At 42.8% G+C, this 144,179-nt stretch overlaps 1 protein-coding gene across 7 annotated transcripts; it reads left to right on the top strand.

Moving 5' to 3' along the window:
* Nucleotides 1-34,072: 34,072 nt before the first annotated feature.
* NTF3 (neurotrophin 3) lies at nt 34,073-109,008 on the top strand. 7 transcript variants are annotated; one of them, XM_066590525.1, is made up of 3 exons: nt 45,333-46,221; nt 47,136-47,171; nt 105,751-109,008. In XM_066590525.1, exons 2-3 carry the CDS (start codon nt 47,151-47,153, stop codon nt 106,549-106,551), a joined length of 822 nt encoding a protein of 273 aa, XP_066446622.1. In that variant the 5' UTR covers nt 45,333-46,221; nt 47,136-47,150; the 3' UTR covers nt 106,552-109,008. The 7 variants fall into 7 exon arrangements, with proteins under 7 accessions (XP_066446625.1, XP_066446622.1, XP_066446629.1 ...); XM_066590528.1 differs by lacking the exons at nt 45,333-46,221; nt 47,136-47,171 and adding an exon at nt 34,073-34,159; XM_066590532.1 differs by lacking the exon at nt 47,136-47,171 and having other exon boundaries at nt 45,333-46,073.
* Nucleotides 109,009-144,179: the final 35,171 nt, after the last annotated feature.

Here is a 144,179-nt window from a genome sequence, read left to right as displayed (position 1 = left end):
GCTGATGGCTGTCAGAGGTAGCCGACAGACAACCTGGAGCTGTCATGGGGGGCCTTGGGAAGCCCTCCCCTGGCGATGTGATCGATGCTATCTAATAGATAGCGCCGATCGCATTTAAGTAAATAAAAAGTGAAAAAAGTTAGAGTTTCAGTTCCCCTCACGGATCGCAACCATGAGGGGCCCTGAAACTACTCACCCTCGCCCTCTGTGATGTCGCACAACAATCTGGTCCGAAAAAGACTTTCGCCCATCTTCTGCGCATGCGCGCCAAAGGAAAAATGGCGACGCATGCGCAGAAGACCGGATTGTAGCGGGACATTTGAAATCTCCTGCTTCTGGGCTATTGAAGGTAGCCAGGAAGCAGGAGATGCCACCAAGGACCGCGGTGACCGGTCCCCAGGCCCGTGATCGCCGCTATCCAATGGCTAACGATGATCATGGAAAAATTCAGAAAAGGAAAATAAAGCGAAATACTCACCCCCATCCTCCGGGATGTCTCTCAGCGATGCGGTCCTTCTAAGACCTTACGTCGCCTTCTGTGCAGTAGCCAGGAGAAAAGAGATATCACCGGGGAGGACTTTATGCGGTTCCAGGTCACATGATCACTGTTATCCAATGGAAAAAAAAGTGGAGTCATTTGTGGCGGTTCTCCATCGTTTTGGCCACTCAAAGGCTCTACAAGTGGGCAATGGGGCCTAAAACAACTTTAAGCAAAATGTCTGTTCTGAAAGCCACCGGCTGCTCCTTTTGGCTTGGGTCCTGTTGTGCCTTGGGACATAATATTAGGAGCACAACAAGTATGTTTCTGAACACAGGACAAACAGGAGGATCCATTTTGGAGTGTAAATCCCCATTTTCATGTGCACTGTAGAGAAAAAATATGTCTTTAAAATGACATATTTGCAAAAATATGAAATTTTATTTTTTTCTCCTTTAAATTGCATTAATTCCTGAAAAAAAACGGTGGGGTCAAAATACTCCTGACCCCCTCAATGAATGCATTGAGGGGTGTAGTTTTCTAAATGAGGTCATTTGTGGGTGTATCTATCATTCTGACACCTATGAGCCTTTGCAATCTTGGCTTGGTGTAGGAAAACAAAGTGTTTCTCAAAATGTTAATAAGTAATGTTATATTTGTACGTCTCCTAAATGGTAAAAAAAAAAGGTTTTCAAATGTGCACCCAGAATAAAGTAAATGCATGGAAATATATATCTCAGCAAAAATTGTATAGTATGTTTGCAGATATTTGAGATATTACAGTTGAAAATGTGAAAAACTAAAATTTTTTCCCAAATTTTCAGAATATTGGCACTTTTAATAAATAAATACAAATTCTATTGGTCTACTTTTACCACCTAAATCAAGTACAACATGTGGCGAAAAATCAATGTCAGAATTACTTGGATATGCAAAACCTTTATGGAGTTATCCCATGTTAAAGTGACACGTCAGATTTTCAAAGTTTGTTTCTGTCACAAAGGGGTTAAACTTTTTAAAACAAATAATTATATTTCCATCACCACCTGACCAGCTGACATTTTTACTTTTCTGTCAACTGAGCTTTGTGAGGTCCTATATATTGCGGGACACGCTGCAGTTTCTATTGGTACCATTTTGGAGTACACGTACCTTTTTGATTTTTTTAATTGCATTTTTTGGGAGAAGGATGAATGAAGAATAGTAATTCTAGAATAGTTTTTTATGCTAATCACCTTGCGGGATCATGGACATAACAATTTTAGAGACAGGCCATTATGAACACAGCAATTCCCTAATATGTGTATGTATTATGCTTTGAACTGCACCTGTGTTGTCTCAATTTACTAAGAATGCAATGTGAAGATGCAGCGATAGAGACGACTCATGTATGTGAGGTCATTAGTGACGATAAGTCTATAAGTCCATTCAGCCTAGAATAGCTCATGTACCTATTGTACAGCCAGGGTTGCCACCCATCTGAAAATTCTTGGACAGTCTATAGGTGGCGCCGTGGAGGCATTGTTCTATCTTTCCATTTGTGTATTTCCCAGAGGAGCTTGTATGGCCTTATAAATCTCCTCACATCTCTTAGGTGTTCTCACTAAGGAGAAGCGATACCCTGGGCAGTCTATAAAAATAGAGGACTTTTTCCAGTGCCCATGAAAGAAAATTGATTTGTCCATGATTCTTTTTTTTTGACGCTGCTGGTTCTTCATCAGGTCGTTGTGATTTTAATTATCATTTTACAGCTAAATGATAGTAAAACGTTCATATCAGCATATTGAGTTATAAACATACAGTGAATGGTTATTTTATTACAGATAGCCATCTAGTAGTACATTGGACCTCCCTTGGCCTTCAAAACTGTAGTTATTAATTGTGGCATTGATTTCTATTGGAGATTAAATCAGTCTACTGAAATATTGGCCCATCTGGACAGGAAGCTTATTGCAATTGCTGCAGATTAGATGGAGATACTGACATGTTCTGGCCAGCTAACAAGAAGGGTTCACTTTCTAACTTCCCATTAGCATGGTTCTTGCAGCCGTGCTGAGGCTTGCACCTTGCTTGCAGGCCAGACCAGGTTTTGGGTGTGCCCTTGCTTCTCTGGGAGCTGAGGGGTGTGGTAGCGGCAGGAGTAATGTCAGTCAGCACCCGGTGCTGAATAGCCTGGCTACTACTTAAACAGTGCCAGCACTATCTCCTGTGCTGGTCAATCACTTCAGTTGCAGTTGGACAGCGACGGAGCAACACACCTTGGTGGAAGCTCTCCAGGCTAGCTAAGTTCTTTTCTGTTTTGTTTTGTTTTCTGTTTTGCCTTTATTTTGTGCTAGGGCTCCCTGATAGGGATTTGTTAGTGGCCCAGGCACGCGTGCGGGCTCGCACTTGTCAGAGCGATCGGTCCACCCAGTAGGCAGAGCCCCCTCCCGGGTTAGGGGACTATAGGGAGAGTATTTCCCATAGTGTTACGTTTCTTTTGCACAGTTGTGCCCTTGGTTTGTGTTATAGTAGTTGCACGTCCGGAGGACGCAACAATGGTGCAACAGAAATCTGGACCAGGTGATGTATTTCTGCTATTCATTGTCCATAGGAATCTCGCCTTCCTGTTTCTGTTATACAGAAATGGCGCTAGAACTTGTCGTTTGCTGGTATAGCCCAACTGTGTTAAGGAATGATGAGCTGTGCATTAGGACACATTAGTTGGATTACCAGTATTCGATGGCTTGACTGTCCTATGGCCCCTGTCATTGATGAGTTGCTTATGTCCACATGAGTCCTTTTTGCTCAATGTTTTTCCTCAACCATACCATTTTCTACACCGTTATATTAGAAACCCCCACAACGCTGGCAGTGTATTAAATCCTGGCCTCGGTTAGCCTATCTTCGATGACCAAGTCTTCTTGAAAGCTACCCAGATGGCTGGATTTTCTTATTCTGATGCGGACTCACACTGAAACTGATCCATGTGATTTTATGCTACGATCTCTGTATGGAAACGGAAACAGAGAATGGGTCACTTGAGAAACATCTGAATCGCCAGAGAGGAAATAAATTTTAGACGTTGGGTATATTACAAAGGTGGTTATCATTGACTTAGGATGCTATTGAAAAAAGTTCATCCCAAACAACTCCTTTGACTAGACCCATTCCACGAATGATATTGCTATCTCACACATTCCTCCAAAGATGAGTTCTCATAATATAAAACATCTCAGTTCAACAGAGTTCTTTCAAAATCACACTTACGTTGTCAATAATCCTGACATAACTCACTTACATTGACAAGGCGCGCCCTATACTTCAAAACACGTTCCTCCGCCATTGTTACAAAGAGCATAACACAAGAGATAATGATGCACCATGATATATGGCCTCATGCCTGCTAAACATCTAACATTTCATCTGCAGTTGTCATGCACTGGGCCGATTGGCAGAAATATCGTTTTTCACACTCATCGTTTTCGGGTTTTGTAATGCCGTATTAAAGCTGACTCTTCAAAGACAACGACTGACGAAATACAACCACTGCCAAACTGAAAGCAGCCCTACCGTTGTATTTCATAGGAAACTCTGTGGCTCTGTATAGATGCATTCCAACCACAGATGTTTAAGACTTGAAGCTGTATACAATATATTTTGTAAGCATCCATAAAACATATTTAAAATGAAATGATCATTTCAATGCAGGCTATGGTAATTGGAAGCAGGAGACTGGTTAAGACCTAACCACGCCATGCTTCCTGAATAAGAGGTTACTTGACTTCGTGTAATTTATTGCATTATACAGTCAGGTCTTCGGTGTTAACATAGTACTCATTTCTGACTTTTATACTATTGAAGTGTAGACAGTATTTATCAGGAACCTATAAATGGTAGGAATGTCTCTTCCCACATCCAGTTAAGGACCATAAATCAAGGCTGTAAACAAGCCGTAAGACTGAATGTAGAGGGAGGATGACCAATTGTAATGTGTTTGCTTACTCAATGATACTTACTGAGTCTGTCCTGTTCACAGATAGTTGTTTTTTGGTTAATTAATGCCAGAGTCATGTTCTACAACCCCTTAGGTAGAAGACATTGAGTAACAGTGCCCATACACAGAGGCGTAACTTGAAGCTCCCGGGCCCCGATACAAAACTTGTAACAGGGCCTCCAACTATAATGCTTTACTCATAGTACTGGGTTACCTATATGGAGAAGAGAGGCCTTATGGGCCCCCTTAGGCTCCTGGGCCCAAGTGCAACCGCATCCTCTGCATCCTCTATAGTTACGCCCCTGCCCATACACCTTCAATAGCTATTGGCAAAATGCTTGTTCGATTGATAGTTTCTTTTTCCAAGGGTTCATGTGTTTTCCATGTGGACAGTGGAGAGAGTCATCATGAGACACCTATCAACTCTGGAAGATCTCCAGGAAGAACAACATTTGCCAGGGAAAAGTTGGCTCGAATATATATATGACAGTCAACCAGTCCTGTCAAAATCATCAAGTTTGAGTGACTTTTCTTGAAGGTGTATGGGGCCTTTAGTTATCTTAGAGACTATTGTTTAAGGCAGAGTCTATTTTTACCATTGTGCTTTCCTAAAGGGGTTTTCCTACTAATAACATTCATTCCGAATCCACAGTATAAAGGATAAATGTCTGATCGCTTGGGGTCAAACCACTGGACTAGACTCTCAGTGATTCTGACATCTACGCACCCCAACTTCTCCGGGCAAATGGAGCTATGGTGATTATACGTAGCCACCACGCTATCCACTTTGATGGGACGGAGAAAGATTGTCAAATGCACGGATCTCCCTCTCTACTATTAAAATTAATGGAGTGGGGTCACACATGTACCACCATCGCTCCATTTAAATGAGGAGCTCAGGAAACACAAATGTTGGAATCATTGGGATCCCAGTAGTATTGTTGTCTAGGAAAAAAGAAAAAATGTGGTTAGCAACTCATCCAAAAACCACGAACACAGTGGAAAACTGTACTGAATGATATCGATCATAAGTGATACACGTCTAAGGGCCCATTTACATGGAAAGATGATCACTCAAACAGCAGTTTGAGTGAAAGTTTTGAGTGATCACTTTGCATAAGCTCTTAGGTAGCTAATTAGCGGGGGTGCTGTCATCTGCATACAGCTGCTTTGTTCTCAGAGCTGTCAGTGGTATGCGGCTGAGAGCTCCAAGCAAGATACCAGCTGGAAGAATAGTATCAGCGGTATCCCGCTGAGAACTCAGTGTGCGGCGCTGATAAGAGTCATCACTGACTTTTAGCTTGCTAAAAGCTAGTGATGAACGAATAGTGCACGAAAAGAGCACAATGGCTGCGCGTTTAGACAAAATTATCGCTGAAAGATGGCTCATTAGCAGCTTTTATTGTGAGCTGTAAAATTTATCAATGCTCCTTCATCAGGCTTGTCAGATTATAGCTGAAGAAACATATTTATACACAATAGACCAGAGACAATGTAATTAATTTACAGTTAATTTACAGGATGACAAATAAGAGGAAGAGCAAAGCATTTACATATAATGGAAAGTAAGAAAAGGTTCGCTTTTGCGCTCCGTCAAGTTTCATCAGTGTATATAAGATCTTACTTGATAAGGGGTGCCTGGATTCCTGGCACCCCTTGCATCCCAGAGAGCAGAAAGTCCAATGAAGCAGGCGTGTTCTTTAGAGGTCAATTTAATTTAAATAAAACAAATGGTACTGCAACGCGTTTCGGCTTGTACTAAGCCTTTTTCAAGCATTTACATAATGATAAACCAGAGTTATTCAACTAAGGTTTGCCTATAAGATAAAAGGGGAGAGTTGATGATTGAGATGTCAACTAGACTGTTGGGTGTGAAATATCCATATACAGAGACATATAACCCAGCACCACGTTAAGACCATGTGTTAAAATCCCCATATTTAATAATAATAATAATAAACTTTATTTGTATAGCACCAACATATTCCGCAGCGCTTACAAGGACAGGGGGGAATACAGAAAGACAAAATACAAAAATTACAGAACCACGGTTACATAGTAATCAGTTGATGGAAACGGTAGGGGTGAGGGTCCTGCTCCAACGAGCTTATATACTACAGATAGTGGGGTGATAAAGAAGGTAAAGGGGCTGGAGATGTGCACGGTATGGCGAGGTGGAGAGTGAGGGATGTTATACACATAGACTATGGTCAGACATTTAGCCGTGTGACGGCAGAAACGGTATGACTGCAGGAGCGGTTTATGATGGCTAGCAGGGATTGCAGTCAGTAGGTCAGGGAGCATGTTATCAGGCGGAGTACAGAGGGGTTTGTTTAGGGAATGCGGTATGCCTCCCTGAAGAGGTGCGTTTTTAGAGCTCTGCGAGTCCTGGATTGCTCGGGTAGGCTTTGGTAGTGCATTCCAGAGGACCGGTGCTGCTCTGGAGAAGTCTTGGATGCGGGAATGAGAAGTTCGAATTAAAGGGGCACTCAGTCTGGTTTCATTAGCAGAGCGGAGAGCCCAGGCTGGGTGATGGATTAAGATGAGGGAAGCAATATAGGGGGGCATTGCACTGTGGGGGGCTTTGTGGATGAAGGTAACGAGTTTTTGATATTTGTTATCTGGTGCAGTTAAATGCTTCCCTACGGGGGTATCCATCATCTTTGTAGATTCATCCTGGACTGCAGTTTCTGTTTTGTTTCTCTGCTATAGATTCCATCACCTTGTACCCTGTATCATGTACACCACATTGGAGGATGTATAGGAGAAAGCTTTAGTAATTTTATAGTTCTGTAGTGTGTTGAGTATGTGGACAGTGTCCATTGGTAGGATGTGGGTACTTAAAGGGGTTCTGACATGAATAATGTTTTTATGCTTTAGCAGCCATTGTTCCCTGGTCTGCCTAATGGACCCAGGGAACCCATGGTTTAATGGCTGCTAAAGCATAAAAAGATAACACTTACCTTGTCTTCTGTTGTTGTTGACATCGGGGGGTCAGCTCCCGGCAGGCGCTGCTCTTCCTCTTCTTCCTCCAGCAGCCGCGCCGCTCCGGGATCGCGCGCATGCGCAGTGGAGAGGTGCCCTCTGACAGGAGTCAGGACGGGCTGCGTCTCCACTGCGCATGCGCAGCACTCCGGAGTTCAGCCGGACGGACGGGCCGCCCACAGCAAGCACTGCTTGTGACGTGCTTGCTGTGGCGGTCCGTCCGTTGACCTCGGAAGTGCCTGACGGACGGACCAGAGCAGGAAGCGGTCTTTTTGACCGCTCCTGCTCTGCTTTAAAGGCACAGAAGAAGATGCCGGCTGGAGGGGACATGCCTGGCGATCGGGCCAGGCCAGGCAAGGTGAGTACAATTTTTTTTTTTTCATGTCAGAACCCCTTTAAAGGGTTGTTGAACCAGGGATTATTCCGATTGCCAGATTGGAGCCAGGAAGGAATTTTTCCCCTAAACAGGAAAAATTAGCTTCTACCTCATTGGTTTTTTTTGCCATCCTCTGGATCAACATTGGGGGTGGAGGGTAATAGGCAAAACTGGATGCATATATGTATTTTCTTGGCCTTACATACTATGTTGCTATGACTTGCATTTTCTGTTGTTACAGGGAAAAGTGCCAGTTACTGATGGTAATGAGAGGGCACTTCTGATGAGGAGATTCCTTAAGTTTAGTGCTGTTTGTACAAGAGGAGAGGTAAACCCGGGAATATTTCCTTTAGTCTATTGTCTTTGTGGAGTATGGGTTGGAGATTAGCAGTGATTTTTCTCAAGATATTCATCTGGGGATTGTATGTGACCAATAGGAGCACCTTGCTATTCTCGTTCTACTGCTTGTATTCCAGGAGGCTGCCCCGCAGAATGCTTGTTGCTCTTTGGATCTGCTCATCTATAACCAGTGGATGGTATCCCTGTAGTAGGAAAGCATTCCTCAGAGATGATAGAGGTTGTTTCTTGTCTTCACTGTCTGAGCAGATCCAGATGTATCGCTGAGCTTGACTGTAGATGATGGACTTCCTTACGTGTTATGGATGGAAGCTGTTCCACCTTAGATATGCTGGACGGCCTGTAGATTTGTGGTAGATGGATGTTTGTATGGTATTGTTTTTTGTGTATATGGTCATATCTAGGAAATTTATCTCAGATTGTCAGTGGCTGGGGCCGAGCATGATAGTTAGATGGAACTTGTTGAGATGCTTATGGAAGATCAGCAACTCATCTTCAGAGCCTGTCAAGATTATTAGTAGATCATCAATGTAATGGAAGTTTGCTAGAGGTTTAACCACACAAGTAGACCAAAATTCTTCCTCTAGTTTGGCTATGAGAATGGTTAGCATATTGTGATGACATTCTGCTTCCTATGGCACTATCCATATACTATAGGTATATGCCTTTCCCAAATTAGAAGTAATTGTGATGAAGTGCTAACCTGAGCAGTTTTAGGGTTGGCTCCATAGTTACACTGCTCTACTGGAGGAAGTACTGGCTTGCAGATATGCCATCCTTGTGTGGGATGTTGGAGGACTTGGAGTCTACTTCCATGGTTGCCAGTATTGTGCCCTCCAGTGTTGGGCCCCAGGGTGACAGTTTACAGAGGATGTCTGTGGTGTCCTGGATATAGCTGAGTGTGTACCTCACCAGGAGTTTCTCAACCTAGCCACAACTATTCTCAGTTACGGTTCCAGTGCCAGAAAGGGTTGGTCTTCCTGGGTTGCCCTCTTTATGCATTTTGGGTAACAAGTAGAAGGTGTCAATTTTTGGATTATCCGATATAAGGTCCAGTAGGGAGGATGATGTTGGGTCGATTAATGATGCATTTCAATTTCTCTGTATATTCTATGTTGGGGTCTTGCTTTAGCGGGATGTAGTAATTCTCGTCAGAGAGTTGTCTTTCTCCTTTATGATTACTCTTCCTTTATCCTCTGGTTTAATGGTGATATCTTTGTTAGATTTGCCTTTATGGCCTTCCTCTCTTCAACACTGAGACTGTGTGTAATTTTGTGGCGCTTGTTCAAACGTTCATCATCATCATCATCATCATCATCACTTTTATTTTAATCATCATCAATTGTATCTTCTTTCTGAAACAGTCTACATAATAATCCAAGGTTTGATTGTATCCGAAGTTTATTGTCTTCCTCTTTCTTGAATTGTATCACGAGTTGAACATGTCACCATATGGCTCTAGCCTAATTGTTATTAATCTTTCCTTTTTATAGTGGCGGGATAGTCTGCAGTACTGCTGTTCCTTCTTTGCAATGTATCTAATAAAATTTTACAATGTAGCGACAGATTATTTTTACCATGTAAACAGGGGCATGTGCACATCATTTAGAAAGCATCTGGTTGCCATTTTTTTATATATTCGTCATTACGGACAATTGTCTTCAGAGACCCACCCACCGAAAGAATGTTAAGGGATGCCACGCATACAAAGTACCAGCAGTCTTAGTCGGATAGATTACCCAGTGTTATACACATCGCCACATCCATGTAGGGCAGAACACCAAAGTCACTATTGAATTAGAAATCACCTGTATTCCCGATAATATCGCCTAAGGGGACTCACAGTCAGATTTAGGAGCTTTTTACTAAGTATTCAAGGGGTTAACATGTCATCCAACAGTATGTCTTTCCAGATTACCTCAGCACTACGGTAGAAAAAAACGGACAAGTGGAGATGGATCACAACCTTCTACTTTAGACCGAAAATCAGATGAGACAATTTTCAGATCAATACTGTATAAATTAAAACATCTGTTAGACATAGAGCTCGGCTCATGAGATCACAGCTGGCACGGCTCAATATTTGGTTGCCATAGTTGCTGCTATACATTAATATAAGATATGTGGACTGTTTGTAAAACTATAGGTATAAATTAAGCAATAAAAAAATAAGAAAAGGACAAATAGAGTATACTCTCATCAATAATAATGCATCAGTCTACAGATGCACCAAGTACTCCGATGGAATTAACCATCATCCCAAGGTTTTATCATTAATACTATAACCATGCTTGCCAACGTTTCTGGAGAAAAGGGGAGATCTTGTGGACTCCCGGGAGAGTTGGCAATAGTGTTGCTTATCTTGATCAGGCAGAGTAAAAAAACCGCCCAAATTTTAGTCAAATTGAATTGGCAAAAAAATTTTGGCTAAAATTGCAGGAAAATTGAAATGTACGGTGGGGCAGTGCCATGGAGAGCTTTGTGGGTGAGGGTGATGAGTTTGAATTTAGTTCTAGAGTGGATGGGCAGCCACTGCAGCGACTGGCATAGCACTGAGGAATCTGGCTGGATAGGAAGATGAGCCTGGCTGCCGCATTTAATATGGATTGGAGAGGGGAGAGTCTGGTGTGGGAAAAGCCGATGAGCAGTGAGTTGCAGTAGTCGAGTCGGGAATGGATGAGGGCGACGACAAGTGTGTTTAGCGTGTCCGTGGTGAGAAACGGACGGATTTTTGCAATATTCCTGAGGCGCAGGTGGCATGTGCAGTCCAGAGATTCGATGTGAAGTGGTAAAGGAGAGCTCAGAATCCAGTGTGACTCCAAGGCAGTGGGCGAGCTGTCTGGGGGTTATGATGGTTCAGATACTGATTTGGAGGTGTTGGGGGAAGGTTGACTGGAAGGACGAGGAGGTAAGTTTTTCGGAGGCTAAGTTTGAGAAAAAGGGAGGACATGGTGTTAGAGACAGCAGACAGACAGTTGGTGATGTTTTGAAGGAATGGTGCTGAGTAGAGATGAGCGAGCTCCCAAATGCTCGGGTCCTTGTTATTCGAGTCAAGCTTTTCGTAAAATTGGAGAGCTCTGCTCAAGTAATGAGCTACAATGGGAGACTCAAGCATTTTTGTATGTGGGCCGCCGGGTCCCGAGCTTTTTTGGTGGGGGGGAAGGGGTTCTCTCTCTCTTTCTCCTCCCTGCCTGCCAGCCAAAAAATTTGCCGTTGATGTGCGCGCTGTGTCGCGGCGGGGAGGGGCCAAAACAGGCACGTCACAGCGGTGGGGAGCCAAAAACTGGGGCGGGGTCGAACACGGCGTGCTGCTCGTTTGAGTAACGAGCACCATTGAGTATGCTAATATTCGAACGAGCATCAAGCTTGGCAGAGTACGTTCGCTCAACTCTAGTGCTGAGATATCATGGAAAGGGGTATATAACTGGGTGTCGTTAGCGTAGAGATGATATTTGAGGCCAAATTTGCAGATGATTTGATTGGGGTTGTGTAGATAGAAAAGAGGAGGGAACCGAGGACCAAGCAATGGGGGACCCCAACAGCGAGAGGAAATGGAGAGGAGGTAGAGCCAGTGAAGGAGATGCTGAATGGGCGGTCAGAGAGATAGGAGGAGAACCAGGAGAGAGCAGTGTCCTTTAGGCCAGGGGTCCCCAACCACCGGGCCGCGGATCGGGGCCGGGCCGTTGGGTGTTTAGCGCCGATCTGCGGCACCGCCATAACTTTTGCTCTAAACACAAGTGTTATGTGGCCCGCGGCGTGCCGACGCCGCTGACCACTGAAGCGATTACCAGCGGGGGCGCCGCAGCTCCCCGCTTGTAATCGCGCTGATCCCGGCGCACACTGACCTCCATGTGCAGCCAGGATTCTCCTCCCCGAGTCCCCTGCTCATTAGTTCCGCAGGAGAGGACTCGTGGAGGAAGCGTTCCGGGCTGCACACTGACATCAGGGCAAGCAGAGAGGGAGCGACGCTGACAGCAGGGAGGAGGTAAGTATATTACTGGGGGGGCTGCCAATAACGGGGGGAGGGGTGCTGCATATTATGGGGGGCTGCCTATTACGGGGGGGCTACTTATTACAGGGGAAGGGGCTGCCTATTACTGCAGGGCTGCCTATTAAGTGGGGCTGCCTATTACTGGGGGGGGGGCTGCCTATTACTGGGGGGGCTGCTTATTTCTTGGGGGGGGACCTGCTTATTACTGGGGGGGGGGAACCTGCTTATTACTGGGGGGGCTGCTTATTACTGGGGGGACCTGCTTATTACTGGGGGCGGGCCTGCTTATTACTGGGGGGGGGCTGCTTATTACTGGGGGGGCTACTTATTACAGGGGAAGGGGCTGCTTATTACAGGGGGGGCTGCTTACTACTGGGGAGGGGCTGCCTATCACTGGGGGGGCTGCTTATTACTGGAGGGGACCTGCTTATTACTGGGGGGATTGCTTACTGGGGGGGCTGCTTATTACTGGGGGGGGGGGGGTAGGGGCTACTTATTACTGGGGGGGGCTGCCTATTACTGGGGGGGGGGGGCGCTGTCTATTACTGAGGGGGGGACCTGCCTATTACTGGGGGGGACCTGCCTATTACTTGTGGGGGACCTGCTTATTACAGGGGGGGGACCTGCTTACTACTGGGGGCTGCTTATTACTGGGGGGGTTGCTTATTACTGGGGGTGGGGGCTACTTATTACTGGGGGTGGGGGGCTACTTATTACAGGGGGAGGGGCTGCTAATTACTGAGGGGTGGGGCCTGTCTATTACTGGGGGGAGATAAATTATATACTGCCCTATGTGTGCACTGCCAGGACATTCTAAATGTCATAATTAAATAAAAATGCACTAAACTCCAACCCCCTTCATAACCCCGCCCCATATAACCAAAGCCCTGCCCATGTCCCACCCAACCCTGCAGGGCCTTGTAAAAATGGTCTTGCTTGAAGCCGGTCCCTGGTGCCAAAAAGGTTGGGGACCACTGCTTTAGGCCAATAGAGTTAAGCATAGCGAGGAAGAGTTTGTGTTCAACAGAATCAAACGCAGTGGAGAGACCAAGGAGGATTAGTAGGGAGTACTTGGCCCTTGACTTCACTGTCATCAGGTCATTTGACACTTTTGTAAGGGTGGTTTCAGTCAAGTGTATGAGGCAGAAGCCAGACTGGAGGGGGCAGACTGGATTCCTATCTAGCCCCTGAACTCAGGGGAGGGCCTAGAGTTTATGAATAGCCCCATCAAGTTCTAGAAGGATTACTAGAAGGAAGGCAGTTGAAGAGCAGAGTAGTTATTGTGAGAGTAAACAAGCCAAGAAGCAGTAAGCACAGAATAGGCTAGTTTCACACGGGCAATTGCGATATCACAGCAAGAAAAATGCTGCGAAATTGGCGTTTTGTTTGGGCGATTTTTGAGAACTAGCGGTACTTTTTCTTGTGAAAAATCACGCATGGCGCTGCTACCGAGTGTGATTCTCACATGCGATAAAATCTTACAATTATTGTGTGAAAGTCAATAGGAGTAATGTTAAAAACGCATCACACAAAAATCGCAAGTTCATGCGTTGTGATGTGATAAAAAGGAGGCTCCATGGGGAAAAATGGGCTAAAAAAATAGCAAAACGCTGAAAGATAGTACATGGCGTGATTTTCAAATATTGCAACATCGCAAGAGTGAAATCATCGCAAATGGGAATGAAACCATTGAAAATCATTGGTTTCATAATTCTGCGTTTTCACTCATTTTTACACGATTTTATCACCCGTGTGAAAGCAGCCTAGAGAGAAAAAAATACTATATATAGCTGGAAATAGGATAACCAGAGACAGAGCCATTCCTTACACCTGAGAGAAGATGCTGGTTACAAAGCATTATCTATTGAGCGGTATCTCTAGTGCTAGATACGACGCATTGCTCTGAGAGTGGTATCTCCAGTCGCCAAACTTTGAATGCTTGCGGATGGGAATGGGACTATTTTAGGCATAACGTGATTTAATCTGAAACTGCAAATAAAAGTGAGTTTTTACCTTTCACCCTTAACCTGATTCCTTAACACTAAAAATATTACGAGGGGACATATGACATTTATGTCCCAGGGGAAACATGAGCCTTGCTTGATCCAAATTTACTTTGTTGCCCACATAGCAAGCAATCAGAGCTTAGCTTTTATTTTCCCAAATCTCATTGATATATGAAAGCTGAGCTCTGATTGGTTGCTGTGGGCAACAAATGACATTCTTACTATAAGATAGCTTAATAAATCTCTGCTAATGTAATTGAGAAAGCAGGGGGACATAATCTTCACTTGATTACACAGCTCTTGCCACACAGTTAGAGGAGATCACAGCTCATCCTAAATGTTACAGTAAATCATCATAATTGTGTTTTGGGGGTTCCAGAAAATCCTCACATTCATGTGGGCACAGCAGTCAATTTAGCAGGGCTCAATGTCTGGCGTGGATTGTCATCCAGGGGTTTAATCAGACCGTTCTTCTTTGAAAACACAGTCACTTACCAAGTGTACCTCAACACGCGGCACACATTTACTTCCAGCAAGATGGTGCGCCACCACGCTACCACCGAGCCATGAAAGCCCACCTAGTGACATTCTGCCACGATGTTTTTGCTGGAGTTACCCTTTAAGTTCCTTGGGCATCCCAGGTTCTGCATGGCAGCAAAATAAATGACATTTCACTTGCCAGATTATTTATGTCATTAGTAAGAATGAAAGACTTAGGGCTCCTTCACACTGAGAAAGTCGGGCAATTTTCTTGCGATGTGAGAGGGAGTGAAAACGCATGATTAAGAAACCAATGACTTTCAGTGGTTTCATTCTCATTTGCAATGTTTTCACTCCTGCGATGCTGCATGAAAAAAATTGCTCATTCTTTTTGTGATATTAGCAATTGTTTTCAATGGAGCGGGCAGTAGTGCTGTCCCCAATGGGAGAAGTTCGCGATCCCCTGCTGCAGCCCTGCAGGGATGGGAAGCAATCACATCCAGGGGTTTCACCCTGTTCTCAATGGGGCCAGCGGCAGCAGCGACCCCATTGAAAACATAGGGAGAACATCGCAATCTTCTGCTGCTGCTGTGACAGGGGATTCCTTCATCCACGCGGGGAGTCCTCCCATCACTGAACACTGTGACAGCAGCAGAGTGTTCAGTTCTGAGGGGACTCCCTACAGGGATAAAGGAATCCCCTGTCGCTCCCGTCACAGCATCTGCAGAGGATTGCAATGTTCTCTTATTGCTTTCAATTGGGCCAGCACTGCTGCAGCGCCATTGAAAGCAATGGAATAAAGGGAACCCTCGCAGTGATGCAAGGCTGTTTTCACATGAAAACGCCTCGCATTCATGGGCGCCTCGAGGGTGATAGCGGGCCGTGAATCACAACTCAATATCGCTCTCACCAATCTGCAGGAGCCCTTAGGGTGGTTTCACTCAGGCAAGAAAATCACGCAATTTTCGCCTGATGCTATTGTCAATAAAAAAGCGGATTAGGAAACCCATTATTTTCAGTGGTTTCCTTCCCATGTGCAATGTTTTCACTTATGTGATGTTGAGAAAACAAAAAATCGCAGCCTGCTCTATCTTTCGATGATGTGCAATTTTTTATCTCTCACGTTTAACTATGGAGGATTCTCTTTATCGCAATGCTACAAACGTGCGTTGCAATGCGATTTTAACATTAGAAAGTCCTATTGACAGCAATAAAAAAAATGCACAATTTTTTCGCAGGTGGCAGCCATGTGATGCGAGATTATTCTCCCAAAGAGCATCGGTAACGCTCAAAAATCGTGGGAACAAAGACTCGATTTTGCCACGATTTTCTTACAGCGATATCACGATCGCTCATGTGAAACTAGCCTTAGAAAGGTTTTCCCAGATTAAAAATCTTTTTGCAGAGGGCAAATAGGTACTTTTTAAATAACTCCACACTAGAGATGAGCGAACCTACTCGGTTCGGGTGTTTTTGAACTCGAGCACCGCTTTTTCCGAGTAACTCACTACTCGGACTAAAAGATTCCGGGAGCGCCAGGGGGCGGTGTGGTGGAGCGGGGGTAGCAGTGGGGAACAGGTGGGAGCTCTCTCTCTCTCCTCCCCCCCCCACTCCCCTCTGCAACCCCCCGATCACCCCCGGTGCCCCCCGAATCTTTTCATCCGAGTAGTAAGTTACTCGGAAAAAGCGGTGCTCGAGTTCAAAAACACCCGAACTGAGTAGATTCGCTCATCTCTACTCCCCACCCTAATGCAGTGCTGCTAGTTGAGTCCCCAGCCGGGCCAGTACCAGATGGACCTGCAGTTGTTACTTGCTGTTCATCATTCAAGTGATCATTGCAGTGAATCACTGGTCTCATCGGTCATGTGTGCATAAGACCTCGTTCACATGGGTGACACAGCGATTTTATCGCAGCAATATCACATCACTGGTTCGTGCGACATCGTCCGACTTATCGCGGTGATACTGCGACTTTGTAGTGCTACAAAGTGGCATGTGGTGCTACAAAGTCGTGCGACTTTGTAGCACCACATGCAAGGATTTTCGGGGGAGGCTTCAAATATAAGCCCTTCCCCAAAAATAAGCTGCAGCTGAAGAAGAAAAAAAACAAAACACACATAAATCACCTGTCCCGCGCTGTCAGCCCGGCCGCATCTTCTCCCCGGGTCCCCAACAGTGATCTTCTACTCTTCTGGCCGGGGATTGAAAAATCCCCGCCTCCTGGAAGCGCTGGCTGTGATTGGCTGACGCTTAGCCAATCACAGCCAGCGCTCGATGAATGCCAGTAGGATTTCCTACTGTCAAAGTTGCATTGCGTCGCAAGAAAATCGTGTTTTCGTGCGATGTGATGCAACAGAGAGGAAGGCTCCATAGGGAAACATGGACTACAAAACCTCACGAGTCGTGTGCATATAGCGGGACCCGTGTGTTTTTTGTGTCGTTTTGTAGCATGCTACAAAACATCGCATGTGTGAAGTAGCCCATAGGAAAGCATGGGCTTCTTATACATGCGATTTGTAGCATTGTAGCAACCCTACCAAATCGCGCGACTTTTTCGCCCGCGTGAACGAGGCCTGAACGGCATCTTACCACTGAAGCCCATGATTGGGTGCGTTGGTCCCATTAATCATGTACGGCACGTGGCTACTGCAAGAGCTTCTGGGAGCGGACAAGCAAGGACTGGGCTGGTGGTGCTGGACTGGAGGGACATTTAAAATGTAAGCACTTTTTATTTTGTTTTACAGTTACTGTATCCCTTTTAGAAAATGTAAAGAATATATGCAGCTGCTGCATTACTCACAGATTTTTTCAAACTATGTCCTTTGTATTAATAAGCCACCAAATCCTACTTTTGTAGAGTTCTGGCACAGTCATCCCTAATCACGGTGCAGGAGTGTTGAGTCATTAAGAAAAACTGTCATCTGTTAATGCATTAAGCTGCTACAATATTCCAACTTTTACACCTACAACACCATAGACAATATCTTACATCTGCAAAAGGGTTCGAGAAATATTGTTTTTCCATGTAAAGCTCAGTTTTGCTATCTGTAGATGACATTCATATATTAGGGAATTGCATAAACAGCAATTCCACAATGTTCTTCAATTATCTAAATCAGGGCTATAGCTAGGAGAAGGTCTGGTCGGGCAAAAGCCCTAGGGGTTTGCTTCAGGTGTCAAAAACATACTCTGCTTTGACTAGGGCATTGAGATACAGGACTAGTGATGAATGAAAAGTTTGGTTCCACCCATTCACCGAACTTTTGCAAAAAGTTCAGTTCGGTCTGAATTTGTTCAAACCGAACCGGAAGTTCGCCAAAACCCCTAAAACTGGTGTATAACACTGCTTGAGAGTCATAAAAGCCCTGTATAAGACAGTGAGAGTGTTATACAAGGCTTTTATGGCTCTTAGTGTTATACACCAGTGTTCAGGACTAGTGTTGAGCAAATGGAACCAGTAGAACTTTGTTTTGGGTAGAATTTGGCTAAAAACTCAGTTCAGGTTTGTGCCGAACCGAACTTTTGACAAAGTTCAACTTGAAACAGGGCTCTACCAGAGATGAGCGAGTAGTGCCTTAGCTGAGTATCCTCCCGCTCGTCTGTAAAGATTCGGCTGCCGGCGCGGGTGACAGGTGAGTTGCGGCAGTGAGCAGGGGGTAGCCGGGGGGAGAGAGGGAGAGAGAGACCTCCTCTCCGTTCCTCCCCGCTCCCCGCCCGCCGCTGCCGGCCCCCGAATCTTTAGAGACGAGCGGGAGGATACTCGGCTAAGGCACTACTCGCTCGAGTAGTTAGCCTTAGCGAGTATACTCGCTCATCTACTCCGATTCACTCAACACTATACAGGACAAAGAGCAGCACGCTCAATCTGTGTCCCAGGTAAAGGGAAGCCTATGACTCTGATCTGAATTACTCTCCTCATGAATGGGGATCAAGGGCATCAAACTAATTGACCTCAGGAGTAAATTGCATCCTACATTTCAACAGCCTGTTGTCCGCTTTCTACTTTTACAGATTTTATTTATTTAGCTATAGAATATGAAATCATACCACTTTCTAATATACGTGTATTTAAAATTCTGCCTTCATCCCTTTCTTATATCATGACGGCCATTGCTATGGACAGTCCAGTCCTTGAAATATACTATACTACTGTGTAGATAGGGGCCACTGCACTGGTATAAGAAAGGGATGTGAGCAGAATTTTAAATATTTGTACATTAGAATATTGTATAATTTCCTATTCTATAACTAAATAAATAAAAAATATAAAAAGCAGTAGAAAGTGGACAACCCCTTTAACCCTTTCCAATCCACTGTCTGACGTCTGAAGACATTATGATTTAAGGCTGTACAGCTCCGATGTTGGAAGACGTCCATTTGGGTTCTCTTACTGTATATTGCCAGCCTCTCTGCTGTCGGAGCCTATCCAACGTGTCACCTCATGCAGTACTGGCTTTAGCCAGCAGATAGCGCCGTTGTATAACAGCAGAAAAAGAGTAAGCCCCCTAGGAAAACCAGGATACAAATTGGATTGGAAAGGGTTAATATTGGTCCAGGGCAGAAAAGGTTTACTTCCCTCTCAGGTTGCTCCTGGGGTTTATGGTCAATTGTCCAATTTTCTAACCCCTAAAACTATTCCTAGATTTATGGATAGACTAAGGTTTGTTCCTCTTTGAACACCATTCATGTTTATTTTAAAACAAACAGGTTCTGCCTCTCCAAATAGAACTCTTTGTCCTCCTAATCTGCGGGATGAGTTATTTTCTTATGTTCATTGATTGTTTACAATGCCTAATGTATCATTGTTTTCATAACTGCATTGTGTTCCTTTATTGTTTTTGCCTCTGGAGATGACAGATCCACAGAATAGACATCCGGGGCCGTGAGCATCTATGTATTATTCTATATGAGGGAAATATCATTGTCATTTATCTTATGGAGGGAACAGCTTGACTTGGATAGGAATAAAAGAGAAAGATATGAACATTAGTAGAGACCTTTTCTATTCCTTCTACAAATGAGCTGATGAGAGCGTAACTGATGAGCAAATATCTGTTAGATCTTTCTTTTATAATTAGAGATGGCTCATGGTCAATAGTTTGGAGCTGGAATATATTTAAAGGGGCCCTCCAGTTAGAACTGAAGTTTCTCATTGTTAATAGGAAACAGTCAACAGATGGGTTCTGCTGGTTTGGCTCGATACCCGAGTCATGTTTTGAGGCTCGATGATGACTTAGACTTTCCACCTATAAGTGACCCTAGAGAGATGGATTAAGCTTTCTTCTCAAGGAGAGCCTATTTTCCAGGGAACATTGTCCTAAAGACCCCACTTCCTACTAGTTCCATCTTCACAAGAGAATCAACACCTTTTAATGAAGGTCTCCCATACAGCTAATTAAAAACCTGGTAAAGAGTAGAACTGTCTACAGTTGGGTTGGCTGACATATTTCAAGGCTCTTTGTAGGGCTGCAGGGTTGGACATTAACCAGGAAGGGTAAAGATATCATGGATGCAGACTGCTAGTTGACATAGCCATCCTTAGCTAAGAGTGACCAGCTATTAGGAAGGGGAGGTGATTACTCCCCTTCCTTCCGCATGGCCAGATGATCTTCTTCCTATGTGTGATAGTGTCTTGTGGAGTTACATGCATCATTTTCCTCCTGGCTTTGTCTCCTCCTCTCTGATGTTCCGAGCTAAGAGACTCCTACTAACAAATGAGGTGAAAGGCAACCTTGCAGTCTTCCTACCCCGACAAGAGGTAGGAGGGTTAGCCAATGTTCAAAGAAGTGATGGTGTATGTCGGTGGTATGAACCAGCACTACGAGACAACCTCATTTTGGCTTTAAAGTATTTTACACCTGTGCATCTGGTTTATTGTATATGTGGATTGGTTTCATTATGGTTCATATGGGGGAAGGTTTGTAGGTAAGTGATTGAAAGAGTTGGAACTAGTAAGTTCAGCCTACTGCTGACCGATCCACATTCATATTTCATCTTAGTTATTATTGAAATAAATTGCCTGTTAAAAAGCTGAAGTCTACAATGGCTGCTGTTAGAATCTGTAGCATCTTTTCATAAAACTCTGCCCTGTGCTGTCCGGTTCTTATTCCTCCTGGAAATGTAAGCGGTAGTGGGATCATTGTCCACATCCTCCACAGGTTTCACTGAGCTGCCTCTTCGAACAGAGGCATGATTTACCTTTAGAAGCAATGGGATGGTGAGGGTGATCAATGAGTGGAACAGTTTGCCACAGGATGTGGTGAGTTCTCTTTCAATGTTCAAACATAGGCTGGACAGATGAAGAGGCCGTGGTAGGGGAAGGTGCTGGAGTCTCCCACAATGAACAATAAGGCACAAGCTCTCCGGTTAACTGGACACCCTTCCTGGGTCCGGGATCAGCTGAGCCTTTCCCTTAGGTGGCTATGGCCTACCGGCCAGACTGGGGCCGGGTGTACGTACCCACTCTGCATAGTGTCAAAATCAGGACAACCCGATTCCAGGCTGTAATCACACCTTTTATTAAACAATACAGTAGGTTAAGTCAGTCTCCGGTTTCTCAGGGACACAAAGGTTGAACTGTTGCAAACAGTAAAGTTTAATGGTGATTAAACAATGTCCTCTAATTGGGATCCCTTTTCTGGCATCGGCGAATGATGGAGTAAGCCCAAATAGTTTTACCTCTGGCATGGGGCTGCAGAGGAACTGGAGTCAGAGCTGCAGGACACAGATGGTCAGTCCATGTGCGTTCCTCTGAATTAGTCCTTGAAAATATCCCCACTTTGGCTGTTCAACACTGAAAAGTAGGAAAGTGGAAGCTGCGACCACACAAATCCACACAGCAAGGCTCGGTAAGAGTACAATACGACGGCTGCTCATTGAGACTCTGGAGACGTCGATCCTGAGAACTGTGCCCCCATGAGAGGAACAGAAAGCACATAATACTTGCTCTAGCAACTAAGCCCCTCTGGAGAACAGGATGTACATGACCTTCTTGTTTGCACCCGCAGCTCCAACCTACCTCTTAAAGTGGTAACACACATAATATGAAAACAGTAAAAACATTATAAATTGTAGGGGCATATTAACACTGAGGCACAACTTAGAGACCCCCCCCCCCCCCCCACCTACACAGATATATATCTGGGATGATTTAGTGATCCTGCCTTGAGCTGGGGGTTGAAACGGATGCCCCTGGAGGTCCTTTCCAACTCTACCATTCTATGATGGTATGTTTAAAGAAAAATTTGTGAGTGCTACAATTCCCCTTGTTATAGAGCCTACCTCTGTGAACCGAGAGCAAGGCAGGTGGTTTGGTCTCCGCAACCAGAAAGGACGCACACGGGGTGGTCAAGTTAAGAAAAATGTATTTACTACAGGTTAATAAAGACAAGTTAATGGTAAAAGAACAGGAATAAGGACAAGCAAAATTCACAGTATAGTTGGAACAATTCAAGTTAGATTCCACAATATATTCCACGTTTACTATGTCCACCTCCACAGCACGGACACTGAAAGAACAATAGTCCCAAAACTATCCCTAACTGACCCTAACTTCACATTTGGGTGCGCACCCCTTTTACCCGTGGTCCGGGTGGACTGCTTACAGTGTGTAGAAGCGTGCGTTGGGGCCCAATGTCGTTCCTTTCTTGTATAGCGAAGCGTCCTCTCCTCACGGTTATCACAACATCCGAGGCAATAAGATTCTTCTCAGCAGGCAGGAAAACAAAATGGATGCAATGGGATCCAACAGCAAGTAGCTCAGCACACTGACAGTCCTCCAGAATCCATACACCGCAGTGTGATATAAGCCAGGGTTGTGCAGTTACCGTCCGGTGTGAGGGTATATATATATATTGCCATATGTGTTTTTTATGCTTTTATACCTGTATGCAAGTTTTATTCAATTCCAAATGAGAGAAAAAACTTATATGTCGCCTTACATCAGATATTCCAAGGCTGAGAGAGATGTTCTAGAAATTCAGAGAAAACCACGGAACCAGACACAAGGACGCATGTACTTGGCCGTTTTCCCAGAAGTGTCGTATCAAGATGTTCAACCATGTACATAATTTTCACTGTCCCAGGCCGGAAATCCGGACTTCTTAGAATTGAGTGGGTGATTCTTTGTACTGGAGTTAATTGAATACGTGATTTTCTGTACGTAAGTCAGAGACGCCAGTATCAAGATAATGACTGTTATATGATTTTCACTGTCTCAGTCCGCAAATCCGGATTTCCCATATATGGTTATGAGCCCATCACCCCCTTGGGGATGGGACAAAGGGTATAAGATCTCATGTAATCTGTAATAAAGCACGTCGACGTGGGCACAGCCGAGAGCCATGTCCCGTGTGAGGAATGATACCAGATCCCTGTGTGGTGTCTCTTTTTTACCGCCGGCAACGGGGCAAGTGGGGTGGGCCTGATTGGTGCTGTACTTAGAATTTTAACCCTGATACCGGTACTCAACAGCACTGCCAGTCTATAACTTTGGTGGCAATGTCCACAGCCACAATGTCAGTATTACTGGTTAGCCACTGGGCACAGTCCTTTCAGCATGGCTCCACTGAACATTCTGTCTCTTTACACTCTGTCTGCCTCTGGACTGAATTACACACAGGTTAGCTGCACATGAAAGTCCTCTAAGATCTCCACACACTCTCCATGCAGCACAGACACTTGGTTCTCTCTCTGCAAAGATGGCTGCTGCTCTCTCTGTGTCCTCACATCCTGCTTCCTTCTCATACTGGGTCTGCAGACAGGCAGGCTGACCTCATAGGGTTGTGTCCCTCCAGCATCACATTCCCAGTGCAGGGGCTGCTGTCTTAAAGGACCAGAATCACAGAAACACATATACACTCAACTTTAACACAGTATAAACAAATGAAACTTGGCACATCATTGGGCTGTATATTAGGACAAGTATATGCACAGAAGCAGCACTCCTATTGCCATAAGGCTGGGACACAGTCTGTATATTACATATTCCCCCCCCCCCCCCCCACTTTAAGATTGGCAGTCCCTGCCAATGACTGAATATCCAGAGGGTTGTACTTTTATGCACAAAATGGTAGTGTACCGTTGTATGGCAGGTCAAACAAACTCATCCTGCAAATACCGAACAGGGGGGGTGCCAGCATTTGTCCTAGTGGTCCGTCTGAGGACCTGTGAAATACTCTGGGGCACTTCAGCCATGGGCTGAGAAGTACTAGCAGACTCCGCACCAGTGGGGGCACAGGCTGGAGGCTCAGTAGTCACCGGTGGAAAATCCTCAGGAGCAAGGATCGGCCAGCAATCATCCTCATCGTCATAGGCCCATTCCACACCACCAGTCTCTGACTGTGGGAGCTCGTTGACGTTGGCAGTTCTGGTACAATTTGTTTCTTCAGAATGACATAGGCGCAGCATATTTCTGTGAAGTACTCGAACATAATCAGCTCCTTCCTTCTGGACTTGGTACACTGGCCCATTGGCATACTTGCGGCAAACAACACGATATGGCACAGCCTCCCATCTGCTTTCCAGCTTCCCTTGGGGCTTCTTGACACGCACCAGAACCAGGTCGCCTGGCTGCAATGGTGCTTCTTGCACTGGGGTCTTATCAGAATGAGAATGCTCTCGTAGACGCTGCCGCACCAATCGATGGATCGTCTCAAGTCTCTGCCGATGTGCTCATACCCAGGAGTTTGGATCCCTTGGAGGGAACCCATCCACATCAGTCAGCTGTAATTCTCCCATACTTCGCCCAGAACGCCCAAAGAAGAGAGTATAAGAGGAGTACCCCGTTGTAGAATGGACCTGATTATTATAGGCCCAGACCATCTCAGACAAGAACTGAGGCCATTGTAACTTCTTGTCTTCCTCCAGCGTCGGCAGCATCTGTAGCAGAGTTCTGTTGAATCTTTCACAGGCCCCGTTCCCTTGCGGATGGTATGGAGTTGTGTGCGACTTCTTTATTCCATAGATACGTTGAACTTCCTTCATTACATGGCCCTCAAAGCAGGCTCCCTGATCGGAGTGGATGCGTTGAGGACACCCATACACTCGAATGAAATCTTGACACAGAGCCCGAGCTGCTGACTCAGCTGTCTGGTCCTTGGTGGCGGTTACCACGGCAAATTTGGTAAAGTGGTCCACCATTACGAGGCAATACTGATGCCCACTGTTGGATGGGCCCACCATTAGATAGTCTATCATGACGATTTCCAAAGGTTCCTGGGTCACTATGGTCTGCAGGGGAGCCCTCTGTTCTATTGCCTTATGGATCTCACAAGTTTGACAGCTGCGGCATACTTCTTCAACCATTTGACGGAGACCATGGCAGTAAATCAGACTCTGTAACCAACTAAAGGTCTTCTCGTGACCAAAGTGACCATTCTTGTTATGAGCCTCCATCGCCAATGAGCGAGCCAGTTCACTAGGCACCACAATTTGGTATCGAACGTCGATTTCAGAAGGTAGATAAACCTTTCGGCATAGAACTCCATTTTTCATCTCCAACTTCTCCCACTGACTCAGAACCGATAATATCTCCCGTGTCAGTTGTTCTCTTTTGTCTCTACAGGGCTTCTTGCCTTCCTCAACAAACTTGATCATCCATGCCAGCCCCTCATGGGCCTGCTGCATCTGTGCCCATTCCTGTCTTGAGGGACCAAAGAAAGGAGCCACCTCAGTCCCTTCCATTTCACACTGATTAGCGGTGGCCAAGGCCTGTGAAAATCTGCTGAAGTCAGGCACCTCCACATGCTCTAACTCGTGATCCACATCTCCTGTGGGGTCTGGGTAGTTACCCTAGAAAGTCCATCAGCATTCTGGTTCTCTGTCTTGGACCGATACTTAATGTGATAATTGAACTTAGACATTCGGGCTATCCACCTCTGCTCTAAAGCCCCAAGCTTTGCATTTTCCAGATGAGCTAATGGGTTGTTGCAAGTCATTACTAAAACTTCAGCCCCAGTCAAGTATTCAGAGAATTTCTCAGTCATGGCCCATACTAGTGCCAACAGCTCCAACTTAAATGAACTATAATTCTCAGGATTTCTTTCAGAATCCCGCAAAGACCGGCTGGCGTATGCTATAACCCGCTCCTGGCCATCCTGAACCTGGGAAAGCACTGCTCCGAGACCATACAGGCTTGCATCCGTATATAGCTGGAACGGTAAGTGGTAATCAGCGTTAGCCAAGATTGGGGTCGTTGTCAGAGCATCCTTCAATTTCCGGAAGGCTTTTTCCTGTTCAGTTCCCCATTTCACAGGCCGGTTCTTCGGACCACCAGATGTGCCCCGTAGGAGGGCATTTAGTGGTGCTGCTACCCTGGCAAAATCCTTAATAAACCGTCGATAGTAACCGGCTACTCCAAGAAACGCCCTCACTTCTCGCAGGGTAGTTGGTGTTGGCCAATCCTGAATAGCCGCTATCTTGTCCCTCGACGGTCTCACCCCTTCTCCTGATACGCGATGACCCAAGTAATCAATTTCAGATTGAAACAACCGACATTTGCTGGGTTTTAATTTGAGCCTGTGTTCCCGCAATCGTCGAAATACTTGACCCAGTTGGTAGAGATGGTCTTCAAAGGTTGCAGAATACACTATAATGTCATCCAAGTAGATGAGAGTGAACTCAAAGTTGAAGTCACCGAGACATTTCTCCATCAATCTCTGGAACGTTCCGGGTGCATTTGTCAGCCCGAAGGGCATCCTGTTAAATTCATATAGTCCCATGGGCAAGATGAAAGCTGTCTTCTCCTTGTCTTTCTCAGCCATGGGCAGCTGCCAATACCCACTAGCCAGATCTAGTGAGGAGAAGTACCGAGCTCTCCCTAGCGCTGAGAGGGACTCCTCAATCCGGGGTAAGGGGTAGGAATCTCTCACGGTGCAGGCATTTAACTTCCGATAGTCTACACAAAACCGAAGAGACCCATCTTTTTTTTTTTACTAAAACCACTGGAGCTGCCCAGGGACTTTGGCTTTCTCGGATGATCCCACCTTGCAGCATCTTAGTCAACAGTTCTTTCACTTCCTGATACAACCGTAGAGGAATTTGTCGGTAGCGCTCTCTAATTGGAGGAGTGTCTCCTGTGGGAATCTCATGGCAGACCCCAGTTGTACATCCAAAATCTTCAGCGTAACGCGTGAAAGTGGCTCTGTTTTCCCACAACAGCTCATCTATCTTCTGGACCTGTTTTGGAAAACACGAATAAGTCTCCATCTTCATCTGTTCTCGAATTGCACAGCCATTCCATTCAGAGGAGGGACCCCCATCTTCTCCCATAGACACGGTTATGGTCCACTCATCTCTTTCAGCCGGCTTCAGATGCATCGGCATTACCCCCTTTACTTCTTCCGGAGTTACATAGATGTTAGCCATCATCCTTCCTGGTGTCAGATCTACACTCTGGTCCCGGGTGTTTACACATCGGAGTGGTACTCTCCCATTGCGAACTATTGCCAAGGAACGGGCTACTAGCGGATCAACACCTCCTTCGGCTGCCGGCAGTGGTTCTACCAAGACAGCTATGCCTTCTAATTTCCGACAGGTGCCTACAGGCATGGACACTATCATCTCCCGACGGGGTGGCAGTGTAACTTTTGAATGCATAGGGACAGAAATTCGTGCCAGAGGACGCTGTGCATCCGAGCTTTCCTGTAAGCCACATATCCGGATCAGCCGCTGGGACGCTGCTCGAGTAGGCTGATGGGTGGTAGTTTGTTTCCAATAACCATGACCTTTCTTTTCAAAGAGGATCTGATCCAATTCTTTTAGCACATTCATCCCCAAAATGACAGGGGCCTTTACTTCATGTGGCTCCTGTACCACCACAATGCCTTTCTTACCTAGATCTTGACCACATAACCGGACATTCATCCAGGTCACTCCCACTACTGGGACTGGTAACTGGTTGGCTGCAACCACTCGTACGAATGTATGGGGATCATATTTCACATGTTGTCGGAAGTACCGTTCAAAACAATCTCTACTCAGAGTCGTTACTTGAGAACCCGTGTCAATCATCCCGATAACCGGAATACCTTCTAATTCTATTTGGATGACAGGACTTGCAGCAATTAGGTCATCATCAGGGCATTTTCCCCACATAATCTCCTTCTCAGTCTCCCCTACTCCGTGCCCTACAGGAGCAGGGGACCTTAGTTTAACGGCAGTCTCTCATAAGCTTGTCGCTGGTCTGGACATCTAGCAGCAACGTGGCCCATCCGTCCACACTCCCAGCAGCGTATTTCCCGTCGTTCTGGACATCGATTTGGGCCCCTTCGGTAAGCCCCTTCGGTTTCTCCTGAGCGCTGTACTAAATTATTGGGACCCCTTCGGTAGGTCCTGTTCTCATCCCTCCAGCGGGGTTGTGGGTGGTTCTGACCTTCTTGGTGTGGACGGACCACTTCTTCATCTCTAGTTCTCTGGAAGTCTGCAATTCTCATAGAGTTTTCATCACAACAGGTTTGCAAGCGTTCCATTTGCTCTTGCAATTTCTGCATTACTGTTAGAATTTCTTTAGCTGGCACTCTGTCTACTGTTTCTAGGCTGGAGCTAGCCCCCTGCGACAAAGTGACTCCAACTGCGGTCTGGGGCTTTGGGACAATACTATTGGCACGTGAGATGGCCTCTACCTGCACGCCATCAAATTTAGCATTAGTCTCTCGTCGTATAAAGTCCTGCATAGCAACAGTCAAACTGCCGTCGCGGATCCCCAGAACAAACTGGTCACGGAGAGTCCGATCAGGGTTACAGAAGGCCGGTGAGCCTCTTTCCTTCCCTTGAATATCTCGGATCAGTTCTTGTAGGGCATTTGCATATTGGGGGAGACTTTCATTCTCCTGTTGCACTCTCTGGAAGAATCGAGCCTGCAGCGATCCCAGCAATGCTGTTTCTCCATAGATGGTTTCTTGAATCTGTACCACTTGCTCAAATGTCTGCCTTTGATCGAATGGCCTTAATATCACTGTGGTCTTAGCATCACTTTGTAACGTCAATATTGCTAGCTCTACTAGTACTTCTGGTGCGGTCTGGTACATTTGCTGGACCATTCTTATCTGCTCCACCCACATACTCACAGACATATTATTGCCATCAAATTTAACTAACTGACTCACTATAGCCCCTGCTGGCATTCCTCCTCTGGCACCATCCCCTCTAACTGGTGCGTTGCCGTCCATTCTGGAAAGCGGATCCTGCCGACTAACGCCAATTTGTGAACCGAGAGCAAGGCAGGTGGTTTGGTCTCTGCAACCAGAAAGGACGCACACGGGGTGGTCAAGTTAAGAAAAATGTATTTACTACAGGTTAATAAAGGCAAGTTAATGGTAAAAGAACAGGAATAAGGACAAGCAAAATTCACAGTATAGTTGGAACAATTCAAGTTAGATTCCACAATATATTCCACGTTTACTATGTCCACCTCCACAGCACGGACACTGAAAGAACAATAGTCCCAAAACTATCCCTAACTGACCCTAACTTCACATTTGGGTGTGCACCCCTCTTACCAGTGGTCCGGGTGGACTGCTTACAGTGTGTGGAAGCGCGCGTTGGGGCCCAATGTCGTTCTTTCCTTGTATAGCGAAGCGTCCTCTCCTCACGGTTATCACATCATCCGAGGCAATGAGATCCTTCTCAGCAGGCAGGAAAACAAAATGGATGCAATGAAATCCAACAGCAAGTAGCTCAGCACACTAACAGTCCTGCAGAATCCATACACCGCGGTGTGATATAAGCCAGGGGTTGTGCAGTTACCGTCCGGTACTCAACAGCACTGCCAGTCTTTAGCTTTGGTGGCAATGTCCACAGCCACAATGTCAGTATTACTGGTTAGCCACTGGGCACAGTCCTTTCAGCATGGCTCCACTGAACATACTGTCTCTTTACACTCTGTCTGCCTCTGGACTGAATTACACACAGGTTAGCTGCACAGGACAGTCCACGATCTCCACACACTGAATGCAGCACAGACACTTGGTTCTCTCTCTGCAAAGATGGCTGCTGCTCTCTCTGTGTCGTCACATCCTGCTTCCTTCTCATACTGTGTCTGCAGACAGGCAGGCTGACCTCATAGGGGTGTGTCCCTCCAGCATCACATTCCCATTGCAGGGGCTGCTGACCAGAATCACAGAAACACATATACACTCAACTTTAAGACAGTATAAACAAATGAAACTTGGCACATCATTGGGCTGTATATTAGGACAAGTATATGCACAGAAGCAGCACTCCTATTGCCATAAGGCTGGGACACAGTCTGTATATTACACCTCTACACATTTTGGCACTGTTCAATATGTTCTGACAGAGTCATAAACACCCTTTTGACAAATGGAATAGCCACACCCACTTGTCAGTTTATTCAAACATTTCCAGGAGTAACAACATAGGAAGGATGCTGACCTCATTCACCAGTTTCTGTGCATCCATTCAACACTGTAATGTCAGTTAGAAAAGGAGCTTGCACACTAGATATGGTAGACAATGAACTACCCAACCATACTACTGGAGTCACGCAATTTAGGCAAATCAATGAGATTTTGGCACTGGCTCACACCAAAGTTGTAGTTCACCCTCACTCTGTAAGGGAAAGAAATGGGGTTTACCCTAGTTATATGAGCTATATGATTTTTTACATCAAATCAGATGAAATCTGGGATGGAGTGCAAATATGAACAAACCCTAACTACTCTATAATGTGATTTGGGATGAATGAGCCACATATGACTGGTCTCTCACAGTCGGAATTGTTATGTAACCCTTTCCTGGGGAATAGGCCACACTATAAAGTAAGATGGGTGGCTGAACCACCCGTGTGAAAATATAATCTCGATACCAGAGTTCTTCATGAAAGCCTGGAGAGATGTTGTGCCATATCCTGCTCGGAATGGAAAATCGATTTGATGGAAGGTGGAATTTTTAGTCTCGAACGTACAACACGTCTAAGGTTGCCAATTGTACAACAAATGGTGCAAAATAGGTTCATAAAAAAAGAAAAGGAAACATTTGGGAACAAACAGGCTGTGCCAACATAAGCAATAGCTGAGCTTAAGACTACCTCACATAAAGGATGGATCGTAGACGTTCTGCTGCTGATACTTAATCTCCAACTTGAATTAACATTTGGAGGTTTTTCAAAGATAAACTATTGTGATTTTTTCCTGCCAATGAAATTATTACTAAAATCCTTATAAATACTACAAAAGATATTTCGGGCAGCCATCCTGGAACATTTAACTGTTAGGAAGGTTGTGATAAACTATTTTAGAAGGGAATGAGGGAATGCCATCTAAATGGTGGTCCCGGGAAAATGCACATATGTTGAAGGTTATGTATATAAGCTGAAGAAATATATTACTGTAATATTTCAGTCTAATTATATATTATATAATATGATAAATGAGAGAGAGAGAGGAACCTAGGGAAAAAAAAAAAGTTTGGCACCTGGCGTTCCACATACAAAAATGCTCGAGTCTCCCATTGTAGTCAATGTGGTTCGTTACTCAAGTAGAGCTCTCGAATTTTATGAAAAGCTCGACTCGAATAACGCGGACTCGAGCATTTGGGTGTTCGCTCATCTCTAAAAGGGAATGAACAAAAGAAAAGTCTAAATCAAATTGATGTATGGGATTTTATAGGATTATAGTCAGGTGCATGATTACTCAGTTATACCAAACAGGTGATATTGATCATCATTTTCATATGTAGGTGGAAATATAGCCATTAACTGAAACAGAAACAGCTGTGTAGGAGGCTTTAAACTGGATGAGGAAAAAACAAATTGCGCAACAAAGGTGAGGTTGTGGAAGACAGTTTAATGTCGCAAGTCATACCATGGCAAGACTGAGTACATTAACAAAACACAAGGTATCTATACTGCATCAGCAGGATCTCTCCCAGGCAAAAATTTCAACACCTACTGGGGTTTCAGGATGTGCTGTTCAATCTCTGTGGAGAAGCACAAAGAAGCGGACAATGTTGAGGACAATAGATACATTAGTTGGTCAAAGAAGATTAGTGCAGAAGATGAAAGATACATCATGCTAACCTCCCTTCAAAGTCATAAGATATCCAACAGTACAGAGATGTCAGCTCAGAATTGGCAGAAACTAGTGGGACCCAAAAACAACATCTACTCTTCGGAGAAGTCTGGCCAGAAGTGGTCTTTATGGAAGAACTATTGCCAAAAAGCCATAGCGTCGACGTACAAACAAGGCTAAGCGACTCAATTATATACAAAAGCATAGAAACTAGGTAGAATTATGGTAGCAGGTTCTCTGGACTAAGGGGTCAAAATTTGAAATATTTGGCTGTAACAGAAAGCAGTTTGTTTGCCGGAGGGTTGGAGAGTGGTAAAATAATGAGTGTCTGCAGGCAGCAGTGAAGCATGGTGGAGAGCGGTACAATAATAAGTGTCTGCAGCCAGCAGTGAAGTATGGTGGAGAGTGGTACAATAATGAGTGTCTGCAGGCAGCAGTGAAGCATAGTGGAGAGCGATACAATAATGAGTGTCTGCAGGCAGCAGTGAAGCATAGTGGAGAGCGATACAATAATGAGTGTCTGCAGCCAGCAAGGAAGCATGGTGGAGATCAGTACAATATTGAGCGTCTGTAGGCAGCAGGGAAGCATGGTGGAGAGCCGTACAATAATGAGTGTCTGCAGGCAGCAGTGAAGTAGAGTGTAGAGCGGTACAATAATGAGTGTCTGTAGGCAGCAGGGAAGCATGGTGGAGGTTCCTCACAAGTTTAGGGCTGCATTTCAGCAAATGGAGTTGTGGATTGGTCAGGATTAATGGCGTCCTCAATGCTGACAAATACAAGCAGATACTTGTCCATCATGCAATACCATCGGGAAGGCGTCTGATTGGCTCCAAATTTATTCTGCAGCAGAACAACAACCCCAAACATACAGCCAATGGTATTAGAACTACCTCCAGCCTAAAGAAGAACAAAGAGTCCTGGAAGTGATAAAGATATATCCCCCAAGTCTGTCTGGGATTACATGAAGAGACAGAAGGATTTGAGCAAGTCTATCTGTGGAATCTATCTATCCATCTATCTATCTATCTATCTATCATATCTATCTATTGCAGATCTGGTACTGGTGTATTATGTCACCACTGGAACTAAGGGGTGGCGAAATAATACAGCTCTGTTAAAATGTAGAAATGCCCCCAGCTTCTGACGGGCTGGGGGCCTGTCAGCGGTAAGGCTGGGAACTGTGGCGGCCTGCCCTCTGAAGTAGCCGCGCTCAGGGCTGTGGAACAGCCCATCATGCGCTGTCCCCAGCTTCAACGGAGGCGCCCGCTAATGGCAACTCCGCTCCCCTGCCTCTGCTGCCTTCAGCAGCTATCATGAGCGCCGCTGCCGAGAGGAGCATGGGGAGTGGAGTAACTTTCAGCGGCCATTCCCCCCCACTCCCCGCACTCCAGAGCTGCTGATGTAGACAGGCCCTGTCCGTAGGGCGATGGAGCGCAGGGTATGGATGGGCAAGACTTGCATCCGGGAGCACAAAGGGGAGGCCGCCAGCGGGGGAATGGGGTCTGCTTGGCTGCATGTGCTTATGGGAGTGCAGAGGGGAGGCTACCAGCGGGGGGTGGGAGACTTTAGCCGTGGGATGGAGGGTTAGGTTTAGGGGCCATTTCACAGTTAGGCTTACATGATTAGTAAACCTAACAGTGAAACTACCCCTAACCCTAACCCTCCATCCCACAGCAAAAGTCCTTCCATGCTGCTGTCGGCCCTCTGAGCTCTGCCACCCAATTGGAAGCTAGGGGTGTAACAGGGGCATTCCTCCATCTCAGCCCTGTCAAACCCCTAGCTTCCGGTGGCGTCAAGGTACACCAGTACCATCATTTCTATCTATCTATCTATCTATCTATCTATCTATCTATCTATCTATCTATTGAGTTGTAATACCAGGCACAGACAGGAGTATTACTTTTTTTTTCTAACTATGGACAACCCTTTAAAGTCTTATATATTAGCTATATGGATCCTTTATCAAGTAAAGCTAAATGAAGGTCTGCAGGTCTGAATACAATTTATTCTACATGAGGTGCCAATAATGATCTCTCCCAGTTTACCACAGAAATAAATGCTTTTCCTCTGCTGCCTTCTGTAGAACGCTCTCCCTTGGTATTCACACGTACACCTGTCTCACCTTGCAGCTGTCTCTTGGAAACAAAATCTCTTGCGTCAGACCGACAGACATACAATGGAAAACAATTACTGTTCATTAAAGGAAAAGCACCAAATGGGAGGCAAAAAATAGAATTAAGACGCAGATCGTTGTTATGACGAAAACTTTGGGATTTCCTTTCCTGACTTCAAAGTCACATTTCAAGGTTATTAACCTGCAGAAGACAGAGCCGGGGGAGGAGAACCACATACATTAAGAGCCCAGAAACTAGGACTAAACCTTTTTGGGGAAGGACACACTCTATAATCTCCGATGTGGACTCAGGAGTCAGACAGGATGAGACCGTGGCCAATCTTCCAACAAATGTGATATGAAAAAGGTAATAAAAATGGCTGTTGCACCTCTGGTCCCCTTCCTCTAAATGTTATTGTTACTATTGACTGCTTAACATGACATATTTGCAAGTGATACCCTGTTTCCCTGAAAATAAGACATACCCTGAAAATAAGACATAGCATGATTTTCCAGAATTTTTGAGAATGCAAAATGATTTTTCAGGCTTTTTGAGGATGCTTGAAATATAAGCCCTACTCCAAAATTAAACCCTGCTAACAGTTAATTAAAAAAAAGTCAATTTAAATAGTGTCCAGGCAGCTATACATGTAAAACCTTTTTGAACAAAAATTAATATAAGACACTGTCTTATTTTCGGGGAAACACGGTAGTCCTGGGTTTAAAGTGATATTTCCAATAAATGATACATCGAGTGCATTATATGAGATTGGTTGAAATTAGTTGATAGTTTTTCCTTAATATTGCGCCACCTAGGCATCCAATTTTGGACTCAGACTATAGACTCAGTAGTCAATGAATGCTTACACCAGCCCGCAATAGCCGTTATCGAAGATGACTCCGATCACACCTGCTAACTCCTTAAATGTTGCTGTCAATTTAAATGTCCCAATTGGGATTGTGACTTCCCAAACGGCCACCCTGTGATGAGATCGCAAGGTGCCACCCGGGTGTCAAGGCAACCTGGGGCCTTCTGATAGCCACCAGGGCTACCTTGGATGATTGCCTACTAAGACGTGAATGTGGCATGTCTTAATAGATTGCCAATCAAAATACAATATAATGAAATACTATAGCATTGAACTGTGTAAGAGATTAAATGATCACAAGTTCAAGTCCCCTATGGAGACTTGAAAAAAGTAAAATAAAGATTTTTTTTTATTATTACAAAATATAAAAAATGTTATAAATTTAAAACCTTCCCTTTTTCCAGTTGTCACACAGAAATTTTTTTTTAAAAAGAAGTAAAAAAAAAAAACAGAAACATTTGAATCGCGGCACGCGTAAAGGTCAGATTTTTAAAAAATATTTCAAAATTAATCCTGCATGGCGTCAGAAAAAAATGCACAAAGCCAAAATATCAGCCTGAAATGGCATCAATTTAATTTTCCACAGCGGCAGAATCCACATTATTTCTGCAACAGAGTTTGCGTCAAAATCTGCACCAATGGTGTGAACTTCGGAAAGGACTTCGGTGCGGATATACAGCTGCTTTCACCCTTTCAATAGAATGGTCCAAGTGTGCCGCAGATCGGCACGAAAATCAGCTTTTTTGATACAGAAATGCTGTGGATTTCTGTGCAGATTTCTAAGCATTTAATTTCTACTACATGTAGATGTACCCTTAGGCCTCATGTCCACGGGGAAAATCAGGCCCGCCACGAATTCTCCATGCAGAATCCCGCAGCGGGTCCCTCCTTTTCCGCAGACATGAGGCCTAAAAATAAGATTTTCTCACCTGTCTGGACGCTGCGGGTCTGCCCTCCGTTACGGCCAGATCTTTTTTCTTCGGGCCGGCGGATGTGCTCGGCACGCCAGCAGCGCGCATGCACCGTGCACTCTTTCTTTTTTTTGAACTCCTGCTCTCCCGCGCTCCCATGCCGGAGAGCAGAAATTCAGTTGCGGATGTGCCGCGGATTCGGACAACTTTCATAGGCTTCAATAGAAGCCTACAGGAGCCGTCCGACTAAAATGGAGCATGCTGCGGGGGAAAATGACATCCGCAGGTATATAACTACCTGCGGGTGTCCAATGTATCCCTATGGAGTGTGGGTGATGCGCTGCAGATCTGTCCCCGTGGACATGAGGCCTTAGGCCACTCTTACACATGCGCTTTTTACTGCAGTGTTTTGAATGCTGAAAGTAATCAAAATCACTGCATTTTGCCAACCGCATGTGTGAGAGTGGCCTCAAAGTAGTATTCCCAGTTGGTAAAGCAGTAGCACATCGCTAGGATATGCTATTATCATGTAATATATGGAGGTCTGACTTCTGGGAGCCCTGGCGATCATGAGAATGAACGGGATGCTGCACTGGCTTAGGCCTGCAATCTCTTCATTATTTTTCACTGAAAAACGCCAATTATTTTTACATTGGCCACACCCATTTAATGCTGAGCCACACCCAATATGTCTCCTCATAGTAATAGCACTTGTTAGCTGCCCCTCACTGCAATAGTATCCCCATTCAGTAATGATGCTCCCTTATTCCCCTGTATAGTAATGCCCACTCATGCCTCTCAGTTATAAAGCCTCTGCATTCCCTCCTCAATAATAGTGCCCATCAGTAATAACTGCCCCCCTCAATTATGCCCCCATTTAAAAAAAGAAGCCTACAATCACCTCTTCCCCTTCCCCTGCAGCTTTGGTCCCCACAAAATCCAGGACCGTCCTGCTGAATCCAGGATGGTTGGAAGATCTGTAATTTGCTTTTAAACAACAACTGCCTGCTTGCTCCATAGGGTTCACTAATAGCTTATTTCTAAGTATGTGTGAAGTTATTTCAAGGGGTTGCCCCACCATTAAAGTATGACTAATGCTGCATTTAGACTGAAGGATTATCTTCAATGAGAATAGTGCAGTCTAAACATGCTGCCTGTGCGTGAAGGAGCAGGTGATGATGTCACCAGGTCGCTCACTCAGGCAAAGGAGAATCGTCAAATTCTTGTCCAGTGTAAAGGGGCCATTAGCCTTCCAAAAACTTTTGCTGTGACATAGTGATATGTCAGAAGTTTTGATTGGCGGGATTCAGGTGTGACCCTGTAGCAGGGTGGCAGTCTGTCCCTGCTACAATTAGTAGCCAGCCCCATTAAAGCCAATGGACATTGATGCAGACAGTAATACTAATGTTGGCCACTAGAGGGAGCTCTGATACAGACAGTGACTGTTACCAATAGAAGCCCTACCCAGGCACCCTAGCCACCCTCCAAGATTGGAAGCTCAGTGCTAAAGAGGTGGAAGGGGCTGTTTGGCAGCAGCTATCTGTGTGAACACGTTTTCAATAATAAATCTAAACAAGACTAAGCACAGATCACACATCACCGATGACAACCGCCATGCTGTGCTATGGATTGCTGCAACACAAGACCTAAAACCAGACATTTACACACTGTGAATGGGAAAACGGTGTCAGATATCTGTCCAGAAAACAAAATAAGTACGCATTTTTAAAAACCTGAATTAAAAATATAATAAAATGTATTTCAGCCAAGAAATTTGGTTGAATTATATTCTAATCATACATTTAAATAAATTGTGCTTGCTTTTTGTTGTGTTGCTTTTCAGAACATGGCGAATGGATGATGATGGAGCGTGATATAGTGTCCCAGGTTATTTAACAAAAAAGGAGTATGGTCAGGGGGTGTGGCTAGGCACGAAGCTTATCAATGACATATGATTTTACCTCTACTATTCCAATGGTCCTTATAGTACCTTATAGGACCTTATACCCCCACTCGGTGGGCCCAGCAGCAATCCCTCTCAGTAGTCCCAGTAATGATAATGCCCCCTTTGATGCCCTCATCAAGAATAATGCGTTCCCTTATTGCTCAATCATTAAATGTGGTCATATTGTTCCCATCATTAAAAATGTTCCCTTAGTTGCCACATCATTAATAATAGCACAACTTGTGTGTCCCATTATTAAAAATGATACCCCTGGTTGCCCCATCATTAATAATGCTGCCTTTTATTCCCCCTATGATCCACATATTTGTCTCACAAATAATAGTGCTCCCTTTTATTGTCTCATCACTAAAAACACTCCCCCTTGTTCCCCCATCCGTAATAATGACCCCACTTGTTGTCCCTGTGTAGCAGTTTCAGGAACTGGTTTGGAGGCTCAGGTGTAGCAGACGCAGATCTGGAGAGTAGTCAGGGAAGAGCCAGGAGTCAAAAACAGGAGGTCTCAGTTTGCGGTTCAGATGGATGAGGCAGGTAGTGTAGTTAGATGGGAAGCCAGGGGTCAGCAATGGGAGGTCTTAGTAGGATTGCAGAGGAGCAGGCAGAAGTAGAGCTTGATCAAGGCTTGGAGCACAATAATCATGCAAGGAGGGATGGACCAGGGCCCGGTTTATATAGCAAGCCTAATTAGGGACAGGGCGGAGCCAGAACAGAGACTGGATAGCAGGCTCTGGGAACAAGGCTAAAGTAGGCAGGGTAACTTGTCCAAAGGTTAGGGAGGGCCACTCACCTGGGAGCAGGAGGTCCTGGGATCAAGTCCTGAAACCCCGTCAATGATAATTATCTCCCTTGTTGTCGCCATCAGTAATAATGCTGCCCCTTGTAGCCCTCCTTCAGTAAAAACACTCCCACTTGTTGCCTCCATCAGCAATAGTGCTCCTCTGGTCTCTTTTATGCTGTATACTTTTAGATAATATACTCACGTCCTTTTCTGTCTAAGCTGTTCCTCTCTGGTGGTCACTCCTTCCTGACGTTGTGGGTTGCACGATCACACCTGACCGCAGTGTCCAATTGGTCACAGCAGTCACACACCACATGACCATGCAACCAGAAGTCATTCAGGACTGGAGCGGAGAAAAGCGAATAATATTTGGTAAATATGTGCTTGACACCCCTGTGCTTTAATTTAGGTCAATTTTTGATGTAAATGATATTACATGTGACGGGTCACAAGCAGCCATGCTCCCAAAGCTAAGTCCTGCTTGCTTTTTTAAAAATTTGTGGCGGATGCCGTAAACCTTCAAAAAATGACATCTGACCAGGCCCCAGTGTATGCAGCACAAGCTGAAAATTATCCCTACCAAATAGGTTGACTGGAATGAAAACTGCAATATTTCAGGATTATTATTATTTTTAAAGTAGGGACATGGAAAAAAGATACAAAACATGTATTTTACATAAAACTTTTGTTTCCTGTTTTTAGTTTGTGGTATGCATAAGTCAAAGGAACCAATATAAATATTCAGCTGCCTGTAGAAGGAGACAGAGAGATTAGGAGGACAGCAATCCGGAAATTAAAAGTTGCATCATTTACCCACAGAGACCACAGTGCTAAGCCAGACGGGAGGAAGAAGAAGTGTTGACACACATATGTGTTTATGAAAGAGATATTGCCAGCTACTGTATAAGGGGACAGAATATTTTCAGTCCTGGGGAGTTGTTGAAGGGCCTCTTAATTTTCTTAGAAGAAGTAGAAACAAATGTGGGTTTAACATTTAAGTGTTTTCCATGTTAAGAGGATCTGTTGTTAATACACTATAGTGCATGTAATAGAGGACTTGCTTACAGAGGGTTAAAGTTTTTACTGAATGTCACAAGTTACAAGAGAGGGTGTAAAAGACCTGAGGCACTGGCCCGACCTGTTGGCAAATGTCAAGTTGAAAGAGTGAAGCTGAGTATATTCAATCAAATAAGCTTTATTTGAATCCAGTAACACGTTTCGAGGTTTGCAGTCCTCTTCATCAGACAGCTGGATAAATATATGATTTTATATATACAACTTCTCATGGTCAGTTATACAAATGCAGTCAAGACCATTGGTGGCCAACCAGTGCTCTTCACTGCCTTTGCATACCTGGCCATGAGGAATCAGCATATTATTATATACTTACTCAGCTGAGTAGGTTTGTGAAGCTCGAAATGCGTTACCTGTTGGATTGAAATAAAGCTACGTTATGAGACTCAAAGGTCAGGGAATGGAGAGCGTGTGCACAGAGCGGGCTGAAGAGTCACATGTGTAGACGTGGCAACTTCGTGGGGACACAATGCTGGAACGAATGCCTGGTGATGAAGTTATCTCTCCATTCTTAGACTCTATTTCCTTTTTTTCATGGCTCCATTCGTCTGGATGGGCTCTTCTTAAGGCAGGCTCCTGGCATTGTCAATATGTCAAGTAGGCAGTTCCCACTGCTCACTGCCAATGGATGACATTGGACTGTCAATCAAACCACACCCTTTGATAGTCAGTGGTTGGGTACCAGCCACTTAACACATTGACAGCATCAGAAGCCGGAACTAGGAAAAGCCCATCCAGGCAAGTGGAGGTGAGTATGAAGAAGAAAAATGGGGATAGATCATTCTCGTAGAGATGTGCTACATTCAGTTATTCAGGCTACCTGAATGCATTGTAATTATTATTCAAGACAGCAGATTATTTTGTTTTTTTGTTGGATTATTTATGGTCATACCCAGTGCCACATAGTTACCACCGCATGGTGCACTTTTGCAAACTTTTTCTCTGATCTTACATTTATGGATTTTTTTCTATCCGCATATACTATATGGTCATAGTGAAGAAAATCAGTCATTTCTTGGTGGATATTATCAAATCAAATTAAGAGCCTACATACACAGCAAATCATATTACTCCGTGCACTGCATTAAGGTTCACCGTAAGGTAAGACCTCTAGGGAAAAAAAACTCTAATGGGGCATGCCTAAAACCAGAGGCACTCAGAGGTAACGGATGGTCCCATAGCTGGCTATGGGCACTTGTACGATAGACCCACATGACACAGATCTCTAATACAGTTGTGCGCGCATCTGTAATCTTCTACATATCTTCATGGGAAGAATTTTCCATTCTGTTTGCCTCAAGACTAATTATCCAAATGAGAGTTGAATGTTTTCAGAGCTATAACAATTAGGAAGATTGCTATAATCACTGGAGGCCAATAGTACAGAGATAAACTGAACACTATATAATTCATGCCAATGATATATGTCCAATGCCTTTAATACAAAACCTTTAATGGAAGAGCCAACAAGCCAATCACCTCGGCACTTTGTAATAAATACAGTGTCATTGACAGGGAATCTCAGAATGAATCTGAATTACCTTGACTTTTCCGGCGTGGTTATGACCCCAGTAAATATTTAGAGATATCAGATGCAAGATGTAGTAATAATGGTATGCCCACTAATTTTTTAAAAAAATACTCTTTATCGTTACTATTCCCCGATCCAAGTTTAAGACTTTATCAGATTTAATGTTGGAACACTTAAGTACTTGAATTAAAACCAGATTACAGTATGTTTTGTGCAAGTATAAACTCTTCCAGCAAGAGATAAGTAAAGACACAAATGGTGGTTTCTTCTTCAGGTGTCTTTGACTTGTGTATATTTAGTATTTTGACAGTTCTTGAAGGGGTTTTCCATAGAAAATACTATTGATGACCTATCCTCAGTTAGTAGAATCATGTCACCAGTGACCTATTCAGATAACACTGATAGTAAAGTAAATGGCCGAGTAGGCAGGCAAATTAGTAAAAGCATGACCACTTGACCTGTGTGAACACTGTGGTCGAGTGGACAGTATAGTAAACAGGCAAGCACCGGGGAGTGTCAAGTTGTAGAGTGTATAGCATAGTTACTTGCCCTTTCCTCCCCCATTCTACAGTGTACTCGACTTGCATTCTGGTGAATCATCTGTACTGAATCGGTCTCTTTGTGTACCGACCACTGGCTTGTTTCCGACTACATCTCTGCTGAATGCTCTGTACTGCATTGGCTATCTGTGTACCAACCCCCAGCTTGCCTGACCACATTGCCCGCTCTTGCTGGCTACCACCCAAGACTCCAATCCAGCGTCAGAATCATGACTGAGTGATGTTTTTGTTTTTTTTTTGGGGGGGGGGGGGGCAGTTCAATAGGTCTAGTTACTTGACTAATGTAACTCCCAACATAAAAATACTGTGGTGGCCTAGTAAAAGAGGATATACTCCTTAGTGAGTCTATGAGTTGACATCCATTTCCTGGTGAACCTATTGAGTAGGAGTAGTAATACATCTATTGTGACTTAGTTGGATAGCACCTAGTCTGTGATGACCCATCATTGTAGAAATCACTCCCTGATAACCCTATGAGATGGCTCCATTAGATAGATCCATTCCAAGTCTCGGGTGACCTAGTTGAATATTATCTATTCTCTGGTAATCCAGTGCAATAGCATTCCTTCTGTGATGATCCCATAAAGTAGTATGCAACTTTGAACCTTCTCCATTAACACCTCATCTTACTGAGATTCCATACTTTGTTTCAGATTAAGTTATATTTCAAACTTTCTGTTACCCAATAGATAAATGGGATTTCCAGACACAATAATGAAGTATTTTCTGATACATGACCCAATATTATAGACAAAGATGGTAACCTGCCCTAAAAGATATATAAATACAGAAACACTGCTCAAATTTCCAGGACAATAAAGCAAAGCTAACTGGCGTTGTGTACCAAAAGTATTTTTTTAATGTCCTGTAATAAAGATTATCTTGATGAATATGTTGTTTTTTAAGCCAAATTCTCCTAGCAGACGTCTGGGAATGTGAGATTTATTTTTTCCTTTCATACGTTTTACTCTGTTGTTGGTGTTTTGTTTTATTTTGCTGATAGGGAAATTATTAATGGAATTTTCCTCGCAGGACTCAACATGTACAGAGTACCTAGCAAAAGTTTGGACACACCTAAGGGTTTTTAGCTATTTTAAGGGGTTGACTCAGGACAGACATTAGTGTCGTTCAGTATATCATCATCTGTTGGCTCTGTTCAGCTTTCTGTGGAAGACATGTGGTCAGCCTACTATAGGTGGTCAGCCTACTATAGGTGGTCAGCCTTCTATACTAAATGGCTCACAATGCGGGAACTGGGAAATAGCCACGTGGAATTGCCAGAAGATAAATATCCATGTTGCTTACTGAAGTTTTGCAAAATTTTACCTAATGACCATGAAATTTCATTGGGAACCCTAGTTAACCTCTGGCTACTTCTTCTGCATTTTTGCTGGAGGCCCTATTAGCCTCCAGTCTTTTTCCCTGGCTCCGCTGTACATTGTTCGCCTGGTTTCATATATGGCTACAACACTGGTTCTGCCATGGGTGTCTTGCTCTATTCTACTATGCAGCTCTTAAAAAAACAGGGGGAACAGAAACAGAACCACGGTTACATGTAGTAATTAGTTGATGGAAACGGTAGGGGTGAGGGTCCGGCTTCAATGAGCTTACATACTACAAATAATAGGGGATACGGAAGGTAAAGGGGCTGGAGATGTGCGCGGTATGGTGAGGTGAAGAGTGTGGGATGCTATATACATAGACAATGGTCAAATTGAGCGGAATAGTGGCTGAATCGCCACCAATTTGAAGGCCACAATATGAGGATTTTCCTACATTGAAACCCAAACTCTGTGGAGGGCTAAGGGTAATTATCCGAGAATCATATAGACTCAGCACCTGAATATAGCTGGTACCCCCAAGCTCTTGGAAGTTTTTTTCCTGCTTTTTGGTCAACAAATACTCTTGCATTAGTGAACGTTTAGTAGCACCTAAGTGTATGGCTAGTAGACTCTTGTATCTGCCTGATAAAGACAATCCCACAATATTGTCCCCTGTTAGCACCCTCGCCTTGTAACAAACTATTTTGTGATATTTACATACCTGAATGCCAACAGTTTTCTTCTGCCAGTGCTCCGCTCTAAATCAGACATGAAGAAGACATTCAGTCTTTTAAAGAGCCACCATCTTTCCCATGGCCCGAGATTTGAACACTAAGAAAGGCCGACAGAAGGAGAATCGATGCATTCGAAATGTGGTGCTGGTGGGAATGATTAAGAATACCATGGACAGCCAGGGGAACAAACAGAGAAGCGTTGAATCGCATAAAACCAGGGACATCGCTAGAAGCTAAAGTCACTAGACTGCGACTGACTCACTTTGGCCACGTCATACATCCAAAGTCGCTAGAGAAGACAATAATGTTGGGAATGACCAGTGGAACCAGAAGACAGGGCCTACAAAGAACACGCTGGCTCGACACCATCAAAGCAGATACCACTATGTGCATAAAGCAGTTAAAAGGAGTCCTTGACAGGGAAGCATGAAGAATGTTCTCCTATAAAATCACCAATAATCGGACACGACTAAATGGATAGATTGAAGGAATAATGATCGTATTTATAATAATGTTACATACTACAAAATGTTTCCTTCAAGTGCCTTGTGCACATGGCAAAGGCATAAATATGAAGTCTGTAAGGCAACACAGTTACCTGAGGTTCTGGATTACTTAGTCCACTAGTGTCTGTTACCAATACCTACATAATATGGTAGCCTATAGAATAAGCCACATGTATTTCCTCATGAATCCATAAGAAACGAAACTCAGAATCCAAAAATCAGTGACACACTATGAGTTCCGTATTCCAGATATACATACATGAAACATAATATGGTTGGGTGCTTGTGGTCTAAAAAAAAAATGTATAGGTTCCATTAACCTTATACACCTCCCCATATACATGAGTACATACTGTAACTGCATGCCTTGTAAGCATTGCGTTGTCTTTTTTTCTTTCTAAATTTTTACTTTTTCTTACCACAAAGTGGCGCTGTTGCAGTAGATGAAACTCAACCATTCATTTAAAGCATTTCAATCCGGATTGTTCATTTTTGCAGAACCACGTGTAAATTCAGTTGTAATGACAAAAATAGAAAACTCGCCAATCTATAATAAGCAGTTATAGTCTGAATGAAATAATGCATGCATGTCTAAGCCATTCATCTGATACACTGATTATTTTTGGAATCTCTAGTGGTCTTCAGGAATATCTCAGCACACGTGCCGCCTTTCATGTTTGTTGACATGGTCAGGGTAAAGGTACCTAAAAATATAACACACTTAATTCCCCAGGAAGGGCCTAGCACAATCGGATCTGGATTATAACACGTCTTAGCTGCCAGTCTATCAGTTTTGTCTTCAAGTACACGGAGATCAACACTCTGGTTTGCAGAACATTCGCAATGTGTAGGACAAGCTCTTCTGTTTATCATTCCTCCTGGTTGCATGAAAAAAAAAATCCCCCCAAAATCACTGTCCTTTCAACTGATATAATAAAGTCCAGAATCCCTTTCAAAGAGTTGGTTATGATCAAGATTAAATACACTTCCACTGTGATCAAAGATAAATGATGTTTGAAGAACTGAAAACATGTTTGGTACTGAGATGTTTCATATTTCAGTCCTTCTCAACAATGTTTTTTCTTTTTTTTTTAACTTTTTTTTCTTAGTACACATTTTTGGCAAGTTTTAGCTGTCAGATATCAAATTACAAGGCGTGTTGTTTGCATGCAAATGTGTACTGTACAAACACATACGTTATCCCCCTCACACACACGAACACATTTATGCTTATGACCCCCCACCCCACCCTCCCACCAACTTTAACAACCCTTATGCAATAGAAAAGTCAGCCTTGGTCCACGTCTCTCTCTGCCTCTCGGGATCTCTGTAATAACTGTGAGCTTTTTGCACTGCTTCAGATTTTCATAAGACTTGGTGGGATGAAAGAACCTCCTAGATCTACCTTATCTACATTCGAATGTTAACCCTTGTGGTGGCCATCAAGACCGGTTGACTCTTTGCTTGACAGCCGTGCTCTGAAGCTTTTTTCTGCCTCTAAAAACTGCATTGGATAGCTTAATCTGTCACTCAACGATCCAGGGGGTGGTGTATTCCTATGGGAAAACATATTCTGAGATTTGCCAGCCAATTCTTTCACTGCAGTTCGTTTGACTTGGCTTGTTTGAAACTCCCTGATCGGTTTGTTGGGACTCATGTTGGAGAGTCAATCTAAGAGTGCTGGGAAACCTTTGCACACTTTGCAATTTTTTCTTTCAACTTTTGTGGACTCAGAAAAATGCTCAGATCATTGACATTACTACAAGCTACCGAGAAGCAGTTTTCGAAACAATTTTCCACCCAGGAGTGTGTGGCTGATACCTCTTTCGTGTCTGATTGTGAGCTTCCAACTGTGACCATTACAACAGCCGGGGATGTTCAGACCAGGGCAATTTGTATAGAGCAGTTTTTTTTCAAGCTGTTTTGTCTATTTCATCTGATTGGAAAAACTCTTCGGATTCAAAGTGAAATTTACCCTACTGAGAATCCTAGACCCAGAAGAGGGTGTAGGATTTCCTGAAAAGAGGGCACAGGTAGGGTCAAAATGCCAAAAGATATTTGAAGATGCAAAAGGGGAAACTGGAGATGGATGTACTCAGGAACAAAAGGAGTTTTGGGAAAGTGGAATAGAAGCAACTACACCTAATTTCAATGTAACCCAATGCTTTCAGTCTCTAAAAGGTATTTGAAGGTCCACTTAACAATTGCAAGAATATATATATGTCATCTGAACTGTTCGTCTGATAGTCTAACATATATTTTGACACATACATACATTGCTTTTAGGTAAATAAGATAAGATTTAGAGATATGCATTTGGAAGGATGGCAGCTAATCTCTATGTAGATCTGTATAGGTAATTATAGTATGTAAATACAATTACAATAACCACATAATAGCCATCATCACTGAAGTTATAGTTGCAGACTGATTGAAGTATGTTTTTATATAGATTTAATTTATGATACTTTTTGGCAAGTATGAATGTCTATATACTTTTTTTTTCATATTATATAGTATATTTAATATTTAGGGGGTATTTTTTGTGTTACTATTTTCTTATATTTTCATCGGGAAGGTGACTTACAATCCAAATGCTTAATTCTAAGAAAAAAAATGTTGAAACTTATTGAATTTTATGCATTCAAAAATCATCTCAATGTATTTCTCAAGAGGGAATAGGGAAATCATTTTAGAAAGAAAAAAAAGAGAAACAATAACAAAGTCAATAATTTAAGTTGTTAGTCCTGCAATCCTATCTCTAGTTTAAGAAGCAAGAACAATTTTCAAAAGAAAATTAGAAACCTGGACTTTTTAGTGATCAAAATCAAGTAGCAGCTCCTGAGATTCTGCACAGTGTTGCTTAGACACTTGGCAGGGAAAGGGTTACTCTTCAGAGCACCGAGCCATCTGGCTGGGCTGGTTTGGTATAATCGAGCAGATTATGTTCACAAGACTCAGAGTTTAAGGCTCCTCACCCATAGAGCAACTCAGAAAAATCTTTTGTACAAGGCTTGCAAAAACCAACTTTTTTTGTGACTCTGAATGAATACACTTCCAGCAAACTACAGCTTCATGTCGATGTTTCTTAATAGATTAACACGGATGCCATGGTCAATCCAACCGCCACGGTAAGAAAAATTACCTGTGATCTGCAAATGCAAGGTAGGCAGCTGAGAATAGAAAAGGGGGAGTGGTAGCTTTAAGAATATATAAAAATGAATTGATTTTTTTTTTTTATTAGCATTTACTGATTTTGCAGATATTTTCATGCATTTTTTTTTGTTGGAAGATTGACATATGCACTTTATAGAACTGATTGCCTTTACGGTAGGAAAAATTAAAAAAAATAGAAAAAAAGTTTAAAAATTAGGAAAAATAAAGCCTGAGATTAAAAAAAAAAAAATCTTTGTTCACAAAAGGAATGTAGAACTCGCTGTAACAGACCTCATTCACCCCAGAGGCAAATTTTAGCCCTTGCAAAAGCAGTCAAAATCTCTCTTCTCTTACTGCTTTCCTGCTCAGGTAATGCACTTAAGCTGCCAGCTTAGTTAAACATTCGCCACCATTGTTTGTGTTTTTTTTTAATATATGTATAATACAGTGCTCCATCCACATGTGCTGGATACTGTAAGTGTTCTTGTAGAGTGTGGTGATAGGGATATTTACTATTCGAGCAATCTCTTGGGTATACTAATTCTGAACATACCATTTCCACATGCTTAAAAAGTTACTTAATAGTGTGTGGTATCCAAAAATAACGTCCTGTTTCTTAGGACACGTCAAACTGTTTTATTACCGTATTTATTTTAGTTAAGTGTAGAAAAAAAAAATTCTTGAAATACTATATCAGGCTAAAAATTCCGTACGCCTTCAGGTGCATATAAAAAGTTGTGCTTTTATGATAAAATCCAACAGTTCGGTCGAAAACGTCACTTTAGGTTGTGATTTACGCAGTTGCGCCCTCATGGGTGCATTGTTATGGTGTGGTTTTTATGTTGCTCAAGAGTCAATCCTAGGTTCTCATGGTAAGAATCAGTTTACTATGGAGTGGCTGTATAAAGAATGTCATTAGTGCCTCGTGATAGAGGTTAACGCTTTAAACTGCAATGCTGTATGGTAGGTTTACAAAAAAAAAAAAAAATTGAAAGCGTAAAATTTTTTGGCATGTGTAGTGATAAAGTTGACGGATGGCAAAGTCATTTCTACAAGCATGGGCATAATAGATGATTATGACTAAACGCTAAAGGGAAGCTAGGGGTGTTATAACGATGAATGATCTCAGCTAATTACTCTGCTCGCTCGAAAAACCATTAAAGTAAAGTATTTATGTATGTTTTTTGAAATCCTTAAGTCAGAAGTTCAGGTTCTCTTGGAATCCTTCACTTTTTTTTTTTTTTTCTCCAGCGGTAATTATTTTAAGGCAATGAGTTAGCACGGTATTGGAATCTCATTTGGTAATTCTCGACTAATAGGATTGTAGCGGATATTTCTGAATAGCTATTGCCAGTGTGCTGTGAGCAAATCTCGTCACGTGGTGACATTTATTTATGGGCAAGTGAAATTGGAAACCGGCTTTTTGAATGTTCTCAAATTTGGTTTACGTTTTTGGATTTTGTGTTTTTTAAAACCTTTATATTTTATGGGGTTGTTTTGGGAAGGGTCAGATATAGCTCCTATAGAGGTCATGTAGGAAATGATGCTAAATATTGTAATATTAAGAATTTTAGAAGCTTGATCAAAAGGAGAAGTTGGTATACCTTTAAAGAAAAATCTTCCCCCATCCTTTCAATTTTACATTTCTGGCAGCTGTTACCTCTACAAAAAGTTGATAGCTTTGCTGCCAGGAGAAATATGTAGGGCCCCAAAATTGGGAAAGACCAGAAAATCATCTTTATTGACCTAGTGATTCCACCACGAACTAAACAGTCAGTAAGTAGCTAAGAAACAAAGTGGTATTAGTGGGTGATCACACAAAAAAATGTACATTTTTGGGTTTGGTTGGACTGTAAATGAATTATAGTAGTTCAGGTGCGTGCAATAAATGGAGGAAACTTCTGGCATTGTTGATGGTTGATGTTGGTGGTGTCTCTGTAGAAGAAGATTCAAAAATATCAATCCTTTCGAGAACGTCACAGCAGATTTTACTGTATGTTATCCTATATGATGTTTGATTTATTAACAAACAGTTCAACTCTATGGTTTATGGACTGAATAGTGGAAAAAGGCCCATGTAGTTGATTGCCTAAACAAGGAGTCAATTAGATCTTCTTAATGAGCAGAGAGATACTTGATACTTAGGAGCATACTTCTGACTAATATAATATGATTGTAAGCCAATACTTTCTTAAAGAACTTTCCAAACCAGATATAAGCAGCTATTGTCTTATTTAGAGAAAATGGTATTCTGCTTATTTAAAAGGTTGGGAAAATCATATTTTGTTAGAGGGATACCCTAATGATAAGCTGATCATAGGGTGTCTCACTACTGCGACACATAGCAATTAGTGGTGATCTGTAATGGAACCCTATTAAAAATGTTCTGTTTCTCTATAGCACCCCCACAGGAAAAATTAGGTACTGCATGGTTCTTATAGACATTAATAATCTGTTAATGTACTGTACAGACATACTGGGTCCTCCACAGTGAGATAAGTTTTTTTTAAGTCTTCAATAGCCTATGACTTTTTTTCTATGATGGGCGATATCCATCTATTAATTCAGAAGTTCCTAATAGGGTATTTTAAAAAGTGTTTTCTAAACAAGACATCTCCTTTGACTAAGATATAATATTGTAGATGTACTTACACATTTAAATTCATATTGTGATACCCAGTGTAGTAACCTTACAAAAGAGCTATATGGGCTTTTGTTATGTCTTTTGGTGGGATGAAGACAATAATTGGCTAGATCCATAGTAGAATGAAGCTTAAACTTAGTTTATGATGGAATTCTGTCTTGGAGGAAGTCCACACTGGATATCAATACATAAATTATAGGACCTTTGTTTAACAGGTCCTTCAAAAGTGAACTAACCTTGGAGCATGCAGGTGGTCAACAGGAGCAGATTGATTGTTAATTCTTACAGGATACATACAACTGGAGGTCATATGAATTGAAAAGAAATTGTAAACTACTCCGACTCTACATATGGAATCTAAAGTTAAATGAGCTGCCAAAGGAGGCATCGGAACCTCTACTTCTAACTTGGCTCCGACACTGGGTTACGTGGCATGGACTCTCTCTGTGCCCGTCAAGCCATTGCAGGTGGCTAGCTGCTCTGCTCATCCTAATAACTATGTGATCCGCCTTCTCTGTCATGGACATTGCTGAGACTGAGAAGGGAGATAACTTAGTTATTAAAGTTAGTGGAACAGTTAGCCACCAGTGATAATGTGACTGGCACAGAAACAGCCCATACCACTTAATCCAGTCTTAGTACCAGACCAGAGGTAGGGGTCTGACACTACAGGTCCAAGTAAAGATTTTGCCTCCCTGAATAAACTAAGGTATGGTGCTTGCTCATGTGGAGTTTGAGGAGCCTCTTTTCATACTCACCTGGTCACCTATTCCTGTGATGTCCCCCAGCAAAGTCAGAGTGTGCACGGCCAGCTTGACTCTTTTCAAAAGACTGCATATGTGCACTCCCATTCGTATCTATGGGAGTGCATGCGCACAGCCTTCTGAAAAGAGTCAAGCTGGCCGTGCGTATGCAGACTTTGCCGGGGAACACCACAGGAATGGGTGACTAGGTAAGTATGAAAAGAGGCTGCCCAGACTCCACACCCTCTAAACTAAAAGCACCATGACTTAGTTCATAGTTGTTGACAGGTTCCCTTTAAGAAATAGGTCATTTCAATGTTCTGGCATGCTAATAAAATATAGCCCCCCAATACTTCCCTATTCAGTTTTATGATACTGCTCTGATGTTATAATTTTTAATGTGTATGTATGGTTATCATTCCACTTTTCTTGTATTTGGCATAGAACAGATTCCTTCTATTTGTGCCCTTGGTAAGTTGATGAGGAATTTTATATTCTCTTGGTTTCTAGGATACAGTAATGACAGAATACATCATCATGTTATATAATTTCCAACTTGTGTAATTCCCACCAAGGTCTAGATACTGTAGATCCTTATGGTATTGAATAGAAGTTCCAACCAAGTGTCTTTTTGACTAATTCATTGCCTTAGGTCAGAGGCGTAACTTTAAGCTCCTGGGCCCCAATGCAAAACCTGTAACAGGGCCCCCAACTATAATGCTTTATTCATAGTACTGGGCTACCTATATGGAGAAGAGAGGCCTTATGAGCCCCCTAAGGCTCCTGGGCCCGAGTGCAACCGCATCCCCTATAGTTACACCAGTGCCGTAGGTACATCTTTTTCCATGTAGGGACATTTCTACTATTTTAAGTATTCAGAATGTATGACTTTGACTAGATATTCAGATTTCAAAACATCAAAATGCAACTAGCCATTAAAAGATGATTGTAGCTATAAACCCTCTTCAACTTATGAACACCTTCTATATAGATTGGCAGGAGGTTCTCAATACTATGCAGTCTGATATTGTTTATTGCTAGATGTTTTTCAAAAACTAAATTCAACCTTCACAAAATAGTGCCACTCTAGCCCATGGGCTGGTATTGCAGCTAAGCTCTATGTAACCTGGGTTGTAACCCGGGTTAGACTGGCCCACTAAAGTACCAGAAAATACACTGATTGGCCCAAACTCTCTAACACAGTAATGAGCCTGTAATTCAACAAGGCTATGGAGGTCCAGCAGAAGACAACTCCATTTGAAGATGACCTTAGAGTCAATTACCTGACAGTAGGGTTTATTTCTTATAGAAGTATTCACAAATAACTGATTAGAACTTATTGATCATACATTATATGTGTACAATGAAACTCGCAATGTATATCATGCATTTAAAGGTGGACATATACATCTTCTGTATTTATGAAGTTGGACCCTCTGATGGTCCCAAGGATCCACAGCCTGACAGTATCTGTAAAAACTGTTAGAGTTTCCAATAGTGGGAAACTGGCGGGTCCAATGAGCCCCATAAATTAAATCCCCATAAACTGTCTACCCAGAAAGCTGCTGCTTGGTGCATTAAGAGGATTCCTTCTCTTCTTTGCATGCATGCACACACTGTCCTCTACGGATAATCTCTGCACACACATACAATGAAGAGAACGAGTCCAGACTCAGCGCCCCTTGTCCTATGAACCCACACAGGCTCAGAAGAAATAACAGGTTCCCCTTAAGTTAATTGTGGTAAGTATTCACACTTCTGTCAAAATATGTTCTCTATAACAAGATAGTATGTGTAGAAAAATAGTGTTTAGCACCCTTAGTGGTAGGTGAGATGAGAGCTTCAACAGTGTGATGAGTTCGTAAATAAGGTCCGACTCAGGTAGACGAGAAACAAAGGTGCAGCTGTCCCATAATAGCACTTCACTGTACCAATGAGTGTATGGAGATTGGGAATGCAAGTGGATGAAAACTCGGGGAGAGTGGTGCAACCTTAAGTACCTTTAGCGTATTTAAATACGAAGGCATGGATGCGCTTCATGATGGTATGACACAGGGAACATGGATTTCAATTTTGTGTTGAAGTCCCTGTAAGAGATAGAGAGTAAAACCCAATTGCAAAGTTGAAGAGCAGCCTGTGAGGAGCAGAAATCCACTTTCTGTGTCTCTCTAAGTCCGGTGAGACCGCTGCTATGACTGAGGTAAGGAAATCGATCTCGAAGTGGCATCCTTCTGCTATGATACATCCATGGAGCCATCATTGGACCTGTGTTCATTCCTGGGACTCTCAATATGGATCACTACCTGAATCTCCTGCAGACGATACTGGATGACTTCCTGGATGATCTGCCCCTACCGTAGCACTTCCAGTACACTTTTCCTTACTTCCGTCGTAGCAGCTGTCTCATGGGACGTAGAGAGATGTGGAAAGTGGATTTCTGCTTCTCACATGCTAGTCTTCAACTTTGCAATGGCCACAACACAAAATTGGATTCTATGGTCTATGCACCATACCATCGTGTAGCCCATCCAAACCTTCCTAGTCAAGTACATGATTGTTATTTCAGTATAGGATTCCAGTCTGGAGATAAAGCACTGGATCAGTCTTTTTGACAACACCCTGTATACGTCCATTTTTGAAGGCTTCATGAAGCTCATAGACTGTTCAGCGTGCTGAGTTTTTTTCAGATGTGCTGACTGCTACTGCCAGGTATTATGTAAAGATAAGTACAGCAACTTATATTAGACATACAGAATGACTTTATTTGTTCTACATTATAGATCAATAGACATTGACCAGTTCCCTTAAATTCTGTGTTAGAGATCATGGGAAACCCTATTTACTCCATTTCATCATATTAAAGGGAACCTGTCACATTAGATGTGCAGCCTGATCTTCCAGCATGTTATAGAGCAGGAGGAGCCGAGTAGATTAATATATAGTTTTGCGAGAAAAGAGTCACTTTAGCTTATAATTTTACCACTTTCATCTTTGCTGATTCTGAGCTTAGGAGTCCAGTGGGCGGTCTTATCCCTTAATTGACAGTTTGGATAGGACCACCCACTGGGCTCTTAAGTGCAGAATGAGCAGGGATGTAAATGAAAAACTAACAGGTTATACTGAATCTTTTCCCACAAAACTATATATCAGTCTACTCAGCTCCTCCTACTCTATAACATAAAGCTGGTAGATCCCACACCATGTTCAGTGCGCAGGTTCCCTTTAAGTTAGACAATGATTTATTATAATAGTAACACACGGGGTCTTATGTTACAATTTGGGGTTAAATTTTGCACATACAAAGTCAAATTAACAGATGTGTACTTAGGAATGTGAATGAACCAAAATGTATTTAAGACTCCATTGTCCACAAATAAATGCCTAGAAGGGATGGAAGTAGAACTATGCCTGCATTTATGTTGTAAAAAACTTGGAGTTAATCCAAAAGAAAGAATCTTGCTGTACCCAAGACTTATTATACTAAGTGCACTTCTCAGCACCAGGCATCAATGGAGGTCGCCTATTTAACAGTCTTATGGCGGCTGTTGTGTTGATGATGATGGCTTGTAACCATAGTAATATTACTTGTTCACCCATATACCCTTCCATTTACAATAGTCATTGACGCAGACTTTTAAACCATTCTCTAATTTATATCCTTCCAAATTAGTCATAATGTTTGGCTTCAACTTTACGTTTTTTTTTTTCCCTTAGGGAGTGGTAACCTAGAAGATGTATAGTAGTATGCATAGAGCAAATGGTCCGGCTTCCTCTGTACAGTCCATCACCTGCCTGTGGCACACCAGAATTAAACTACTGATGGACTTGCAGCAACCTTGTTTTTGGCGATGGCTGGATGGTCTGCAGCAGGACTCTTGCATCTAGCTTCCTCTTGTATCCCCACTTCCAACCCTCGCTAGCCCCTGGTCTTACCTGCGATTAAGTAGGGGGCCATTCGATTGTGTGCATATATGTATACACTGGTGTAACTATAGGGGATGCGGTTGCACCCAGGCCCAGGAGCCTTAGGGGGCCCATAAGGCTTCTCTTCTCCATACAGGGAACCCAGTACGATGAATAATGCCTTATAGTTGGAGCCAGGGGTGTAACTAAAGGCTCAGGGGCCCTGATGCAAAACGTGAGCTGGGGACCCCACTCTATCTGTATCTGTTCCCGTACCCATACCTAAACCATGCTGCACAGAGACATAACGTGAAGCTTCTGGGCCCCAATGCAAAACCTGTAACAGGGCCCCCAACTATAATGCTTTAATCATAGTACTTGGCTCCCTATATGGAGAAGAGAGACCTTATGGGCCCCCTAAGGCTCCTGGGCCCGGGTGCAACCACATCCCCTGCACCCTCTATAATTACGCCCCTGGTTGGAGCCTCTGTTACAGGGTTGGCATTGGGGCCCGGGAGCTTCAAGTTACGCCTCTGTGTTCAGGGGTTAAGAGAAGTTGGGTGCCCCAAGATAAACTTTTGCACCCGGTCCCATGAGCCTTTAGCTATGCGCCTGTATGTATGTATGTACCTAAGAAGGCAATATACAGGGTGAGCATGCATCTATAGCAAAGCTGAACTTGACACTTAACTGGTTAAATACATTGTGGTACAAAACTTTTTCTTGCCCCTTCAATAACTTTTCGATGGCTTTTGTTGTGTTAAGATATGACAACTTGTTGCAGAACGCGATAAGCATTAGGCCCTATTCACACGGACGGATGTAGTTTTCGGTCCGTGTATACGGACTGGAACACTGTGTTCCCTGTGTTTGTGGCCCTGCTTGCGTTTTTTTTCTGCGGACATATTTAGGATGGCTTCAGGCGAGCATATTTTGCATTCGTGCCTACCGCAAATACGCTCGTTCACACAGGCAGGGGAATTACCGTCCCCTGATTTAAATGGCTAATTAGCCTAACGAGGTGCTGATAATCGTAGGCAAGGGCGTAACTATAGGGGATGCAGGGGATGCGGTTGCACCCGGGCCCGGAGCCTTAGGGGGCCCATAAGGCCTCTCTTCTCCATATAAGGAGCCCAGTACTATGAATAAAGCATTATAGTTTGGGGCCCTGTTACAGGTTTTGCATTGGGGCCCAGAAGCTTCAAGTTACGCCTCTGATCGTAGGTATGATGCAGTGCAGATTTGCATGTTTGCGCACCTTCCATTGACATCTATGGAGCTCTTCGGTGTGTAAATCTGTACAGAAGATAGCAGAGCAGGTCCTATAATTTTCTGTGCGCGCAAAATACAAAAATGAGAACGAACCCATTGAAATCAATGGGTTCTGTTTTCTGCATGTTAAGCCGCCTGCAGACGAGCGGGTCGAATCTGGCAGCGAGAATTCTCGCCGCGGGACCCGACCCGAGAGCCTGCAGAGACGAGCGCGTACTCACCCGCGCCTGGCGGCCCCGGCTCTTTCATGTGCCGGCTGCCGCGCAGCCGGCGCATGCGCAGACCGGAGCCGGCGGCTGGGTGAGTGCGAGCCCCGCACAAAAATAGGACATGCCGCGGTTTGTTTGCCGCGCGAGATTTCGCGCGGCCAAACCGCGGCGGTCTGCATAGGAGCGCGTATTGTAATGCACTCCTATGCAAACTTTCAGTGGCGGAAATCCCGCGGGAAATCCCGCCGCGGGATTTCCGCCCGTGTGCAGGCGGCCTTACATGGGAGGGAAAATTCTGCACTCGCAAATCCAGTAGTCTGAAGCAGCCCTAACACTGGCCAAAATAGGTCATGCTGCGTTTTTTTTTCACATGTGTAAATACTAAAGATGAGCGAACACCAAAATGTTCGGGTTCGCGTTATTCGAAACGAACTTCCCGCGATGTTCGGGTGTTCGTTTCGAATAACGAACCCCATTGAAGTCAATGGGCGACCGGAACATTTTTGTATTTTGCCGATGCTCGCTAAGGTTTTCATGTGTGAAAATCTTGGCAATTCAAGAAAATGATGGGAACGACACAGCAAGTTCTCCTCTGCCACAGCTGTAACAGCTGTGGCAGAGAAGAACGATGTTAGCCCATTGAATTCAATGGAGCCGTCAATACAGCCGACTCCACTGAATGCAATGGGCTGCCGGCGATCGCGGGATGAATTGTCGGAAAGGGGTTAAATATATAAGCCCTTTCCTGCAATTCATCCAGAAATGTGTAAAAATAAAAAATATATATATACTCACCTGGTGCCGACAGACGGAGTTCAGCGCGGCAGGCTGCAGTTCTCCTGAACTGCTCTGAACAGCTGTTAGTAGTATTCAGCAGCCGGGGATTTAAAATCCCCGCCTGCTGAATAAGATGCCTCTGAATGGTCACAGCCTGACCAATCAGAGGCCAGCCCTCACTCACACCCATTCATGAATTCATGAATGGGTGAGTGAGGGCTGCCTCTGATTGGCTATTTTTTATTTTTACACATTTCTGGATGAATTGCAGGAAAGGGCTTATATATTTAACCCCTTTCCGACAATTCATCCCGCGATCGCCGGCAGCCCATTGCATTCAGTGGAGTCGGCTGTATTGCCGGTTCCATTGAATTCAATGGGCAAACATCGTTCTTCTCTGTCACAGCTGTTACAGCTGTGGCAGAGAAGAAGGATTTGTCTTCTATATGTTCTCAATGGGGTTGGCGCTGCTGCCGCCGGCCCCATTGAGCGCATATAGAAATGATTTCTCAGGGAAGAAAGTTAAAGTAACCCGAACATCCGAACATCGTGTGGTGTTCGTTACGAATAACGAACATCCCGAACACCCTAATATTCGCCCGAGCATCAAGCTCGGACGAGTACGTTCGCTCATCTCTAGTAAATACGCGCATGAAACGCGGAGGTATGAATACTCCAAATGCAAATCAATGGGGATTCAGCACTCTACATAAAGCATAGGCTCGTAATACGGAGTATATATTCCTGTGTGAATGAGCCCTTCAGTTAAACTTTGCTACATCTGTATGTGCATCTTTATACGTGGTGAGCATGCATAGGTGGTTGTCCATGTGTGTGGCAAGCGTGCATGCACCGATGTAGCAGCACTATGGTATGCTATGTAATATTCGGATAATAAGCCACGCTAAGCTGCGACTCGCTGCAGCTACTGTAATTGCGTAGTGTGACCACCGTTCAATTAGTGTAGCGCAGATTAAAGGTGCCGGGCGGTCTTACTTGTGCTGCCTGAATTGTTGCAATTAGTGACATGCTGTATACCCATCTCTGATAGGGCAGCCCACATATTTGCAGTTTTTGCAATGGCAGATTTAACCCAGGGCGGCTTTACACTAGGTATGTGCAAAAACGCACGCTGCAAAATATTTGAGCATGAACAAGGTGTGAAGAGGTACATAATCTGTGTATTGTGCGCATCTGCACATACCCTGTTTCCTTGAAAATAAGACATACCCTGAAAATAAGACATAGCATGATTTTACAGAAATTTGAGGATGCAAAATGATTTTTCAGGCTTTTTGAGGATGCTTGAAATATAAGCCCTACTCCAAAATTAAGCCCTGCTAACAGTTAATTTAAAAAAAAGTCAATTTAAATAGTGTCCAGGCAGCTATACATGTAAAAAAGTTAAACCTTTTTGAACAAAAATTAATATAAGACACTGTCTTATTTTCGGGGAAACGCGGTAGTACTGTGCTTTTTGCACCCAATCACATGTGTGCGTAACACACCCATTCTGTGGACTTTAAGGGCTATTTAAAGCCTAATGAGCTCCAGATGTCTTCTTTTTCCCGTGTTTTGCTCAATGTCCCTCCCTTCTCCTTGCATATTTTTGCGCCTCCCATAGACTTCTATGGGACTTCTGTTGTGCAAAATGCAGGAAAGTTGAGCAGGTCCTACTATTTTCCGCACGTGCAATATGCACACTTATGAAAACAAACCCATTGAATTCACTGCATCCTATTCTCTGTGTTCAGCATACACGGATTTTGCATGCGCAAATAAATACACGCGCAGACACGGTCATGTGAAGAAGCCCCTAGGGATTATTTGGACGAAGATATGTGTGCAAAAACGCTTGCTGCAGCGCCCCGTATTTGCACATGGACAAGGTTGATTTGCGCGCGTGTCTGCGCATAGCACTGTGCTTTTTACGCACACAGGGCCAGTTCACACACACGCACGGCACCCTTTCCATGGATTAAGAGGCTGTTGAGCCTAATGAGGTCTAGACAGGGGCGTAACTATAGAGGATGCAGGGGATGCGGTTGCATCCGGGCCCAGGAGCCTTAGGGGGCCCATAAGGCCTCTCTTCTCCATATAGGGAGCCCAGTACTATGAGTAAAGCATTATAGCTGGGGGCCCTGTTACAAGTTTTGCATCAGGGCCCGGGAGCTTCAAGTTACACCTCTGGGTCTAGATGTATTCTTTTTTCCGCATTTTGCACAGTGCTTTACGTTTCCCCTTGCGTATGTACGCACCTCAAATAGACTTCTATGGGTGACTTTGCTGTGCAAAACATAAGGCCTACTTTTTTCCCGTTCACGCGAAACGCACGTGCAAAACAAGCTCATGAGAACAAACCCATTGAAATCAACGGGTTCTATTCACTATGTCTTGCATGCAAATACCCGCGCAAAAACAGTAGTAATAAGAAGCCCTTATCCTTGTTGTGCTCATCAGAAAACCTTACACCGTACACAGACTTTTTGTTTAAAGGGGATGTTCAACTTGATAACCCCTGCCCAGAGGCGTAACTTGAAGCTCCTGGGCCCCAATGCAAAACCTGGAACGGAGCCCCAAACTATAATGCTTTATTCATAGTACTGGGCTCCCTATATGGAGAAGAGATGCCTTATGGGCCCCCTAAGGCTCCTGGGCCTGGGTGCAACCGCATCCCCTGCATCCTCTATAGTTACGCCCCTGCCCTTGCCCATAATGCATACCACGGCATATGACTATATGGTTATACAGTAGCATTGCCCACTTGCGCCCACCTCTAGTAACCAGAGACACTGCAGAACGTAACTCTTGCTCTGGTGGACCATTTGAATGGCTGTCATGTTACACAAATGTACATATCAAGTAGACCCCCCAGGGTAACTATTCATCCTTCTCCTAGAATCCCCCTGAGGTCAGGATAATGGTTAAGCTGTTCACAGGGGTCGAATCCACAGTGATTGAATGATTATTTGGTAAGCTTGCATACAAACACCGGGTGCCCTACTGAGACAAGTCTAGGTAGTACCGTAGTGCCAAGTGTTGTAATGCCATACCAAACAGATACCACCCATCATTTTCTGACCGAATGCAGCCGACATCCTTCCATTTGAAATGTTATAGTATTGTAGTCTGGGGAACACATAAAAACCTCTTCTTGCATGTTTAAGTCAAGTTCGAAAAGTTTAGACAACTCTTCATTATAGTTTACAGTTCACAATTCACTTGAGTACAATTGAAACCAACCACAGTGAAATCTAACCGTAAACCTCAAGTGTTTGTTTGTCTGCGGTAACCCCTTACCAGCCTAATCCAAACGGCTTCAACCAAACTTGTTTAATATTATACTTCTTTAAAAGACACTGGAGTCGACTGGGAAGACAATGACCTGACCTAGAACTGCATTAAGAAGCGAAGATCTTCAAGTGTTTTTAAAGAGCCATTGTGAGGTTTTGGCATCACGTAACACACATCACAATATCACACATTATAAAGCATTTCCACAGATGGGAGAGTTTTCAGAGATGCTTAAAGATGTTAGCCAAGCAATTAGACGTCTAATAATAACAGAGGAATCTTCTAGAACGGCTTCATGGAGTCGACTGAGCAAGGACACGTTTAGTCATTCTAGATGGTGCTTTTTAGTAATAATCTTATCTTCCCCGTTTTCTTGCCCATATGGTTATGGACTTGATGGATTTCTAGGTTTGTGGTCTTTCAAGGACACAGTGATAGATTATATTGGATTTACACTATTCTACTGCATATACCATAGGGAGCTTGTTATAATCAGTGAGAACACCAGATATAATAGCCGTAATACGCTGAGGAAGTGAAATGCGTTGGGAATCATTGTAATCTCTGTTGGGTTTGTAGAGTTTCACCAGCCTACATTTTGGTGCAGTAGCATTATAATGTAACTGTAGTTATGTTACTATTAGAGATACGAGCGAGTAGTGCCTTAGCCGAGTATCTCCCCGCTCGTCTCTAAAGATTCGGGGCCGGCGCGGGTGACAGGTGAGTTGCGGCGGGGAGCGGGGGGAGTGAGGGAGAGAGAGGGAGAGAGAGATCTCCCCTCCGTTCCTCCCCGCTCTCCCCTGCCGCTCCCCGCCGGCCCCCGAATCATTAGAGATGAGCGGGGAGATACTCGGCTAAGGCACTACTCGCTCGAGTAATGCTCATCTCTAGTTACTATATGCAAAATGTCAAATGGTTTCGTATGAAAGCTATAACAGTATGTAAAATAGTGGAGAGAAACACAGAAAACTTTTTCTCAGTGGGACACTTTAACCTCGTGGAGCGCTAGAAAAAAGTTTTCTGTATTTATCTCCCCCATTTTACAACCTAATATTGGTAATTCGAGAGTCTTTGGTTACACTGATTTGTCTAGCAAGCCTACCATTGGTGCTCCAGTGATTTGACTTACAAGTGCCAATTGGCCAGAAAAATAGGATTTACACTCTATAATAGTCCACATGCTCTTTCCTCCCCTCCAGGAAAATGAGTCCTTGTTGAGAAGTGTGCACCACTATTTATATAATTGACTATCTCACATGTTACAGAGAGTGTTCTACTCCTCTTAATGATGCAGATGTATTTTAGAAACTCAACTTATGTTCTCTTGTATCAATGTAACTATCTACAGACAAGTTCCCATTGCAAGGTTCCTCTCAGCTTGGGGGAGAAGAGTGGACTGTAGATTTTCTTAGCTCTTGCTCCCTTCAGCACTGTCTGTTTGCATGTCCACTCAGTCCATCCTTGAGAGGAGTACTGTAGAGGGAATTACATGCCACCCTTCTGATTAAATGGAAGTATAGTAAATCTTTCTCTGAAGACACTGAACCAGTTGATTGGCTTGGTATCCTCCATTAAGAGACCTAACTACAATTGCACAGTCAATTGTCCATACAACACAAAGGTTGGCTGGAATGGCCAACTTTTTGGTAATTTTGACTGACCATTGTCTGATGGTCTACAGCAGACTTCTGTCTACTAGAAACATGGCAAACATGGCCCGACTGGCAAATTTCGGCTATGGGAGAGGGAAAGATGCCTGCATTTGTTTGCCCTTGGATTTATTTTCTAAGATGGCTCCCCAGACAGTTTTTCCCTTCTGGTAGGATTGTTTGTACAAACGATCATATGGATGATTGAGGAAAATCATTATCTCCTGTATCATCTGCTTAAAAGAAGCCAAAACAGAGACTGCAAAAGTTCTCAGTCCTTCTTCAGAAATCCAAACAAAATTAACTATTGTCCTAACACAGAGTTCTCAGTTCCCTACAATGTTAGAGTCCTAACTTCCCTTAATGACGAAAAGCATGTCAAGTGAGAAGATCATGCTATTGGCCGTCATGGAAAAAGGTGTTCAATGTTGGATATGTTCCCATTTTCTATCATGGTGGTTGCTAAATTGTAGCTGATGTAACCTTAATGCACACTTCACATTCACCTTGCTTGCTTGAGTAATATGAAAAATGTCCAAGCTATAATCAGATATGGGTTTGGGCCATTACAATCCTAGGTGAGTACGAGTAATCTCTCGGCGATATAATTTGTGCAGTGGACTTTTGTGGTCAACTACTTTAATTACTTCTCAACTGTAATCTTATTGGCGTTAATGGTCAGTGTTGGTCATTGACGGTCTGCATAATAAGTATTACCCACATCTATGCTGAGAAGATTAGTGGATTATTGCGTAAGGGAATGGAAGGAACCAGGTTATCACTTCTAGTTGAAGCTGTCACACAAGTAAAGGATAGATTTGTGTTTCCGGGCTTGGCTAGAATTCAGTCGTCAACAATAAGACATATTTTACCAAATGTAACATTGATTAAGGCTTTAAAAGACTTTTCTGAATGTGTCACAAGGGTAGCTGAGGTTATATGGAAAGCACATTACAATCACATCTATCTATCTGTGATTTGTATTTAGTGATGGTGTTGTTTTTTTATAGAGGTTAGAAGTGAACTATACAAATAATTCCTGTTATAAGATGTTTCGCAGGACCATTTGGCTCCATTAATTTCAACTAATTTCTACCAGAAAGAACATTTTCCTTTGATTTTAGGTTGTATTTAATTATTAGAAGAATAATACTGCAAATATCTTGATTTCTTAAAAAATAAATAGACAATATATGTCTTTGTGTGAAAATTGCTCACCACCATAAACTGCCCACAGCTTATAATAGAAGCAGACAGGCCTTTTACACCTACAAGAGATCCGGGCTAAGAAGGATTTAGAAGGAGAGAACTGCAATAGGTCTGCCCAAATGCATCCCAAGAATCCGCTTAGCCAAAGGAATTACCCATGACATTCTGACTGTGACATCAGAGGATTTCCCTTTATCTATCTCCACATCTTTAGGAATATTTTCAAGAAATAGTACTGCGGTATCTTGATTAAACATATTCCATTCTCACATACCTGCACTGACTTCTAAGTGTAGTCTATAGACACCAAATACTCCAAATGTTCTGATCAACAAGTTCTCTTACTGTACAGTAATTGTCTACGAAAGAATATCCAACTTTTTCAAGTATTATAGGAAAGGGCAGCATAAAAAAAACAATGAGGCAAAAGGCCTCATAGTCAAGGTGACCTCATGGTCCTTCAATGGTCCACCTGAGAGGAACCAAGTATTGTAAGCACTAGATATGGAAATATAAATGATCTTGCTGGATTATCTAAATTTGTCCGCCAGTAGAGTTGAACCAAATAAGGTATTTTTACTATCATTAGACTGCAGACCAGCTGAAGATGCAGTGGACAACGGTCCTGGGGAGATTCCCCATGATATGAGGAGGGTTAGAGGGCTTCTCCAGTCCCCCCGTCTCCTGTGCAGGAGGAATGCTGGAGAAACACATGTGAGAGAAGAGCGGTGAGGGGACGACATACCCATGGAGACCCATTCAAAGAATGGTGCCCAGAGACCCTCAGGGCAGGGGAGATAACTCAGAGCCAGAAGGCTGCAAAGGAAAGGAGCAGCGAAGATGGTAAGCTGGACTCCTGCAGCCAACTGAGCAAGCTAGCGCTCATAGGAATCAGAAGAGGGGAAGAAAAGAATAAGAGCAGGGAGAGAGGACCATTTTTCCAAACATCTGCGAACATAAAATGTTTGGAAAAATGGTCCACTCTCCCTGCTCTTATTCTCTTCTTCCCCTCTTCTTATTCCTATGGGTGCTTGCTTTTTCATTTGGCTGCGGGAGTCCAGCTTACCATCTTCATTACTCCTCTCCCTGGAAGCCTTCTGGCTCTCAGTTATCTCCTCCGTCCTGAGGCGCTCTGGGCACCATTTTTTGAATGGGGCTCCATGGGTATGTCGTCCCCTCACCGCTCTTCTCTGCACATGTGTCCTCCAGCATTCCTCCTGCACAGCAGATGGGGGGACTGGAGAAGTCTTCTTACCCTGCCCACATCGTGGGGAATCTCCCCAGGCCCGCTATCCGCGGCATCTTCAGCTAGTCTGCATCGGCGAATCGAATCTCCCGCTCTCCTATATCAGTCCACACTGGGAAGAATTCCATTATCTGCCTTAGTCCTTTCCTTTATGGTGCTCTTCCTTGGCATCTTTTTTTCTTCTCCTCTGTCCCTGTAAGTCCATTTCTTCTTTATTTTGGCACTTTCTTGTTGCTTCTTAGGTCTCTCTCTCGGCGGAGCTCACTCTCTAGCATCTGCTCCTGCCACCATCCAGGCCATGCACCCTCAACATAGGAACTTTGACCTGGCCTGACAGGTCATTTAATGTATCAAAGTCAAATTTTATGATTTTACAGCTGTGGTGAGGATGTAACAAATCTAATGACACCAAAATCATCCACCAAAGGTCACGCAAAGGGGTCAAAGTATGGCGCAAGGAAAAGCCTGTAGGCTTTTTTTTTTATATTAGATGGGTTTATTGGAATGAGACAAATCATCAAATTATACTGTGATGTTCTGTTGACAAACATTGCTTATTGCTGTGGCTGTACAGAGTAAGTTGATAGTTTTTGAGTTCATTGAGAGTATACAATTCTAGGAACACGGTTTCATGTAATTATATAACTTAAAAGCTTATTTATGTGATTGCCCCCCTTGGGACTTGCCTAATACTGATGCAAAACGGATCTAGGTTTGATCCAAAAAAGGGCACGTAACGTAATGTTTCCTATATGCTGGCATTTCCTTATCTCTTTCTATGGCGTCGTCTATGGGAAAAGAGACATTAAATTGCCCCCCCCCCCCCTCCTTCCCTCTTAGTGGACTGAATGAACACTTCAACCTTTGAGTTTTAATAGTCTGTATGCGCTCATGTTACTTTTAGTTGTGGTGGCAAAATCTCCATTGACCCCTTGTTTATTTCTTCATCCCCTTTCTTGAATTTTTGTTTTTTCCCCCTACTGATCTTGTAGAGTAAAGAATACCAAGAGGTAAATAATTATTAGTCGAAGTAAAACGTGGTAAAGGACAGAACAAAGTTTAGGCAGTGTAAGATAGAGTGCAATGAGTTTAGGAAGATATCCCTACAGCGATCCCTTTATGGTGTGATGTCAGTCATCCATATGTGTACTCTATCCAACTACTCCGTCTTATCTCAGACCCAATATTTCTTAACCCAATTTTAAATTTTAGCTATTTTTTTTAATAACCTGACAGTTTTTGGTCTTTTTTTTGTAATCTTTGACTAAGAATGGATATGAAGCAGACAACTGATAGAACATTATTTAAACTGACTGTATTATTAATCGTTCCACAACTGTATATCTATTTGGTGCACCGAGTCTTTTTAGTTGCTAACTGTACTTGGCCTGCAATACTTGGCTAGTTAAACGATGAAATCTGAATTTCTTACCTTCCTGTTTGGAATATCATATTTTTGGCTTTGGAAAGCTGCTAGGAAACATGACTGAGACTTGTAGCAGCTACCCTTTAAGTAGGTGAAGATGAGATAGCAAGCACAAGTGATGACATTTTACAGTTGGCAACCTTCTCCAGTGAGAGGTTTATGTATCAACTTTGGTTTACTCTCGAGTAAGGATCATTCTTATGAGGCAAAGGAACACTTTCAACTTTCGGGGAAATTAGAGGTGACCCTGATCTTTGTGGAGCAACTTGATAAACACAAATTTGCTGACTCAAATTACTAATGATTTTGACATCAGAAAACACGTCTAGTGCCAAGTATATTGGAATGTACATTGTAGTGCGGCAAATTCTTCTGACCAATGTAGAATTGTCATGGAGCAAACATTGGGCATATGTACATGGCCAGCACCAGTACCATGCAAAGTTAAGTAGATACTGTACCAGGACCCAGAGTCGTAACTTGAAGTTTCTGGGCCCCGATGCAAAACTTGTAACAGGGCCCCCAACTATAATGCTTTACTCATAGTACTGGGCTCCCTATATGAAGAAGAGAGGCCTTATGGGCCCCCTAAGGCTCCTGGGCCCGGGTGCAACCACATCCCCTGCATCCTTTATAGTTACGCCCCTGCTGGGCCCATGACTCTTTGGGGTAAACATACTCAATGCTCCTCAAACCAAGGGTGGAGTAGATAGAAAACCCACTTTAACTTGGTTACTTAAGGGCCTACCTACTCTTGGAGCCAGCCTACTTATCCAATATACCTTATTATAGGGCATTATCTAAATACTTCTTCTATGAAAGTCATGGTTTTCTCTTCCTGTCTAAAAAGGTTTAAAAAGGGGTTTTCTTAACTCTTAAAGTGATGATATGATGATTGGTAGGCAGGAGTCGGACTCTTGGGACCTCCAACAATCCTCAGAATAAAGAGCTTGTAGCGTTGATTTAATGTTGGGTTCCTTTCACTGACTTTTTTTTTGGCATAGTGCCACTCCCAGAAAGTAGGCTGTGAAAGAAACTACAGTTTCTCCATTCACTTCAATAGAGTTTTGTCATAGTTCCCCAACACAGCGGGATGTCAGGGCTAGTGATGAGTGTACTTTTAAAAAGTTGAGTTCAGCTGGTTCATCTAACTTTTGCAAAAAGTTTGATTGTGTATAAATTAATTTGAACCAAACCAGAAGTTCACCAAAACCCCTAAAACTGGTGTATAATACACTCTAAGAGCCATAAAAGACCCGTATAACACTCTAAGCTCTTTATGACTTTTAGAAAGTGCTATATACCAGTGTTCAGAACTAGTATGGAGCAAACCGAGACAGTAAATAATTTTTTTGGGTAGAACTTTGCTAAAAGCTTGGTTCAGGTTTGTGCCAAACTGAAATTTTAGCAAAGTTCAACCTGAAACAGGATTCTACTGGTTTGGTTTGCTCAACACTAGTCAGGGCGTCATTATTCAAGCCATGGGCTGTCACTTTATGATATTCTATTGCCCTATGCTGCAAGGCAACCGTGCTTATTAGTGTGCCGCCATGCTTATACATCTCGTAGTTCTACAACTATGGTGGTACTACAACGTCTAGCATGCTAGGACAATCACAGGCTGTTGGAGCATGTGTGAAGTTGTAGTTCAAGTTCATCTGGAGCCTATTAGTCTACTACTTAACATGTGTCCTCATTTCAGATGACATCATAATGTATAGAATGTATACACAATCATTACGAGTATCCAATAATATTGCAGGAAACTGCTATCCCGCATTACAATTACCCAATAGGTATCTTTTTGTAATGCTGTTGTGTAAAACGCTTGAACTGGAGCCATTTGGAGGGTCCCAAAAGTTCTATTGCTGTATCATTGATGGTGCCCTTTGTATCATATAAACTTTTATATTTCGAGAAATGGCCCACTGTTGGCTAAGCAAGTACTTGCAAAGCCCCAGAGACTCCTATGGATACTGTATGACGTTATGGGTTATAGAAAGTTTCAGTATTGCATAGCATTGAGCTTATGTGTATATGATAGACAGACATATATAAAACAGATTTTTTTTATAAAGTCCTTAAGTGTTTTAAAGGAGTTTTACAAATTCCAAAGACAGCGCTCCTCCTGTCCTCAGATTGAGTGTAGTGGTGAAACATACGCCCATTCATGTCAATGAAGCTGTGCTGCAAAGTTAGGGACAGTTCACGGTCAGGTGAGGTATTGAAGAAAGTAGCCATGTTTTTTTCTAATCTTGTACAACCCCTTTAAGTCAAGTTCTCAGCAATGCTAAGATTGACCTGGAGGAACCTTTAATATGAACTGAGAGTTCAACTATATTATTGTGCTGGGAATGCTTGTGTTATCAGTACATAAAGTCAATTATTGACCATTGAGAGGGTGAATTATGTTACATGGCCGGCCATTTATTTAAAGAAGGTCAATATTTAACACTACCTTTTACCCGCTGACCCTTCTTCAATCAATGCTGAGTTGCAATACCAGACAGTGCCCATGAACAAGAGTGGCACTGTTTTTAGAAAAAAAGCAACCATGTTTTCCAATCTGCGCAACTTGTTGACGTCAACAGGATCTGCCTAAAAACTAAACATATCTGGGCGCAGTTCAACAATCCTTCGACATGTCTTTGCTGAGAAGGATCACAATCCTTGGGTTATCAGACGAGGGGTAGTCTCATCCAGGGGCGTAACCATAGAGGGTGCAGGGGATGCGCTTGCACCTGGGCCCAGGAGCCTTAGGGGGCCCATAAGGCCTCTCTTCTCCATATAGGGAGCCCAGTACTATGCATAAAGCATTATAGTTGGGGGCCCTGTTACAGGTTTTGCATTCAAGGAATAGGACCTGCTGCAGGTTCTTGCACAGCCAGCTGGTCAGCAGCTTTAATGTGGAGGGAAACATAGTGAAGGGGCAGCAGGACAGGATCAGCACGCTTCATTTCAGGATCAGTGGAGTCCCAGAACTTGTCAGACCCCAACCACTGTTAAAGTAAATGCATAGCCTATGGATATGCCATCATGTTACAAGATGGGAATACCCCTTAAACCAGTCAGACACTGGTTTTGCCTGGAATATAAATGATACCAGAAATGTTTGGTAGCTATTACTTTTTTTTCTAAGGGGTCATTCACATTGGTGTCAATACTAGAGATGAGCGAACGTGCTCGTTTAGGACAATTACTCGATCGAGCATCGTTTTTTTCGAGTAACTGCCTAATCGGGCGAAAAGATTTGCATTAGCACAGCATTAAATATAGGCTTTACCATTTGTGTCTACTGGAGGGGACAGTTTAATTATCATTATCTTTAATAGTCCTGTAAATAAGCTACAAACCATAAGTATGCAGTCAGGAGGCTGAGCTGTGATCTCCTCTATTATACCTGTGTGACAGGAGCTGTGTGATGATCATCAGTAACTGTGATATGAGAGCCTTTGTCCCCTTCTAGGCGGTTTCTGTTGTAGGGGCCATGTAACAGCATCACACAGACTGAGACAATCACTAGAGACTTCTTACATAAACCTAAGTAGATCTAAGCTAGTCAGAATTGAGATCACATGATTATCTGAGAAGAAAATGTAACACTGGCTCACTTATATATACTGGGGACTAGCTACATAATGAATGGGGGGAAAAAAATCCCCGGGGTTGCCCTTTCAGGGCTCAGTCACACGGGCGCATCGGCACCCGTTCCTGTGCCCGTGTGACCGAGCCCTCACTGCAGGAAGAAGACGGCCGTACCTCAAGATGGACGTCTCTCTGCAGCGCTGAAGAAAGAACACATGACCGGCAATGAAGCCGGTCACATGTTCTTTCTCCCGGCGCTGCAGCGAGACGTACGTCTTGAGGTACGGCCGTCTTCTTCCTGCAGTAACACGGGCGCCAAGCCCTAAGTGGGAAACATACCTGTTGGTTGAACCACCAATCAAGTTGACAGTTATCACATGTTAAAAAGTGACTTATATGATGACAGTCCGAGTTATAAATTTGATTTTTGGTTATGCCATTATTCTGGTTTTCCTACACTGAGTCCCACAATCCTCCAAATGAAAGGTTTCATTGAAGATTATTCCAAGCAGCCCCTACATTCTACTGCACATATATGACATCAGAGATTGACCCACATGATCCTGAGGATATGCCATAATGTTGAATGATGTGTATACATCTTTAACTTAATATTACCTCTATATCCAAAATCCAGTTCATGCTTAGGGATATTATTAATGAAATGTATTGATACTGATCTGTCCTTAGCGATTCTATTACACGGTCTTTAAACTAATTTTCATGCACTGAACAGAAAACAGGAGGAAAACCATTGCAAGTCATGTTTACATCTGGGTTAAAATGTGTTCATGCTACATTAATTTTATAAAGTTAGATGAGGCCAGCTGCTAGAAAGTTATATAAAGGTAAAATTATAGATCTAAAATAGATAGATAGATATTAGATAGATAGATAGATAGATAGATATTAGATAGATAGATAGATAGATATGAGATAGATAGATATGAGATAAATAGAAGATATATAGATGATAGATAGATAGCTAGATAGATAGATATGAGATAGATATGAGATAGATAGATAGATAGATAGATATGAGATAGATGATAGATAGATAGATAGATAGATAGATAGATAGATAGATAGATAGATAGATAGATATGAGATAGATAGATAGATAGATAGAAGATATGAGATAGATAGATAGATAGATAGATAGAAGATAGATAGATATGAGATAGATAGATAGATAGATAGAAGATAGATAGATATGAGATAGATAGATAAATAGATAGATATGAGTTTGATAGATATGAGAAAGATAGATAGATATGAGATGGATGGATAGATAGATATGAGATAGATAGATAGAAATAAGATAGATAGACATGAGATAGATAGATAGATAGATAGATAGATAGATAGATAGATAGATAGATAGATAGATATGAGATAGATAGATGTGTGATCGCTAGATAGAAAGATAGATAGATAGATATGAGATGGATGGATGGATAGATAGATAGATAGATAGATAGGTAGATATGAGATAGATATGAGATAGATAGATAGATAGATAGATAGATAGATAGATAGATAGATATGAGAAAGATAGATAAATATGAGACAGATAGATATGTAGATAGATAGATATAAGAACGACAGCTAGATAGATAGATAGATAGATAGATATGAGAATGATAGATAGATATATGTGAGATAGATAGGTATGAGATAGATAGATAGATAGATAGATAGATTGAGATAAATAGATATGAGATAGATAGATATGAGATAGACAGATAGATAGATATGAGATAGATAGATAGATAGATAGATAGATAGATAGATAGATAGATATGATATAGATAGATAGATATGAGATAGATAGATGGATAGATAGATAGATATGATATAGATAGATAGATAGATAGATAGATATGAGATAGATAGATAGATAGATAGATGGATAGATAGATAGATATGATATAGATAGATAGATAGATAGATGGATAGATAGATAGATATGATATAGATAGATAGATAGATAGATAGATAGATAGATAGATATGAGATAGATAGATAGATAGATAGATAGATAGATAGATAGATGTGAGATAGATAGATATGAGATAGATAGATAGATAGATTGATTTAAGACAGCACAACTTCTAAGAAACAGTTTTGAATTAGTGGAAGAGTATGGGACTCAGAGGCATCGCATAAAGCTCCTGAGCCTGAATACAAAATCTGTAGATGGGTTTCCCTACCATGTGCCATTTGTAACTCTGGCGTCTTCTTCTTAAACCCTCAGGCAGCAAGGCCCAGGTGCACCTTCCACCTCCACACCCCCTATAGCTACACCTCTGATTTGGGTGGTACAGTATGCCTCTGCAACAACCCCCTCTCCCCAACAGCTACATGAAGCATTTAAAAGGTTTGATAGATGAGTCATCCTCAACACCAACCTTCAGGCACCGCAAGAGGATAAACATGCCAGTACGGTATTCATTTTGGAAATATGTTGCCTAAAGGTGGATCATCCCCCTTCCATTCAAAGGATACATAGATTCTATTCAATTCTACATGTAGGTTAGTGATAATTGAGGCAATTATACATAAATCCTTATTTGACCCGCTACACATAGTACCATGCCAATCCTCCATTGATTTATGTTAATAACAGTTTTCCCATTAGCAATGGAGCTAAAAGTGTAGACTACATATTTGTTCTATGTAGCATCGACAAGGGGAATCATAATTTAAAAGAGGACATTGGTGCAGGTTCCCATGAGAAAGCAGTCTAATCACAGTCCCCGAGTCAGAAAAAGGTCAACTACGTCCAGCATGTCAGCAATGATAATAGCATTCACTGCTGGAATCATGCACTGAAAAACATCCATTTTCAGAATTTCCTAATGTGAACAAAGTCTAGATGTAGACAGATGAGATAGGAGAAGGAAGACTGTTTAATAACAACTTCAATTCGAGGGTCGTTAGGAACAAGGGGCGTTCTCATGTCCTGCTCAATGGCCTGAACCATCGCCCTCTGTCCCACAGACCGCGCACCAAATCTCAATGCAATGTGTTTGGCATCGTTTGACTTTTGGAAACCATTCAGATGTAGAGAGATTAAAAAAGTATCAGAAGTCCGATTTGGGTTATATGTGAGGATTCTGTGGGAAAATGTAAAATGTGTGTTCTGTTTCTAATATAACTTCCCGTGTAATTGAATCTTATTTGATAGAGCCATAAATAGATATGTTTTTGTAAAAAAACACTGGCAAGTATAAGGAAATTTTACTTTGAAGTATGAGTGGTTGGTGGCACTGTCTTAGATAATATATATGTATTAGAGATGAGCGAGTATACTCGCTAAGGCACATTACTCGAGCGAGTAGTGCCATAGCCGAGTATCTCCCCGCTCGTCTCTAACGATTCGGGGGGTGGGGAGCGGCGGGGGAGAGCGGCGAGGGATGGAGGGGAGATCTCTCTCTCCCTCCCCCCCCCCCCCCCCCCCCCACGCTCCCCGCTGCAACTCACCTGTCACCGGCGCCAGCCCCCAAATCTTTAGAGACGAGCGGGGAGATACTCGGCTAAGGCACTACTCGCTCATCTCTAATATGTATAATAAACCCATAGACTTTTATTAGTCAGATGCACAGTTGCATACATTTGGCCGCACTGTTCAAATATGTACTGTTTCCCGAAACAATTGATTGAGATACTACATTAAAGAGATTATCCAGGAATGCACAAAATGACCATTGTCTGTGCAGCTGGCATATGTGTCCATGGGCCTTCTCAGTTGAATGGGGCTGAAGAAAATAGCTGAGTGCTTTGTACTTGGCTACCTCTGTCAGCCTCATTGAAATGAAGGGAGCTGCAGCCACACATGCCCGGTCAGCGGTCCATTTCCTGCAATGTTCTAGCGATAGAGAGAAGCAACCTTGCATTGAGAAATAGGGAGGCTTGGGTTTCCCATTCTCGGTGGGGATCCCCGCGGTTGGAACTCCATCGCTGGATGGGTGAAAACTTGAAAAAACGTTTACTCTTCAGAATACACCTTTAGGCCTTAGTCAGACGGGCGTTTTTTGCCGCGATTTGCGCATGCGTCCGGCGATTTTATAAAACCATTGCTTTGCAATGGTATCGGACACATGAGCGCTTTTTATGCGCTCGTCCGATAAATTAAAGAACAGAAATCGCAGATCGCACCTATCTGCAATCTGCGATTCCTGTTCTCTTCTCTATATGCGCTCAATGGGGCCGGCGGCAGCAGCGCCGACCCCATTGAGAACATATAGAAGACAAATCCTTCTTCTCTGCCACAGCTGTAACAGCTGTGGCAGAGAAGAACGATGTTTGCCCATTGAATTCAATGGAGCCGGCAATACAGCCGACTCCATTGAAAGCAATGGGCTGCCGGCGTGCGCAGGATGAATTGTCAGGAAGGGCTTAAATATATAAGCCATTCCCTGCAATTCATCCAGAAATGTGTTAAAATAAAAAATATATATATACTCACCTGCTCCCGGCAGCCGGAGTTCCGTGCGGCCGGCCTGCAGTGGGTGTGAAGGGGGTGTGAGTCAGACCTGCCCCCTGATTGGCTCAGCGCTGAACCAATCAGGGGGCAGGTCTGAATCACACCCCCTTCACACCCACTGCAGGCCGGCCGCGCAGAACTCCGGCTGCCGGGAGCAGGTAAGTATATATATATTTTTTATTTTAACACTTTTCTGGATGAATTGCAGGGAAGGGCTTATATATTTAATATTATATATCCCACACTCGCCCGCAGCATTGCATTGCTTTCAATGGAGCGGGCTGTATTGCCGGCTCCATTGAATGCAATGCGCTGGACAGCTCCGGCCCGTTTCTAATGAAACGCGGCTAGGAGCAGATTTTCCGGCGATTTTCGGGCACCGGTCACGCGATTTGCGGATGCGCATCCGTCATGCGATACGCAAATCGCGCGAAAAAACGCCCGTCTGACTAAGGCCTTAGGCTGGATTCAGACGAATGTATATCGGTTGGGTTTTCACGCCGAGCCGATATATGTCGCCTTTCTCTGCAGAGGGGGAGGCTGGAAGAGCCAGGAGCAGTGCTCTGAGCTCCCGCCCCCCTCTCTGCCTCCCCTCCATCCCTCTGCACTATTTGCAATGAGGAGAGGTGGGACGGGGGTGGGGCTAATTCTCAGAACTTAGCCCCGCCCCTGTCATGCCTCCTTTCATTGCAAATAGTGCAGAGGGGCGGAGAGGGGGTAGAGGAGGGCGGGAGCTCAGTTCCTGCTCCTGTCTCTTCCATCCTCCCCCCCCCCCTGCAGATGACGACACCGTATATCGGCTCGGCGTGAAAACCGAGCCGATATATGTTCGTGTGAATCCAGCCTCAAGTTGGCATTAGCATGGATATTATACCTGGTCAGAAAGCTTATTGCCTGGCAGTAGTTACAGAAATCCTTACCGACAAGGCAGGAGTTTATTGATAAGGTTAAATGGCTCATATCAATAGTAAATCATATCTACTTTTAGCAGTACACAAATTTGAAGATCTCGGGTCTACATGGCTGCATAGATCAGGTTTGTCTCCGTTCAGCTTAATTAGAGATATAATATGTTGTATATAAGATGGTGTAGGAGTTCTCCAGGAATACCGGCCTCTGAACCTCATGTGCTAGATAATAAAATAAAGCATAGTATGACATTTTTTATGCAGTGTTGAACTGATCTTATAACAAATCTATTAGGCCTTGACGTGGCCTACACTCAGGGGCGTAGCTATAGGGGGTGCAGTCACTACTGGGCACTGGAGCCTTAGGGGGCCTAAAGACCCCTCTATCACATAAGAAGACACCAGTATTATAAATGGCACATGGTAGGTAGGTAGGTCTGTTACAGATTTTGCATCAGGGACCAAGTGCTGGCTGTACTACTCTGGACGAAGAGGAACCCAACTTCTCATGTCTGCACATAAATGATCATTGGTGTACTGGGGTTTTTAGGGAAAGGATGTGGAATGTACCACATACTATTAACCCTTTCTAATCCACTGTCTGACCTCTGAAGACATTATGATTTAAGGCTGTACAGCTCTGATGTTGGAAGACGTCTGTCTGGGTTCTCTTACTGTATATTGCCAGCCTCTCTGCTGTAGGAGCCTATCCAACGTGTCACTTCATGCAGTACTGGCTTTAGTCAGCATATAGGCTGTTGTCAGGGGCGTAACTATAGAGGGTGCAGGGGATGCGGTTGCACCCGGGCCCAGGAGCCTTAGTGGGTCCATAAGGCCTCTCTTCTCCATATAGGGAGCCCAGTACTATGAGTAAAGCATTATAGTTGGGGGCCCTGTTACAGGTTTTGCATCGGGGCCCAGGAGCTTCAAGTTACACCTCTGGCCGTTGTATAATGGCAGCAAAAGAGTAAGCCCCCTAGGAAAACCAGGATACAAATTGGATTGGAAAGGGTTAATGCTCATCTACCATATGCAATTTTAATCTAGTTTTTTTTCCTAAGGCCTCATGTCCACGGGCAAAAGAAGAATTAAAATCCGCAGCGGATTTTAACTCTTCTCCCCCATGCGGATCCGCATCCCATAGGGATGCATTGCCCAACCGCGGGTAGATAAATACCCGCGGTTGGTCAATAAAAGTGATTTTAAAAAAAAATGGAGCATGAAAAAATCTGGACCATGCTCCATTTTCGTGCGGGTCTCCCGCGGGGACGGCTCCCGCGGGCTTCTATTGAAGCCTATGGAAGCCGTCCGGATCCGCGGGAGACAAAAATCAGATTTTACTCACCAGCTCCGTTTCTTCTCTTCGCCGCGGCGCCATCTTTTCTCAGTCGCGGCCGGATCATTTTGCTTTGGGCCGGCGCATGCGCGGGACACGTCCCCGACGTCATCCTGCGCATCCGCCGGGCCGAATAAAGTAGATCCGGCCGCGACGCAGAGAAGATGACGCGGCAGCGAAGGAAGGATCCGGAGCGTGCGAGAGGTGAGTTAATTCTGATTTATTCTTATTTTCAGCGCTCATGTCCGCGGGGCAGGAGGGGCCCGCTGCGGATTCTCCATGGAGAATCCGGAGCGGGCCTGATTTTCCCCGTGGACATGAGGCCTAAGTGTCGTAGGAGTCTTTAGGGCCCTCAGACGCAAGATATTGGTGGCAGTTGCACCGCCCCTACCTATAGCTGTGTTCTAGTTCAGAGGCTGAAAAACCATGTTGGCCTAAAACATCCCACAGATGAGAGCTAGATATAATTGTATCCAGTCTAGGCGATTTTCAGTGCATTAAATACTTCAGGGGAGGCACACACATCTCTCTCCTGTCCTTACACAGTAGTTTGCTACAGTGTATCAGTAGAGATAAAATGTATCCGTTCATTTAGAGGATGGCCTAGATTAGATAGCAAATGTTCAGTTTGGAGAAAAATTGGATATGGATTTTCAGCCTCTGCATAAAAATGTGATTCACTATCAGGCCTCAGTCACACGGGCGTTTTTTCACGCGATTTGCGGATTGCATAACGGATGTTACAGCTGTGGCAGAGGAGAAAGATCTTTAGTATATGTTCTCAATGGGGTAGGCGCTGCTGCCGCCGGCCCCATTGAGCGCATATATGGAACACAATGATTCGCAGAACACAGATAGGCGCGTTCTGCGAATCGTTGTGTCCTATCGCACATCCGCATAAAAAACGGACATGTGCCTGCTCCCATTGGGATGCATTGGGTCTATAGATCTGCAGATTGCAAGCGCGTCTGCAGATCGGACCAAAAAACGCTCGTGTGACCGAGCCCTAAGCAAACAGAGATCTTGAGAGTGATGAAGAAGTAAAACATAAAGTACTGTATATTAGAACGTTGCAGATCTTTGCATGAAATAGTCATTAAAGGGGTTGTCCGTTTGTTGGACCCCCACTGAACTCAAGAACAGAGATTCTGTTTTCCTTTCTGCCTGTCACTTAGGAGTTGATTTTCCCTTGCAGTGACATCATAATAAAGGGAGCCCTGGCCAAGCATGTGCGGTTGGCCCACCATTCATTTCAATGGGGCAGGTGGAAATACCCCAGCACTTGCCACTTGACCATCTCCACAGTCCCATTGGAAGTGAATGGAGCGTCAGCGCACTTGTATAATCAGCACTTCTTTCAGTCTCCTCCTCACTGTGGGGGTGCAGTAATCACAGTATGAAGAGGACAGGGGGCACAGAACCCTCTTTCTTGGGATCGGTGGGGGTCTCAACACTGAGACCCCCACTGATCAGCAAGTTATCCTCTATGTCATAGACAGGGAGTAACTTGTGATTCTGGTTAAACCCCTTTAACTATAGGTGCAAATGTGATAAAATAACAAAAGCAGCAGTACTTACCTGCCCTCTCCCTCAGCAATTGAGAACTGCAGCCCTGTGGTCTTTAGTTAGGGGTGGCTGCCACCTGAGACAATCAGAGGCTGCATTGGTTATGTGATATCCTTCTGGCATCACTGTTCAAATGCTGGGAGCCATGATGCCAAGAGAATGGCACCTCATCAATTCATTACCCCAATTCCATTAAATTGGCTGTCCCACTTAAAGAAGTTATTCCCTATCAACAGGATAGTGAATAACTATGTGAACGGTGGGGGTACAACTATTGCTACTGATCATGAGAATGGGGATCCCAAAGGTCAATGAATGAAAGGACCAGTGGTTGGAGCTGCGCAGTGTCACTTCACTCGTTTCTGTAGGACTGCCGGAGATAGGCAAATTCAAGCACTCAGCTATCTCCAACAGTCTCAGTGAAATGAACAAAGCTGTAGTATACACCATTGCTGACCTTAACTATGTAGAACCCATTGGTCACACAGGTCGTTGGCCACCCGCTTGTAGGACTGGGCAACAGTGAGTCAGAGTGTGGAATGAGGTAAGCATGGTGGGAGGGACTGAATTACAGGCTGGAGTGAATGAATTACTTGATGTGGACACAGAAGGTCTCCATTAATATATATATATATATATATATATATATATATCTTTTTATAATGAGAGGTCGCCCACTTGTCAGTGCACCCAAAACTTTTTACACATGGTACCAAATAACTTAAGGCCAGCCTGCCTGTGAACCCTACTCCATCGGGAACCTTAGCAATAGGGGGCAACTTTCTTAAACTTGCCACTGATATTTTTATTTCCTTGCATATGTCAGACATAGACCCCTTGTACAGGTTATAGGTGCATGGGGTCTGTATGGCAGTATTACAGATCCATACTACAGCATTTACCACCATCTGTTGCCTCCATGTGACCATCTATTACAGAGGGGTGAATACCTCTGTAATATTGTAATATGGCATTTGACAAAGAATGCCAGAATCTTTTTCTGTGCACTCAGTATTAAATGGGAGACCTATGAAGGTATCGTATGGTACCACTTTTTATAGGGCTGTTTAACTCAGATCTTGTATGGAACTGTAATGGGGTCATGGCTCTGTTCACAACATATTCAGTTTATTAACCCAGCATATGCACAGGGGTATAGTCCCAAGGCGTATGCAGAACATATCCATAAAGCCATATACTTCGGCTAATGCCCAAAAGAGTGTCCTATTGGTATCCACTGGGCAGGTATATATCAGCATGCTTTTGTTAATAAAGGTGTTTTTGGGGTTGATGACCTATAGTTGATCGTCTGGGGTCCAGTACTTGGGACCCTGGCCGATCAGCTGATCGGATGCCCACTGTCAATGTCCCAACACGTAGGGGTATGGAGCAGAAGCAGTTAGCTCCAACCCCTGTGTAATGATGGGTGATTTTGATTGATTGATTTTAATGAGAGTTGAGTCTGCAATTACCAGTGCTGGCCACTACAAAGGGATTGGAGCTAACTGCTCCTACTACGTACCCCTGTGTGTTGTGGTGCTGACAGTGGGCACTGATTGGCTGGGTTCTCAAATGGTGAATCCCAGGCGATGAACTATTGATAACCTATAGTGAGGATAAGGTCATTAATAGTATTTGCCAGGAGAACCCCTTTAAATAGTATAGAAAAATATACCTTTCTGCACTTTCTTATACAATAGGCCATTGGAAAAGAAGATATACAATGTGTTGTGCCGTATACATTGCAGCAGACATAGTATGGCATACAGCAGCATACATAAGGGGCTTTACAATTAGTACATATGTCAGGAGAATTCCCTGGTGTATACATCAAATGTAAAGGCAAAACAGGATGTGAGCGAAGTTTAATATCAAGATATGAAATCAGAGGTGTAACTTGAAGCTCCTGGGCCCCGATGCAAAACTTGTAACAGGGCCCCGAACTATAATGCTTTACTTATAGTACTAGGTTCCCTATATTGAGAAGAGAGGCCTTATGGGCCCCCTAAGGCTCCTGGGCCCGGGTGCAACCGCATCCCCTGCACCCTCTATAGTTACGCCCCTGTATGAAATACTGTAGATGTTTGGACTGCTTATTGAAAAATGCAGGAAATAAATTGAGTTCTGAACAAAGTTTGTCAGTGGATTTTTTTATCCTCTTTTCCTTTATATCAGTGGCCCCAACCATTGGCTTTGGAACCACAAGTTGCTTTCAACTTTCTGCTGTGTGGCTTGCCATAGCAGTCCTGAGTTCCTGCATGACCATATGCACTGGCAGCTGGAGGTGTAACATGAAGCTTCTGGGCCCCAATGCAAAACCTGGAACAGGGCCCCCAACTATAATACTTTATTCATAGTACTGGGCTCCCTATATGGAGAAGAGAGGCCTTATGGGCCCCCTAAGGCTCCTGGGCCCGGGTGCAACCGCATCCCCTCCACCCCCTATAATTACGCCAATGCTGGCAGCAGATACTATTGTAGACATACTGCAACCATCGAACAGTCTGTCCTCCATTTTTGAGTTGAATATGGCTCTAGAACATCACTTGAAATTGAATATACAGTAGCTCACAAGATCAAAAAGTTGAGGACCTCTGCTTTATATGATACTAACAACATCAGTACAACGTATAGGAATTCATAATTAGTAACTAGAGATGAGCAAGTAGTGCCTTAGCCGAGTATCTCCCCGCTCATCCCTAAAGATTCGGGGGCCGACGCGGGTGACAGGTGAGTTGTGGCGGGGAGCGGGGGGGAGAGAGGGAGAGAGAGTTCTCCCCTCCGTTCCCCCGCCGCTCCCCGCCCCCCGCATCTTTAGAGACGAGCGGGGAGATACTCGGCTAAGGCACTACTCGCTCGAGTAATGTGCCTTAGCGAGGATACTCGCTCATCTCTTTTAGTAACAAATCAATAGATTATATAACTAAAACCTTTTTGGTAAACTGAAGGTTAAAAAATTAATTTCACTTTTAGAGTAAAGCATTTCAAAAGGTGAAATTTGGCCCCTGTCATGAAGTAGTTAATAAGCACCTAAATTTATTACTGGCAGGAAGTTGTTTAACTTGTGAATTTTTATAAGAACACATGTTTACCATGATCTCTGGAATTAAACCTGCAAATAGGCCTTAGAGACCCAGGTACTCACATCATTTGGGCATGTTCTTTCTCCAACATTGTAAAGGTATTGGCACTAAGCCTACATGACAACATAAACTAAAGGAAAGAGAGCTGAACATTAAGTGGCGTTACTCTTATTCTTAAGATATTCATTTATTTATGTTTTTATATTTTTTATGACTTTTTCACACTTTTATGGATTTGCTGTGTTTCAACACTTTCCATTTTCATTGACGTGTTACTGCTTTAGTTTTAGTAATCATTAAAACAAGATCTACCGTATTTCCCCAGAAATAAGACCCTTTCTTTTATTTTTCCCCCAAAAGAAAGGAACTAGGTCTTATTTTAGGGGGGTGTCTTATGATACTTAGCAGGCTCAATCCAGGTCCCTCCCATTGCTCTCTAGAGCTCCAACGCACTGAGCCACAGCATTGATTGGCCAATTCATAAATCCCACCTCCACAACACGATGGCTATGATTGGTTCTTTGACCGCTGCTCACCCAATCAATGAAGCACTTGATGAATTAATCACAGTCATCGCATTGGTTCATCGGGCGCTGCATTGATTGGTTCTCAAGCGCTGCTCAGCCAATCAGAGGTGGGTTTTATGAGCCCCCTAACCAGGAAGTGAATTTCTATGGGTGGCCATGGACTGCAAGAAGCACTTCGGAGCTCTGGAGAGCAGCAGGAGGGACTTGGACCGAGCCTGCTAGGTAATGTAGTCTTCTTTTCTTATGTAATGCAGCTGGGGCTTATTTTAGAGGTCGGCTTTAGATTTCAGGCCTCCCGAAAAATCCACCCAAAAAAGGGCTTATTTTCAGGGTAGGTATTATTTTGGGGAAAACAGGGTATATCTGATTCCTTAAAATATAGCTTTTATCACATCCATGAGGCTAGTAGTTTGTAGTGGACTTACAGTAGAGTAGAGCTACACAGTGACTTTACTCACAAAACATCAAGTTTCAGAAAAGCTATGCAACCAAAAATTTGTCTGACTTGTTTCCAACTGGCTGTTAAATGACTTTTTTAGAGCTGCGATTTGGCTGTTACAAACTGGGAAATCACAGAGAGGTCACAATCAACTTTCATTGCAGTCTGTGATGGCAAAATCACAAGTGATTTGCAACATGCGACCAAAGATCCGGCAGTTTTGGACTTCTGCAACTCTAAGGTCACAAGTCAAAAAAACGAGTCTATTGACAATCATTAGATGTGATATTGCAGTGCATCACTGCAATCTTCATGTCACACCGTGAAAGGTGCTCTGTAGCACTAGCCTAAATCCACTACCAACTCTTTGGCAAGGGCTTAACTACAGGAAAGTGGTGGAGCAACAACACGCCACTCTACCTTGGTGTGAGTATTTAGATACAGGCTTAGTATTTAGATACAGGCTTATGCTGAAAACTTAAGTTTTGCCCAATCTGGTTCAGAAAACAATACACCAACTGAGAGAACCACAGATAGATAAATAATATGTAAGAGAATGTAAAGAAATACCATATATACTCGAGTATTAGCCGACCCGAGTATAAGCCGAGTCAATAAGTTTTACCACAAAAAACTGGTAAAACTTATCACTCGAGTATAAGCCAAGGCATACTCGAGTATATACTAGGTTGTCTCCCTGGCGGTGTGGCAAGCTGCTTCAGTCTTCCCTTCGCTGTCATCTCCCTAGCTTGATTTTGAAATCCCCCGCTGTCAGCGCTGTGATTGGATCGAGCGCTGGCCAATCACAGCCGGCGCTCGATAAACCAATCACATCCATTTAGTGATGTAAATCGATACAATCACAGTGCTTCCTCACACTGCGTGACGGCAAGGGATTTGAAAACCGAGCCAGGGAGATGACAGTGGGGAGAATACTGAAGCAGCTTACCGCACCGCCAGGGACACAGACGCCGGCTGAGAGGTGAGCCGAGGGGGGCTTTTTCAGCACATTTTTTGTGCTGAAAAACTAGGCTTATACTTGAGTATATACAGTAATAATGAAAATACAATGCCAAAGGCAAGAAACCCCATGGGGTTCTTACCATTTAACATTTCTGAATGATCCCGAATGGAAAACTCTGGTTTGTTCTAGAACTATTCGATTTTCTCAAGATTTCCATGAAGCGAGATAAAAAAATTGACCAAGATGAGTTCATTTTCTGTATGTACTCCATATAGGCCAAGGGATCCTAATCCATTGCACTGCCCTTGATTTACCCGACAGTAAAAGCCTTCTAAATAAAGAATCATACTTTCCTAATCCTGTGTTGACTTAAGGAAGCGATTTATCAAATACAGAGGTGTTTTATAAGACACTTTAATAAATCGGTCTAATAAAAAAGAAGCACAGAGTGAAAATTTTCTCAGCAGTGTTTTCTTTGGCACCAGACAAATGGGAGGTTTGGGTTTTATTTAAATTAGAAGGACCCAATGTGACTCCTTTTTGGAAAAGTTATGATGTCTTCCGAAAGGTATGAAGACCTAAAGGCTATTAGCCACCGTCCTACAATAAACCCACGATCCTATATGAACATACAATATCTGTTGTCTCCAGACGGTAACGTCAACCTGTTTTTGTTCCAGTTTCGGCCACAGAATAGAATTACCCAGAAATCTTGTTGAACTGGGAACTAAAATTTTATTGTGTTATTAAACCCGGTCACTACAAGCTGTCATCCCAGTTAGGTGTAATCTATTACTCTACCATGTGTCTCTAGCACAGAGCTGCCAGTTACTCCGAAGCTTCAACTGGATGATGCTTGCCAAGTTTTCGCACATTGGGGAACGTTTGAGATGCTTTGTGTTTTGCAATCGCACTCTCTCTCATCACTCTCTTTGGTAATCATCAAGACATTTCAGAACTTTAACAGGGTTGTCTGGTTTAGAAAAACCATTTTCAAAGAACTCTGAGTGAATCAAAGTTGTTCCCTTATTTAATGATCAACTATAAAGGGCGTCTTCTTCCCTGGAAGATCGAACATGTCTGTGCATTACATGGTTACAACAGAACGTCTAGACAGACATCTGTTTGGGATGATTTTGTTAATCCTGCATTGATCAAGGTGCTGGACCCGATGACCCTGGAGGTCCTTTCCAACTCTATGATTCTAATACTTCATTTCCCCTGTGGTGGTGCTGCAGGGAAATTCAGCTGCTGGTCTCAGCAGGAGGACACCTTGTTTTCAAGTTAAGTTTGGAGGACCTTTCTTAAAAAAAGCAGTAATAGAAAGTGGACAACTTTATTAAGGTTTCTGTTGGAGGTTGGTGGAGTTGATAGGGACTCGTAAGGTTTAAGACTTTATACAGCTTGTGCAATGTCTGTCTCATGCTAAAATGGTAACTTAGGGCATAATATTCAGCCTTTAGTGTAGGCATTTTGCATTTGGCCGAAACGGGAATAGTTTTATGCCTTAAAATAGAAGCATGTTAAGTAATTGATGAAATACGTCTCATAATTCCTGCTTGGAAGAATTCTTGCTTTTGTATAGTTGTGCTTAGATGATAGGCGGTTATTATGTTTATGTAAATATGGGATTTATTGCATGTTACCATGTTGTCTGAATGTGGATTCCTGATATTTAGAGACTAAACATGGTGAAAGTCAATACACAAGGGTGACTATTAGAGATGAGTGAGTATACTCACTAAGGCACATTACTCGAGCGAGTAGTGCCTTATGCGAGTACCTGTTCGCTCGTCTCTAAAGATTCGGGTGTTGGCGGGGGAGAGCAGTGAGTTGCGGGAGTGAGCAGGGGGGACTGGGGGGAGAGAGTAAGAGAGAGATCCCCCCCGTTCCTCCCCGCTCTCCCCTGGCACTCCCCGCCCCCCGCAGGCACCCGAATCTTTAGAGACGAGCGGGCAGGTACTCGCATAAGGCACTACTCGCTCGAGTAGTTTGCCTTAGCGAGTATGCTCGCTCATCTCTAGTGATTTTACACCGTGGGATGTGTGGGGCACCTAATAAACTCTCTGTAGAAAAATTGTCCTCATCTCAATATACTTCCTTTGGGGGTTGTGCAAAGAATACATAACCCTTAGACTGACTTGTGAGTGGGAAAAGGTTTTTTGTGCAAAAGGTAGAATTTTTATAAAAAATATCCATCCCTGTCCTCCTCTAGAGTAAGTGCCTTCGGTGCTGACCAGTCTTATACTGGCCACCTTAGGTAGACTAATGTGACTTACAATGGTGAACACTGTCAATAACTACATCTCAATAATGGAGATATTTGAGGAAATACAGAAGTAAATGGCTGTGCAAAAGTTAAGATAAGTTTGAGTGTTACCAGACAGACAGCCAAGTCAAACCACTAAACATATTATTCCAGAAGATGTTTTCGAGCCAACTCTGAAATGCATTGTCTCTTTTTGTGGTATCTTCAGAGATTGGATTTGTCTCTCCAGATCGCACTTTTTTCACAGTCATTCCTTTCTACAAAAAGAATGATCGGATCTCCACAGTGCTGCTGCCATAATGACGGGTCTAAACACAAGACTATATCTCTCTAACCTCATAGTCATAGCTATGAATGGTGCAGAGGATGCAGCCATAATTGGGTTTTGATAAGAGATGAGCGAGCACCCAAATGCTCGGGTCCTCGTTATTCGAGTCGAGTTTCTCATAAAATTCGAGAGCTCTACTCGAGTAACGAACCTCTTTGACTACAATGGGAGACTCGAGCATTTTTGTATGTGGGCCGCTGGGTCCCGAGCTTTTTTTTTTTGTTTGTGTGTTCTCTGTCTCTTTCTCTCTCTCTCTCTCTCTCTCTCTCTCCCTGCCTGCCAGCCAAAAAAGGGGAGGGGCATATCACAGCGAGGAGGGGCCAAAACTGGTGCGGGGTCGAACACGGCGTGATGCTTGCTCGAGTAGCGAGCACCATCGAGTATGCTAATATTCAGAAGAGTACGTTTGCTTAACTCTGGTTCTGATGCTCCAGGTTCCCCAAAAGGCATTTAAGAAGACAGAGGTACTATAAATGGGAGGAGGCCTCCGCTATAGATCTTGCATTGGAGCTAGTGCTGGCCTTAGATTAGATGGCACCCTGTACAGATTTTTTTTTTTGCAACCCCTCCATGATGAGAAAAAATGAGATATATTGCACTGATAGGCAGCCTGCCTGTATTCTGCTTGTGCAGAAAGCAGCAAGGTAGACAAACAGCTCAGTGAATAAATATTGTACCAGAAACACGTTCATACCATAAATACAGCACCAGAAGCAAGCTCAGTACATACATACAGCACAAACCAGCACATAGATACAGTACCAGAACCAAGCTCATTACATACGTACAGTACAAACCAACATCAGTACATAAGTACAATACCATAACCAAGTTCATAACATGATCAGAGCCTCAAAAAACAAGCATAATACATAAATACATTAGCAAAACTAAGAGATTGTGCTGTGGGGTCGCCAATAGGCGCAAAGCGACACCTCAGCCAGGAGGAGGATGATTCGTGTAGCTCCACAAGATGCTTCTGCATGGAGGAAGAAGATCATCTGGCGAGGTGGACATAAGGGGGACAATTGCCCCCAGCCTATATCTGCCTGATGCCCACCTACAAACTGGTGGCTGGCACCCTGTGTGATCACATGGGTGGCACATAGCTAAAGCTGGCCATGATTGGAGCCCTGGATATTCTGGTGGATGATGATATCTTGCACAGTGTGTGGCAGGCTATAGGCTATGGTCCCTTCATATCTACAAAAGACCAGGGAAGTTATAAGCCAATGGCTCTCTTTTCTGTCGTAGTTTTCAATTGGATCCACATCACGAGATCATGGATGTAGTTGAAAGTATTGCATGGCCAGGGATCCAGGATGCCTGATACTAGTAACATTGGTTATGGCACCTGTTTCCCTCCAGGCCTGGTCATGGTGGCCCACCCTGAGACAGCCATCGTTACACCACTGGGTCATGTCTATATCCTGTCATTGATCCAATGCATCTCTAATATACAAAGAAGCAATTCTGTATACAGTCTTGAATTAAAAATTCCCTTCTGTACTTTGTATACTGCTACTTTGCTGACTTCCGTGTCTCCATGTTCTTAGCCTACAAACTAACCCTTTGCAGTCTGATTCTGCAGTTATAGTTACCCCCCCCCCCCTCTGCCCCCTGCTTCTTGCTAACCTACAATGTGTAACACATGGCATTGCTTTGTTGAAGCTTCATTACTCAGCATACATTTATTATAATGACTGTGATGATCGCTGCGCAAATATTCCATTAATAAATGCTGTCAATGGTAAATAGCCCCGGATAAACACCGGCCCTTATAGGGATCAACAGAATGCAATTAGCGGATATCAGTTGACATCAATCATTGGAACATGAAAGATCATGGTGACTGATGAGACAGATGCATAATTTGTTTATTTGTTATGAGGCTTTTGTGCGAGCTTAGAAGGATGACTGGATGGCACCAAGCAACAAATAATGCCCATAAGGCCCATAATAAAGCGAGGGTTACATGGTGGCATTAAAATTGTAGTTAAAATGCGTAATACAAATTCCAGTATGGAGGGTCCGATTTTTTGGATATGGTTCCATGAACAATGTCATCCTTTCCTCCTTCCCATAGGGAACAACTAAAGCTGCTCTTTTACAGCAATTTACACCAAACTGCATGTCTCAATATTGCACTCATCAAGTTGGGATTATGAAAAGCCCCAGGGAATAACTGTTGGTTGAACCCACTAATTTTGATGACGTTGACCATTTATTTCACGAACGTACTATCTAAAGTTGGGAATCAGATTTTACAGTTCTCCTTCATTAAACTTTCCCAACAATTATTGAAAGGACTGGAGGGGGCAGTTATGGTATTTGGTGCCATCATTATCCTGATCCGCCTGTGCCATCTTAAGGCTTCTTTCCCATTAGTGTATATCGGCCAGCCGTTTTCACGGACGGACGATATATGCTGTGATCTGATGCATTGTATTCCAATGCATCAGATCACATAGCTGTATTTTCGTGACGTAAAAGCACCCGGCCGGCCAATATAGCGCCGGGCGTTTTTAAGTCGGGCTCAAAAGATAGTCCTGGAACTATCTTTTGGGCCGGAATACATTGGCCGCTGTATGGGCTCCCATGGAAGCCAATGACAGCGGCTCTCCTCCCCGCTCACTCTTTGCAATGGGAAGGGGGCGGGACAGGGCTGGAGCTAAGTGCCACCCCGTCCCACCTTCTCCCATTGCTGGTTGTGGACAAGGGGCAGGACGGGGGTGGAGCTAGGTTCTACCCCCTCCCATTGCAAAGAGCGAGCGGGGAGGAGGGCAGAGGTGAACCTGCAAGGGGATGGAGGGGAAAAGGGCGATGGCATGGCAATCTCGGCGTATATATGCCAGGGCCCATGTCATGTGAACGGGCACACAAATGTTAGATTTGTGCACTTGTTCAGGAGCTTTAACATCGACGATGGTAGCGTATATCAGCCAACCGTGAAAATGGAGGCCGATATACACTCGTGGGAAAGAAGCCTCACACAGCAAAAACCTTAGTTAAGTAATTGAAAGAGTAAAGAATAGACATGAGCGAGTATACTCGCTAAGGCACATTACTTGAGCGAGTAGTGCCTTAGCCGAGTATCTCCCCGCTCGTCTCTAAACATTCGGGGGGGGGGGGGTGACTGGTGAGTTGTGGCGGGGAGCAGGGGGGGAGAGAGGGAGAGAGAGATCTCCCCTCCGTTCCTCCCCGCTCTCCCCCGCCGAATCCTTAGAGACGAGCGGGGAGATACTCGGCTAAGGCACTACTCGCTCGAGTAATGTGCCTTAGCGAGTATGCTCGCTCATCTCTAGTAAAGAATAAGTGGAACAGCGAGTTATCATAACGTGTTAAAAGTCATGTTAAACTTGTTCAACATGTTCAACATGGCCACGACGTTCTTGGCACTACTTCATGCACACTGTACATCAGTACTCAGACAGTGCATGCTGCTTGCTGGTTGGCTGATGCTGTTCATGTGTGCACTGCTGGCCAATCAGAGGAACATGTAATATGTTAGACAAGCAATGCAGCACCAGTGCTCAGTGTGCATCGGGTGGTCTAAGAATCAGCCTTGCCAAAAGAATGGCACTAGGTAATATAATTACCCACTCTGGTCTATGGAGACATTTTGTACCAGAACCAGAGAGTTGCTTTAAATTGTGCATTCATATTTGTATACCAAATTGGGGTAAATTTAAAAAATACTGTACATTTAAGTGAAAAGTTAAAGGCTATGTACACCTTTGCACTCTTTTTAATTAGTGTGTTTTTGGAAATTAAGACTTTTTGTAATCGTATTTCATAAAAAATTTCTGATTGTTTGATTTCTATACTTGTATTGTATCCCAAGGCACAGCAAACTGGAGGACTGAAATCTTAGCAAATTCTGTCAGTCAGAGGGAACTGACAGCTCCTCTGTTGTGAATGTGTATTCACTGCCTTTCAACTGAGCTATTACAGAGGGCTGTATGACAGTGCCAGGGGATGGTGGAGGAGATCGGGAGAACAGAGTAGAGCAGAAAAAGCTACTATTACAGCGGGTTGTAATTCACTCTAGGTGAATTTTCTTCTCTTGTCAGCAGTGAGTGGGAACGTGACCAGTAGCTACTCAATGAAAAAACAAGATAGACTATGTAGTACTGAGTTGGGTGGTTATGCTACACAGCCTCTGAAACTGGAGAGGGGATTGGAGCTGAGCTTGAGTGCATTCATGAGAGAGACCAGCTGATCAGTGATGAGAATTCCTCCAAGCCGGAAACTTAAATGTAGAAGAGCCTGCAAACTAAGCATGAGGCTTTCTAAAGGCATGAAAAGGAAAACTCAATGCAAAAAAGCCCTAAAAAAAGATAAGTGCCCTATTATTTTTTTGGCAGATTTGTGTGTATTAATTTTTCATGTAATAAGGTTTCCATAGCTTTTAAGTAACTTGTGAACAGACACATAACTTAAAGTGTAACTATTGTTTCATAAAGCTTTTGACATTCAGAAGCTTAGATTGGTGGGGTCTGGGTCCTGAGACCCTCACCAATCTCTAAAATGAAGGTGCATAAGCACTCAGCTAAGTGCTGTACCCAGGGGTATAACTAAAGGCTCAGGGGCCCAGGTGCAAAAGTTTGGCTGGGATTCCCCGGGCAACCTCCTTCCATTTGTACCCATACCCATATCTAAACCGCGCTGCATACAGCTGCAAAACGAATTTTCATACATGATCTAGACCCTAGGCGTAAGCTTTCTAGACATGATTAATTTCCTGGACTATGTGAAAATTTGTTTGTAGCCCCTAAAGCTAATATCACATGGCCGAGAAAATCGTACGAGATTTGTGCATTGCGAGATGCACAAATCTCGCATAAATATGAACCTCATTAATTTGAATGGGATCATACACATGAGCGATTTTTTTTCCCCTCAGATCTTGGTGCAGGAAAATATCGTGGCATGTCCTATCTTCGGGTATTCTCTTGGGCCACTTCGCATTGCCAATTGTTTGCAATGAGGCTGGCACAGCATCTTGCGGTGCACAAAGTGCATGCAAGTGCAATGCATGGTTTCCCCTGTTGAAAATAATGGGAAATATTCGCTACCTCCCCGAAGTAATGCAAAGCGGTTTTAACAAAAAAAAAAGCTTGCATCCGCTGGGACATCGCATGTTGGCGAGTGTGATTTCGGGTTAAGTTTCACAGCCTGCTATCGTACTCGTCCGTGTGAAATTAGCCTTAGGATGTTTTTTTTTTTTAATTGCATGCAGCTTTTTGATGCGTTCTTTAGTTGTGTGTAAAGTGCGCAATTATATACAGGAGATGTCCAGGTTATCTCAACATGGTCTATATCACTATATACAGGAGATGTATATCTGATAGCAGCAGTATATATAATTCTATACAGGAGATACCCAGGTTATACCAGCATGGTCTATATCACTATATACAGGAGATGTATATCTGATACCAGCAGTATATATAATTCTATACAGGAGATACCCAGGTTATACCAGCATGGTCTATATCACTATACACAGGAGATGTATTTCTTATACCAGCTGTATATATAATTCTATACAGGAGATACCCAGGTTATACCAGTATGCTCCATTCATATATACATCTCTCGTAGACAGTGATCTTAAACAGGATGGTGTAAGGCTGGTTTTACATGTGCGTCTGAACCACTGGCCGGAGATTCCATCACAGATCCACCTCAAAATACCGGAAGCCGATAGAACACTGATGAGGGGCAAGCCCCCGAAATAGCTGTCTGTGTATGGAGTCTGGCTTGGTTTTCAATTTCCAGTTGTTGTTATAAGACTTGTATAAAGAATCTACCATCGGCTTGCAGGAATGCTGTCTTCCTATAGGTGGCTCTGCAGAGGTATTGTTCCATCTTCCTTATTTGCATATTTCCCAGAGGAGCATGGATGGCCTTATAAGTCTTCTCACTCACCTTCTAGGTGCTCCCCCTAAGAAAGGGAAACATGGCTGCTTTCTTCCAGAAGCAGCACCATATCTCTCCATGGTCTGTGTCAGGCATTGCTTCTCAAATCCATTGAAATGAATGTGGGTAGGTGTGGCGCAGATTATTTCTGAAGAAGCCTGCATTATTTTTCTTAGATCCCTTTAAGATTTTGCAAACCTCGCTGATATCTGTAAAAAGAATATAATGGTTAATTCATCCTTCAATGGAATCTAAGAGAAAATAGTTGAGTGAAGTGACACGTCATCACGGATGGATTTGTGGTTTCTGAACTGTTTCTGCGGTTGATTTATATTCATGAGCTTCTAATTACTTGCTGAAAGCTCTGTTGAATAATGACCTCATATCATCATGATCTATCAGTCACCCTGCTCAGCCATGTACCATTATTCTTTCACTGAAGCATATGAGGCGGGTGTCACACCAGAATACCAGAGTAGCCATCGACTTCCCTCCTGGCAACATTTGAGGTTCCTAGTTCCAGAATAATGTACCTTGCATGGTCAACTAATATTGTCATTCCCAAGGTTGGGTACTTGACCAATTCTGGCCACATCAGAAACGTAAGAGATCCTATTGATCCAGTACTGTATGTGGTCCCGACAGTATGCACTATAATACTGTATCCAGTCCAGTAGTTCTTAAAGAGGTATTCCAGCTAAGAATATTTGTCATCTAATGGGCAAAAATGTTAGATTAGTGGGAGTAACAGATGGAACCCCAGTAATCACTACACTGGAGACCACAGTCCCCTTTCTCTCCTCTCCAGCATGTCTACATTAGGATGGAGTTATATGCACTCTCAGTCAGCACTCTGTAGTGCTGTATAGGAGATATGGAACTATTGTAGCTGAGTGACATGGCTCAGCCATCTCCTAAATTTAACTAATCCCCAGAAGCTGGCAGGATTGCTATATCGGTTGCAACTGAGGGGGATGGGGGTTCTGTTTCTCATTGAAGAGACACAGTGGGTATATGGAGCCTCATTTTCAGGCAATGCTCCATGGGAAAAAGTATGCAAATCAGCAAAAGCAGAGACTCCTCCAAAATGAACAGCAATTCAGTTGAGCATTAGTTGGTTGGATGAAATGTCTTAGATGCTGCATTACTGATTTTCATTGAAGAGACCCAGCAGGTGTACGGCAATGCCTCATGGGGAAAATTATGCAAATTAGAGTCTTTTTTACACAGGCCGATTCTTGGCCTGATGTAACATGCACTGATGCTTGTTTACATTTTTTTTACGAGACCCAAATTCCTGGTATGGGCCGATCGATCGTTCCTATGATAATTTCTCCCCATAGGACTGTCAGCATGGGTTCCCACAGTGAGTTGTTTAACCTACCGGTGAGCATTTTTATGCTTGCTAAAAAGGCAACGATTGCCAATGAATGACCATTTAAGCATTCGTCCTCTGATCATAATTAGAGATGAGCGAGCATACTCGCTAAGGCAAACTACTCGAGCGAGTAGTGCCTTATTCGAGTACCTGCTTACCTGCCTGCTTGTCTCTAAAGATTCGGCCGCTGGCAGGAGGCGGGGTGCGGCGGGGGAGAGAGGGGTGGAACAGAGGGGAGATCTCTCTCTCCCTCTCCCCCCCCCCCCGCTCTTCTCTGCTCACTCCCGCAACTCACCTCTCACCCGCGCCGGTAGCCGAATCTTTAGAGACGAGCGGGCAGGTACTCGAATAAGGCACTACTCGCTCGAGTAGTTTGCCTTAGCGAGTATGCTCGCTCATCTCTAATCATGATCTCTTTTACATAGCCCAATAATCGAACCTAATCATCTGGCCTTGGAAACACTCTTTTAGATATCTCATCCAGCCAAACATTACCTTCTGTTGTACTGATGAGGGGCAAAAATTCTGAAACAGATGGGCCGCCCTTCGTTTTGGAGGATGTCTGGTTGAACTGCCATGAGCTAATTTGCAGATGTTTGTTGTACATAGGATTTAGCATTTTTTTATTCTAAATATGCAATTTTTTTTTTTGCATTCTTGAGTCAGCCATTCATTTACTGCAGGACACCAGTGAAGAATCCCATTGCTTAGCAAAGTAGGAATGATAGCTCCAAAAATAGCTTAAAGCCAGAAAAGGTCACTAGAGAAGTGCAGCAACGGATTACAGAGGTTTATGCGTTCAGATAAAAAGATCGACTTTTTTTCTTCTATATACAGTGCCACTCTTATTTTTTGACCGTATCTAGCATTACACGTCAGCACCATTCAAGGGCTGAGCTGCAATACCAGATGCAGCCTGTGGACAAAAGTGGCAATATTTTTGGGGAAAAAAGGTAGACTTTTTATCTACTCTCCCCCCCCCCTTTATACACAACCCCTTTAAATATTGTAGTTAAAAATGGCAAGTCTATTCTGTAAATGCAAAATAAGAAAATTAACCCTTTCCAATCCACTGTCTGACGTCTGAAGACATTATGATTTAAGGCTGTACAGCTCCGATGTTGGAAGACGTCTGTTGGGGTTCTCTTACTGTATATTGCCAGCCTCTCTGCTGTTGGAGCCTATCCAACGTGTCACCTCATGCAGTATTGGCTTTAGCCAGCATATAGCGTCGTTGTATAATGGCAGAAAAAGATTAAGCCCCCTAGGAAAACCAGGATACAAATTGGATTGGAAAGTGTTAAAAAGGCCCTTCTTGTGCAGACCTTAGAACATGTAGTAGTTAATAGATACATCAAGGCTGCTCACCTGATTAAGTTATTTTAGGCACAACATAAATTGCTATTTTTAACTATATCTGAGTGTGTGACCAGCTTCCAGGGTCAGATCACATCGTGGTCGATCATTATATGGATTCCAAAATGTGAGAATAGATGGATAGACTATCCAGCACAACCACCTGGAGTCCAGATGTAGATGGCAGTAACCATTTAATTGACACATGTACAACGTATTTCAAGCCCCAACTAGGTTCTTCATCAGGTGAAATACTAATCAGTATGCTTATAATGCCTGACCAAGGGCCTGGTTCAAACTCAAAACATGTTGTATCTGTGTTGATTAAACTGGTTTACCACCATCTACTCTGCATCGGGACTGAGGTGTGGTTTTAGAGCGTGGACGGGCGATTTCCAGCTATTAAGTCTTGAGCTTAACTAGCAGTGATCACACGATTGGGAGCTGCGTGTTGCATGTTACCCAGCTCCCATGGGAGCTTTTACACTGGCCGGAAAAGATAGGTCTTGTTCTATCTTTTGCCAGAATACACCGGCTGTTCCCATAGACTCCTGTGGGAACCTATGAGAACCATTAGAAAAGAGAGGGAAGAGGGAGTTTAGCACCGGCTTGCCCTGTTAAAGTCCCTCCCCTTGCCGACAGCTCCCATAGGCTGGGGAGGGAGTTTAGCATGACTAGCTCTGCTGAGCTCCCGCCCCATCCCCTTGCTGGTAGCCAGCAAGGGGCGGAGAGGGGGAGGCAGTTTAGCACACTAGCTCTGCTAAGCTGCCACCTACTCCCTTTGCCTGCAAGGGGCGGAGAGGGGGAGGGAAGGTGGAGGGAGTACAACAGAGCTGAACTCTCTCCTCCCGGCCGATGGTATGCATGCCACACCTGGCCATCTGAATGAGCAAGAAAACAGGAGATGCTGCCATGACTTGGTCATGGCTGCCTCTCGTTCATGCAATTTTCGGCCACGATTCGGACGGTTGAAAATCGCAGTGCCCGTGTGAAAGAACCCTTAGATGCGAGCTTTGCACATCCTATCTTTGTTATGTGCCAATTGTTTGCACATCTAAAATTCCTTCATCTGAATGTTTCCATAGAAAACCATTTGTTCTATTAGACGCGATCTTTTCACGTCCCTTTTATGCGCTAAATCCACGCCCATGTGAACGAGGCCTCGGTGTGGTTGTGCGGGATATTTGCTCCACCCATTCTCACATTTGGTACTCCAGTCAGTTCACATTTGATCTGGCAGAGAGAGAGGACATTGCTGGTCATAGAGATGTTGCTACTGAGAACATCATACAATGTTCATTTGGATATCAGCAAACTGAAAATATTATCTAAAGTCTTGTACAGAATTAGAAAAATATTGTGGTTTCTTCCTAAATCGCCATACCCGTGTGGAAAAGGTATGTGGAATTGCAGCTCAGCTCAATTCAAGTGAATGGGAATAGCGGCACATGACCTGTGAACAGACATAGTTTTCGGAACACACAAAACATTGTTTCTTGGAAAACTTCCTTAAAGATGTCCTAATAAGGCCCATAAAAAGGGATCATTTATAGTAGACAATCCCTTTAAGTAAATTCTGCCAGAGGGCAAACACAGTGCAGAAAATTCACATTATCTACACCAGTAAGCTGCCTTAAATCAAATGTAAAGTATCACTTTGCTGCTAATGGGTTCCCTTAAATTACCTAACACATTGGCTAATGACTAAGTTACAGACGGAGTAATTAGAAGCAGATTTATGGAAGCCGCTGGTGTATTACTGGATAATTGTTATCACTTGTTTAATTGCAGAATAATAACCACATTTTAATCAGTTTATTTCACCCAAATAAGCTAAATTATTTCTAAATAATCCGTCCAAGTAAATATCACTTTCATATAGAATCTCTTAAGGGTACGGCGGATTGTCTGTAGATACAATGTGGCAGATTTACTAATGCTCCATCATTTTAGACAGCTTAAACTTAAATGAGGCAGTCAGAAGATGAGCTAAAGTTATCAAAGTGGCTCACACTGAGTTAGATACGTTTACTGATGTCAACTCTTGGTGGATTTACTTTAGATCAGTATGTTGCACCAAAAAAATAACACACTCCATGAATTACCGTAGTGCATTGCTTTAACCCTCTCCAATCCACTGTCTGACGTCTAAAGACATTATGATTTAAGGCTTTACCCGGGAAGACGTCAGTCAGGGTTCTCTTACTGTATATTGCCAGCCTCTCTGCTGTCGGAGCCTATCCAATGTGTCACCTCATGCAGTACTGGCTTTAGCCACCATATAGCGCCGTTGTATAACAGCAGAAAAAGAGTAAGCCCCCTAGGGAAACAGGAATACAAATTGGATTGGAAAGGATTAAACTCAACAAAATTATGCTGCCTTTTAAGAGACTTTCCAATAGCGTTGAGCGAGGTACGAATATCTGCACTTTTGGTGTATTTCGGTGATAAATGTTGTCTAAAATTATTAGCACTAAATTTTTCGCACAAGTTACACAAAAATTCTAACACAATATCTATTGTAAATCTTCCCTGTTTGGTATAGAATGTTCTATAGAAATGGCAGCTGGAATCTTATTGGAGGCTAGGAACAATATCACTATTGCAAACCTTCCACCAGACCCAATTTTTTGCATAACTGTTCCGCAAACTGAAATGTAAAATGGGAAGGGCCTGTATATATTTGCATGAAAAGAGGCATTTTAAGCCAATTGGAGGCCATGTGACCAAAAATATCACATGATTTGACATTGAAATGTTAGGTTGGTAATGCCATTGTGGATCAATGCAGGTGTCAGCGGTCTGTAAAAAGCCCTAAAAGTCTCCGTAGGGGGACTAGAAAACAGAACGTCCTGGATTTGCGGAATCATACACAGTCACATGTGAATTAATCTGCAACACTTTTTTTTAACCCCTATTGAGAAACTTGGGTTGTTTAGTCAATGCAATTGCACCTACTATTATAAGATTGTTAGTATGTTATATTGATGTCCTAATTGGTGTGTCAAAGTGACAAGTCCTCGTGGACATAGCAGAAACTTGTGCAGAGAGCAATGGCGTAACTATAGAGGGTGCAGGGGATGCGGTTGTGCCCGGGCCCAGGAGCCTTAGGGGGCCCATAAGGCCTCTCTTCTCCAAATAGGGAAACCAGTACTATGAATAAAGCATTATAGTTGGGGGCCCTGTTACAAGTTTTGCATCGGGGCCTGGGAGCTTCAAGTTACGCCTCTGGCAGAGAAGTTCTCTGCTCTGTGTGCCACCACGTGGAGCCTTCACATAGAATCATATTGAAGCGTTTTTCCAAATGGTAGAATTTCGTCTTGCAGTAACATAACAGATACTCATACACTCACCTCTCTTGCCCCCACTATGTCCCACGTCGGCGTCCAGTCTTCTGCACTTGCGCTTGTCTACAGGCTGCAGTCCTGCCCAGTTAATAGGGCATCACAGGTACTGCAGCCAATAACAGAGCTCAGCAATCAAGTACTCAGCTCTATCATTGGCTGCAGCACCTGTGACATCCCATGTAACAGTGATGTCAGAAGGGAGACCTGAAGCAACAGTGCAAGACACAGCAGGAGCGGGAGAGGTGAGTGTATGAGTATTTCTTATGTTACTGCATGGGGGGTTGGTTGTATAGAAATTCTACAATTCTAAAAAACCCTTACGGAAATATCCTTCCCACTGTATCTAGGGTAAAATATTTCCACAATATGGTGCTTCATGGAAGTTTTTATGTTTTTGACCCCATAAGATCTATTGACACTGTACTAAGTAGCCACACCTGTCCATCGGTTTTGCCCTGCATTGCAGCCCAGCTTCATTGAAGTGAATGAAGCTGCAGTTGCAATACCATGCACAACCAGTAAACAGGTGTTTCGCTGTTTTTTGGAAAAAAAGCAAGTATGGAAATCAATCCCTTTAAAATCTATGAAGGATTGAGTCAATGGGCTGCATTAGTACACACAATCTATAGACATAAATGAATGTGCTCTTCTAATTATATATTCACTAAAGAAGAGCGAGGATTCAAAAAGATCTAGAAAAGCTTGAACAGTGGGTGGTGACTAACAGGATGGTATTTAACAAGAAGAAATGCAAAGTCATATATCTGGGCAAGAAAAATGAAAAAAAAACACATACAGAATGGGAGGAATTGGGCTAAGCAGCAGCAAATGTGAAAAAGACTTGGGTATACTAATAGATCATAGACTGAACATGAGTCAACAATGTGATGCAGCAGCCAAAAAGGCAAACACAATTCTGGGGTGTATTAGGAGAAGCATAGAGTCTAGATCATGTGATGTCATTATCCCCCTCTACTCTTCCTTAGTCAGACCTCATCTGGAATACTGTGTCCAGTTCTGGGCACCCCACTTTAAAAAAGACATAGACAAACTGGAGGAAGTTCAGAGAAGAGTTACCAGGATGGTGAGCGGTCTGCAAATCATGTCCTATGAGGAACGGTTAAAGGATCTGGGAATGTTTAGCTTGCAAAAAAGAAGGCTGAGAGGAGACTTAATAGCTGTCTACAAATATCTGAAGGGTTGTCACAGTGCAGAGGGATCAGCCTTATTCTCATTTGCACAAGGAAAGACTAGAAGCAATGGGATGAAACTCAAAGGGAGGAGACACAAATTAGATAGTAGAAAAAACTTTCTGACAGAGGGTGATGAATGAGTGAAACAGATTGCCACAAGAGGTGGTGAGTTCTCCTTCAATGGAAGTGTTCAAACAAAGGCTGGACAAATATCTGTCTGGGGTGATTTAGTGATCCTGCACTGAGCAGGGGGTTGGACCCGATGACCCTGGAGGTCCCTTCCAACTCTGATTCTATGCCATTCTCTGATTCTATGTTACTACATTTGGGTAGCTACCCACTATTTATCTTCAGTCTTGACTACTTAGGGCAGATCTGTGATCAGTGACTAGACTATAACCATATTGGCTAGTAGAGACTGAAATAGCCTTAAATCCATGACTATGACTCATCGGCAGCTGAGGCTACTGTTCTGCACCTCCCCTATACTTTATACATGCTTGCTTGTGGAGATTGTGCATAAAATCAGGACTGCCAAAAGTTTTCCAGAAGATCTGTGTATAAAGAACTTTTTTTAATTTCAGAAAAGAATTTGTGAAAAATTATAGACTACAACCAATTAAAACACAAGTGAGAAAAGATGTTTGTAATGCAGCCACATATCAGGGATCATATTACAGCCCCAATAAATGGATCCCTACTGTTTTGAAGGACTGACCTTAGATCACCATAGAACCCTATGGGGATCTAAGTTCAATTCAGTAGATGTTTTTTCTCTTTTTTGGGAGGGGATTGGGGGGGTGGGATAATATTGCTGCCATAATATGGACACTGCATTGAAGCCATATTATAGCCTTTTGAAACTGTCCTAAATAGGGAGGGGTTCCGCTTTACAATAAAAGAAATGTAGGTAATCTAAGTATATTTACAGATGAGTTATCTAATCCATAGGTCACATGCTTTCTTTCTCTGATCTCATGAGTCAAATTGAAATATTATCCCATGACATCTCTTTCCCATTCTAAAATGAGGTTTCCATTTGACTTCATCTTCTGTTCCAAATTGTGAAATCCAAGACTCTGAATTCTCTTGATGCCATTAATCCATATGTCTTACAAGTTATAGTTATTATTACATATCCACTTGGAGCACCTGGTTGCGGGTAATGGAAGTTGGTAATCTCATTAATGGAGACATAAAGAGGTATTAATCGAAAGACATGTGTCTTATAAACAGTAGTATTATCCTAGTCAGCCTAATATTTAATTTCTTAAACAGAAGTTACCACTTACCCCAGAACAGACATGTAAATCTATTACACATGTGTATCAGGATTCAAAGTAATTGAAAGTTCAGGACCTTCATCTATTAGCCAAAGCAGAGAGCAACTACAAGAATGTCTCTCAGTTTGGAGGGCCCAGGACATGTAATGGTTCTTTTCCCCTGTGGGGGCACTGCAGGGAAATTTACCACCTTTTACCACCACAGATTACCACTGATTTTTGGGGTTCTCAGCAGTGGCAAATATATATTGCTATTATTATCAAGAGTACCGTCTAACAAAAATAGATTGTCCAAAGTGTTGAGCTTCTTTAAGAAAATAAGTTAAATGATAAGTTTGGAACAAATATAAGTTTTTATATATATATGAGTTTTGTCTATATAGGCTTGGTTCTAGAGATTCATACTCTAGGCCTGTTGATCTAATAGTGGTAAGTGTTCATGTTAGGGTTTTGTATTTAAAGAGGTCCCAAGAACGAGGGTCCCGTTTCCTCATCTCCTCCTCATAGCAGAATCCCTGCAACCCCTGCAGTGAAAAAGAGATTGAATGGAGTGACTGTCAAGCATGCTCGGTGCTGCTCCATTCATTCAGTGGGCCTTACGGAGGTAGTCAAGAACTTGAATTCAGTAGAGATGAGCGAGTATACTCGCTAAAGGCAATTGCTCGAGCGAGCATTGCCTTTAGCGAGTATCTCCCCCGCTCAAGACAGAAGGTTCGGGTGCCGGCGGCGGGGGAATGGTGAGTAGCGGCTGTCAGCAGGAGTGAGCAGGGGGGAGAGAGAGATCTCCCCTCCGTTCCGCCCCGCTCTTCCCCGCAGCTCCCTGCCCGCTGCTGGCACCCAAATCTTCCATCTCGAGCGGGGAGATACTCGCTAAAGGCAATGCTCGCTCGAGCAATTGCCTTTAGCGAGTATACTCGCTCATCTAAAGTATTCAACTATCTTCGGCAGTCCCATTGAAATTAATAGAGCAGCACTGCACATGCTAGACTGTCACTTCATCTAATCTTCTCCTCACTGCTGTGAGCCCACCATGAGGAGGACAGGGAAACATGGGATCCTGGCTCTCAGTATTGATGGGGGTCTCAATGGTAAGAACCGCACTAATCAGACCTATGAATAGGTGATTAAAGTCAATTTTTGTGTAAGGGTCCATATAGACGGCACTAATGTCAGGCAAACGATGCCCGACACTTGTCTCTGCATACACTCACTCCCATGCTGTTGCATGGGAGCTAGTATTGCTGGCTCGCTCACAGAGTGGCCAGCAGGGGGAGTGGGGAGGCTGCAGAAACGGAGCTCAGAATATTTAGGGTATGGAAATCGTAGCAGAATTTTCTACAGAAATGACATGTTACTTCTTGACACAAGATGAGATGAGTTTAGTATCAGAATTCCACACACAGATTTTTCCCATTGACGGGTAAATTCGCGCCTGGATCTGTGATGAAAACCGCAACAGAAAGCCATGAAATTTTCCATGGTTTTTGGAACTGGAATTTCTGCGGAAACTTCTTCAGCAAATTCCACCGTGTGAACATACCCTTACTGTGCTTTTTGGGTTTAAGAGGAATCTAGACTTGGTGGGATCCGTCCACTGCTTCTTAAAGATATTAGGGTCCAGAGCCTATAGATTCACTTAGAGATTCCCTTTTTCTCCATGGGTCATGAATCAGATGTAATGTGGTTGTACAGTGAATAACTTTGGCTTAAAGAACCCAGGGAGTGGTTCCTTCACTGGATCAAGTAGTTACCTGTAGTAGCGAGGGAATGTTATATTTGGTCATACATGCTTTGCTGTCAGCAGGCAAGATTGTAGTTGGGAAGGAAAAGGCAAGAGCAACTTTCAATCTGGAAGATGGCCACATACTACACGAAAGTTCATTCCTTTGAAGAGGCTGCATGTAGTACCAGATTTCTCCAGCAGTAGCTGGAGAAAAAAAGTAAACTGCCGTCCTCTGCTTTCCCTAGTAACATTTTAGGGGTTTCAGCTGTTGCATCGGAACATATGGGACAACCCCTTAAAATGTATACATCTGGATAGAACCCTTTCTTCACTTTTAATTGCGTTACTCAAGGAAAGCCGATTTAGCTCCATGTAGCTACAATACTGTGAATTCCATTTTATAGCATATTAGTCACAATCTCAGATACCAGTACATCTGTGATCGTCAAAACTTCAATGACATTTTTATTAAACACGTCCAAGAACGCCCTGTGGACCTAATTACTAAATCCCTCAATTACATCTGAGCACCACAGGCAAACCCTTCGATATAAGACCTCAGTTCAACTGAGGACGATGCAGGAAAGACAACTTGTGTGTATTCTGATTGGAAGCAGAGTGTTTTGTGAACTCTTCCTATCTCTTCTACATAACTTCTTGCTATATTAAGCTTTGGCTCCTTCCAGACTCTGAACAATTTCAGAACTCTAATGTCACATTTTATCTCTGTCATTGAAGTTGTGGTCAATGTTGACATTTGTTAAGCCAGTTAATGTTTCTCTTCATTTATCCATTATCCAAAGCAATGAAACCAGTAAATTAGAGTGTAATCAAACAACTACAGACCCGGACACTGTTGTATGAGGCCTTGTTTTATTCAACACAGATTGTATTTTTGGCGCTTTGCAATTTACGGTATATGATTTTTTCGTGCATTGCAGCTATAAAACTACCCATTTTTTAAAACTCTTTTTTTTTTTTCACTTTGCACACCAAATAACCTGTTAGTTTGATTTTCAGGTGATTGTGGTCATGCAGCTACATAATAATTTTTTTTTTTCTTATAGTCAATTTATTGTATTTGCAAGAAAATATTCTATGGTAAACAATAGCTTTTCTTTCTTACTTTTTTGGTACAGTTTGAATTCCATTTTTTTTATTGCATTCAAAGATTATTATATTACATGTTTATTAGTACATCGTATCATTATTCTTATTTTGCTGAAAACGGAATAGCCCTTTAAGGCTTGCTTCATGGGATTATTTTTGTGACATTTTTTGAGTTTTGTAAAAAATGGCATGACTTGCATACATTATTTACAAGCATATTGGTGCGATCGTGACCAAAGTGGACTGGTTACGCACACGGGTTTCTGTCAAACTGACCCTGTTCTACACGGGGGGTTGAACTGACCCTACCTAAGCGGGGACATTGCCCCAATAAGGGCAGCCCAGCGATCTTCGGATCTGGGCCCTAGCTGATCCTAGGAACCACGCACCAGAACAGGATGCATTCACATGCCACATGACAGGGACTGAACAACAGGACACACAGAGCCAGAATACACAGCATACAGCAGCCACAATGCAACCACTAGTAACAGATGATAAGCTGAATATAAATACCCGATATTAGTTGACATTTTGTACAAAACATGAAAGCTAGCAGGCCACTTCACGGCTCCTGGTTATACTGCTAGTCCCTACACTAACCAGGAGTCCAGCAGCACTGGACACAGTTTACACAGAACGCTGCAACAGGACACAGATAGCAGGTCACACAGCAAGCTAACACAAAACTGACATAATATAAACGAACCAACGGACATGAACCAGCAAGACACAGATCACACAGCAAGCTTCAACAGACGAGGATTCATGACTGCTCACCCTGAACACCAGACAGAGACTGACCAGGAGCTGGGTTTATATGTGAGCACAGACCCAGGAGATTGGCTAGCAGGAAGAACCACAGCCAGCCAGCTCAATCCTTAACCCTGAGAGTGCTGTACTGCTGGAAGCACAGTAGTACAACATGTCTCAGCAGCACACGTAACACATATATTAGGTGTTGTTTTCTTTGTACATCGATACTTTATCTTAGGCTTTTTTTTCCCCTACAGATATGTTTATGGGTAAACACAGAGCATTCTGAAAAAAAATTACAAAAAACGCACCTAAAGTGGGAAATTTTACAAAATAACAATATGGTATATTTTGTAAGCCTTGTACACCAGGCTTTTAGTGTACAGAAATTACATTTTGGGGCAAGTCACAAAATTACGACTTCCTACAGTTTTAAAAAGTAGTTGGGCCTTTGGATAAGGGGTTGTACCTATGTGTAGTCCCATAGATTTACTATAATGTACACAGGAACCTGGCATAAGTTATAGCTTAAACCTCCATTGACGTCTGTGGACAGCATGAGTTATCACCCCCACCACTTCTTGTTCTTCATCTTATCTGTGTTACTAGATTAAACTTCACTTGATAACAGGCAGTGGACAACAAATTAGAGGGAAGAGAAACTTAAGAGGGACTTTTCAGCACAAAAATATCATTTTAGGTAAAGCGATTTGCACTTTTGCTACTTATCACTTTCGCTATCACATTACCACAAGTTATCGCAAAGTACGGTGACCAGTTAATTAAATTCAATATACAAAAAGAGATCGTTGAATGTCATCTTGTGCCAAAAACAATTCTATACAGTAATGAACATCTTTGTTCCAGCTTTATGATAGCAATCTTTATTGTGCTTGGAGTAAATTGTTCTAAGACTTCAAAGCAACCACAAGCATTGTTAACATTTGTGGAATATTTTCCTTAAAAATGAGAGTAAAATGTTGTCTTTTGTATGTCATCCTGATTATTGTTGATGGGTCTTTGCCGCTGAGTAAAAAAAAAAGGTTGTTTAATAAGTATACATAATCTTACAGTTTATATGGTCTTGCTTTTATACATAAAATATGCTATAAAGTAACTGCCAATGTAAGTAATCTGTAAACATCTCGAAGCAATTATCCCAAATGTAATTTTAGGATAATACAAACTTCATATAGCTATATCTTTAAAAAGGCTTGTCTGGCTTAGAAAACCCATTTTCATATACCTGTAAGGGAATTCCTCTGTTTAGGATTCTCATCTTTTGACCAAAGTGGAGACTGACTATAAAAAGTTTCTGCCTTTTTGTGGGACCTGTCCTCTCCTACGTTAGACAGAGATAACTTTTTGATATAAATGTATATTGTGTAATGCTTCACTTCCCCTGTGGTGGTGCTGCAGGGAAATTGAACACTTTCTGCAAAGTTTCACCATAGTTAACAGCTGATCTCTGATGGTCCCAGCAGCGAGACAGTTTTTGATCAGTCAGAGCTACGTTCAAACAAGCAACTATGAGCGACTTGGCCCTTGTAAAAAAGGCCCCTGACGTGTCACTCTGCAAGACATTGTCAGTAGTTGCTAGTCGTTCCGTTTCATTGAGCTGAATTGTGACTTCTTGCTCAGCATCAAGTGGAGTCATTCAATCTTTGAGCGACTGCCTGTTTGCAGTGAATAGGGTTGGGCACCCAGAAAAGATCACCAGCCCACTCCGCTTCCTTTCTCTGACAGACTGTTGCTCCTCTGTGAAAGCCAGAAGCAATAGTCGCTGGGACGGCTGTTGGGCACTCATGCGCCTGTCAGTCATACCGTGTAAAAGTGCCATTGATTGCTAAGAAGACCTTCTTACAAGTAGGTTTAGAAAAAATAGTTTTGTCCCACCTTGGCTGCTTCTCTGCTCCCTGTTCCTTCCAGCAGGCGTTAGCTGCAAGACTTCTTACAAGTAGGGATTTCCAAAGTGAAGAACACCTTTACGGTGACTTACAATTCTCACCTCCACTCACAAACATAAGGAAATATCTTTGGCCCAAAAATGTTATGTTTTTTAGCTCTCAGAGGAGTAGCTATAGGGGGGCACAGAGCTAACAATCACACCCAGTCCTGATGGCTAAAGGATTCCGAAGGCCCTTCTGCTACATAGGAAGACACTAGTAATAGGAATAGCACATGGGAGGTACGGTCCAGGAGCTTCAAAAAGCATCTATCTTTAAACTAAGTGGCCATGTTTTTCTAAGCTTGATGGTTTTATAAGCCTGTATACCTTCTTTAAATCTAGGAACCAAAGAACAAGGTGAACGTTTTATATTTTAGGCTTTAAAGATGTCTCCATTATAAAATGTAAAGGAATTGTCTACCTTTGGCCTTTCCAATCACGTAGACTAACATTTGTGCCAAAATATGGCAATTGCAGAAATAAAATATCCATGTTGTCAAATTTCATATATTCAGTAGACACTTACCGGTATCCACACTTCTTAGGAATTGTAACCTCGTCTCTGTGAGTGCAAGTGAGAAAGGTGGAGAACCTCTCGTAGGACTATGACACAAAATGTTAGTTGTTTCTATTTCCCAAAAACTAATTCTGTTTTTTTTCTTCTTTTAGATCTTACAGGTGAATAAGGTGATGTCCATCCTGTTCTGTGTGATGTTTCTTCCTTATCTTTGTGGCATCCACGCTACCACCATGGATAAAAGGAATTTACCCGAAAATTCCATGAATTCTCTATTTATTAAGCTCATGCAAGCAGACCTGCTAAAAAACAAGATTCCCAAGCAAGAGGTCAACACCAAGGAAGTCAAGCAGCAAAGTACGATACCAAAAGCGGAAATTCTTGATGTGAACATGGTTGACAATGGGAAATCGGACTTCCAACCAGTCATCTCAATAGAAGCAGAGCTCTTTAAGCAGCAAAGACAAAAACGCTATAACTCACCACGTGTGCTTTTGAGTGATAGTCTTCCTTTGGAACCACCACCCTTATATCTTATGGATGACTTTATTGGACACTCTTCATCCTCCAACAGAACCTCAAGGAGGAAAAGATTTGCCGAGCACAAAAGTCACCGAGGGGAATTTTCCGTGTGTGATAGTGAGAGTTTATGGGTCACAGATAAGTCGAATGCGATTGACATTCGGGGACACCAAGTAACTGTGTTGGGTGAGATTAAGACTGGGAATTCGCCCATCAAGCAATATTTTTATGAAACCAGATGTAAAGAAGCAAAACCCTTCAAAAATGGATGCCGAGGCATTGATGACAAACACTGGAATTCTCAATGTAAAACATCCCAAACTTATGTCCGAGCATTAACTTCAGAAAACAATAAATTGGTGGGCTGGCGATGGATAAGAATAGACACGTCATGCGTGTGTGCGTTATCGAGGAAAATAGGAAGAACATAGCTACAACTTTTCACTATATAAATTATTACTTTAAATTATATAATATGCATGTAGCATATAAATGTCTATATTGTTTATATATTATAAGATGTTTTTATTTATTAAATTTCAGCAAACGTATATAAGCTTTATCTCCTCTCCAGATGGACCTCAGAAGAAATCTGTGCCTTCTTTTGGGGGGGCATTGTCAAAATTTTCAAAAAAAAAAATATATACCTCCAATTCTACTGCAAGCGGTATATACTGTAATATGACCCTATGAAACCAGATCTATATGTCAGTATTCCTCCTACAGTATTTTTCATGCCACTGACTCTTTCTAAGTAGACTTTCGAAATCCGACTATATCAGAGATGTATAAATTGTATGAACATTATATTCAATTGCAATATATTTTACCTCAATTAAAAGAAGAAAAAAATAATATTTAAAAAAAATTAACTCGTTCCATTTCAAACAAATGTGGAAATAAGATCCTGGTGATGTTATACGTGACTTTAGTTTGTTTCTTTTTGTATATATAAGATGTTTTTATCGATATAGACTTTTTTTTTTTTTACCTCTGACATTTCTAAAAATGATAGTCCAGTGGTGTCCATAGAAGAAAAGGGCGCTACAACACAGATCAAAATTGCCCCCCCTTTATTATGTGGTTGGGTTATATCACCCTGGATAGAAGGGCCTGTTGTTTGTTTTCCCCTCCATGCTCTATCCATGCCCTTTGGGACGATTCCCCACTATCTTTGGAGAGGAGAGCCCTGCACAGGTTCTCACCAGGATGGGACCAACCAAGGTTGAATCCCTTTCTCTGAGGGCCTCATATGAGAATCATGGCTTCTCTCTATAGTATATACACCATTATGGTAGCCCAAATTAGATGCAGATTTGCTATGCAGTGGGTCATGCTTTACTGCCAACTTTATTTAAACTACCTTAGAAATTAAACAGTATATATACTGTATTAATTTTGGCATCACTGCCGATATATGTGACAAGAGGATATTCTGCACTTCTCTCATCTATTAAATATGCAAATATTTACAATAGATCTCCGTAAATTTACACCTGTTACATTTCAGATATGTCCAGTAGGTCATCAAAATATCCTGCTAATTATAATTGGATTAATTAACAAGCATTCCAAATTGTTCTATGGGTTGTTTTTTTTTTATTAACTACCGTCTTCAATTATTTCTAAAATGAACCTAAATGAATATGACCCGTTTTTGTCCTACAAATCTCCCAAGACCATGCCGGCTTTAGACAATCCTTTATTGTTAGAAGGATCCCTTGATGACATGGGATCCCTAGCGATCTTCTGAAATTTTTTGGCAGTGAGCAATCAATTTCTCTGCAGTGCCCCAACAGGAGAAATGAAGCATTACAGTGTCCTTTTAAATCAAGGGACTGTCTGTGTGATGTCTGGATGGGCAAGGTCCTTCCGAGCAAGGGAGGCTCTTTATATCCATTCTTCACCCTGGCTAATAGATGAGAGTCCAGAATAGGAGACACCCCTTTGTTAACTCAAAACTACCTAATCTCTGAACTAGACAACCCCTTTAACCATCTATAAGTAAGTAATTTAATAGACATAAATATGCATATTAATGTTCTCAGTCAGCTATCCTCATCACCACTGATATCAGTGCTACTACCAAGGAAACTGTCAATCTGGGTTCTAGACGTCTGATGGATCCTTACTATATTTCTGTATCTTACACCACAGCTGAAAAACCAGTCAGTCGTTAGGTAAAGGCAGAATTCCCATTGAGTTGACCTAATACAAACCTTATATAAAGTTGCACACTATTTAGACACCCCAAATAACCTGAATGGGAGTCTGCTGCCTTATGGGGATCTGCTATCCTAAGCTTCCATAAGGTTGTTCTTCTAAAGAAGGGCAAATGTTACCACCATCTACTTGACCTACAATCAGCAGTTGTCCAATGGTCTTTGACCGGACTGGTCTATACGAAATGTGCAATTGTAAATTTTAACAATGCTATACACAAACTTCAAAGCCTTGACTGTTCTGGAAATATTGGGATGCACACAATCATAGGTTAGTAAGGATTTAAGACAATCTGACTTGTCCATATCCTAGGTTATACCATTACATACAACAACTTTGAATATATGAAATGAAATGGCACAACACAAAACATTATAGGCACCTCTCTTAGTACTGATATTACATATTGTGTACATGAAATAGAAAATCAAACTCATCAGATTTAGAATTTTTGAAGAAAAAAAGATACTTTAAAGTTTTACTCCAGTTTGGCTATTGTAATGACCAAAGTTATGCAAGGATATTCTGTTTTCCACTCATGTTTCTGACAGATGTTTTGTGCAGTTCAAAGCTGAAACAAAATTTGATACGTCCTCCAAGTAGCCTTATTCAATATGTTTTGTATTATTTTCTGTATGAAATAAATGTGTCTTTTGATATGGAAAGATCTTATCTAATCTCAGTGGTTTGCCTGAAATCTCTTGAACATACCTTTTCTTTCTTTCTATCTATCTATCTATCTCCTATCTATCCATCAATCATATCTATCTATCTACTTCATATCTATCTGTCGATCTACTTCATGTCTATCTATCTATCTACTACATATCTATCTCATATCTATCATCTATCTATCTCATATCTATCTATCTCCCATCTATCTCCTATCTATCTATCTATCTATCTATCTATCTACTACATATCTATCTCATATCTATCTATACCATCTCTATCTATCTCCTATCTAATCTATCTATCTATCTATCTATCTATCTATCTATCTATCTATCTATCTATCTATCTATCCCCTACATATCTATGTCATATCTATCTATCTATATCATATCTACCTATCTATCTATGTATCTCATATCTATCTATCTATCTATCTATCTATCTATCTATCTATCTCATATCTATCTATCTATCTATCTATCTATCTAACTATCTATCTATCTATCTATCTCATATCATTCTATCTATCTATCTCATATCTATCTCTCTATCTATCTATCTCATATCTATCTATCTCATATCTATCTATCTATCTATCTATCTATCTCATATCTATCTATCTATCTATCTCATATCTATCTATCTATCTATCTATCTATCTATCTATTTATTTATCTATCTATCTATCTATCTATCTATCTCATATCTATCTATCTCATATCTATCTATCTCATATCTATCTATCTATCTATCTATCTATCTATCTATCTATCTATCTATCTATCTATCTATCTATCTATCTATGTACCTCATATCAATTTATCTATCTCACATTTACCTATCAATCTTCAAATGTAGCACATGCTAACTTGACGTTTAACTACAATGCACCAAAGTACAAAAATGGACTGCACACACCAGGATTCTTATAATATGTTGCGCTTTAAGGTTTATTAAACAGGAAAAGGGGATCCAATTTCGCCCCAGAGGACTTTGGTTCCCCTTCTCCTGCCCCAACAGGGAATTGATGTAGATATTTAATGTCTTGAATGTCTACTATAAAGCGGCAGATTCGTGGATTAATTTGGCATTCTGCATTGATGCTGAACAAAAGGCACCGGCCAATGCAATTACTTGTGATACCTGGAGATATTTAAAAAACCTTAAAGAGCAACATATAAAAGAACCCTGGTGTTTGTAGTCCATTTTCATACTTTAGGATATTGTGGTGTCTGTGACGCTGGGACACGTGGATGTTGCACCACTCCTGGGGTACCAGTAGGAATGCTACCATATTTAACTCCAGTCATACTTATGATATCTATCTATCTATCTATCTATCTATCTATCTATCTATCTATCTATCTATCTATTTATCTATCTATCTATCTATCTATCTATCTATCTATCTATCTATCTATCTATCTATCTATCTATCTATCTCTTTCTCTCCCTCTTTCTATCTATCCATCTATCATTTCTTTCTTTATCTTCCTTATATCTTATGCACATGGCTGAAGGCAGCACTATATCTGAAAGGGGCCATGGTACTCCACCAAGTACCACCAATCTATCCATTTAGTCATGTCTGACTCTCGTTGACTTTATAGGTGAACATTCTCCATGCTTCCTTTCTTTTAACTGCTTGATGCACATATTGGTATCCCTTTTGATGCCGTCGAGCCACTCATGTAGTTGATTCATCAACTCGATGCCAATTCCAAGCCCGGACAAATAGGTAGGGTTGGAGAAAGCAATAGTAAACTACCCTTCAAAAATCTCACCAGAAAATAATATGCCACCAAGTACAGTGACACATTAATTCATGTCATCTGTGGGGGTCCCATGGTTCAGAACCAGGGTATAACTATGTGCTACTGTGTCCTGGAGTCTAAAGGGGCCAAAGGACCCCTCCACCACAAATTCCAAAAACAAGGTTCCAAAAAGTAGTTTATGTGAGCAGATATTGAAACATTTTCAGATGTTCTCTGCTGCCCATGTTATACCCTTCTTTACTCTACAAACGTGCTAATGACTTCAACTCAATATTTGTGACGTTAAAGAAAATGGGACACATATGAAAATCCGCTGCTCCAATTATGTGCAGAGTTTGAAATGTCATCTCCAAGAGCCGTGCTGCATAAATAATTTGTACCACACGTTCACAAAAATGTCACCAACGCCATAAAGGAAGCTTACATTAAACAATAGGCATCTTGTTGAGACGTTACCATTTGTCATTTGTTGTAGTGCCTTTATATAGTATGTGGGTTTGGGAAGAAGGCTCATATTCAGCAGTTCTTGGTCATGTCAGGAGAATACATTGTATCTAAGAGTCGCTTTTATGGTTTCTAGATTTTCTTATGGAATACAAAACCCATCCACTCGCTGCCACAGGACCATGACTGAGCAAGTAATATGGCTAGTATATTTTCAAATATGTGAATGAACCAGTGCCATGAAGCTACCTGGCCCAGACAGGGCATATAGTAGTGGTATCCTAATATGGCACTATGGACCACCTCAGACACCAGCGCCCATGCACTAAATAGGCATTGCAGATGTAGAAATCTATACTGAGTCTCTACGGAAGCATCATCTTCTCTCCTAGATGCCATGCTTCTAATGAAGAATATCATTATAATATGGCATACTACGGCATACAATGGCACAGTTTTTTTCATTTGATGGATTGCTTATGAATCTGCAAGAAAAAGGCCTTGAGGCACATGGAAGTACAGCTATGCCATTTGCCAATGAATGTTTGGTGCGCTACGTTAATTATATTGCATGACGATCGCTTATACACTATTTCTTTTGAATAACCTGTTACCACTGGCGTAACTATAGAGGATGCAGGGGATGCAGTTGCACCCAGGCCCAGGAGCCTCAGGGTGCCCATAAGGCCTCTCCTCTCCATATAGGGAGCCCAGTACTATGAATAAAGCATTACAGTTGGGGGCCCGGTTACAGGTTTCGCATTGGGGCCCAGAAGCTTCAAGTTACACCTCTGGCCTGTACATTATATAGGTAGCTTAGGCTCACCATGCTATTGTCATAGCGCATTAACACAGTGTGTGTTAGCTCTTCTACATCTGTACTTGATGGGTTATAGTGCAGTTCTTTTCTCTTTCGGGCTATGGATACACAGCAAAATGGCTCTTGTGGCCAAAGGTAGCTCTACTATCTTGCAATGTAATAAAACTCGATGTGGTCATGTTGCGACTTGCAAGTTGCCAGAGCCCATAGAACACAAATGAACGAACTTTGCTTGATTTTTTCTGATCTTCGGGCCACGGCCGTGGCAACTTACGAGTCACAATGCAACCACATTGAATTCTACTACATTGGAAGATCGAAGGGCTACTACTGTGATCTTGGTTGTAGCCAAAGTCACAGTGTAGCTCTAGCCTAAAGGGGGAGCAAAAATTTCGAAAGTCATTAATTTTTTTCCCCATGTGTAGAGACTAGAGCAGAGCGAGTATACTCACTAAGGCACATCACTCGAGCGAGTAGTGCCTTAGCCGAGTATCTCCCCGCTCGTCTCTAAAGATTCGGGGGCCGGCGCTGGTGACAGGTGAGTTGCGGCGGGGAGCGGGGGGGGGGGGGGGAGAGGGAGCGAGAGATCTCCCCTCTGTTCCTCCCCGATCTCCCCCGCCTCCCCCCGCCGGCCCCCGAATCTTTAGAGACGAGCGGGGAGATACTCGGCTAAGGCACTACTCGCTCGAGTAATGTGCCTTAGCAAGTATACTCGCTCATCTCTAGTAGAGACCCCCATGGATCGTTAGAACAAAGGGCAGATACACTCAACTGAGTGGCTCTGCTTAGCTCTCCTCAGGAAGATCAGTGTGGGGTCTGCAGACTCATATACTTCCTAAAGATCCCTCTACTGCATGCTTTGGCTTCCCTTGAAGAGCCAAACAAAGCTGAAGGGGTGCAGTACTCAGCTTGGCCCTTCTGCCCCATCACTTTAGAGATCAGTGAGGATCTCAGCAGTCTGGCCTCCACCGATTAAAACTTCCGACGTGTCACTATGACCTGGGAAAAGTTTTATGAAATGATAGTTAAATTCCAATAAATGTAGTAGTAGGAATAATGTAATATAAAAGAGGTAGTAAACCCACAAAAGTGTACAGAGAATAGTGTAGATTTTTATATTGAGGTAAAAAAATGAAATAGCAAATTTTTGCAAATCAAAAGTAAAAAAAAAAAATATTTGAAATTCCTTCCCCGATCCGTGACACGTTTTGGAAATGTTTAATGAAATAAAAAAAAACAAACTTGAAAACAAACAAAACTACAAAGCGAGTAGCTTAGAAGGCCCATTGTTCTAATATGGATTGCAAACATTAATCCAAATGATACAAAACAGATGGCAAGCACAGAGCTTTGTTAGGATTGTTTATAGGAAGGCTATGTGGTATTATTGGCTTCCAACAATCTTTTGTCAGGCTCCAGTCTCCTTTCTGTACTTGGTTTTATGTTACAAAAAGCATAAAAGCTATCATTAACCCTGTGGAGGCCGGTGCAGCGGTGACCTGTGACCTTCCGTATTTCACGGATATCATTTCACTTCAGGAATGAAATCCCAGGATTTGTTTCATAACATTACTACACTGTGTCCTGTTACTGGAGACTAGGTGGAGGCACTCCGGCTGTCAGAGAACTACAACTCCCAGCAACATCTCACAATTAGTTGTTTGTAAACACATAGTTTTGGTACCTCTGATACCATGCTGATAGGCAATATTGGCAGCCAGAGACATAACTTGAACCTGCTGGGCCCCAATGCAAAACCTGTAACAAGGCCCCCAGCTATAATGCTTTATTCATAGTACTGGGCTCCCTATATGGAGAAGAGAGGCCTTATGGGCCCACTAAGGCTCCTGGGCCTGGGTGCAACCGCATCCGCTGCATCCTCTATGGTTACGCCCCTGTTGGCAGCTAAAGTAGCCATTAGGCGCTAAAAGGAGCAGTTAGAATATTTGAAAGGAGTAAATGAGGTTGGTGGAGGCTATCAAGTGAAAATAATATGGAGGCCCTCTTCTTCGGTATGGGGAAGGCAATGGCAAACTACCCCACAAAAAGTCTGCCAGGACTAGGAGTCAGTCATGACTTGGTGCTTGCACCAGGGGACTTTACCTTACCTTCTTCAGTAATCATGCCATATAATACCTGGCTGTCACAGTGAACCAGCCGGGTCGCGAAAGACCCAACATGGAAGCGGGTCTGAACTGGCGTTATGACATCTGTCTGGCCTATGTGACAGTGCTGCTGTGCATGCGCCCTATTATTTGGCAGTGCTCACCATCGAGTTCCCATCCATCTACTGGTATGTGGTCTCCCTGGTCGGTGGGAGGTGTTGTCCCCAACCGGCCAATCAGCCACTGTTATAATATTCATATTCCGGCCACTACTCTTCTCAGAGGGTGTTGGTTATTCCCTTCATGGTGGAGTTCTGCATCAGTCAAAGACCGTGGGGTGCCATCACTATCACAGTTAGTATCCGGTCTGGTACATCTGCTACCTAGTGTTGTGGTTATTATTGATATTTTCAATTGTAATCCCTTTATCCTCTAGGGAAAGTCTAGGTAGCCCTCACATTCCAGACATGGCAATTGTCCCACTTTGCCCATTTTTAGTTACGTTATATCATTTTGTTCTCCAAGTTATTACTAGTGTATATATCCATCCTGTTGAACAAATGTTGAGTCTGGTCCAGACGAGGTGTCTTTACATCCGGCTCTGATGTAACACTAACACTCTTAAAAGGGTTGTGCTAAAATCAGAATGATGTTTCAGTGGTATTCACATAAATGACCATTCTGAAATAATGGGACAGTAGAAGCTCCACCAGGACTAGAGGCACTCTTAATGAGCGGTTCTTCGTTTTGGGACATAGAGGGGGAGTTCTGTGTGGGGGACCCCGCTCTAAGATGATGATATGTCTTAATAGGGCATATAAACAGCGTATCTTGGCACAACTCCTTTAACCTGGACCTAAACAATTTCACTGTATCCCGAGACCTACTGTTGGTGGTGATGGTTCCTGCGAAATTGTCCCTTTGCCTTCCCTATAATTCAGACCTGCGTATTTCCATAATTACTTGCAAAATGCCCAAAGGACAAATCTACGGGGAAATACTTCTACTGCAGATGTATGGAAATCCAATGGGATTTGGACTATGGGAAGAATAATGGTAGCGATGTTAATGGTGAGGTGACCACTCAACCATGGCCGCTTCTTCCTTGAAATCATTGACCTTGAGTTCTGGAAGTCAAAAGTGAAGAACCTGAAGCTAGTTGTGACTCACCACTGAGACCCCAACCGGTCCTGAGAATGGGGGCCCCGTGTCCCCCTCTTCTCATAACTGCGGGGATATTTCTCCAAGTACTGTCACATTGAATGGAGCACTGGCCAAGCATAGCAGTCTCCGCAAGTTCATCGAAAATAAAAGGAGCAGCAGCCTGCTTGTACAACCATCGCTCCATTCATTCTCCTCCTCAGCGGTGAGACCCCCACCTATCAGCAAGTTATCCCTTATCCTGTGGATCGGGACTAACTTGTAATCCTGGTACAACCCCTTTAATATTATCAAGCCTGCAATTAGTTACAGCTGGTTAGGTAAATGCACAGACCTGTGCCTCCCACTCACATATCCTTCCAGTCTTCTCTTCTGTGGAACCTGTATCTGCTTTTCTCATCATCTTGTGTTTCTTTCTTGTGAATTGTGTCGCCCTGCATATAACAGAAATCCGATATTGTGGTAATATCAGAAACATACACCTGATTCATAAAAATCTGGAACAAATTTTTTCCCGCTTAGATGAAATAATTTTGTAAGAGAGCAGAGGGAGACTTCACGTTTTCTTTGTACTTGTTGACCTGTTACTGATTGAAGAGTTTTCCAAAATATGTCATCATTTCATCGGGATCCAGATTGCTATCTTTATGGAGCTGCTGCTGAATGCAGGCCAGTGCTTGGTTGTATAAGCAGACCCAAATCATCTATGATGTGTGCTGGATTAATGGTTAACTATCAAATAAACCGCTGGGGACATTAAGACTCAAAAGGGAAAATTTGAAGTCATGAATAAAACAAATAGATCGCTATTAAATTACATTGAATGCTCCGCCCCTGCTGTGCAAAAAAGATTGGTACTTACTCTTGGAAACATGTAGGATCAGATATCATTACTTACAGATAGAAATGGAAGAACTGCTCCAAATTATAGCTGGGGGAACGCTCTGGGGTGGTGGTGATGGGGACATGTGCACCAGGTGGTGAATGCAGGGCACCAACAAGCCGCTAGGCTTTGACCGGTGTATTTTGATATAGAGATAGATAGGGTGGTAATCTACGACTATTTGTAGTATTTATATTGGAAATCCCCAGCTAAGTCTCCTTCCCTTATTAAAAAGTTTGGAAAACAAACAAAAAAACCCTGGTGCTCCAGTAAGTTGGTATGAAGAAGCAATAGAAGAAGACTTTCTTCGTAAGGGTGTCAGTGGAAATGACACCCCTAAAATCCTGGTGTAGAAATGGATTCGTATTTATGAGGTTCCAAGGAGGCAATGTCTGCGCCGCAAGGACTGCTGGGATTTGTAGTTTGTTTCGGTTCCTAGTGTCTCCCTGTCATGGCTGCCTCCAGTTAGGTGTGACCGACTGTCGTATGTGATGCCGCCCAGACATTGCCTCCTTGGAACCTCACAAATACGAATCCATTTCTACACGTCTACCAGGATTTTAGGGGTGTCATTTCCACTGACACCCCTACGAAGTAAGTCTTCTTCTATTGCTTCTTCATACCAACTTACTGGAGCACCAGGGTTTTTTTTGCTTGTTTTCCATTGCTTTTTGCCGCCTCTGGTAATCTCTTGCCTAGAGTCACCCTGTGATGCTCTCCCTCAATGGGATGTCCCCCTGACCAGTAATTTGGATCAGAATTTGACATAACCTGCCATCCAAAACCATTAGACGAACCGTGACCTTTCCTGCAGGGTCCGGTTACATCTGGGGTGAGTTCCATCCTATTCTCTCTTGTACATTGCCATTCTCTCCACCCCCTATTGGAGCGCTAATCTCATATTCTTTATTAAAAAGTTTGAAATTTTGCAAAAGTTTTTCTAAAAATGCTCATATTTCACTGTTAGCATTATTAACAGTTTGTCATCTATACCTGCCAACTATCACTGCTTCTATTGCCTCCATCAGTGCCTCTTCCTTCGATGCCTCTACCGTCAGTCTTAAATGCTCCTGAGAGCGCTTGCCTCAGGTGTCCTCATAAAGTGACTAAGTCTTGAATGCCCCACAGTGTGGCTGCCACAGGAACCCTTGTATAATGCCTCAACCTCAGATTCCACCACAATGTCTGCCACCAGAGCCATAGTGTAACTACACGGTGTACACCCAGGCTCTGGTGTCTCAGTGGTTCAACATCCCTGTTCCAGCGTTATAAATGCCACATGGTAGATGGGGACTTGTTAAAAGCAGATTTATTGGGGCACAGGGACATCAAATTACACCTTTGTTTGCTACCGATCACTGCCATAACTATAGGGGATGTGGTTGCACCCAGGCCCAGAAGCCTTAGGGGGCCCATAAGGCCAATTTTCTCCATATAAGGAGCCCAGTACTATGAATAAAACTTATAGTTGGGGGTCCTGTTACAGGTTTTGCATCGGGGCCCAGGAGCTACAAGTTACGCTTCCGCGTTAAGGGATTAAGAGAATTTGGGGGCCCCAAGATAAACTTTTGCACACGGGCCCATGAGTCTTTAGCTGCGCCCCCTGCTACCGATGCACTTGTGAGTGTCTCAGATGACCATATAATTGTCTCAACCTCAAATGCCCACCACTGATCCGGGCACAGATGACATCCAGAACCCAACCCCGACTTACTGTACCTCATGGGTGGGACTTCTCCATTGCACCTAATGAGTCATATGTGACATCATCATCACTTAATGTGCTGCAGAGATTGTGGGAGATATACTCTGTGGCTAAAGTGGCTCTGCAAATGAAAGTGATTTGCATTTAGGAGAGTCAATGGAATATTTATTTGTTAAATACTCGAATGATGAATCTCACTGATGAATATGTCACATTTCATGTTAAAACAATGAAATGAGATGTCAAATTAAAAATCGGCTACACTACTGAGAGTCAGAATATAGGCAAAGCCTTCCGCCACTGTTAATTACTGTCAGCTTCTTTTGCAGGACCTTGTTCAAAAGAAGTTAGAGCAGCCAAAGTTTGAACGTGGTACTGTATAGGGTCTCCTGGGCTTAATAAATATCCGCTGCCATGCCTGCACTCACTTTACAACACAGAATGTGCATTGACACGTCCGCCATCCCAGAGGTCTTCCAGCAGCTGTTTGCTTCCCTGCAAGGAGCTGGCTTGTTGTGTAAAATAAACATCAGTGACAGCTTTACATCCAGGACACACTTATTTACTGTACTTAGTAAACAAATATTGCATGGCCTTTTCACTATTTTCATAGTTTAGCCACTGAGGGGGGTCCTTATAAACTTTTATAAAGGCTAATTGATTATATTACTTTTTTTTCCTCACTCAAACCATATAAAGACAGTCACCAAACATATTAACTCACACCCTTTCCACCCAAGAGCACCCTAAAAAAAACAGAAATGCCCATTTTATTCAAATTTGCATAAATCAAATACACCTTGAGGGGTGGTACATGACACAGGGATTCAGGTCAGTAAGGGTATTGAGAACACCTAAAAGGTGCTTGAGGAGACTTATGAGGCCATCCATGCTTCTCTGGGAAATATGCAAATCAAAAGATGGAACAATACCTCTACAGCGCCCTCTGTTAAAAGGCAGCTTTCCTGCAAGTTAATGTCAGACTTATTGACAAGTCTTATAACAATAACTGGGAATTGTAAGCCAAAGCCAGAAAACCATACACAGACAGCTATTTCGGGGGGAATTGCCCCTCATCAGTGTGCAGTAGGTTTCTGGCCTGGCTTGTGAGAGGCCTATAGATGTGGGTCAGGAATGAGATCATATCTCCTGTACACTGTTGAGGGGCAATTAACTTAAGGCAGCTGTCTGTGTATGATTATTTAGGCTTTGGCTTACAATTTCCAATCATTGTTTTATAAGGCTTGTTTAAAAAGTCTGATTTGCTGGAATTTTGCCTTTCAATAGGTAGTGCTACAGAAGTATTGTTCCATCTTTCCATTTACAGGGATTACAGATGAGGAAGATGGAACAGTACCTCTGCAGCGCCACCTATTGGATGGCAGCATTTCTTCAAATCAATGCTTGACCCTTTATACAGGCCTTTAGAGCAATGACTGAAAACTAAGCCAGTATCCATACACAGACAGCTGTTACAGGGTTTTTGCCCTTCATCAGTGTACAGTATCCTGGCCTGGCTAGTGAGAGGCCTCTGATGTGGGTCAGGAGGGGTAACATCTCTCCTTAGGGAGAGCACCAAGAAGGTGGATGAGCAAACTTATCAGGCCATCCATGCTTCTCTGGGTCCTGGCTTGGTTTTGAATTCCCAATCATTGCTCTACAGAACTGTATAAAGGGTCAAACATTGATTTGAATGAACACTGCCATCCAATAGGTGGCACTGCAGAGACATTGTTCCATCTTCCTTATTTGCATATTACGCAGAGGAGCATGGATGGCCTTATAAGTCTCCTCACTCACCTTCTTGGTGCTCTCCCTAAAGAAAAAATGTTACACCTCCCAACTCAGGGATTAGAGGGAACACCAAAAAGGGAGTAGAGACCCCACTGAGTGGTGGAGACCGCAGGCATCATCCCTATAAACTAGCTCTGAGATCCCCTCAACTATGTATAATACTGGTATCCATTGCTACCACCTATAACTACACCCCTAACTTCGAAGACCCATAAGTACAACATCCTCTAACGGAGACATAGAATTTCTTTCTGATCTTATTCCTGTTCCTTCAATGCCTTCTTCTCTCCTCTTGACAAGTTTGAGTTTCTTATTATTGGAGGGCTGTAGAGGCTTATAGTTAGTGTTGTATTCCCCCAATGTCATTGAGCAAGTCCACACTCGAAGTCTGCCTGGTGGAATCAAGACGAGCGACATCCAGGTGTTTTCGCCTAAAGTACAAACTTAAACATAAACCTTTAATCCCCCACTGTTTTATAGTCGTGGTGTTCCTCTGTAAAGGTCTGCCTTTCCAATATTTACTGCACTCTCTAAGAGTATTTCAGAATATCTGGGGAAGCCAACACCCTGGGTGCCTTATATTACTGTAAATGAAATACTGGCATCCTGTCCAATCATGTCCTCATGGCTGTAATACATAGGAATATTAATATTAAACGAAATTCAGATGCCAGGAAAGATAAGACTCAGAAGGGGCACAAGCCCCTTTGGTGTACGGAAGCCAAAGAACAAGAACGGTTGATACAATAGTCCTACAAAAGTATGTATGGTATGAACGCCAGAGCAGCAAAGCAAACATGTCAAGAAAGTAAAAGAAGGGGTAGATTAAAGCAGGCCTCCCAACAGTTACAGATCCGGCAGGACAGTCACTGTTTTGAACTGATGTCCTGCTGTCCTGAGCGGTCTCCTGTGTTGCCCGGCCACTCCTTCTTCCTGCGCCCAGCATGATTCTTCCATCACACCAGTCGTTGCTGGCACACAGCGTCGGTGCCAGGAGCAACTCTGAGCTCCCAGCTTTACCACCCAGCACCTTCAATGTGACACAGATGGCACAATGATATCAGCACATCGCCTATGTCATTCCGCAGGATATCGGCCGGAAGAGGCCAGAAAGTGCAGTGGGGGAGGTAAGTTTATTTGTTTACTATGGAGGACATTATTACTACAGTGGGACTGTATGGCTATATGTTCCTACAGGGGGACAGGATGGATATATATTACTATAGAGGGACAGTATGGCTATATATTACTACAGGGGAACAGCATGGTTGTATATTACTATGGTGGAGCAGTATGGCTATTACATCAAGGAGACAATACAGTTATATATTTCTACAGGGAACAGTATGGTTATATATTATTACAGCGGACTATGTATATATGACTGTATAGTACTACAGGTGGACATTATGGCGGTATATTACCAGAGGGGGACAGTATGGCTATATATTCCCACAGGAGGACAGTATGGATATTACTACAGGGGGACAGTATGGCTCCTTTTTTACTACAGGGGGGGCAGTGCAGCTTGTTATTCATCATTTAGGGGGTGCTGTGTGTTGCTCTGTTATACAGTATGTAGGGGAAACCCTGTGTGGCACTATTAAAAGTTTATCTTAATATAGGGACTATGGATATGAAAAAACAAAGAGCCAAAGAGATGAATATAACAACCACTGAACAGATAATTTGTGTCCGAGAGAAGCTGTCATGACGATTTGGACTGGATGGAGAAGAAAATGACGATGCTAATTAGAGATGACGTCACATGTGAGTCACAATGTAATTGTTTATTCTGTCCCTAGTTGCCTCTGATTAGTCCTGTAGTCACTGTATGGTCTGCAGAACAATAATGGGTAGCAGCATTCATATTTGTGAACTGACAACTCCCATCATACAGGTTGTATTAGGAAGTACAAACTTAAATAGCAGGGGTTGACTTGTGTTGCGTCCAACCGGACATGCAATATCCAAAACAAACGAAAAAGGCACAACTGTGCAAAGGAAACATAAAACTACGGGAAATCCTCTCCCTATAAACCCCTTACCCAGGAGGGGGCCCTTCCTACTCGGCGGACCGATCGCTCCGATAGGTGCGGACCTGCACGCGTGCCTGGGCCACTGACACGTCCCTATCAGGGAGCCCTAGAATGAAAGAAAAGGGAAACAGATAACCAAACAAAGCAGAAATAGGGACTTAGCTCACACGGAGGAGTTTCAGCCAGGATGTGTTCCTCAGTAGCTGTCCAGCAGCAACTGAAGCATTGAACAGCACAAGAGTCAATACTAGCACTGCTTAAATAGGAGCAGGGCTATTCAGCACCAGGTGAGGACTGACATTACTCTTGCAACCACCACACCCCTCAGCTCCAGGAGAGGCAGGAATACTGCTAAACCCTGGTCTGGCCTGAAAGCAAGGTGGGAACCTCCGAATGGCTGCAACAACTTGACTTTACAATTTATTCCTTAATCAATCTTGTTTCTGGGGCTGCATTTATGTACTGAGCTTTGCTCTGATGCTGTACTTATGTCATGAACTGTTCTACTATTAATGATTATAATAATATGCATTTGGAGTATTGTAATTGTTTTATTTGACTTTTAGTTTAGGGATAATTCTTTGTGGCATGTTACATTGTGGGCATTTCACATTCATAATTTAATCACCCAGGTAGAGAATGCGTTGTTAAAATTTTGAGTCCCACCCCTAAGAGCACCTCCTCCTGATAGATTTGACACGGTCAAGGGCGGGGAGGGGGTGTAACTAGGGATGGGTATGAGTTTGAGAGGGGCTCAGAAAAAGAGCCACCATCCCTGTAAATTTGAGAAGTATGCTTCCTTGCACGCCTGTGGGGTCTCAGCCAGGCATTATATGATCCTACAAGCATGTTTTGATAGTGTGCTATGGTCCACTATGACAACGCAATAGTTAATGTTCGCTGGTCTTTGGTCTATGTTGCCGCAGCAGTTCCTAGTTAACTCATTACTTACCCTATTTGACTTCAGTCATTGAGCATCAATGCAATTGATTCTAGCTTTAGTCCTGTAAACTGCTAAACCAGGTCATCTTGCATTATCCAGCCTTGTCTAACCTGTTACCTACCTGGCTCTGCTTCATTGTCTGCTACCTGTCCGGCTCTGCTATATCGCTTGATATCTACATCATCGTCAAGCCTTGTGTGACCGTCTGGACTGCTAGCCACACCATGATCACAGTTCCAAGAATCCTCAAAAACATCCCAGGGTAGGTGTGGTTACAGGTGCCCATTACTATGTCAGATATCAGGTCCACCAGAAGACCCACTGGTGCCCTGTAGGGCCAGTCTGACCCTATATAACTCCTATAACTACATATATGAGCTTTTTGTCCCTACTTTGATTAACCCCTTAATTATGCAGCTTTTAAAAAAAATTTTTGTTATTACTCCCGATTTTCAAAAACATCATAACTTTATCCATCAATATAGCTGTCCGAGGTCTTATTTTTTTATGGGACGAGTTAAATTTTTCAATGTCACTTTTTAACGTTTCTCATAATGTACTGAAAAACTTTTGAGGATTTCTAAGTGAAGTAAAATGCAAAAAAAACCCTGCAATTGGGCCATATTTGGGGGGGGGGGGAGTCTTGTTTTTACGACATACACACTGTGGTAAAAACGACATGATAACTTTATTCTATGGTCAGTATGATTGCAATTATAATGATACCAAATGTACATAGTTTTATTTGCTGTACTACTTAAAAAAATAAAATATCTTTGAGCAAAAATTGAATTATTTTCTGTCGCCATCTTCCGACAGCCATAACTCTTTGATTTTTCCCTTGAACTAGTTGAATGAGGGCTTGTAGTTTGTGGGTTGTCCCATAGTTTCTATTTGTACCATTTTGGAGTTAATATGACTTTTTGATTGATCTGTGTTAATTTTTTTTTCATGGAGACAGGGTGACCAAAAAAAGGCACAATAATTGATAAGACTCCCCCCCCCCTCATTTCTACATTTTCTTTTAGTCTCTGTAGGGACTTGAACTTGCGATCGTTTGATCACTCATATAGTATAAATACCATACCATTGCATTATACTCCGTTTTGACAGGTGGTCTATCAAGACGTGCAACACAGACATATCTTAATAGGTAATCAGTCATGGCAGCCCTAGGGGTCTTTAAAAGCCTACCATGGCAAGCAATAGGCATCCTCGCTATCTCATTGAGGGTGAGGCACTCTGGGCCCCCTGGACACTGGTTGGGGGATTTAAATGCTGCTGTCAGAATTCATTGCAGCATATAAAAGGTTATTAGCTGCGATCAGCATTCATGCTGATAGCGGTTGTTGTGGGTAGGTATCAGCTGTCAAAGACAGCCGGCACCAGCCATGTATGGAATGAGATCGGCTCCCGCTCCATGCTAACTCAGCATGCCTAGGACGTAACTGTACACCCCAGGCCGTGAAAGGGTTAAAACATAAGGCTGTACTGAGGTAGGAACGTCCACATGTACCCTGTGGACTAGGAATGCAAACATCACCATATAACATAGCCTTAAAATCTGCATGTGGCAGATTTTTGTGAGAAATGTGTGAAATATTTCTTTCCTATGAGCAACGGCAAATGTAACGCTAGAGATTATCTAACTGTACAGTACATTGTGCGAAAAATACCTATACAATATGTATGGGAAGAAGCGAAAACATACTGAACGCATTACAGAGCTGACCTGTGAAATTATTTGCCTATAAGGACCAATTTTTATCATTTTCCTGGAAGTTCAAAAAGAAAATGGTTGATTGATACCCATCTGGAATGTTGACCTCATCTCATGAACCCTGACACTCAAACGTTACAATTGTTCCATTCTCCTTTTTTTTCCACCGATAGTCCCTTTTCCTCTAACTTCCTCCTAACTTGAGGTTGATATGGGCTTAAGTTGCATGTTTCTTAAATGCGGCCACCTGTGCCAAGTTCTACTGGTAACCTGGGACTTAATGTGGGAAACCATCAAGTTTCAGAATCCCACAAAAACCCATAATCTAGTCAGTAGCAATTTTATAACAGCTGATGTAATTAATCTCTTTCTTCCCATTCCTACGTGGCAGTAAGAAATGTAGCCTGCCGTATTACTTTTTATTAAAAAAAAAATCACAAAAACAATAAAAAGTTCAATTAACTAATATAAAAAAAAAAAGTCTATGATTTAATATCGTGGCTCTATATAATGATAGACACAGGTGAGTTTCCTGAACAGTAGGGCACACTTTTGAAAACATTTTAGACAGTTTTTGGCAAAAAGGTGAAATTGACAATGTATGACAATATTTAAGTCTGGAACGGGGTCAGATTTGTCGTAAACATGCACCATCAGTCAGCCTGCGTTATAGTAACATTAATATCTCTTTCTGGAGGACTAAGTTATGGTGCTGTTATGGATGTAGTGGCCCAGAGTTAGGGCCCCTACAGCATTTGTTTGGCTACCTCATTTGGGCCGTCTATGTGTGTGTCTGCGTTACTAAATTTTAGTGTGTCCATACCCAGTCACACTAACATGCTTTGTGTTACGTGTATGATGTGTGTTCTGTCTGGATTTGGTGAGGGGGGCGTGGTCAGAGAGAGTGAAGAAAGAGAGAGATGTAGTCAGAGGACATGCATAGGAAGCTTAGGCTCTGACAATACCGTCCAGGCTAAGCTCAAGTCTGCTCCACTGCAAGGACCGAGAGGAAAAGGAGACCAGGAAATGGAGGAAGTGGTCAGGAACAAGTCTTAGTGAGGAGAAGAACCTGAAAGAATTTGTCTCAATAGTGAGTGTATGTGCCCCATGTAACTAGGAGTCACCGGGAGTACAATCAACTCTGCTTAAGCCCTCCATTACTCTACAAAATACTCGTCTGAAAGAACCCCCCAGATAACTTAGACCAGTGGGCTCATCTTCTTGAATCGTGAAACCATTCAAGAGTTAGGACTTGTATTCTCTGCTCACAGCAAATCTGTTTAAATCAATGCTAATTGGAAGCTCTGCAAAGTGTGAACTGTTGTTAATCACCCAAGAATTAAGTAAACTGTGTACCTTTGATTTACTTTATTAAATCTGGCTGGGACTCTTTATAACATCCCTACCAGAACGCTTTGTTGAAAAGGTACTGGCATCACGTGATCATTTAAACTACAGCACTTGTTGCCACCATTATTGTATTACCACTGTGCACAGCCAGACTAGGCCACGTCTTGATATTACAGGAAAAGGACAGTAGAGCCATTGTTGACAATCATCTGATTCCTCGCTATCTGAAACTCTGCGCTTAGCCGCCACAGGAAACTTGACAGGGAGGCGGGTGATATATTTTTTATACTCACCTACTCCCTGGATCCAGCGCTGTTTCCCTCTAAAGTTTGCACGGCACAAAATCTGACTCTTTACCGAGGACCATGTGTGCACTCTGCTATGAAAGAACACATGCACAGGACTCTGAAAAGAGTCAGATTTTCTGGACTTTGGGGGGAATAGTGTTGGATCACAGGAGTGGGTGAGTAAAAAAAATATATCACCCGGCTCCCTGTTTGTCCCCTCATAGCACCATAACTTAGTTTATGGTGTTGTGAGGATGTGACAGGTTCCCTTTAATTCCATTAAACAGACAGCCCAATGATTTCAGAAGAAACTGTGCAATGTTTCTTTTAGCCTGTGATTGCTCTGAAGGGAATCAAAAACTTTCTCCTAAATATGGGATTCCCAAAATAGAGTCGATACAAATAGTCTCTACCTCAGCAGAGTCAGAGCTACAAATATCCGGCAAGGTAAGCTTACTAGTTGAGAACCACCATGTTTAGACAACATCACTGACATGTGACCTGGAATAGCGGCATGAGGCTCCTCCCACATTAAAGCTCAGAGGGTATATTACTTAAATGTTACAAACAAAGTAAAATGTGAAATGAAAAGTACAAGGCCAACCTGGTCACCTCTTATATACACTGTGATTCATTTATCCTAAGGAGACCTATTTAGCAGAAAGGGATTGTCCAAAGTGGACAACCTCTTTAATAAGTTAGGCTCTGTTATTATGAGTTTTATAATAGCATTGCTCGTAAATTTGCGTTCCACTAAGCCCCCAGAAAAATTGGAGTTTACCATAGTCCAACAAAACATGCATTATGCAGGGTGAAAGAATGGTGCAAAAGTGAAGCTGATCTATTCGTATGTAAATTGACATATATCAGCCAGAATGACATGGAAAGATAGAAGAACTCGTCATGTTTTTAATGCACATTATAGAAGTTCTATGTGGGCATCATTGGTAACACAGTAGATGTCAAGCCTTTAGTCCAGTTATGCTCAGATGCGTCCCAACATGTCTTCCATTATCAATTCCACTGCAGCAGAGTTGCTTTAGGTTGTCTGTCACCAACGGTGCCCACGTCGAACATCTGTAAGCTACCCTAAAAACTTGTAGAGTTCTTCTATCTCTTCATGTTGTTCTGACTGTTCTATGTCAATTCATAATAGAATAAATAAGTTTCACCTTTGCACCATTATTTTTAAATCACCCTGTATTTCCAAATCTTGCACCGATTTCTCATCTAGAGGTTAGGCTCTATCTTTTTAGGTCATTGGTAAATAAAGGTGTCCTCGATTTGTCACCAGAATGTGGATTGTGCCTCATTAGAAGGCCAGGGAGTAGTGTTTAGCTTTTCCACTAGGGAAGCATGATCTAACATACCGTATTTGCATACATTTCTTACTCAAAATGTCAATTGTGTTCTCTTAGGTCACTGTTGGTTGGCTTTATATCAATGGACTTCCTGAATGGACCACCAGAATGTGCAGTGTGTCCCACTAAGCAAGTAGAGCTTTTGTTCTTCTGGAAGAAGAACAAAGAGTAGACTCTTGATCCCATGGACTCAAAAGATCAAATGTTAGCCCATGTAGTTAACAAGGACTCGGAGTCATCAGGGTATAGAGAGTCAACAATTGTTATGAGCGTGCAGTGGGGGTACTAGAGTAATGACGTGTTCCTTACTCAAAATGTCAATTGTGTTCTGTTAAGTCACTGTTGGTTGGCTTTTATCTCAATGGACTTCCTGAATGGACCACCAGAATGTGCAGTGTGTCCCACTAAGCAAGTAGAGCTTTTGTTCTTCTGGAAGAAGAACAAAGAGTAGACTCTTGATCCCATGGACTCAAAAGATCAAATGTTAGCCCATGTAGTTAACAAGGACTCTGAGTCATCAGGGTATAGAGAGTCAAAAATTGTTATGAGCGTGCGGTGGGGGTACTAGAGTAATGACGTGTTCCTGTCCATAATAATTCATCTTTTTTTATGGTACGCTTTTTCCTGACTGAAGCATGTGCATGCCAACCGTACTGAACGTTCAAACTGGGCAGACGTGTCTGGGTCTAGAACAAACAAACAACACGAAACAGTTTCCAGACCGACTATGATCATTGTGAAATGTCGGGTTACAATTATTGATATATCTGACATTCTTTGCGACCTAAACGGGCTTTGAACAATCTTTATGTTTGTTATTTCTGTCCATGGCCTGTTACCACTGCTGTCTCATCAACTGTCTACATCAAAGAACAAAGATTTAAGAACTTATAAAAAAATATGTAGCAGAAACGAAAATCAAACTTACCAGCTGCTGGCAAAAGTGTCTCAAGTCAGGAGCAAGCGAGGAAGAGGGTTAGTTACAGTAAACGATCCTATTTATTGCTATGATTATGATGAAAACAAAGGTTCTTTCATTATTTCATGTGTCATTTTTGCTTCGACATGAAGGAAATGGGCCACCACTTAAGTAAAACTAAACTTTTTTTTAAAAAAAGACCTATTATTTGGACAGATGTTTTCTGCCGAACTTTCTACCATATTGTTTTGCACGATTAAACAAAATTAGTCAATTTATTGACTTTCCTTTGAAATTTTTAAGGTGAAAACCTGAAATAATATTTTTTAGAAAATAATAACTTTTTCTAATTTTTGTTCTTAAATGTTTGTAATAATTTTATATATATATTTTTTTTATTATTTCACAAAGTGTTCATTGAGACAAAATTAAACATTGCTACTCTCTTGACCTTCCTAGAAAAGTGAGCGATTTTTTTTTGCACTTTATTTTACATAATTTTTTTTTAAATTTTTTAATGTAACATTCAACTTAAAAACTAAATTCGTACTACCTGTGAATCTGCCCAGATAAAAGATTAGGAGAGGTGCTACTTTCATGTTATCACTTCCTTTCTCTCACACATAACTTTACATAATTGTAAAGCATAATGGCCTTCAAACCTATTTTTTTTAATTCAATAAATTTTAATAAGTTTGTTAATTTAAAGAGGCCGTCCAGTTCTAAACTATTGAGGAGCTATTCTCAGTACATCGGCAGAGTTGGTGGCCAAGGACCCTCGCCAATTAGCTGTTCTGCGGGAAGCAGATAGCTCAATTCTTACTGTAGTGGCCAGGCTCGGTATTGCAGGCTACGTTCCTACTTCTTTTAATGGGAACTTGGCCTGTAATACCACGCCTGGCCACTACAGTAAGAACTGAGCCTTCTAATTCCTGTAGAAATCAGCTCAATGCATGAGTGCACTGGCCTGGCAAGCAGCTGATCGGTGCGGGTCCTTAGCAATGGTTCCCCGCTGATTTACTATTAAGGACCTGTCCTGAGGATAGGCTATCAATAGTTTAGAACTCACTACGTGCGGGAAAGAAAGGGCAGGTCCTATCTTTTCTTGGCCGTTAATTCTACAATTAGTGGCCAAGAAGAGAGCTAGTGAAAACAAAACCACTGAAATCCTATTGAAATCAATGGTTTTGTTTTGTCCCGTTGTACGACCGTGATTCTCACGGCCTCATAATGGGCGTAATACACGTTCATCTGAATCCACGTTAATTAGGAGAGAACCAAACTCTTTCAAGACGTCCGTTGGTTTTTGTGGATTCACCCATATATTCTAAGGGCTCTTCTCATGAGCTAAAATATGCAGGGTATTACACATGTATTTTTTTTGTTGTTATGCGCATAAAGACTGCTGATAGGCAGAAGGACGCACGGCAACAGCGTATTTCGACCCCTGAATACACTGCATATTCACGGATTGACATACGCATAATGAGGTATGCTCATTATTTTTCTTTCCAGCATGTCATTGCCTTTTTTTTTTGAAAATTGTGTTGGAGAATATGAAAGTTGCCTTAAAAGGGTTTTCTGAGTTGTAGGTTTTTAGTAAAAAGCCATTTCCATGCTGCAAAATAAGGAACAGGCATAGACTCACCTCTCCCCGCTCCGACTGTGTCCGTGTCACTGCTCGGTCCTCTGCTACTTTCTTTATATACAGGCTGCAGTCCCGCCTGGTTTACAGGACGTACGGGGTGCTGCCATCAATAAAAGTGCTCAGCGATTGATTTCTTGATTATATCGGCTGCAGTGCCAACCTATAAACAGGCTGGGGCACCCTGTAAATGTGAGACCCAGAACAGTGGCGCTGGACACAATGGGAGCCGGGAGGGGTGATTATATGCCTGTTACTTATTTTACTGCATTGGAAAGGCTTTTTACTAAAAATCTCAAATTCAGTCAACCCCTTTAAGGGGTTTAGGTAGCAATGGCCTTAGTTAATAATGATGTCCAATGCTAGTCACTAGTCAAGTAGATGTTCTCCACTGCTCAGTGTCCATGGCCAGAGGCGTAACTATAGAGGGTGCAGGGATGCGGTTGCACCCAGGCCCAGGAGCCTTAGAGGGCTCATAAGGCCTCTCTTCTCCATATAGGGAGCCCAGTACTATGAATAAAGCATTAAAGTTAGGGGCCCTGTTACACTTTTTGCATTGGGGCCCAGAAGCTTCAAGTTATGCCTCTGGGCAGCTTGGTTTAGGTATGGGTACGGGTACAGATACAGATAGAGAGGGGGCCCAGCTCACCTTTTGCATCAGGGCCCCTGAGCCTTTAGTTACACCCCTGTCCATGGCTGACACTGCTTAATTAATATCAGGCGGAGAAGACTGCCCACTTAACAGTAGACTTATCGGGCTCCATGGGCATAACTATAGGGGGTCCAGGGGATGCGGTTGCACCCGGGCCCAGGAGCCTTAGGGGGCCCATAAGGCCTCTCTTCTCCATATAGGGAGTCCAGTACTATGAATAAAACATTATAATTAGGGGCCCTGCTACACATTTTGCATTGGGGCCCAGGAGCTTTAAGTTACGCCTCTGTCAGGCTCCGAAGTATTGTTTTTGTTGAGTTACATTCCGCAGCTGTTACACCTCAGCCACCATGACCCAGATACAAACTCTACCTTTGCACCCTATAGCTTTGCCACTGATCCCACTGATTTCCATAGCTTTTGTTGCCCTAAAGTATGTTAGAGCCCCTTAATTTTAGACTATGCAGGGGTGTCAGTGCTAAATGACCCATCAGGAGATCTCACTTAAAGGGTTTATCCAAGAAACTGCGCCATTCTTGTTATGACTGTCTCAGCTATTGGAGCTCAGCCTCCTTCACTTCACTCTTGATAAGCTGTAGTCCACGACACCACCTATAGTAAGAGTGGTGTTGTTTCCGAAAACAATTGACCCATTTTCTAATCCAGCACAACCCCTTTAAGGGAGATCTGAAATAAACAGTCATATTCAATATTATATAATGAAAACAAAGGACCTCTTCTAAGACGTTGCATGTTTCGAGCGCCTATAAAATGACACATATTGAACTCAGACTTTTATAACCTCACATATAGCCTTGTTTATAATTTAGCTACTCTATCATCCTGACGAGGTGCCAAAGCCCGAGGCGTTGGCAGCCCGTTCTGCATAATAGAGCATTGTCGCGTGCAACTTCTCCTCTTTGGATACAAATGTGCCCTACAGATGAGTCTTTCTCAGTATCTGGCAGGCTGCTCACCATTTTGTTTATTTTCTTTGTTCGTCAGCGTCGTAAAAGCTTATATTTATCATTTCATAATGAGCCGTTTATACGGGTAGTATATACACAAAAAGACGTTTGTGTTTATTTGGCGGCTAATCCCGTATTTGTTGTTATTTATGGGTCTGTTCATCAAATCTACTTGCAAATGTGTCAAAATAATTTACAATTTACTACTACCCCCCTCCTCATCCTTAGGGGATTTTATTCTGCAACTACTAAGGGAGAAAGCCTTTGCTCCCTACTTACATCAACAATATACTCTAGGGCAGGTCACATGAAGGTGGGGAAGTGGTATATGATATAGAATTGTAAGGGGTAAAAAGTGCCATATTGATTTATTGGAAGCATGTCTTCAAATGTTGGTGGGATGTGAAGTGGTAGCGGATGTGTGAGTGGCGCAAAAGCCGGAAGGGAGGGGTGAATGCTAAAAGAAAGTGCAGCCAGGTGCCGGTTTGAGAAGTGTGTTCTAGAGTGAGAGACTTGAAGAAAAGAGTTCCCGGGCATCAAAGGCTGAGAGAAGCAATGAGAGAGCAGCAACAATCTGCTCAAGAGATGGAATTGCAGCGAGCAGAAGTTGGCAAACATATCTGGAGTGGGAGCGCTGATTATGGTTTGGTCACGGTGGTGGCTATGTTGTCTGAGATGGCAATCTGTGCAGCAGGCGGATTGCAATTGAGTTTGTGTCAATAACAATTAGTAGATCGTTTAATATTTGTCGTGACGCCAGTGCCTTTAAGGGATGGTGCTCTTGAAGCAGCGAAATAAAGAGGCAAGTCGAGGAAGATTGCAGTAAAACCAAAGGCACACAGTTTACAGAATAACATGGATTGAATACAACGTTGACACTCGGCAGCTGAGCGAGCAGTAGGAACTTCAACAACCTTCGCATGCATATGAGATAATACACAATGTTTCCTGGCCTCTCTCGTTTGCAGGATAAGGCTGCCAGACTAATTATGTACTTGTGGGGTTAGGCAATTTGTGGAGGAATGGAGGGACTAGTGCAGGCTTTACCATGATCCCACTGACTTCTGACTATTTGGAAATTAATTGCACTCACAGTTGTGTTGACTACTCTCCATACAGCCTCCGCGGGGTCTGCCCTGGCTCTGGTTCTTTCCAGCAGGGTTGAAAAAGACTTCATGACTACTTCAGGCGCTGTCAAGTCAATGGAACTGCGCTCCGGTACTTCTCCAACGCTCTCTAGCTCCTCTCCCTTCTCGCTCTGACATCTAACGCCACACCTCCAGGCTGCTTCACGCTCTTTTTCCTCTGTTGCTGACTCACTTCCTTTCTCTACCGCTCACTTTCACAGGCTTCACTCAACTCCTCCCACTCCACCAATCAGAAAATCAAGTTCAAACAGCCAATCAGATATTCAGCTTTTGCTAGATTAACTTTAACCCGTTATGCAGGAAAAGACAGTGTCTTTCTCCTGCAGTGTGCCTACTATGACCCCTGAGGGCTCATAGTGCGGTCCCTAGGACTTATTAACCCTTTTGATTACCCTGTAGGACCCTCCAGGTCACTACAGAATATTCAGCTACAGAGTCTGGTGAAAAAGTAAGCACCAGTCCAAGGTTCAAGGTTTCGGTGAAGTGCAACCTTCTCCGGTTTGAGTGAACTGTATATTTGCGGCTGTCATTGTCAGGCCCGGCGTCAGCCCGGGCAAATGGGGTTCTTTACTGTAAGAGCAGTGAGACTGCCTGACGACATGATTATGGTAAACTCACTAAAAGAGTACAAGAGGGGCCTGAATGCCTTTCTTGAACTTTATAATATTACATGCTATAGTCACTAATTACTTCAGAGGCGTGAGTGATGCAGCAATTATTCAGATTGCCTGTGAGTCAGAAAGGATTTTTTTCCCCTAAAATGAGGAAAATTGTCTTCTACCTCATGATGGTTTTTGCCTTCCTCTGGATCAACATTGCAGGAATTTTTTCAGCCTAAAAAAAATACTATGTTACTATGTCAGGGCCCACTGAGCCAGGGGAGGCCCACTCCATTTGGTGACCAGAGATCGGTCACAGAGGTGTCCGGGCTGCTGAGTCAGCCGTCGGGTCCCAGTATTTTAATTTGAAGTGAGTTAAATGTAAAGCTCCCTGGTAGCTGAAATGAGCGCTCGGTCTGCTCCTTACTTTTGCATTGTTTGGTCATGTGACAAAGACATGATCACTAAAGTGAGTTCCTGGACTCAATGATGACGTATTTGGCACATGGCTGCACAATGCTGAATGTAAGTGAGCATGGGACAGTGCGGCCATTACAGCTGCCGGGGAGCGATGCAGGGGAGGTGAGTATGTGCTGTTTTATTTTTGCATACTTGGAGACATTGGGGCATTATTCAGCCTAAATTACTATGTTTATCTATCTATCTATCTATCTATCTATCTATCTATCTATCTATCTATCTCATATCTATCTATCTCATATCTATCTATCTATCTATCTATCTATCTATATCATATCTATCTATCTCATATCTATCTATCTATATCATATCATATCTATCTATCTATCTATCTCCTATCTATCTATCTATCTATCTCATTTCTATCTAGCTCATATCTATCTATCTATCTATCTATCTATCTATCTATCTATCTATCTAATATCTATCTATCTATATATCTATGTCATATCTATTTATCTCTTTATCTATCTATCTATCTATCTATCTAATATCTATCTATCTATATATCTATGTCATATCTATTTATCTCTTTATCTATCTATCTATCTATCTATCTCCTATCTATATATCTTTCTCACTATCTATATATCTATCTCATATCTATCTCATTATCTATTTATCTATCTCCTATCTATATATCTTTCTCACTATCTATCTATATATCTATCTATAATCTATCTCATATCTTTTTATCTATCTCATATCTATATATTTATCTATATATCTTTCTCATTATCTATCTATCATCTATCTATCTCATATCTATCTATCTATCTCATATCTATCTATTTATCTATATACCTTTCTCATTATCTATCTATCTCATATCTCTCTATCTCATATCTATCTATCTCATATCTATCTATTTATCTATATATCTTTCTCATTATCTATCTCATATCTATCTATCTATCTCATATCTATCCATCTATCTCATATCTATCCATCTATCTCATATCTATCCATCTATCTATCTATCTATCTATCTATCTATCTATCTATCTATCTATCTATCTATCTCTCTATCTCATATCTATCTGTCTGTTTATCATCTTTTCAGTGATCTTCACCAAGGTCATTCGGATACCTTGACTCCTAGGATAAAATGGTGTTACAATAAACTGATCACAAGACCTGTTTCCATGTTGAAATGTTATGCTCATCTCCTAGTAGTCAGCAGGGATACTACTACAGTATCACTTGAGTTAACAAGTTTCTTCTTGCTCGCCACCAACGTGCTATGTGATCGTAGGCGTGGGCTTTATCAATGTGTTAAACACTGCTATATTTCCACCATTAAACATTATTTTAGCTCTGGCGTAATTAAGCAAACACGATGGACATTGAAGTTCCCAATGTGACAAGCTAGCTGATAAGTCAAGGGTGCCATTATATGTCTGTGCTCTGAGAAACCCAATGAGTTTATGGAAACTCTTAGGATCTCATCCAGGATATTGGGACTTTAGGTGGATCTCGAGTTCCCAGAGGTTAGGGTAAAATCAAAGGTCACTGAGATCAGAGTCTATTATTAAACCTCAGCACTATATAGCATATATACAAAAATATCTACACCTAGCCTTAAAGGGGTCTTCCAGACAATAATATTAATGGCCTACTCTTAGGATTGGCTATCAATATCAGAAGAGGGTACGACTCCCGACATAACCAATCAGCTGACTTAAAGAGTCGGAATTTCCATTGAGCACCGTGTCCTCTTAATTGTTTACCAACAACAGTGCCCTACTTGTAGTAGTGACTGTACCTGGTAATTCACCTCATTGTCATTCATTTGAAAGGGACTGAGCTGCAGACAGCTGCAGGTTCAGACATTATCAAATGTACAACGTCATGCTTGGTAAACAAGGAAGGCAAGCCCCCTTAGCTACACCACTGCCTATGATAGCCATGTTCTCCTTCATTGATGTGTGGAGGGGAAGAAAAGTGACAACAATTCGAAGTTGAAAAAGTTTTTGCCACGCCACAGAGAAAATGTAAGGCCCACCACAGCTTGTTCTGATGATAACTGCTGATTGACTTCAGACTAATGTGAGGCTGTCATTAGAGATGACCCATTTCATTTGAAGTATAACTATCTGTAACAACATAATTTAGTGGCCCTCAGTTTTTAGGACAAACCTCTCTGCCAATGTCCCTCCTATCTGGTTTAGGTTCTGTTTTAGCATTCCAAGTTGGCAACTGCATCTTTCTAACCACCTAATGAACACTGTGCTTCTCTCTGATTGGCCAGCACTGATCACATGAGCAGTACTGGCCAATCAGATGACCAATGTACTATAAGGATTAGCTAATCTGAAGATTACATTGGCATAAAAGACCAATAGCAGGTAATATAACTGCCTCCTTGTGTCCCGGGTTAAGATTTTGGATGAGTGCTCCACATTACAATGAGTGCGCCATTTCCAGGTATGGTTTCATCACATTAGTTAGTTTGGGTCAGACTTCCTGTTTCCCCCACTTTACTTATCAATATTTTACATTTTGTGTGCATATCCATCCTTTTAGTACAACTACCGTGTTTCCCCAAAAATAAGACAGTGTCATATTAATTTTTGTTCAAAAAGGTTTAACTTTTTTACATGTATAGCTGCCTGGACACTACTTAAATTGACTTTTTAAAATAACTGTTAGCAGGGCTTAATTTTGGAGTAGGGCTTCTATTTCAAGCATCCTCAAAAAGCCTGAAAAATCATTTTGCATCCTCAAAAATTCTGGAAAATCATGCTATGTCTTATTTTCAGGGAAACAGGGTATTAGATTTGTACCAGTTTTCATTGTAAGGCAATCTGACGCCCTTCAGTAGTTGCAAAACAATTCTCAGCATGCTGTGGAAATTGTAGATTTACAACAGTTAGAGACAGGGGCATAGCTATAGGGGGTGCAGGGGATGCGATTGCACCCAGGCCCGGGAGCCTTAGGGGGCCCATAAGGCCTCTCTTCTCCCTATAGGGAGCCCAGTACTATGAATAAAGCATTATAGTTGGGGGCCCTGTTACAGGTTTTGCATTGGGGCCCAGAAGCTTCAAGTTACACCTCTGGTTAGAGAGCTACAGGTTGGGGATAAATGAGGTTATGCCTAGGTTTGCCATTTATCACCAAAAATACCAGCCAAGGTAAAAGGGGGAGAGGTTTAGGGTGCGGTTAAGAGCATAGCTTAGCACAATTTATGTTTTTACCTTAGTTATTTCAGTGGCCCCAATAGTAATAGTGCCCTCTCTAACTAGCTCCAATATAAATAATGACCCCTCTCAGTGGCTCCTATAGTAACAGGGCACCTTTCAGTGGGTCTAGTGATAATAGTACACCTTTTAATGTTCCAAGTAGTGTTAGTGCCCCCAGTGATAATGGTATTGGATGGTTTAATAATTCACTAAAGAAGAATTGAGTTATTTACTCATTGGAATTCTGTATTATGGGAGTTGCGCCTTCTATGTCAACATTTTAGACGTTTTCTCTCAGTCTAATTGCCACGCTCCATTTTATATGGTTGGCACTGGCGTAACTATAGGGAATGCAGGGGATGTGGTTGCACCCAGGCCCAGGAGCCTTAGGGGGCCCATAAGGCCTCTCTTCTCCATATAGGGAGCCCAGTACTATGAATAAAGCATTATAGTTGGGGGCCCTGTTACAGGTTTTGCATTGGGGCCCAGGAGCTTTAAGTTAGGCCCCTGACGATTGGCGTCATAGGACAGGCAGCACCTGATCCCGCTTCCTACAAGGAATGTTAATTTTTCTGTACAATAATAGTAGTAGGAGCTCCACCCCTCCCTCTTCTTGCAAGTGATAATAGAGTCCTCTTTAGTGGCCACAGTAGTATTAGTGCCTCCTTTAGTGCCCCACTTATAATAGTTGCCACTTCCCTCACTGGAGCTTGCAGTAATAGAGCCCCTTTGGCTGTCCTCCCCATTCATGAACTTCTGGCTGGGCAGCAATCTTGTTTTCAAGTGCAATGACCCATAGTCAAACTCTGACGAGGATGGTACACCACTGCAGTGCTCAGAGAAGACCTCCACTCCTCCCACCACCGTCTATGTTCCTGCACGTACTTTACGCAACAAAGATGTCAGGAAGAGGAGTGAGGATTTTGTCCTAGCGCTTCAGTGGCCTCACGTCAGCTTTACTGTAATCTAACTTAATAACAGGGTTGTTGCGTGGCCGGAGGTGCTCACATCAGGTAATTATTTTTTACTGGATATTAATATGCACCCAGTTGGCATACCTTATTAGACTAGATTCCAGATGCCAGCAGACACAGCATTCAGCTGGCCAGTGGGTCCAATAAAGCAGCTGGCACTGTATAATACAGCCACTTAGCTGTGATCTTACTCCAGCATAGCGCTGTGGCTATATGATGCAAGCAGGATGAGAGTGCTCAATGCTGCTGTTTTGCCCATTCCCCGGCTATATGAAGACCATGAAGATGTGCAGTGGTAGACTAGACCCCCTCTCAACTAAACCCAACTGCTTTGCTTGCTTGCACATTGCAGTGCTGGACCTGTGCATGTAAGGGAGAAAGAGACAACTGCTGCTAGATCTGCTCAATGTATAGTGCAGAGGTGAGCACCGAGGCCCCATACCACTAAGGTCTAGTTGCAATCACACGCCTCACAACCACGATTGTTATGTTCATCTGCATGCGTCTGGGATACAAAACCTCTACAGGTCCATATACAGTGTAATGGTCATTTCATATGCCTCCATCAGATTGGTAATCTAAAGTGGCCCAGGAAAAAAATTACATACTCGCCTCATATTTTAGGTGGGCCCAAACGTGCAGCAGGTAGGGAATTTCTGCCAAGTGAAACTGCAGCCATAAGACCTAAACAATGGTAAGTGTATGATGGGAGCTGTAGTTTCAAGCTGGAATGCTGCAGAAACAGAATACACAATGATATTGAGTGACTCACAGGTGATGTTTTCTGGTCTGAGTCATTCATTTTCTTCTCCATATGGTCCAGACCTTCATGATTTCTTCCAGCCGGTTCTTGCTTCTGAAGTGCTTGCTGTCCAGACATCTTCGTCTTCTCTCAAAATAACAGCACTACACATTGTGTGTGAATATTAGTGCTATTCACTGTTTCCCAGAAATAAGTAATATTCTGCACTGTGCCTCCTGAAATTAATAATATATCGATTATATAATGCACATTGAATTCAAATGGTCAGATTGGCTCTTGATCTGTCTTTTCTCCCACATGCTGTCAGCCTTTCAACTACATGAACATGTGGCACCAATGGAGGCTGCAGGAGCAGCACGCAGGGACATGGGGCTGCTGAGGTAAACAGCGTGAAATGGGTCATGATGATGACGTCATGTGCCAATGCAATGCAAAATTCAGTAATGCATAGGGGGACACTGGGGCGTAACTAAAGGCTCAGGGGCCCTGATGCAAAATGTGATCCGGGGCCCCCCCTCTATCTGTATCTGTACCCGTTCCCATACCTAAACCATGCTGCACAGAGACATAACTTGAAGCTTCTGGGCCTCAATGCAAAACCTGTAACAGGGCCCCCAACTATAATGCTTTATTCATAGTAGTGGGCTCCATATATGGAGAACAGAGGCCTTATGGGCCCCCTAAGGCTCCTGGGCCCGGGTGCAACCGTATCCCCTGCATCCTCTATAGTTACGCCCCTGAGGGAACAATATTTATTTTCTTTAAGATGCTGTTAATTATTTTACAATGTGGGTAGCTTTACAATTACAAGTGGAAAACTTCAAATTTACTGCAAAATCACCTTGTTTGGGTGGACTTTTGACCCAGTCTAATTACTTTTGATGGTAACGGTTTTGGGGTAATGCAAAAGATAGAAGTTAGTATAGTTGATCTATTATGGTTAGTTCTAAGGTACATCACTGAAAAACGTCATTCTAACTGCTCTTCACAGTACATATATCTGGTTCTTATAATGCTGGTGGGAATGGCATGGAGGATGAAGATTTTACCTAATGTCCCACTGTTACTTTTGGGAGATCTTAATAATGTTATACATCCATACTGGGATAGGCTATGGGCAGATCAAGATCGGTCAAGTGATCTTTTTTCAACTTTTGGTCTCTTGCTTGAAGATCTCTCTTTAATAGATATATGGAAGGCCAGACACCCTGAAGTACGAGCCTTTTTATGTTACTCTAGCACACATAACACTCTGACATGTAATCACTTAGCCATAACGAAGGAGCAGTTATTAAATAAGATACACAATGTGGAATATCTTCCAAGGTTGCTGTCTAATCATTCGCCAATACTAGAAGATTTTTCAAGAGTGGTCAGAATGAGATCTTCTATCTGGCATCTTGATCTTTTCTGGATTCCTCTAATAGATAATTTTGCCATTGCCCAACATATAGAGGAATGTTTTAGACTTAATATTGGTTCAACAAATCCTACAGTGGTCTGGGATGCTATGAAAGCCTGCTGATATAGAACATCTGTAGAGCTAATAATCACAGCAGACAGATAGGAGAGGAACTCAGTAAACGGGTGACTGCGACCGAAGCAATTTTTATCAACCAACCGATGCTCATAGAGCAAATTGGTTGCAGGCGGGAGGTGAATTATGATCATATATCCTTGAAATGGCTGAGGAGATGAGATATTTCTCTCAGCAGTGCTACTATGAGCAAGGAAAAAAAGCCAGCAACTTGTTAGCGACCATAGCTAAATCACAGTTGGGGGCTTCCTATGTTTCATGCATAAGGACCTCCTCAGGAGACCTGGTGTCTGAACAGAGGGAAATTCTTAGAGTCTTCAAACATTCTTATAACAATCTGTATAGGTTTAAACTACAAGTGTCAAAAGAACCAATATTTTCATTTTTAGAGTCTATTTTTCTTCCAACTTTATCAGACCCCGATAAAAGCTTTCTAGATTTACCATTTCAATTGAAGGAGCTACAGGAGGCTGTTGCTTCATTAGCTGCTAAAAAAGCTCGGGGTCTGGATAGACTTCCTGTAGAGATTTACAAGAAATTTGGAGATTTGCTTCTCCCCGAGCTTCTAAAGGTACTACAAAATGCTTTGATAACTGGATACTTTGCGGATTCAATGCAAGAGGCCATTGTTGGTCTTTTCAAACCAGGCAAAGACCCTTTGTTACTTGACTCATACAAGCCTATCTCTCATTTGCCGGTAGACATTAAAATAATTGCAAAAGCTTTAGCTATGCATCTCTCCCAAGTGATAACCACTATTATTCATGCAAATCAAAGTAGCTTTATAGCTGCTAAGTCTACAGCAATCTGCATAGACTGAATCTGAATCTACAGATTCCGGTTGATACCCCTGGTCAAAGAGTGATTTGTTTGTTGGGTGCCTTTATTAGTGTTAAAGGGGTTGTCCCGCGCCAAAACGTTTTTTTTTTTTTTTCAATAGGCCGCCCGTTCGGCGTGAGACAAACCCGATGCAGGGGTAAAAAAAAACAAACGGATAGTACTTACCCGAATCCCCACGCTGCGGCGACTTCTTACTTACCTTGCTAAGATAGCCGCCGGGATCTTCACCCACGGTGGACCGCAGGTCTTCTCCCATGGTGCACCGTGGGCTCTGTGCGTTCCATTGCCGATTCCAGCCTCCTGATTGGCTGGAATCGGCACACGTGACGGGATGGAGCTACGAGGAGCAGCTCTCCGGCACGAGCGGCCCCATTCAGAAGAGAGAAGACCGGACTGCGCAAGCGCGTCTAATCAGGAGATTAGACGCTGAAATTAGACGGCACCATGGAGACGGGGACGCTAGCAACGGAACAGGTAAGTGAATAACTTCTGTATGGCTCATAATTAATGCACGATGTACATTACAAAGTGCATTAATATGGCCATACAGAAGTGTATACCCCCACTTGCTTTCGCGGGACAACCCCTTTAAGTGGGAATTTCTATGGGCTGTGTTGTTCAAGATGGGCTTTGGGGACTCTTTCATACATGCTAGACTGATGGCTAGAATGTGGATTAATAATCAACTGACAGAAGTGTTTGCATTAAGCAAAGACACACAGCAGGTTTGGCCACTGTCGGCCCGGCTTTCCGCAATTGCAATAGATCATCTAGCCATATACATGCAGACACATTCTGGCATTAGGGGCTTCTGTCGTGGTCTTGTGGAGGATAGAATTGCTCTAAATGCTGATGACATGCTATAGAATGTCTACAGAGGTTTGGGCAATATTCTGAGTCATCTAAAAATTGGTCTAAATGCCCTTTTACACGCACCGATTACTGCTCAAAATTTGTCCAAACGGCCGAAAATGAGCGATAATCGTTACATGTAAACGTGGGCATCGTGCAGTTTTCATTTGAACGTTGGCTTCTAGTTCACTTAAAATCCATTGTTCAGCAGCTGAAAGACTGAGCAAATACATTCCAGAAGTAGAACAACGGAATGTGGTGGCAGCTAGGAATGTGTTTAAAAACATGCTGGGCTCTACAAACAACTCGTGGAGGTCCTTTTGCATGCAAATGAAGGTGATAAAGTATTAATGGCCATTAGAGCCATTAACACATTATGCAAATGCATCCCTAAATCTTTCAATCTTTCAGTCGTTTGAAAGATTATGTTTGCGTGTAAAAGGACCTTAAGTCGGAATTGTTACCAGTAGATAAAGAGGATACAGAACTAGAACAATAGAAGATTTTATTGAGATGCACTTAGATAGTTAGGCATATATGTGTCCACCTCCCTGTTAGACTGTGAGCAATTAAATATAGAGCAACTCTTACTTCAATTTAAGATGAAAATTAGTTGCCTGGTGTAAACTTCCAATCTCAGTAGCGGGGTGTCTTATCGAAATGGGCTGGATGCCCCCATTCTTCTATGTATTACACAACTCCCCTGTATAGATATCCCAAGCTATTTGTCATCGGGTTGACAGTTTGTGTCGTGATTTGATATGGCGTAAGGGCAGTGTGAGGATTAAACTGGAGACACTACAACAAAATAAAGCGGATTGAATGGCAGCCCAACTACAGCATTTGTGAAGACGGGAATTATCTCATTCAGATTCCTCCAAGTCAACAGATCAGTAACTTGAAGCTTTAGAGACAACTAAATTTAAGATACACTCTAACAGACTACCTAGCCTGTATATGATACATAGGATATGGTGGAAAGTAAGAGATATATTTGGTATCCAAAGCTGTACATAGGTAACATCAATTTGGGACACACAATGGATATCGGAGTAGTCAAAATTAAAAGGTTTTCACAGATAGAAATTTAAAGACATAAGATGTATATCACAAATATTGGTGGAAAATCACCTTAAACTATTCTCAGCTTTACAGAAAGAGTTTGATTTGCTACACACCCAATTTTACAAGTATCTGCACCTTCATAATGCGCTTAATGCTGAGGGAGCTTCACCAGTTACTAGAGATGAGTGAGCATACTCGCTAAGGGCAATTACTCGATCAAGCATTGCCCTTAGCGAGTACCTGCCTGCTCCGGAGCAAAGATTCAGCTGCCGGCGGTGGGCGGGGAGCGGCGGGGGAGAGCGGGGAGGTACGGAGGGGAGATCTCTCTCTCCCTCTCTCCCCCCGCTCATGGCCGCAACTCACCTGTCACCCGCGCCGGCAGCCGAACCTTTTCTCCCGAGCGGGGAGATACTTGCTAAGGAAAATGCTCGATCGAGCATTGGCATTAGCAAGTACCTGCCCGCTCAAGAGCAAAGATTCGGCTGCCGGAGGCGGGAGGGAATCAGCGGGGGAGAGCGGGGAGGAACGGAGGGGAGATCTCTCTCTCCCTCTCTCCCCCCGCTCATGGCCGCAACTCACCTGTCACCTGCGCCGGCAGCCGAACCTTTTCTTCCGAGCGGGGAGATACTCGCTAAGGACAATGATCAACGAGTAATTGTCCTTAGTGAGTATGCTCGCTCATCTCTACCAGTTACTAATTAACAAGAGAGAGTCAGAGAGATCAAAGGGTGTTATATCAAGATTATGCCAATACTTACTGTATGGGTTTCATGGTCCAGTACCCTTGGGGGTAAAAACAAAATGGGGAAATGATCTTGGTCCATTGGAAGATGGGCAACAGTGAGAGATACTGGAAAAAATCCCTCAGCTTTCAAGACTTCTTGAGACGACTGTATTTCATGCATGTGCAATAAAATAGGACCAGCTCTATCTTTCTGTGTATTTTGCAGCAAAGGCCCCATTAGAAGTCTATGGGAGCTGTGCAAATACGCGTGCGAATGAGCAATATGGTGCACAATTCTGTGAAAAACAGAATACATCTTGATCTCATTAGGCTAAATAGCTATTTTAATCAGGGCAGGTGTCTTTTGCGAAAAGGCCCTGCGAGCGCAAAACGTACACTACTATACGCCGATATGCAGGCAAATCT

This window comes from Eleutherodactylus coqui, chromosome 2 (genome assembly GCF_035609145.1).
Source record: "Eleutherodactylus coqui strain aEleCoq1 chromosome 2, aEleCoq1.hap1, whole genome shotgun sequence".
NCBI lineage: Eukaryota > Metazoa > Chordata > Amphibia > Anura > Eleutherodactylidae > Eleutherodactylus > Eleutherodactylus coqui.
This window is presented reverse-complemented; position numbering and strand designations above follow the sequence as displayed.

What these genes read in the sequence shown, in the direction of transcription:
- NTF3 (XM_066590525.1), top strand. Translation starts at nt 47,151, where the DNA reads ATGGTCAATCCAACCGCCACG. An exon ending in TGGTCAATCCAACCGCCACG is followed by an intron (nt 47,172 to 105,750) that starts GTAAGAAAAATT and finishes TTCTTCTTTTAG; the next exon opens with ATCTTACAGGTGAATAAGGT.